Genomic DNA, 144,179 nt, shown 5'->3' with positions numbered 1-144,179 from the left:
CTCCTTCTCTTCAGTATTTGACAATCTGATCAGAATATGTCTTGGAGTGGGTTTATTTGGATTTATTCTATTTGGAGTTTGCTGGGCATTTATGATTTGTGTATTTATGATGTTTAGAAGATTTGGGAAGTTTTCCCAAACAATTTCTTTGAATACTCTTCCTAGATCTTTACCCTTCTCTTCCCCTTCTGGAATACCAATAAGTCTTATATTTGGATGTTTTATATTATCTGTCATATCCCTGAGGTCCATTTCAATTTTTTTTTATTTTTTCCCCATTCTTTCTTTTGTTCTTTCATTTTCCATTCTGTCTTCATCGAGGTCACTGATTCACTGTTCAGCTTCCTCTAGTTTTGTACTATGAGTATACAGAATCTTTTTAATTTGGTCAACAGTTTCTTTTATTTCCAAAAGATCATCTTTTTTTTTTTTTATTTACTCTTGCAATTTCTTCTTTATGCTCTTCTAGGGTATTCTTCATGTCCTTTATGTCCTGTGTTATGCTCTCATTGTTTGTCTTCAGTTCTTTGATTAATTGCTCCAAGTACTGTGTCTCCTCTTATCTTTTGATTTGGGTGTTTGAGATTGGGTTATCCATATTCTCTGTTTTTTTCATATGCTTTAAAATTTTCTGTTGTTTTTGGTCTCTTGGCATTTGCTTAACTTGACAGGGTTCTTTCATGATATGTAGACTGGTTCAAACACTTACGTCTAATTTGTCAGATCTTTAGCATTGTGGAGTACACTTTCTCTAACTAACCAACTGTTGGCATCTGTGAGCCACCTATTCCCCTCAAGCCAGTTCTTCCCAACTTTATCTTTGTGGTGAGTGGGGGTGTGAGTCTTTTGGGTCCAATTGGTGCACCAATTTTGTGTGTGTATTTGGTGCTGCCCACCCTGAATGTGGAGCATGTGTCTGAGCAGTTAGGGAGGGAGGGCAGCTTTAATAATCAAATCTCCCAGGTGTTCCTGGAGATTTAAAGCTGTTGCAATAATCTAATCCTTCAGTTCAGCTTCTGCTGCTGACCCACAAGTCCTTGGTATTGGCATATGGTCTCTGGGACTTGAGAGTGGGTCTCTCTTCCAAGCTGTGCCCTCCTAGGTCCTCTGCTGAAGGAAGACTGTGCTACATCACAGGTGAGCACTGTCCCCCAAGGGAAGTTCTGGGCTGCAGGGCTGTGTAGGGATGTTCCCAGTCTGCTGAAAGGATAGGTGAATGGGGCATGTTAATTTCCCCCTTTCCACACAGTTCTGCCTTCCCAGTTCCAGGACAATTAGCTGCAGGTGCATGAAAAGCTATTGTCCACACCCAATATTGTGGTGTGTCTGCTTGTTGTTGGAAACACTTCCTGTCACACTGAGTTGTTTGGGGCAGCTCTGGCCTGTGGTGCTGGTGCGGGGCAGGAGCATTCCCAGCCCTCTGGGAAGATGGCTGTGTAAGAAAGGGTTAAGTTTAGCTTTCACATAAAGTCCACATGGACTAGAGAAAATGGAGTTTGGGCAGAAGAGCTGGCTTAAACTGGCCAGTAGTGAGAGGAAGGAAAAAGAGAGAGTACCATGATGTAAGTCTAGAATCAGCACCAGTTCCTTATGTGGGAAATATAACCAGGGTTACTGGACTGTAAAAGAATGTGGGGGTATGGCCAAAGGCAGGAACTCTCAGTGGGAAATTTAAACTGGATAAGCTCTCTTGAATAGGCTGTACAATTCAAAATCCCAAAGGTGTGCTGGTTAGCTCTCTCGGATAGACTGTACCCTCTGGAGTATCCAGCCAATGGAGAAACTGGGGAGGGACTTGTGTTTAGGCCTAGGATATAAATTTTTGCTGTGTTCTATTGTTTGGTGCACCTGCCATGCTTCTGGCCATGCATCTGTTCTTGCAAGATCATGAATAAATTCTTTTCTCCTCCACAACTGGGTGAGTATTTTTAAGGTATAATGTCTGTTTCTAACAGCTGTAAGGGGACACCCCCCTTTTCTTTGGAAGTTGTGGTGTTTAGCAAATTTTCTCAACCACTAGACTTATTGCTTTGTCTCTCAGAGCTATCTTAGCTCTGCTCTTGCCTGGGTCCAAATTGCAAGTCTTTGAGGCTTTCTGTAATGGGCTTCTTAGATGGATTGTTTTAGAAAAAAAAGAAAAAGATTAAGAAAAAAAAAGAAAAAGAAAATGAACGAAAAAAGAAAAAGAAGGGCCCTCCTTGCAGATCTAAAGGGCCATTGAAATGCTGAGACAAGGAGTTTAGGGCCATTAAGGAACAATCAAGAAAGCAGAGAAACTGGGTCTTCAGACAAGGGATCTTGCCCTCTGGACTTGCATATGAGCCTGATTCTGTTTGAGCCCTGCCCTTCTCCATTTTATGTTCACAAGAACTCCAAAAAGTCTCTGTTTTTATTTTGGGGGTTTTGGGTTTTTTGTTGTTGTTTTTGTTTTTGTTTTTTTGCTGATTTTGCTAGTCCTGTCTCCTCTCCACTGGGCTGACTGCTCCTGGATTCTCTGGTGTCTGGTCTCAGTCTACCTATGTTTAGAGTTTTGATCAGCAGTCTGAGTTTTCAATCAGATCCACAACTGCAGGTCTCCCTCATTCCCAGCACTGACAGCCCCTCCTCCCATGGGACTGAGCCTGGCAGGGAGGGGCATGGTTCCCCTGGCCACAGGAACTTACAGATTTTGCTGATCTCAGCTGTTCTACGCATTTGTGTGTGTTGTATGAAGTATGCCCAAAGTCAAATTGCTCTGCAGTGTCTGGTCCCTGCAGTTCCTGGCTTTCTACCTACTGCCCTGGAGGAGTAACTAAAACCTACACCTCACTACTCCACTATCTTGCCCCACCTCCCTCTCTCTTGACTTTTGGTAAGGGGAAAACAACCTTCTCCCTCTCCCCCATTATATTGTGAATGGGGAGTGGGGGGATGCAAGAGTGTTCCAACTCTCTCCAAACAAATCTCCTTTTCTTTCCTCTCTCATCCCCACCTCCTCATTTATAAATCTGGGCCTGGGTGATCACTAATACTTCTCTCACAGTCCCTATGCCTACCTTACAAAGGTGGGATAGCTCCTCTCACATCTTCAGATGTGAGAGAACTTGGCACCTATTGGTGTATTCTCAGGGTTTGGAATCTCTGCCTGTTACAAGATAATAAGAATTGTCTCATTTAACATCCAGTTTTTAATTGTCTATTTCAACTAGCAGACACTAAACCTCCTTGAGGGCAGACATTTGTCAAAAGCCTTCTGTGTCAGGCACTGTGGTGAGCATAAAGATATGACATAATAAGTCACAGCCTGAGTCCTGAACTTCAGGTTCCAGGACTTCAAAAGAACTTTCCAATAGACTGTGCCCAGTAGAACTTTCTGGGATGATGGAAATGTTCTCTTATCTGCATGGTTTTATTTGGTAGCCAGTAGCCACATGTGACTATTGAGCATTTAAAATGTAGCCAAGGAAACTATGTAATTGAATGTTTAATTTTATTTAATTTTAATTAATATACATTTAAATAACCACACATGGCAAGTGTCTATGAAATGGGACAGTGCCTATTTACAGACAGAGTTGGCAAATATATGATTCTGGGACAAGAGCAGTGACACAGGTGTGTGCACAGAGGAGAGACATTTAGCTCAGCCTGGGTACAGAAAGAAGTAGAATCAAAGAACTCTCCCTAAAAGAACTGTTTGGACAGTGTTAAACATATGCATGCTCTGTAACTCAGGAATTTAATTTTACTCCTAAGGTATATACCCTTGAGAAATATATGCTACTGTGCATCAGAAGATATGTATAAAATATTCACAGCAGCAGTTTCCATAATAGCCAAAAATGGAAACTAAAATGTCCATCAATAAATAGAATCATAAATTGTTAGATATTTTATATGATAGAAAGTATGTATTAATGAAAATAAAGAAAGCTACCCAAATGTATAGCAACATGCATGTATTTCAAAACATAATTTTGAGTTAAAGAATGCAAACACCAAAAATCCATATTATATGATATCACTTCTATAAAGTTCAAAAAAGTGGGCAAGACCAAAATGATAGCATTTAAGAATGCATACTTTGCTGGTGAAAGCATAAAGAAAAGCAAGGAAGTGATCAGCACAGTCAGGCTGAAAGTCACTGTTGGGGGCAGGGAGGGGATTTAGCCTGGGTAGGGGCCTAGGAGGGGGTTCTGGAATGTTAGCCCAGAATGATCAGTGGTTATAGAAGCAATTGCTTTATAAGATTTATTAAAGTTGTACATTTGCTTTATGCCTTTTTGTATATATGTATATGATATTTCATAATAAAAATGCTTTAAGATAAATACTCCATTTTAAAAATTAATATTGAATATGATTACTAAGAACCACTCTTCTCTCTGCTCATGAAGTAATTTTACCATTCTTATAAGCATCATTTTCAAGAAAACAAATGTTTGTAGTTTGTTTTTTATCAAAATGCTTTGAGCTTTTAAAAATTATCTCTTCTCCATAACAGTAGTTAAATTAATTCTTTGTTTATGAGGCTTGATAAGAACATTTGAAAAATTCAGCTGGCTATTCAGACTGTTTTTGAATTTACAATACCATCACTTGGTCATTTGAAAAGGGTTGCTTTTACTTTGCCACAAAAATTGATTCTTTTCCAATCTGGAAACCTCAAAGATGCTCTAATCCTTGAGAAAATTGCTAGTGGAATAAAAATGGACAATGCTGAGTATACTGTGTTCCATATTTTTCTTTGCCACACTTAGATGATGTTTAGAATAGATTACAGCATCAGTTCTCCAAGTTTTCCTACTCAGGACTTCCTTACTACAGACTATCATGGGCCAACACACCTTATAAATGAAAAGATTCCAAAAGAGTTAACTCTTGATTTGCAAACGGAAGATTGGCCTTGAGAGAGCAATTGGAAAAGAGTAACTTAATCTTAGAGCAAAAACCTCTTAAGATGATCTTACTGTCAGTGACAGCTCAGTGGCAATCATAACAGAAATGTGTGAAAACCTTCCACTGGAACCTACTAATAAGATTAAGAAAGTGATAGTATCAAAGAATCTTAGATTCCATGAGATGCCAGACAAATAATTGTATGGTTCTGAATACAAATACATGGTGTGACCTAGTTTTTCCCAAATATTTTACTTTTTACACTAACTGGCATATTTCATTTTGCTAATAAAATGTGTAATTTTGGCACACAAGATTATGAATATATTATATTTCCTTAAGTATAATTGAACTGTAAAAATGTTTTTCAAATGCACCATCAACATCAGGTGATGATAAGAAAGGCGATGATGAAATACATTTGTGACTGTCTAGCAGTTACATCAACTATGTGTTTTGCCATAACTGGAGTATCTTAGTTTGATTTGCAGAAGCATAATAATCAACTGACACCTTTGACAACAGTAATCATAATATAGACAGGTAAACATTTCACTAACATATACATCAAGTTTCATGTGATATTATCATGTCCTCAGTCCTTGGTTTGATCTATACATTTAAGAATCCACACAAACCAATTAGAGATTTCCTGGTTAAATGTAGATGTGAAAACTGCCCAACCTTCTCAAAGCATTCTTACAATTGTAAGCCAAAATATAATTCCCTCCTTCTTGCCAATAGACTATCTATATAGTAAAATAGGCTCCTTTTCTGAATACATAAAATCACATATGTGAACATTAGTTGTGATTTATGAGCTTGTTTTAATTCTTTTCCAAATCCTATTTCCAATAAAATAATCCAGTGCCACTTCTTCTTAATGTTTAACTTTTCAACAGTTTGCATTTTATTCCTCCACTCATCAACCCCTTCTCTCTTCTTTCTCTAAGTGCCCCTAACAACTTAACCCTTTATTGTCAGTTGCCATCAAGGTCAGACGGATTCCTTTTAGGCATTTTGTTAAAAGGAAACATTTCTTACTTTATATAATTAAAAGAATGACTAGGTTGTTCAAGATCATATTTATTATTTAAGTTGAACCAGTTGAAATTACTTTTTTTTAGGTTGAAAAAAAGTTGAAATGTAGCAATTAGCATTCTTCCTTCTTATTTCCCCATCTCACCTCCTTTATAATTAATTATCTATGAATCCTATAGAGAATATTGGCCTATGCATTCTACCTCTCAACATGTTCTGCTTCTAATCAGTGGTTTACCTTAATCAGCATGGCCTCCTTCCTATCAATAACCTACACATCTTTTAGAGCCCCTCTTCAAATCAAATAGTCCTGACAACTCTCAAGGACTTCTTCCTGTATTCTTCTTTTCACTCAGTATTTAACACACATTTATGGATTGGATTAGTCTCCAGGTACTATACTGGAAATACAAAGAAGAAGAAGGCACACTCTCTGCCCTCAAAGAGTTTAAAATCTGATCAGTGGGGGTGAGGAGAAAGATGGCAGCATAGAGAGATGTGGAATTTAGTTTGTCCTCTAGAGCAACTAGTATATAATGAGGAACAGCTAGTAAATAATCTGGAACAACTGTTGGGAGACATTCGTGAATGTATGCACATCCTACACCAGCCTGGAATGGGTGGAGTGGCTGAGAGTGTAGCACAGAATCGTAAGTAAAGCTCCACAAACCTGGAGTTGAGGCCCCTCCTCTCTCGGACAGGGCAGACTTTGCTGAAACACTGCCATGTGGGAAAAAAGAAACAGGTTACAGGGAAAGTAACTCAACCAAGCTCCAATTGTGGTTTTAACTAACAAATTTGGACTACTGAATACAAGTTACAAGCACAGATAAAATTTTATGTAGCAGGGGGGGAAGCAGGCTCCTTCCAACAGGGAGGATACGGAGCTGATGGGGAAAAAATACATAAATAAAAATGGAGACTTTTGGAGACACCTGAGCTCAGAATACTGAAAGATGTCTGGGTCCCAAGAAAAGGGGCACAGAGAATTGGGTACCAACTCCAGTAGAGCTATGAAACTGAGGGGCTGGGAACTGGCTCTGAAAAGGGGCTTTTACTCTTTCTCCATTTTTTTTCTTGCATTCTAAGCAGCCCATTAGAGAAAGCTGCAGGCATTTTCATTCCATGCTGACCCAGGCAAGGGTGGAGTTAACAGAGCCAGAAAGACAAAGGAGGAATTCAAGTGGAGAAGTTAACTCCCTAGGGGGTGTATCTTCCCCAAGAAAAGGGTGATGGGACTGGCTCAAGTGGCTGCCTTCTCTCAGAGAATTCAGACCTGGGGGGAAACAAACAAACCAGAAACAACTTAAGCTTTGTTTCTGACACCCTTGGACCCTTGCCAGGTCAAGGTCCACTGTGAATTAAAGGGACTGCACCCCCTTACTCTGTCTAGAAGCCTCACAGGAAAGTCTGTCAATCTTGTAGGACTCACCCTCAGGGAAACCTAATACTGAATACACAGTCTCCTCGTGAAACCTGAGCCCATTCTGCTCTGGGAAAACCTGACCGGAGCAATCTAAGAAACCAGATGCCTAGACAACAGAAAATGAAAAATCACGCTAGGAAAAATGAAGATATGGACAAATCAAAAGAATAAACTTACACTTCAACTGAGATACAGGAATTGAAATAACTAATTATTAATCAAACAAATCTCCCAAATCAATTAAAAATTCAGTTCAAGAACCAATTCAACAAGTTGAGGTAAGATATGGCAAAAGAGATGAAGGATACAAAAAAGACATTGTGTGAACACAAGGAAGAAATTGAAAGTTTGAAAAAACAATTGGTAGAATTTATGGGAATGAGAAGCATAACACAAGAGATGATGGACACAATGGTGACATACAGCAGCAGATTTGAAGAGGCAGAAAAAAGATTCATGAACTGGAGAACAGGACATCCAAAACCCTACACACAAAAGAACAGATGGGGCAAAGAATGGAGAAATATGAGTGACATTTCAGGGAACTGAGTAACAACATGAAGCACATAATGTACGTGTCATGGGTGTCCAGGAAGGGGAAGAGAAGAGAAAATGGACAGAGGCAATAATGGAGGAAATAGTCACTGAAAATTTCCCATCTCTTATGAAAGACATAAAATTACAGATCCAAGAAGTACAGCAAACTCCAAACAGAATAGATTTGCATAGGCTTATGCCAAGACACCTAGTAATCAGATTATCAAATGTCAAAGTCAAAGAGAGAATTCTTGAAGCAGCAAGAGAAAAGTGATTCATCACATACAAGGGAAGATCAATAAGACTGTGCATATTTCTCGGTAGAAGCCACCGAGGTGAGAAGGCAGTGGTATGATATATTTAAGATAATGAAAGAGAAAAACCACCAACAAAGAATTTTATATCCAGCAAAACTATCCTTTAAATATGAGAGAGAATTTAAAATATTCTGAGACAAACAGACAATGACAGAATTTGTGAACAAGATACCTGCTCTACAGGAAATACTAAAGGGAGCACTACAGACAGATAGAAAAAGACAGGAAAGAGAGGTTTGGAGCACAATGTTGGGAGATAGTAGCACAATACTGTAAGTACACTGAACAAAGACAACTGTGAGCATGGTTGAAAAAGAAAGGTTAGGGGCATGTAGGATAGATACAGAAGGAAAGACAGAAGATAAAGACTGGGACTGTGTGGCTTAGTGAAACCTAGAGCAGTCAATGATTGTGATAAAATGTACAAATATGTTTTTGCATGAGGGAGAACAAATGAATGTCAACTTTGCAAGGTGTTAAAAAGGGGTAAAAATACAATCAATGCAAACTAGAGTCTATAGTTAACGGTAACATTGCAATATGCTTTCTTTAATTGTAACAAAGGCAACACACCAAAGGTAAATACCTATAGGAGGGCTATGGGATTCTTGGCGTTAGTGGTGTTGTCTAACTTTTTAATGGTATTTTATTTTTACCTTTTTTTTTTTGTGGCTTTTAGTTGCCATTTTTTTCTTTTTCTTTTCCTTTGTCTTCTTACTTTTTTGCCTCATCCTCTTTCTTTGTGGCTGTATTTTATCTTATTTTTAATTTTCCTTTTATCCTTTTTATTATTCTTTTATTTCAATTCTTTCTCTGAGTAATGAATATATGTAAGTGCTAATTGCAGTGATGAATACACAACTATATGATGATATTGTAAACAATTGATTGTACCCTGTGGATGATTATATGTATTTGAATTTATTCCTATAAAATTGCAGGGAAAAATAAACAGAGGGACACAAGTGCTGGAGAGAACTTGGAGAGAGAGATGTATGTATTTAATGTTGGTGGGGAAGCAGAATGGTGTAGACTATCTGAAGGACAGTGTGGTGGTTCCACAAGAAACTAGGTATGTGGGCATCACAAGGTCCTGCAACCCCACTATGGGGTACACACTTGGAAGATCTGAGAGCAGGGACACGAATGGATATTTGAACACTGGCATTTATGGCACCAGTATTCACGATTTGTATCAGACAGAGGTCATCTAAGGGTACATTGATGAACAGAATGGTGAACTGTAGTATATGCATACAATAGAATATTGAGCAGCTACAAGAAGAAATGAAGCAGTGAGACATGCAATTAGGTGAATGGATCTTGAGTACAGCATTTTGAGTGAATCACGCCAGAAACGAGAAGACAAACATTATAATGCCTCACTAATATGGACTAACTATGATGTGTAAATTCTGAGAACTGAATCTTAGAGCACACATTAACAGGGGAATGCTTACTGTAATGGTCCCTAGACTGTAAGCTCTTAGAGCAGTCACATCTATTCCTTAGTTGTGATGGTTATCTCCAAATCCTGAGATGCTGAGCTCCTTGTGTGTAACCTGGTTGGTCTCTGGAACTTTGGGTATCTGTGTGACACATGAGACTTGGAGTTAGAACTTGCAGCTATGAATGTCAGTATTACCCCATACAGCAACTGTTGAAACAGCTGAAAAAGAATTCAGACTTTATATTTAGAGATATGAAAGAAGAGGATCTGGTTTGGACTGGGGCAAATCAGGCCCAAGGGTAAAGGATGATACTGACTTGGTTTTAAAACTACAACTTATGTGCAAGACCAAGGGAGGAGATGTTTATCTGGTGCAGGATATATATTTTCTGTAGCATACTAGATTATTTAACTTGTACAGTCAGTTTGTTTGAATACCATAGGTGCATGGAACGGCGAATAGGAAGTGAGATTTGGTGAGCGTACAGGCTGGAGTGAAATCCTGACACATTCAAGAGTGATATGGGCAAAGAGTATAAGTGTATTTGCAGCCCTCACCCCCCAAGGAGCTGGGAAGAAATGTGGAAGTGTTGGATTTCCCCACCTGGGCTATTGCTGATTTTCCCGCAAATATCAAGGACTGCCAATTTAGTGGGCCGAGCCCTCGATCTGGGGGCTTTCCCCTGTGAGGCTAGTTGCTGCAAGGGAGAGGCTAAGTCCACTTATAATTATGCCTAGGAGTCCCCACCAGAGAGCCTCTTTTTTGCTCAGATGTGGCCCCCCCCTCTCTCTAAGCCCACTCGGCAGACGAGCTCACTGCCCTCCCCCTACAGGGGATGTGACTCCCAGGGGTGTAAATACCCCTGACAACATGAGAATTGACTCCTGGAGATGAGACTGGATCCAGCACTGTGGGATTAAGAGGCTCTTCTTGACCAAAAGGGAGAAGAGAGATGAAACAAAATAAGGTTCCCATGGATGAGAGATTTCATATGGAGTGGAGAGGTCACTCTGGAGGGTATTCTTATGCGCTATATAGGTATCACCTTTTTGTCCTTAGTGTTTTGAAATGGCTAGAGGGAAATAATTAATGCTGTCAAACTGCAACCCAGTGACCTTGATTCGTGAAGAAGATTGTATAGTTATGTAGATTGCAAAATGTGACTGTGTGACTGTGAAAACCTTGTGGCTCACACTCCCTTTATCCAGTGTATGGACAAATGAGTGGCAAAATGGGGACAAAAATTAGATGAGGAATAGGGTGGGATGGAGGGGATGGAAGGATTTAGGTGTTCTTTTCTGCTTTTATTTTTATTTTGGAGTAAGGAAAAAGGTCCAAAAGTTGATTCTGGTGATGAACGCACAACTGTATGATGGTTCTGTGAATAACTGATTGTACACTGTGGATGACTGTAGGGTGTGTGACTATATCTCAATTAAACTGTATTTTAAAAAAAATAAATGAACACTGGAAGGGGGCAAGGAAGGGAATGGGATGCTTTGGATGTTCTTTTTTATTTTAATTTTTATTTTATTTTTTGGAGTAATGAAAATGTTCAAAGTTTGGAGTGCTGGAAGCACAACTATATGACGATACTGTGAACTGATTGTACACTTTGAATGATTATATGTTATGTGATTATATCTCAATAAAATTGCATTAAAAATCTGATCAGGGCAGAGATGCTTAAACTGGTCATCATAAATATACAACACAGCAATAATAGCAATACACAAATGCACATAGTATTTTGAGTACCCAGGAAGGCCAGCTTATCCACTGTACCATTTACCTATCACTTTGTAACAACCTATCCCAAAGTTTAGTGGCTTAAAACAACAATTTATTATTATCTCTTATACTTCTATAGTCTGACCTGGCTAAGATGACCAGATTTCAACTGGGATCTCTTCAGTGGTTGCTGTCAGATGGTGGCTATGGCTGGAGTTATCTGCAGCTTTCTTCACTCACATGTCCAGTGCCTACTGGGATGGCAGGAGCAGTTGAGGGTTAGATGTCCATGATGTCTCATGAACAGCATGGTAGCTGCAAATTGGTGGGACTGCATGATGTGTGAGAGCATCAGGAATGGGTGTTTCCAAGAAACAGGCATGGGACATAAGCCACAGGTGGATCGGCAATATCCATATTGGATCCAGGATATTAGGGTAAGACCAGAAGTGTGCTGTGGTATTAAGCCTGAGTGTTGGTCTGTCACAGCCTAAACACCTCTTGCCTCCAGTTCAGATTGGTCTCAAAATATGGAGATGGGGTGAGGATAGTAAGGAACGATTCAGTGGTTTCAAGAGGGGAAAGTATAAGGTTGGGTAAGAGCTGGGAACCAGCTTGTCAAGACTGAAATCTGGGAATTCAAGATTGTCAGGGATGTTAAGGTCAAGCACAGCAGTCACTAGTTAGAGGTTTACTTGGGGGCTCACACAGGGAGATGTCTAGGAATTAAATTTTGGAAAGGACAAAGAGTTTCCTCCCCACAGAGCTTTCTTTGTCTCTCTGAAGAGAAAAATACTAGGGAGGAAAAGAGAGTGAGTAGTAAATGATGGAGAAGGATAGCCAGTGACAAAGTAATGGACTTGGAAGTAAGAGAATCACCTTATTACAAAGTTCTCTGTAAAGCCAATGTTTCATGCTGGAGTTGGGACTCTGCAATTTGATGGAAAACAGATTTGAGTCAAAGGTTTTGGTGATCTCTAGACTTTATACCATTTTTCTGAGCTGTGTGAATGCCCTATAGAAATTAATTCCTTTCTTTCTCGTCTCTTTCTCTCTCTTTTTTAAAACATTTGAGCCAAGATCCCTGTTCAGAGGGGAGAAGTTGGGAACATAGTATTGAGTTGTTTCAATCTCCAGAGAGTTTGCTTCCAAGCAGCAGTGAATAGATCACTGAGAACATAATGACATTCTCATCTATGACTGAACTATTCTATTTTGTTACTGCTCCTTTTAGGGAAAGGAAAATTGTCCGTAGTTATTTTGGTCTGAAGTTTTTCAAAATTCCCATTACGAACCATAAAGCAAGTCTAGCTTGTGGGAAGTTCCATTCCGGTTAATAATTCAAAACATTTATATGATTAGGTATGACTCTCTTAAAGGTTATCTTTTTATGTAAGCAATTAATTTTATGACAACAACAATGAACAAACAAAAACCCTTGGTGAATTTCCTGATTTGTTGTAGGGCTGGTGTGGAAGGAATAGAGTCAAGTGGAGAGAACAAGACCTCTGAAAGCTGGCTTTAAGATCTTGTGATTTCAGTCATATGTGGAGTAACTCTTGCAACCAGGAAGTAATCTTTTGAATTCTCAGCAAACCTACAGCACCATAGTCCCTTGTTCAAGAGGTGACAGTGTTACCATGACTCTTTTACTGTGACACAAATAAATCTAGAAACCACTCTTCCCCCTACACACACACATACACCATTATTTCTTTTTTTTTTTTTAAATCACCACTTCAAAATGGAGTCAGGGGGGAGACTTAAAAGTGAATGTGAAAAGTAAATATAAAATGATTATTATAGGTAATGATGTTTTTGTAATGCTTTTCTAAATCAATGGCTTTCAAACTTTTTTATTGCAACCAACGGTTAGCCAAACATTTTACACCATGTCCTAATATGTGCAAACTTCATTTGTGCATGTGTGTGTAGATAGATAAATATGATCAAGTGTCAAAAACATCACATATGAGGCACTCTGATTTTTCTCTTCTATTCTTTCACTTTAAAAGATATTGATTTGCTCTCTTGTTAAATCATACTTTGAAAGTTGTCACTGCTCTGTATGTATGTTAAATTTCACAATAAAAATGTATTAAAAAAAGATGTTGGTCATGATTCACTAAATTGATATCATGACCTCCTAAACGAGCACAACCTACAGTTTAAAAAATACTGCTCTCAGCTTATTAATCGCTATTCTAGAAAATAGCTCAAAATGAATTTTATTTCCTAAAACTAGACAACTTGTGTTGAAAGGATCTACTCTTGAGGTGTTCTTTTGGAGTGTACCTGCCCCATTCTTGTCTCCAGGGTCCACAGGTCAGTGCAGATACAGCTGCATGAGAAAATCAGGATTGCATCTTCCTTCATTGTATCAGACACAAGCCCAAGATTCTAAACTTCTCTGCCCCACCCACACCCCAATAACACTCCTTAAAGTGTGTTCTTTATAAGAACTGGCTGGAAATTCATCCAGCATAGGCTATTGCAGCAGGTGATTTTCTGTAGAGACTCTCATGGGACTGAAAATGGCTTAGAATATGATGGAACAATAGGGGCAGGTTCATAAAATGAAATACTACGCAGGTATGAGAAAAGAAAGAGGTTTATTTGTGTGCTATGAACCAATACTCAAGGTATATTGTTAAATTTTTCAAAGTAAGTTAAGAATGGTGTATATACTGGACTTCCATGTGTTTGTAAAAGAGGGACATTAGTGTTTATCTGGGCATAGAATATTTCTGGAAAGTTCCACAAGATATTTTTAGTAAGAATCACCTGTAGATAAGAGAAATGGAAGACTGGGAGTCTGGGATAATGGAGATTTAATATTTTTGTATACCTTTTTACAGTGTTTGATGTTTTTATTTGATGTATATACATTTATTAACTTTTTAATAAAAAATAACTAGTTAATTTTTTAAACTGTGATGGGGGACTAAGCATTTAAAAACTCATTAGTAGGAAGGGTGTTTTCCTTGTGAACAAATCACATAAATAGATGTTTATTATAACACAGAAATTCATTATCTCTTTCATTTATATATGCTGTACAGTTTACAAAGAATTTCAGATCCATTATCTGACCTAGTGCTTATAACAATCCTTTGAAATAGGAAGAAAATGTACTATAAGCCTCATTTTATAAGTTAAAAAAAAAATCCTGAAGACTAAGGGAGTTAAAAACCAAGGACATATTTTAAGTAAAGTTTGGGGTCAGTTAAATGACTGCTATAGTAGAAACCTGAAATCTTATAGTATAATTAGCTTCCAAGTAGTTTATCAATAGCAGTATTTTTAACGCCTTCAGAAATATTCATTGAAATAGTGGTCTCTTAACTAAGAAACTCTTGCATAAAGGAGAAAGGAGGCAGAAGAAAAAAAAACCCTACTGCAAAATCTTTCTATAATGTATGCTTAACCTTTCTTAGAACATAAAGTGTCAACTACTGACCTGTTGAAAATTAACATCACAGAAGTTGCATTCATAACTTCACTACATACCTTCACTATTGTCTTTGAATTAGAGCAAATCTAAATAAACACATAAGTGGAAAAGGAGGGAAATTATAAATCATCATTACAAATATCCGAGGGTTTTATGGCTAAGGTAATTGTACCTCCCCATTTTCTGGGACAATTCCTCTTGCCCCATGTAATTATTCATAGCACCCATTTCACCCTCAAAAGTATATTGGTTTGGATGACAAATCCGCCCTATTAAATATCACTATTTTAATATACCTTTGAGATCCTTGTGGTCTAGGGCTTGGGTTTCATCCCTAACTAAGAATTAAACTCATTTATGTAAAAGCAGAATGATACATGCTCAGATTTTGGCTGCTTATATGACTCTCGAATAAGAGAGAGAAGATGATGTCTAAAGCATTATCTGCCAGCAACTGTTGACTTTATAAAAAGATTAGTAGCCAGAAGAGAGGCCCTGGGTCTGCTTTAGAAATTTTGGCATATTGGGGTTTTTAAGGGGAATGTACACACCATATTTTGTGTATTCAGTCATCTGTTGATGGACACTTGGGTTGCTTCCATCTTTTGACTATTGTGAATAATGCTGCTATGAAAATTGGTGTACAAATATCTGTATGAGTCCCTGTGTTCAATTCTTTGGGGTACATCCCTAAAAGTAGGATTGATGGGTCATATTGTAATTCTAGGTTCAACTTTTCAAGGAACTGCTAAACTGTTTTCCACAGTGGCTGCACCATTTTACACTTCCACCAACAATGTACAAGGATCTCTATTTCTCTACCTCCTTGCCAACACTTTTAATAGCCATACATGCAGTGGAATATTATTCAGTTGTAAAAAGAAATAAAGTTCTAGTACATGCTACAACAAGGTTGAATCTTGAAGACAGCATGTTGAGTGAAATAGCCAGACACAAAGGACAAATATTGCATGATTTCACTTACATGAAATGCCTAGAATAAGAAAATTCATAAAGATAAAAAGTAGATTACAGATAACCAGGGGCCAGAGTGAGGGGATAGGGGTGGTAGTTACCACTTTATGGGTACAGAGCATCTATTTGAGGTGATGAAAAATTTTCAGTAATAGATGGTGATGATGGTAGCACAGTGTTGTGAATGTAATTAATTTCACTGAATTGTACACTTGAAAGTGGTTAAAATGGGAAATTTTGAGTCATATATATATATGTTACTACAATTAAAAGTTTTTACAAGTGAGGGAGCGGCAGATTGTGAACCAAGTTTGACTTGGTCAGACTGATGTGAAAGACAAGTAACTGGCACTACTTAACAAAGTTCTAAACAGAGTCAACCTCAAGCTCAAAAAATGACCCGTCCCCCCAAGAGTCATTCCTTAATGTATTCATTCATCTATTAATATTTGGGGAATGGCTACTGTAAGCAAGACACTATTCTAAGCACTGCATCAGGTGTGTCACTAGTTTTAGGGTCTTTGTGCTAATGTTCCCATGGTTTGTGGGGAATGTAATACTATACATCAGATTTTGTTGTCTAAACCAGCCTCTGAATTTTTTTTGACTAGCACATTTAGAATTTCCATAATTTCTAATTATTCTGTTCTTTACAAAGATTATTACTAAGACCCAGAAAGGTTAAATAGTTGCTGAGGGTTGTTTTTTTGTTTGTTTGTTTGTTTTCATGATACAAGTATATTTCCTCCTTAGAGCAAGCAAATTAATCAGTAGCCAAGCTGGAATCGCCCTAACAGCTCTTTTACTCAGCAGTAAGCAGCAGATCATCTATCCAGAATGTATAATTAGTGGAGGATTAAGGCAATGCCACAGGTTGCTTGCTACCTTCCCTAAAGCAAGTGGCATTTCAATTGAAGTTATCATGTAGTAAAGGATTACGTGAGGTTTCCATGTGAAATATTAAAGAATATGTTAATTGTTCTTTCGTATTTAGATGTGTACCTTTAACAAAACGTATTCAGAATATGAATATTCCTTAGCATGCATGCACCAAATGTCTTGAATTAAGATTCTCTCTTTAAGGGAATTGGGACTTGGTTCCAAATCTGACAGTCTGGCTTTTTTCCCCTAGTTTTTTCTGAGAATGTTTACATATGTGTCTTCTGTTTATCTCTCCCCTTTCTTTACTTTCTTGAAAATCTCTATCTCCTATCAATTACTCATCAAACTTTGACAAAAGGATTCTTTGGGGTTTTTTTCTCTTATTCTAATTATCACTGGTCAAGTGATTACTTTCACTGCTTTCACTGTTACTGTCAATGTCACTATCATTTCCATTGTTCTGCCATTACCAGACTTACGTCACTATTGCCAGATGTACTGTCACTGCTTGTCACTGCCATCACTGCTGTCACTGCCATCACTGCTGTCACTGCTGTCACTATCACTGCTGTCACTGCTGTCACTGCTGTTGCTGGTGTCACTGTCACTGCTGTCACTGCTGTCACTGCTGTCACTGTCACTGCTATCACTGCTGTCACTGCTGTCGCTGGTGTCACTGTCACTGTCATCACTGCTATCACTACTGTCACTGCTGTCACTCTTGCTGCTATCACTGCTGTTGCTGCTGCTGTTGTCACTGCTATCACTGCTGTCCAACTTACTGTCACTACTGTCTGATTTACTGTCACTGTTATTGCTGCTGTCTGCGTTACCATCACTATCACTGCTGTCACTACTATCTGATTTGCTGTCACTGTCACTGCTGTCACTGCTCTCTGATTTGCTGTCACTGTCACTGCTGTCACTGCTGTCGCTGCTCTCTGATTTGCTGTCACTGTCACTGCTGTCACTGCTGTCGCTACTGTCTGATTTGTTGTCACTGTCACTGCTGTCACTGCTGTTGCTGCTCTCTGATTTGCTGTCACTGTCACTGCTGTCACTACTGTCTGACTTGCTGTCATTGTCACTGCTGTCACTGTTGTTCTCTGATTTGCTGTCACTGTCACTGTTGCTGCTCTCTGATTTGCTGTCACTGTCACTGCTGTCACTGCTGTCACTGTTCTCTGATTTGCTGTCACTGTCACTGGTCTCACTGCTCTCACTGCTCTCTGATTTGCTGTCACTGTCACTGCTGTCACTGCTCTCTGATTCACTGTCACTGTCACTGCTGTCACTGCTGTCACTGCTCTCTGATTTGCTGTCACTGTCACTACTGTCACTATTGTCTGATTTGCTGTCATTGTTGCTGCTGTCACTGTTGCTGCTCTCTGATTTGCTGTCACTGTCACTGCTGTCACTGTTGTCACTGCTCTCTGATTTGCTGTCACTGTCACTGCTTTCACTGCTGTCTGATTTGCTGTCACTGTCACTGCTCTCACTGCTCTCACTGCTGTCTGATTTGCTGTCACTATCACTGCTCTCACTGCTCTCACTGCTGTCTGATTTGCTGTCACTGTCACTGCTGTCACTGCTACTACTGCTGTCTGATTTGCCATCACTGCTGTCACTATTACCTAGACTAGTGTTGTTATTGTCACTTTTAGAATTGGCATTATCATTGCCATTAGGCTCATCATGGCTACTGGGGACATCTCCTTGCATGGATTCATCGTCAAATTCATAACTGTCATATCCATCACTATTACTGTCACTCCCAGTTTTGCTGTGTCCAACCTCACTTCCAGGTTCTGATTTCTGGCCAGGTCCATGCATGATGTCAGCCTCTCCTTGTGACTTGACATTTCCTTTCTCCATAAGCATTCCATGTTGTCCTTTGCTCTCTTTATCTTCGTCGATCTCCCCAGCTTCTTCAATTTCTATTCCCTATGGAGTGATGGAGAAAAGAATGATTAATTAGTGAATGTTAAGCTGCAAAACTGCATTGGTCTGAGGAAGACTGACTAGAGAAAGGAACCAGAGAAACATGAGTTCATACTGGAAACAGCTGTTTGTGAAAACGTGCTTTATTCAGCACTCGCAAGTACTCTTTTGTTTACATTCTAGAACACATCCACATTTCTACGCAGTAGGAACTTTTGTAAACAGTTACATTCTAGAAATCTAGAAATTCTTTTCTAGAATTGCAACCAAATTTTCAAAAATGCCTGATTTAAAAAACTGTTCTGTATCAGAATCTAGTAAGGACTCTAGTGTTCCCACTTCAATATTCAAGTATTTGGGGAACAAAGATACATGGATGTGTCCACAATTTATTTTTGTGGTACCACATAAAGGAAGGATGGGGAATGGAGGGATGGGATTTAAACTGCCACTGAAACAAATCAGCATCACAAACTAACCTTATGTTGGCTCTTCCCAATAGCACTTGGCTCTGATTCATCAGTAATTCCATTTTCCACACTTTCACTTCCTCTGTGGTTGGTATTTTGGATGTCCTCTATTCTTTGGCTGTCATTGTCTTTTGGAATACTGTCAGAATCCTCCTCACTCTTCGAGGTATTATCTCTGTCACTGTTATTAGGGGAATTTTCTTTGCCTTCAGGATCATTGTCTTCACCACTAGTTGAATTTTGACCTATGGTACCATCATTGCCATCTTCTTTACCATTACCATGATCATCCTGGCCCCCCCTGTTATTAATGCCCTCTTTCCCATTTCCTGTCTCTTCACCATCATCATCACCAGAGCCCTTGTCTTCATCCTCATCTGCTCCATTCCCACTAGGACTCCCATCAGAATCACCCAGGGCAGCATCTTGTCCATTGCCAGTTCCACTTCTCCCTGGGGTGGCCTCAGCCTCCTTATTCCTATTGCTCTCACCTTCCCTCTGAGATGATATTTCATTTGTATCACCCTCATTTCTACAAGAATTCCCATTTATTTCATCCACATGATCTGTACTGTTGTTTCCAGCTACTTCACTTTCATCTTCTTGGACGACAGTGGCGTTCTCACTCTGACTTGCATCTACAACATCCCCATTATTTGTATTCTCATCAACATTTTCATTAATATTGCTCACATTTGCTGCTCCAGCATTGTCAATGATGTTTATTTTTCCCCTGATGTCATTTATTGTCATGTTATCTTCTTTTCCATGTAGCCCATCGTGAGCATATGTTTCTGATTTTCCTGTGTCCCTATTCCCATTCTCAACATTCTCCAAGTCTTTTGCTAATGTGGAACATGTATAAGAACTCTTTCCTCCTCCTTCTGCACACTCAGAGTCATTCCCCTCTCCTTTGTAACCATCTTTGGTATACTGTTGCATTCCGCTTTCACTTTCATGCATGGAAGCTTCACCTTCTTTGTTGGTGTCATTGGTGTTTAATTCAACCTGAAAAAGAGAAAAATCAAAATAAATTATGGTTACCATCTTGAAATACAGCAAACAAATGATGAGTAGCATTTTTTTTTGTGACGTTAATGGACTGTAAAATGAGTTTAGAAATAGAAAATAAAAGCAAACACATTTTATATCCTATACCTGTGTTGGCACTTCCGATTTTGCTAGCAGATATGCATTCACAGATTTGTCCACGGTATGTGTCTCCAAGGGTTTGATTTGAGGAAACTGCCAAAGCAAAATTACTAGAAAATGAGATATTCTTATTTTTTGTCCACGCACACACACATACACACACACACACATTCTTCCCTTAACAAATCTCCCCCTCAAAAAGAAAAAAAAAGTAACACGAAGACCAGAGTATGATCTAATCAGGTAGAAAAGAGAAGTGGCTTGTTACAGTGCATATGTAAATTTAAACTAGGCATACAAATGTTTTTCACAATGATATTACCAATTTTATTGAAGTATTACCCAAATCGCTTATCTCAACTGTAAAAGGAAAATGGTCTTTTATAAGGACGAGGAGGTAAACCTTTGTTTTTTCTGTAAAACAAGCTTCTTGTAACAGCACAAGGCCCTGAGTATTATCCTGGCCCAAACCAATAAGAGAGTGGTAGGTAGGATCAGAGCCAGGACAGATGCAAAATCAAGAGATATGCTAGTTCTGTGTTCTCTAGGAGCACTTTTGAGGTAGTTGAGAAAATTCTTAACTATGCAAATAACAAAATGTTTGGTATTATGAAAATATACCAAAATGCTAGCCATAGAGCCTGGCTAATAAAATTACAAATAGTTCAATGTTTCTAATTTTTCATTATCTTTGCTTATCTGCATATTACAAATTTTCCATGGTGAGCATATCATTACTTTTATAAACAGATATAAATAATAACTATGAGGGCTATGTTGGAAAAAATCCTATTTTTTTCTTATTCTTTCTTGAAAACACCCTGAGCAATACTGGTTTTGTTGATATAATAATCTTTCTGACAAAATGTGAGCTTCAGCTGGAGGAATGGGAACATGAATTAGAGTGCATATGTGATTTTGTTGAGACCCCAAAGATATCTTGTAAACCCTTTGACGTAAATCTAAGTGTTTAAACTTAGCTTATCTGCCAAGTCTTATGGAAATTCTTTTCACGTTAGGTTAAAAAGAGAGCACAGTAAGGAGATTTTCTAAGGAAGGCATACTTACTGGAATAGCCCATGCTATTGCCCAAATGCAAGAACATATAATTATCTTCATTTTCTTTAGAAATATTAATCAATGGCTGTTTAAAAAAAGAGGATAGCACAAAATTACTTATAAAGCAAAAAAACTATAGTTACAGTAATAGATTATTTTGGTCTGTAAGCATTTGCCCTATTCCTGAGCAAGAAGTACATTTCCAACATAAAAATACATATTCCAACATGTCAAGACTCAGTTTTCCAGAACGTACCTGGAAGGGTTATGGAGACACACAGGGGTATTTTCAGACTTAGCACTGATGCAATGACTTGGACTTTTTCTACCTGTGCCAATGGAGGGAAATAGCCAGGTAGGTACAAAGGGCATAGCCATAAGTTTGTCCTTCCTTTGTTTCTGATGTTACTAATGTCTTTGTCTTCTAAATAGCCTTAATCAAGTATTAACTAATTCTGCTAAGATTTACTTAAAGGATGAGGCACTTGTAACTCTCCCCTCCCCTAATCCATGTAATTAGACTATACTATTGTCTACAAGGGAAAAAAATTACTACCATGGGGGCACATAGGCTAGTAGAAAGAACATGGACTTTGGATTCAGAGACCTGGGTTCAAATTCTACCTCTGCTACTTATTGGGTCAGCTAGAGAAATTTAAATAGCTTTATTAAGCCTTTCTTTCCTCCATTTGGGATGATAATAATGCCTGCAGGATTATCCCGGGGCTTAGCAGAAAAATCGTCTCTGGGAAACTTTCTTTGACTCCATTTCAAAGGATGTTTAATCTCTTTCTCCTTTCTATACCCAGCAGCCTCTGTGCACCTCTGTGGTAGCACAAGCATTGTTTTAAAATTGCCTGGTTACTTATATGCTCCCCTACTCTACTCAGGGCTGTCAAGGTTCAGGATAATGTCTTGATGATCATATCGTCTTTCAATGCATAGCCCAGAAAAAGACATTTTTATGAATTTTTGTTGAATAAATACTCATTAGTAAAAGTTGTGCCTAGCACAGCTCTGGGCACTTAGCAATCTCTTGATAAATGATAGCAATTATTATGTGAGACTCTAAAAATATGACTCTTAGTCTCTATTAGAGTTTAAATCCAGAAACAGTCAAATATATATCTTTGATACTTAGTATAGAGATTGCATAATCTCTGTGAATCAAAACCTAAATTCCTATTTACTTTTAATTGGATTTCTTGATGTAATGAAACCATTGCTGTAGAAACGAAGGAAGATTTTTCCTCCTATTTCATGAACTCTCACTGGATTTATAGGTTGTAAAGCTGAATATTATAAAATGGCCTTGACTAAATTTAATATTGATGGTGGGAATGTAAAAGCTCAAAGAATGTCAGTTGTTGTAAGAGTTATTGGCATCTCCTCACAGGACAGAGGTCACGGTTCCGGCGTTACTGGAAAAAAAAAGGACTTACTTTTGTAGCTGTTAAACAGAAAGCCAAGAATAGCTAGACCTCCTTCATGAATGCTATAGATTAAAATGAGGCTGAGGTGATCCCCCAGGCAAATATAACACAGAGCTCTGAGGAATAGATATTGAAGGACAGCTGTTTAGTAAGCAGGGGTTAGCTGTACTCTACAGTCCCAAACCTAATTATCACAGAGTCTGCAGAAGCCTAGTCTCCACTGTGATTTGGAAGAGTCATATTGACCTGGAAATGTACCAATAATGAGGACCAAGTTGTATACATCCCCTTTCTAAATTGCGATCCAGCCATCTGACCGGTTTAGCTTTCAGACCCACTCCAGAATAATTGCACAATGATGCTTGTCACTATTTGCAAAGGCAGGCAAATGGCTTGAAAGCCCATTATAGAAATGCCCTAAATTTTGTTAGTCTAGAAGCAGAAGCTCCAGAACTGTGTGAGCTCTCTTCAGATTATCATTGTCACAAAGAAGACAATCGTACAAATGAGATCTAGCAATTACCAAGTTAATATGGACAAGCAAATAATAAAACCATGAAAAGCAAAGCCTAATTAAAGTCCTGTTTGAAAGCTCAAAGTGGATTTTTAAAAGCTGATTTATCTAGTTTTTATCTAAACTTATCAAAGCAACTAAATAACTATCAAATTTCAACCTCAGTTTCCTAACATTTTAGTAACATGTCTTTTTCCCCCCAAATCTATCATGATATCATAAAAGGAAAAAGGAATGTGGCAGAAGTCAGAATCTCTAGATCTCCTAAATAGAAATGTTTTAATCTACCTTTTAAAATTCTGAGGTCAAATGGCAAAAAAAAAAAAAAAAAAAAAGAAAAATTAATTATCTAGGCGAAAAGTTATTTTTCAGGGGCCAAAAAGTTAAACATAAACTGGGATTCATTCATTAACAAACAGTGGAAGGCCTACTATAGGCCAGATAATGTGCCCTGGAAACAAACAAACCTGCCCTCATGGAGCTTATAACTATGTGGATTGGCCAGACTGAAATGTAACATAATGTGTTAAATGAGATTCCCAAATCCATGTTTATTTTTAATGAGCCAATATTTAAATGTTATTGTTGTTACTATTTTAAACAGGAAGAAATATTTTCTTTCCTTTTTCATTAATCCCATCACAGATTATAAAGCTGAGGCTAAAAAAGCTTGGCTCTGATTAGATTTAAGATTCTTAAAAATGGATTTTCTGGATAAAATGACAGTCATGGAGCTTTAGTGAATTATGCATAAAATATTCTAATCACATATTTTGTTGTTCATATTTTAGATTTAAAATATTTGCTTCATCTTATTTGTACTTTTTCTATATAGCCAACTGATATTTTAACACACTGGCTGTGGAAAAAAAATCTTCTTCTTTAGTAGTACAATTTTTTGCTAGATGGCATTAGCATCCCTTAACACATCATTTTCCATTATCTTCTAATACTTCTGATTTGATGAGTCAAATGGAAAGAAAAGATCTAATCATAAATGGTTATTCACTTCTTAAAACCAAGTTGGCTTCTTCTCTAAAACTGAAATTTCTTTCCAGAGGAATCAGTTGGATCTGAGTAAATCAGTTGGTTCTTACCTTGAAAGCCGTCAAGACAACTTTGAAAGTCCAGAATTTCTTATCTTTCTCTTTGAAGACAGAATGGCACACTATCCTGGACTTTTGCATGACAATTTTCTACCTACCGAAATTTAAACTCAGTTTGATAATTTTCTCAACCAATCACTGTTTAGGATCCCTGATATGGGGTTGTAAAGTGTCACCATGTCTATGAGGCCCATAGTAACTTCCTCCACTTCCTTCGCTTGCTGATATGTATTTGTTCAGTGAACTATTTGGTTCCAAAGAGACTAGACTTACTTTCACTTAATTAAAAAGCTCCTGGGGGGCTATTTTTCATCTTAAGTATAGAGAATAGGTATAACAAACCTGAAAAGAGCCACTTAAACTCTGTCACCCTGACATTTCTTCTCTTGCTAAGGTTGGCAATCTAAGAAAACTCTAGGTTTCTTTAGTAAATATGACTACCTTTTTAAGACCCCTATCATTCTTGAGGTAGATATTAAAGTTTCTCTTCTATAATTCAAGAAATGGTCCACATACAACTGCTTTGGCTTTGCCAGAGGGGTCTTTAACATTCTATAAACAGAAGCACCCACGAAACCTCTCTGATGTAAATAAACAGTGATATAAAGTTTGAAAATGCATTAATTTAGTATGCAAACTAAATATTTTAAATAGCTATTTAAAATATCAAAACTTATGAAAGTGTAAGAGTAGCTAGATGTGCACAAGTATGCGCAGACAATAAATTTAGCTCTCAATTATCTGTGTCAGTTGTGGAGTACAATAATAGCAGGAAATACTGTAAAGAAAAACAAACTGTCTTTAGCAGGAAGTTTTGGTACCTGAACTCACCATTTTCCTGAACCTTGGCTATATGCTACAATATGGTTAATTCCTAAACCATTTCTTTAATCTGTGAGTTCAAAAGCCTGACAACTCATGTCTCCCCATGTACTTTCATGAATTTTTAGAAATCTTTTTAATATTATAATATTGAAGGGTATGAACCATGTAAGGCAAGCTAATACTATACTATTAGCCAACAGTGGTATCTCCAGAACTTATATATGAACTTATACATAAATACACGTTCATATATTGTAGGGAAAGCAATATGGTTGAAAGGGACTGAAGGGAATGGAAAGTGGATTTGCCTCAAAGCTGTGATTTCATAGCAAGAACTTTGGTTTTATTTAGACAGCATGTTTATTTCGATGGCATAAATGGCCTAATCAAATTCTAAGAAGATACAAATCACTTCTGGGAGCAATCACTACACACACACAAGCACACATCAGTGAAGACTAGGTCATTGAGTCCACTTTCCTTTTCCTTTAATTTGAATTAACATGAGTTATAGTCAGAGATTTCAATAAGCCTCTCAATAATTGACTTATTAGGCAGAAAATCATTACAGATATGGAAGATACATACAGAAATATAAACCAACTTCACCTCATTGACATTTACAAAACACTTCATCCAAAACAGCAGAATAAACATTCTTTTTAAATATATATGGAACATTTACCAAGGTAGACCATATTCTAGGCCATAAAACAAATCTCAATAAATTTGAAAGGATTTGAGTCATATAAAATATATTTACTGACCACAGTAGAATTAAATTAGAAGTCAATGGCAGAAAGATCTCTGGAAAATTCCAAATATTTGGAAACTAAATGTTGCACTTCTAAATAACCAACGAGTGAAAGGAGAAACCAAATAAAAAATTCAATGTACATTGAATTGAGTGAAAATAAAAACACAAAATATCAAAATTTGGGGGATGCCACAAAAGCCGTCCTTAGGGGAAAATTTATAGTACTAAATATCTATAACAGGATAGAAAAGAGCCTCAAACAATAACCTCAGCTTCCACCTTAAACAATTAGAAGAGAAGGGAAAGTTAGTTTTGAAGAATGGGAGAAAGAAAATAATAAAGAAATCAATGAAAAAAACAGAAAAGCAATAGAGGAAATCAATGAAAACAAAACATGATTTTTTGAAAAGCTCAATAAAATTTATAAGACTCTAGCCAGATTGATAACGGAAATAAGAGAGAAGACACAAATAATCAGTACAAGCATACCTCATTTTATTGTGCTTCACTTTATTGTGCTTCACAGATAATGCCTTCTTTTCATCATATTGCAGGTTTGTAGCACCATTACATTGAACAAGTCTATCAACACCATTTTTCCAAAAGCATATGCTCACTTCCTGTCTCTGTTACATTTTTGTAATTCTCACAATACTTCAATCTTTTTCATTATTATTATAACTATTATGGTGATCTGTGATCTGTAATCTTTGATGTTACCATTGTAATTGTTTTGTGGTGCCAAGAACCATGCCCACATAAGATAGTGAACTTAATCTATACATGCTGTGTGTGTTCTCACTGCTCCACCAATCTGCCATCCCTCCATCTCTCTCTCCCTCTCCTTGGGCTTCCCTGTTCCCTGCGAAACAACGATATTGAAATTAAGCCAGTTAATAACCCCACCATGGCCTCTAAGTGTTCAAGAGAAAGGAAGAGTTGCACTTTAAATCAAAAGCTAGAAATGATTAAGGTTAGTGAAGAAGGCATGTCAAAAGCCCAGCTAGACCAAAAGCCAGGTCTCTTGCACCAAACAGTTAGCCAAATTGTGAAAGCATAGGAAATTAAAAGTGCTACTCCAGTGAACACACAAATAACATCCCCTTTAGCCAAATCATAATCCAAAGCAAGGCCCTCTCTTTAATTCTATGAAGGCTAAGAGAGGCGAGGAAGCTGCAGAAGAAAAGTTTGAAACTAGTTCATGAGGTTTAAGAAAAGACGCCATCTCCATAACACAAAAGTGCAAGGTAAAAAAGCAAGTGCTAGTGTAGAAGCTGCAGCAAGTTATCCAGAAGATCTAACTAGATCATTGATGAAGGTGACCACAATAAACAACAGATTTGTGGGTGAGACATTTCATTGGATTATTTCCATGGAGATATTGCCCCACCCATTCAGAGTGGGTCTTTATTAGATCACTGGAGTACTTTAAAAAGAGCCACACAGGCCCAGACACTGTTGCAGTTTACAGAGATATTCTGAAGACAGCCACTCAAAGCAGACTTATGCTAGCCCAGAGTTTGATCTGGAGAAGCTAAGAGAGGACAAAACACTCCAAAAGCAACATTTTGGAGAACGCCATTTTGAAACACAAACTGGGAGCAAGCAGACACCAGCCATGTGGCTTCCCAGCTAACAGAGGTTTTCCAGATGCCCTACTGTTGATGTCTTACCTTGGACATTTTCATGGTCATAAGACTGTAACTTTGTAACAAAATAACCCCCCCCCATATAAAAGCCAATTCATTTCTGGTATTTTGCAAAATGGCAGCATTAGCAAATGGGAACAGACAATAAGGGAGCACTGTGAACAAATAAATTGATTTAGACAAAATGGACATGGACAGTTCCTTCAAACCACCAATGCTCATTCAAGAAGAAATAACCCTATATCCATGAAATAAATTCAGAGTTGCAAACCTATTCACAAAGAAAACTTCAAGCCCAGAAGTCTTGGCTGGTAATTTCTACTAAACATTTAATGAAGATTTATGAGGCCAACTTTACCCTGATATAAAAGCAAACAAAGACATTACAAAGCAGGATTGGCTGGTTTATCCTTAGAAAATTAAACAATGTAATTCACCATATTAACAAAGTAAAAAAGAAAAACCAAAAGATCTCAATAAACTCAGAAAAAGCATTTGACAAAATCCAGATGAAAGCATCTGTCTTTAGAATGACTTTTCATAGGCAAATTTTCTTAACAACTTTATTTGTTATAGTCAAAAAGTGAAAACAACCCAAATGTTCATTGACGGGTAGATGGATAAACTAACTCTAGTATAGACTACAATGGAATACTGCTCAGCATTTAAAAAGGAATGAACTACTGAAACACACTGTCAGTCAGAAAGGGAGACACCTAAAGAGATGTCAGCCTACCCCAACACAGGTGTCAGGGTCCTCACCAGAGGCACAACTCACACAGCACTGGATGGAATGTTTTACTCACATAGAAAAGAGACAGAGCAAGGTCAGCTTCACTAGCAGGCATCTGTCCCCCATTGCCAGTGGGTCTCAAACTGTGGTTGACAGAGGGAGATGTTCTAGGTGCAGCACCGCCTCTTGTGTTTGTGTGCCATAGTGGAGGAACCTCACTCTTTCTCCACCAGGGACAAACATACCACCAGGGTGTGAGCTGAATGTCATAAAACATGCTCACTAGAGTCAGACTGTCTCCAGTGTGTATTTACATATGCTCTGGGTTAAGGAAAGGAATGTACCGGCAGTCCCCTTATCTACGAGGAGATTGTGTTTTATCCCGCCAGGGCTACACCCTTGGTCCTGAGTATAGGATATATTTGCAGGTCTCAGGGAAAGGTGGCAGGCCACGCTAAAACTGTCCCCTACCACACACACACTACAACATAGATGAATCTCAAAATAATTATGCTTAGTAAAAGATAACAGACAACAAAGGATACCTACTGTATAATTCCATTTATTTAAAATACTAAAAAATGCAAGCTGTATTTGACTGTATTAATTATATCTGCAAAATCTCTTTTGCCATGTAATATTACATAATCACAAGCATGAGATAGCATCATATCTATGCAGGTTTCAGCAACACTCAAAATGGAGGAAAAGAGAGTCATTGGCTGTCTTAGAATTCTGCCTATCATAGACCACCCTCTGACCCTACTTCCATCCCACATGCAAAATACATTCACCCTCTCCCAAGATCCTCATTAAAATATCAGTACAATTCCAAAATCTCACCTAAATTTCCTCCTCTTAATCATCTAAATCATACGTAGATGAGGTTCCTGGCATAAACTATTAAGTACATCTGAGGCACAATTCCTCTCCATCTGTGGACCTGTGACATTAAAGAGACAAGTTTCACTCCCAAAATAAAATGGTAGAATAGACATAGGCTGAGTTATAGACATTCTGATTTTAAACAGGGGAAAGAGAAAATAAAAAGAAATCATCAGAGCCCCAGCTGGTGACACTGAAGTTAGTCACCTCAGAGGAGGTGTCAGACGTTGGGTGACAGCCCTTTGGCTGACCCTAGTAACACCTCATGGTGAGGTGGAGATCAAGGACTTCCAGTACGACAATGAGGACTCAGAGATGTATTTCTACCCCTGCCCATGTGGGAATAATTTTTCCATCACCAAGGCAGATTTGGAGAATGAAGAAGACATGATAACATGTCCTAGCTGCTCTCTCATTATAAAAGTGATTTATGACAAAGATCAGGTTATGTGTGGAGAAACAATCCCAGCACATTCCACCAACAAAGAATTAGTTAAATGCTGAAGAAGGCTTTAAGAATCCAAATCTAGAACAGTTGAGAATGAGCCAAGTTGGAAAAAAGTTGCTGAAATCAAAATATCCCAGCAGAAAAGAAGCATAAACAGCCCTAGCAATCAATGGTCGGTGATAAACTGCAATAGTCGGAATGACTAAATATGTTTGTGAATTACAAATCAACCATCAGAATTCAATCCAATGTTAAAAAAAGTAAAATCAGGGTCATTTTAGATATGACTAGAGTTCTGTGTGACAAATGTGCCTTATTTAGCCTAACAGACATTTCTGGAGCCCTTCTAAGAACCGATTTGTAGTCCAGGCTCTGCCTTTCATTAGCTTTTGTAATCTTGACAATGCCAGTGAATTCCTTATCTGTACAATTAGATGATTGGATCAGATGATTTCTGAACTGTCAGTTCTATAATGTCAGGTTTGGTAGCTTGCAGGAACTGAAATGGTGTCTGAAACCTTTATAAACTCAAACTATCTAAATTATGAATTACAGAGAAAGAGACTCTATTCTTCAAAAACTTGATGTTACCATACTTTTGAATTTGAAAATTATAAAGACAGCTGTTAAAATGGTTCTAAATACACTTTAGTGTACACCTCCAGAAAGAAATATTTTCCTTGTGTTCCAGTTTGCTAATGCTGCAGAATGCGAAACACCAGAGATGGATAGGCTTTTATAAAACGGGGGTTTATTTCACTACACAGTTACAGTCTTAAGGCCACAAAGCATCCAAGGTAACACCTCAGCAATCGGGTACCTTCACCAGAGGATGGCCAATGGCGTCCGGAAAACCTCTGTTAGCTAGGAAGGCAGCTGGCCTCTGCTCCAAAGCTCCGGCCTCAAAACGGCTTTCTCCCAGGACGTTCCTCTCTAGCAAGCTTGCTCCTCTTCAAAACATCACTCCCAGCTGCACTCAGTGAGTTCCCTCTCTCTGAGTCAGCTCCTTTATATAGCTCCACTGATAAAGGCCCACCCTGAATGGGCGGGGCCACGCCTCCATGGGAACATCTCATCAGAACCATCGCCCACAGCTGGGTGGGGCACATTCCAAGCAAATCCAACCAACACCAAAACGTCTGTCCCACAAGACCACAAAGATAATGGCATTTGGGGGACACAATAAACTCAAACCGGCACACCTTGGAAAGCACCTCAAATTTTTTAATAACTATACATATTAATTTCTTACCTAGATAAACTATTGGTATGCTAAATAAAGTCAGATAATTAAAAAAAAAGAAAAAGAAATCATCAGCCCAAAGTAGTTTTGAAATCCAGTTTGGGTGGCTGCTATCAAAATTCTTTCATTAAATCTCAAAGCAAAGGTGTAATACCCGTTGGTTCTTAGCTCCACACCCTCTGGGTCCTTAGTTCTGCCTTCTGGGGACTCCACCTGTTTTTCATCCTTCCTTTTTCATGAAAGGTCACATGGGTTTACAGCAGAATAGTTTTATCAACCTACTCTCTGCCAATAAAATTTGGGGGACTTGTTATATGTTCAAATCCTACTCCTGAGCCCATGAATGTCACCCTACTTGGAATAGATCTTTGAAAATGTTATTAGTTAATATAAGGCCAAACTGGATTAGGGTGAGCCCTAATTCAATATGATTGGTGACCTTGTAAGAGGAAATTGGACACAGAGAGAAAACTGCCATGCAATGGAGGCAGAGACTGTGTACATCACAAGTCAAAGAACACCATGGATTGCCGGCAAACACTGCCAGAGCTCTATTTTCAGAGGAAGCATGGCCCTGCTATCAACTTGGTTTCAGACTTCTAGCCTCCAGCACTGGGGGACAATAAATTTCTATTGTTTTAAGGCACCCCATTTGTGGTACTTTGTTACAGCATCACTAGGAAAGTAAGACAGATTTCTATGGCCTCTTTTCATTTCCCTCTCTCTCCTCCTCCTCCTCCTCTATCCCTTTTAGTCCCAGATGGCAGTTGCTGATATAAACTTTTCAAGAAACTGTGGCCCTTCCATAGATTTCACAGGTTTCACTCCTTGTTCTAGTTTGCTAGGCTGCCAAAAGCAGATACTATAAAATAGGTTGGCTTTTAGTAATGGGAATTTATTAGCTCACAAGCTTACAGTTCTGAGGTTGTGAAAATGTCCAAATCAAGGCATCAAGACAATACCTTCTTCCTGAAGCCCAGTTGCCTGGACTCCTCTATCACATGGCAAGACACGTGGCAGTGTCTTCTGGTCTCTCCTTTCTCTTCTGGGTTTTGTTGCTTTCAGCCTCTAGCTTCCATGGCTTTCTCTTTGTCTGAATTTCATTCTCTTATAAAGGACTCCAGTAAGAGGATTAAGACCCACCCTGAAAAAAGGTGGGTCATATCTTAAGTTAAGATCCTACTCACCAAAAGATCCTACTTATAATGGGTCTACACCCATTTTAACTTGAAGAAGTACTTTTCTGGTGTATATCCAGCTTCAAACTATCACAATGCGTTAGACAAAGTCATGTCCACAGATCTTTCCAGATAATCCCTTCTCTACCTTTGGCTTGTGCTAAGATACCTGAGGAAAATGCCCTTAAATTGCCTAGATGCCCTTTGGTTTAATTGAAAAGATCTGTGAGGCAACCTTTAATCTCTTGTGAGTTACTCCTCTGACATTTTGATCTTTCCCAGGTTTCAGCAGAATTGTAGAATCACACTCCCAGTCGTTTCTCTAGATCTAGCTTTCTTGACAATGAATCTCTTAATTTTAGCATCTTTTGCTGTCTAGAGAGGCAGAGAATTTTCAACATCATCAGGTCCTGGTTCCTTTTTGTTTAAAAGTTCTCCCCTCTATTCCTCTCACACTTTACTATGAGCAGCAAGGAAAAAAAAAAAAAAAAAAGAAAACACAGACGTCTTCAACACTTTGTTTTGAAATCTCCTTAGTCAAACATTCAATTTCATTGCTTCCAAGTTCTGCTTTCCACATAACTGCAGAGCGCAATTCTAAGCTTTCTGCCACTACATAGCAATGAACGTTATTCCTGTAGATTCCAATAACATGTTTCTCACTTCCTTCTGAGAACTCACAGGGAGCATTAACATCTATATTTCTAACAGTCTATTCAAAGCAATCCAGACTTTCTCTATCATATTCTTCAATATTCTTCCAGCCTTCACCTACTGCTTGATTCCAGAGTTGCTCCCACATATTAGGTATTTCTTATGATGGCACCCCACTTCCATGTAACAAAATCTGTATTAGCATTTTCTATTGTTGCCTAAAAAGTTGCCAAGCATACTCAACTTTTAGAGAACTCTTATGATTGGGTTAGACTCACCAGATAATCACTTTATCTTAAGGTCAACTTATTAGTAATCTTAATTACACCCACCAAATCCATTTTTCTATGTAATGAGCCATAATCATGGGAATGAAACATCATACTTACAGGTTCCATCTGATGTCAAAGGGGAGGGGATTACATAAGGGTGAGGGTCATTTGTGGTCATCTTAAAAGACTACCCACCACACAACCTAATATCTAGTAACAGAAAACAGAGCAGTGGTTGCCTGGGGTCATGAGAAGGGGACAGGTGGGAGGGATTATACAGGGACACAAGGAAATTTGATATATACATTTCATTGTCTTGATTATGTTGCTGGTTTCACAGATGTATACATATGCCAAGATGTATCAAATTGTACTATAAATATGTGAAGTTTATTGTGTCAATTGTACCTCAGTAAAGCTTTTAGAAAATAAAAAGTAATTAACCCAATCCTGCTATACCCATTTCAAATCCTATAACTAAATTAAGAAGTCAAAATTACAGCTTTAATAAAGGCTTCCCAAAGAGAAACAAGCTCCAATTTAATTGTGGAAACCATAACTAAAATTTAAGATATGGACTCAAGAATCTACATCAACTTAGCAAAGAAATAAGATCTGAAATTCTTAATTAGGATTGTTACTCTGTTCTCAATAAAAGCATTTGGAATTGAACTCTTAACCTAGTGACTTCTACATTACCATGACTTTGAACCTCTGCCTTACTGTTTTTTGAAATTTGGATAAACAGTAGCTGAGCCAAATCAAAACTAGTCTTATCAGTAAATATCACACTTAATTCCTAATAAAGGTAGCTATTATGAATTTCAGCCCGCTTCATCAAGTCCAAGTCCTTCACTTACCATGTCCCAAAATTTCCTTAGGATTAATGGCAAGGAGATGCCTTTTAAATAAGACCCCCCAAATTTTGACAAGTTATTTTATTCAATACTATAAACAAATTACTGACCTTTGGTAGAAACAAAATTTCAATGGCTCTTATTTCTTTCCTCCTAGTTAATGTGAGACTCCAACCCAATTGCCTGCCTCCAATCTCTGCTCCCTACATCCCCATATTTCTCACACAGATGCCATAAAGACCTTTCTAAAATGCAAATCTAATCATGCCACTGCTTTACTTCCAACTTTTCATTGACTTGGAGCCTCTCAAACTATCCAGCCACTCCTGTTTGAAAACACTTGAGACCCTGTAGCACAGCCTGCACTGAGAAGATCACAGAGAAATAGGATGTGGTTGGGAATCAGCTGCTGGGTGTACTATATACATAGAAGGACTCATTGGCCTTTAATGATTTTGTCCTGGGTTCTGAGTTGACCTCGTCAGTACATCCTAAAGATCCTATATTCGTCTTTTTCCAATAATTTCAAAAATTTGTCAGTTGTAGCTATTTTTTCTTCCATGGCACTGGTGCTTAAATCTCTTAAATTGCAGCACCAGCTGAAAACTCATACACCCACAAATAAAGATCTGGGCAATTCCTCATGATCCTTCTTGCAGGTTGGCTGAGAGAAGACCAAATGGGGGGACTGAGAATTAGAATACTTATTTTTCATATTCAAGAAAGGAAAGAACTGTTCTTCAGCCAAAGTCCCAAGTCATGAACAAGTAATCACACTTAATTAGAGATAACAGATCTGTAATGAAAGCTCTAAAAATCAGCCAATGATGGCCTTACTCCAGCAACTAGACTTCTGAAAGTTAGCAAGTCAGTGACAGCCCCAGGCTTCTGAAAGTCAGACATGAGTAATAAACTCTGAGTGAGTCTTGAACATCAGCCAGTTAGCCCCACACTTGTAGAGAAAGCATCAGTAAATGCCTCCCTCCAGTGACCTGCTTCTAAAAATCAACTGGTCAACAGCAGCGTTGCTAGAGTGACCACACTAACACAACAGAACAAAATTCTTCTTGATGTTTTAACTAAGCCATTGAGTAGAGCCTATCTACTTCTTGTTCATAGTTTTCAATATCTCTTAGCAAAAGAATTACGCAAATTGAAAGAAGAGCAAACAATGTTATTGAGGCACTCTATTGCTTAAATCCGCGTGCCTTCCCAGCTGACACAAGTTTTCTGGAAGCCATCAGCCGTTCTTTGGTAAAGGTATCTTCTTGTTGATGCCTTAGTTTGACACTTTTATGGCCTTAGAACTGTAAATTTGTGAACTAATAAATCCCCTTTATAAAAGCCAATCCATTTCTGGTATTTTGCATAACCGCAGCATTAGCAAACTGGAACACTTGCAACGAGGGAGAAAGTGAAATCATCATGTGTAGTGTTGAAGAATGTTCTTTTCTCTCAGTGGACCCATTTCAAATTGATCAGGAGACACAACATAATCCTGAAGAATGGAAAAGAAATTTAGATCATGAAGGATAGTATTATGTGTGTCAATAAAACAAATTTGAAGAACAGTTATTAGAGCTAACTTATGCCAGTATATGTTCAAACACCAGCTCATAAAATTAGTGTTGAGTGTGTTTTCTCATAAATGAATGTTATTGGCTAAAAGAATAAATGAGTTGTATGTAACCACTGTAGAGTTACATTACAATATAAATAGAACAGAGACTGTAACTGTAAGACATAAATAAATTCTGCAAAACATGGAACTCTTAAGGAAATTCAAATCAGGGAAATATAATTAAAGAAAGGTATGTATTTAGATACTTATAATTTATTTCAGATAAACAACAGATACTTTTGAAATATGTCTCATGCAGTTTTTTTCTTTTATCTCAATGTACATGCACATAAACAATTAGAAATCATTCAAATTAATGGGATGTCCTGTATTTTCATTTACTAAGTCTGGCAACCGTAGGTTGGGTTCATCAGCCAATATAAGGCAGCTCCCCAAGTGTTCATTTTGTGATTTTTCTTTACTGGAGAGACAATCAGCTATCTTAAAGGGGTCAGTGGTTCCACACTCTGATACAAGCTTCCATCAGCCTTACCTGGCTGCAGAGTATCCCCAGATCTCATATCCCACTGCTTCCAAGGTCAATTTTGAGGGGGGAAAAACAAGCAAACAAACAGAAATTAGACCATAGAATTGTTTGGATAGAATTGTTCTGCCACAACAGAAGCTTCTCCAAATCTGAGAGACTACCCAAGACTGTAATAAAATTCTTTTAAGACAAGTTATACCATGTTCAGCCTACCATTCACACAGTAAGAAAATATGGAGGAAAGGCACTGGGACAGGCTCCATGGAGGACACAGGTTAAATTAAAAAGGTATCTAGTCCTTAAGGAGCCTCCATTCTGCAAATCATCAGTGGCATATCTGCTGACTACCTACTCTGTGACAGGCTTTACTATCTTACCTATAATATCTTCTCTTTTTATTTATACGTTATTATATATGCACTTTGATGTCTATCTTCATTAAAACCATAAAGCATTCTGCTTTTAACTAAGACCACCTGTCGGTAACCAACAGCTTTGACTCAGATGCCCAGGCTGTTTCCATCTTGTTGTACCACCATCCTAGAGCTTAAGGTCAGCCTGACATCACCCATGTGGAAGACGGAGGAAATGAAGACGAAGAGCATGAGACGCTATGTTGGACAGTTTAGGGATCCTTCACATTTGTTCAGACTTGGCCAGAAGCCAGTCAGAAAGCCAACCGAAAGTGAATAAAAATTTTAAAAAAATTCCACTCCAAGGGAAGCTGGGAAATGTGGAGGAGCACTCACTCAGATATGGTAAAGCACAGGTTGAAAAGGTGTTCCAGCCCACCAGTTTGTTATAAGTTGAATTGTGTCTCTCCAATACATTTGTGGAAGCCCTAACCCGCAGTACCTCAGAATGTTACTTTATTTGGAAATAGGACATTGCAGATGGAATTAGTTAAATTAAGATGAGGTCATAATGAAGTAGGGCAGCCCCTACTCCAATTCAACAGCTGGCCTTACAAGAAAGGAGAAGAGACAGACAGGAGGGGGAAAAGCCATGTGATGACAGAGGCAGAGATGAAATGCTGCAGCTGCAAGCCAGGAACACCAAGATGGTCCGTGAACACCAGAAGCTGGAAGAGATGAGCAAGGATTCTTCCCTACAGGTTTCAAAGCAAACATGACCCTGCTGAGACCTTGATCTTGGACTTCTAGCCTCCAGAATGGAGACAAATTTTTTGTTGTTTTGAGCCACCAAGTTTGTGACATTTTGTTATGGCAGCGCAAGGAAACTAAGAGAGTGTTGGGCCTCACATTTGTGTAGGGGCGTGTATCTTGGTGGATTAGATGTGGCTGAGGACAAATTTAGATGGCTCTAAAGCACTGTACAGTTCTCTTTATCCATGACTGTTATTAATAAATTTTATTGTTGCTGTCTTTAATAAAAATATATGAGGCTCTCTCTAAGACAAGCCCAAAATATGGATTGCTCCTGCATACATATAATACCCTAAGTTAGCATTTTCCATAACATGGGTCCCAGATGACTTGTATCTGCATCACGTTGAGAACTTGTTAAAATGCTCATTTCAGGGAACTGCCTCTGAACTACTAAATCAGACTCTGCCTAGGGGTAGCCAAGGAATCTGCATTTAAGATGCTTCCTAGATTATCCTTATGTGTACTGGTATTTGAGGATCACCAGCCAAAAGAAGAATGCAACACCCTCCTGTTTGACAGTTGAGTCTTCCTGTGATTACAGAATAGGCTCATATCTGATCTTTTTTCTAAATGAAAAGCCAAGCATAGAAAATTCCAGAATTTAGATTGGCATGATACTGGCTGAAACAGATAATGACTAAGTCAAAATGCTCAAGGACAGAAGAAAGCAGAATAGTTTAACTTGGACACCAACACTCTTCAAAAATTTATTTTTGGTGTGAGTGTGTGTGTATGTGTGAGAACCCTGTCATTACTTATTCTAATTCAACCCTCTCCTGCCCTTCTAAGCTCCCACTGAACCAAAGCTGTCCCACCGCCTAGCTTTTTTGCTAATGTGAAATGGTATAACATCCTCTTAACAAGGCTGCTGTAAGGATTCAGATAATGTAAAATAACGTGGGTGAAATGTTTTACTCAATATCTGATACCCAGATGGGAGAAATAACCGCCAGTGATTATCGAAAGGGATTGTACAACTGCTGACAGATCCATGACATTCTTGGGCTCTAACAGTTATCTAAGGGTGAGTCTGGAAATCAAAGCTCTTGATAAGCCATTTCCCAAGGAAGAGTTGTGAATGGACGACATAGGCGGCCCCAGTGGTTACTTTCTGAGCCACCAGGAAATGCTGTAGGAATGCCAGGCTGCCCAAGCTAACCCTTTTCCTGGCTCACCCTGTCCAGTGAAATATTGCCAGAGTAAATGATACATAACCCAACTCCACCACTGCTACCACCCAACACACCCACTCACAGAAGAGTTTAAACCAAATGTAAATCAGTGGATAACTTGACTACATTTTCCTCTTATAGACACAGACTTGGAGTTTCCTCAAACAACAGACCACCCCTCAGTTCAGAAAATGACAGGGTTCAATTTTAATGTACCTATCTGCCCCCTCACAGGGATGTGGTTAAGAAAAGAAAGAGAAAGGGTGGGGAGACAGAGGAAAACAGAGAGAACCTAAAATGTCTTCAGTCCATGGGAAGAATGGTGCTACAGTATTTTGCATGTGCTTTTAAAATTTTAAACAAGCAAAGACTAAATAAGACAACATTGCTTTCATTTTTTGGTATGGAAGATTTAGGCAGAGCTAAAAAGAAGGCTGACTGTTGGTTGGTATTGAAAAGAAAATTTATTCAAAATATTAACAGAAGGGTCATAGTAAAGGTAATAGCATGCTGTGTTTTTCAAACAGTGGGTCCCAACCCATTAATGGGTAATAAAATAAATTTTAGTGTATTTTTAATGAAAGAATAGAAAAGGATAGGATAGGATGGGATGGGATGGGAAGGCAAGGGAAGGGAACGGAACAGAATAGAATAGAATAGAATAGAATAGAATAGAATAGAATAGAATAGAATGGAACAGAATAGAATAGAATAGAATAGAATAGAATAGAATAGAATAGAATAGAATAGATAGAAGGTATCACATTTAGTAAGGATATTTGCAAAAGATTTGTTTCAATTTGTACGTGTGTGTGTTTTAGGTTACAATGTAACATTTATTTTTTACATTGGGTGTTAGTGGGAAAAGTTTGCAAAACATTTGATAGAACTCACTGCTATGGAATCACGGGACGTTTGAGTCCAGGCTTTATCACTTATTCATTTAATGACTTTGGACAAACTGCAATTTCTTCAAATGTAAAATGGGAAAAAATACCTACATAGTACTCTTGGGAAGTAAATGAGATTATATATAGATTAGGTATAGATATAGATATAGATATAGATTAGGTATAGATATAGATATAGATATAGATATAGATATAGATATAATATATATATATATCCCCAACCACAGTGCCTGCCTGCCACAAAATAGTCACCTAATAAATATCACTTTTGTTCTCCTTTCCACTCAAGGGAACGGAAACAGGGTATTACATATGTATAAACAGATTTGTACACCACTGCAAAAGTCATTTAATTTCTCGGCCTCAGTTTCCTCATTCTAAAATAAAAGAGTTGAACTATATGAACTAGTGACTTGCCTGCTCTAAAATTGTTTGATTTAATTTTCGTTAAATTAAATGGTATTTAATTGTAGATTGTCATTCTATAAAAATGCATTTTAGAGATTATCATTGAAATTTATTACAATGTCCAAATGACAATTAGGTTTCTTTGAGTTGTTGCTGTTAAGCTTTTTGTTTGGAAATAATTGTAGATTCACATGCAGTTTTATGAAATTTAATACTGACAGATCCCCCATGCCCTTTAGCCAGTTTCCCCCAATAGTAACATCTTGCAAAACTATGGAACAATATCACAAACAGGATGTTGACTTTGACATAATCCATCAGCCCCCTTCAGGATTAGGTTACTTTTTAGGGACCAACCAGTAATTGATCAGTAATGGGTGCTTGGAATGTTGCAGGCTAAGTACTGATTTAGAGGATACAGATGTTTAAAGCAAAAATGTCCACCACTGGCTCAGGATTGGGAAAGTGGTGACATATTGCTACATTGTGCTGATTAAGCAGTAAACATGTTCTAAGATTTAAATTAAACATTTAGAGCTTGTACTTAATTAAATATATTTTCTCTATTTTTATATAATGTATTATAAATGTTTTAACACACCAAGATCCAAAGAAAGAGTAAAAAGTTTATCACTTCATGAGAAAAGATATGAGCAATTTCCATATTTATTTAGGTAGTCAATGTATTACTCTCAGCAGAAAGAAGAAGCTTTCACATAATGAACTACAAAATTATTCTTGGGCAACTTTGAGTAACTGAATTATTTTCATATTGAGTATCTAAAGTACAGCAATGTCTTGTGCCAAAGGCCAAAGGCTGAGGGGAGACCAAATATTTAATGGGTGCAGGGTTTCTGTTTGTTGTGATGGGAAAGTTCCAGTAAAGGATGGTGATGAGGTATTAATCCCACTGAATGGTGTGCTTGGGAGTAGTTGCGATGGGAAAATTCAGGCTGTATATTTGCTTCCCCAACTAAAAACAGAGAGAGATTAAACAGACAATAACAACTAAAGGCAACACTTGATCCCAGACTGGATCTAATAATAGAGGAGAAAATGCTGAAAAGAGCATTGTTATGACATATGAAGACAGGAATATAGACTGTAAGCTTTATATCAATGTTAAATTTCTTGAACTTGATACCTGTACTCAAAGTAGTTACATAAGTGAATATGTAATAAATGGCTATTCCTAGCTTGTTCTTTGGAAATTTACATGGAACATGATGTATACAACCTACTCTCAAATGTTTAGAAAACAGATAAATAGATAAAAAGATAGATAGATGGATAGATAGAATGACACGGCAAATGTTGCAAAACATTAAAAGTGGGTGGATCTGGGTATCTGGGTGGGGGTATGTTGGAGTTCTCTGTATGGGGTTTGTATTATTTTTGCAACTTTCCTGTAAATTTTAAATTACTTCAAAACGAAAAATTTTTAATAAAATTATTTATGCCTTTCGGCCCTATTTTGCAGAATCAAACACAATTGTTTGTGAAAACACTTTATATATAGAATACAACTGTAGGTGTGTTAGTTGTTCTTACTGATATTAGATTTTTTTTTCCTTTCCCTAGAGAAAAGGTAATGACACAAAATGTTCCGGAGTCTAGCTCTGATGTGATTCACAATGCAGATACCGCAGAGTGAAAGCCTATAGTGGTCTTTCACAGTCTGTTGGCTCCATGCTCCTTGCTCCAACACCCATGCCCTGTTGCTATGGCTATGGCTACCACCTCTACAGCACTAGTGATTGCCCAGCTCTACAGGGACTGCAGTTCTCCTCTCTTCTGGAGTGGGGGATGTGGCAGCAGAAGGTTGGCAAAATGAGAGCAGATGCGAGCACCAAAGCAGTGGACATAGAAAATTACAGCAAATTGACATGCACACAAAGAGAATGTTTAGAAGACACCACACTATACCAAATATATATATATATATACTGCAAAGTAAAGTAAATTATTCCTATCTAAAATTAAAACACTGTCATGGCTAGAAAATATAAATCAATATCTCTGTGATTTATGCAATCAAGGAAGGTATTATTACACACAAGGTAAGCTAACTCTTGGACCTCTATTTTCCACAGAGTACCCTCTCGTTGATGTCAAATAATGTGTTTTTTTTCTTTTTTGTGAAAGAGACAGAGAGCGACAAGGATCAGCCCCTATAATGGAAAACTGATTACTTGGTAAGCCTGGATCTGCACTTGCAGTTTTGCCAAAAGTGCTCTGTCATAAGGGAAATTTATCAACTTTTTGGGTTTGCTGAGGACATAATTATGTCTGTGTTTTGTCTAAATTGATGGCTGCTCTGTTTGAGGGGCCAGAAGCTATAGCCCAGTCATTGTCAAAGTTTGAAAATATATGATAATTAACCTCATGAACATGTCCAAGTTGCAAATCAGGAAAGGATTGATTCATTATTCAGAAATGTAGATACTGTTCTCAGTAGGGTGATATTTCATCACATCTAAAATCATGTCAGAGGATAAAAATAAAAGGACACCAGATCATAGTACAAACTTGACTTAATCAGCATGATAGAAAATCACATCTCTAAAATGATTCTAATCTGTACTGATGTTGACAAATCTGTAAAGGGAAGTTTTAAGCAGGTACACGACAAAATAGCTGAAAAGAATGTTTTTTACAAATGAAAAAAAAAACACCTTAAGTTTAAATTACGTATTTTAATCACACACTCAAAAACAGCCTCATAAAAAATAGGAAAACAACTTTTTCCCACTATGTAATGAAGTAGGATCTATTTTAAGATATGACCAAATTTCTTGGTTAGTCACTGTCAAGATGAAAAGTTAAAAAAGAATTTTGATAGACTTTATCCAATGTACAAATGACTGATACTAAGGGACTCTACCCAACAGGACACTTCGTTAGCTACTTAGGATATATTTTGCAGAAAAATCAAGCTGGCCATCATCCCAGTGCTCTTCTCCTCAGACTCTGAGCCATTGGTTCCTTCATGCATGTTGCAGCCAGTGAGCAATTATCCTTTACACCCTCCCTTGAGGACTGTCTCATTAGGAAGTGCGACTCCAGGGTCTCCATCAAGTTCTTGCCCAGACACTTGTGAAAATGCATAGACTTTCTTCTGAGGAAAGAGGTTTTCTGCCATATCTGCTAACATGGACAAGAAAACTTTCCAGGTCCTTAATTTCTTAGGGATTTTTTTAAATGTTTGCCCACTGCTTACTTGATGACAGAAAGATACATACCTTTAGTCAATTACATAGCATAGCTTTCCTGAAATTAGAAACTATACTGAAGTTTGAAAACTCTGGACAGAAGCCTCAACTTAGAAATAACTGTGATCAAGTATTTGCTAAAAGTTTGACAAAGGAAATTGTACTTGAGAAAATATAAGGTGCATGTGAAATTTCCAGGCCTTTGGGTTGTTTTGTCATTGCATAAACTGGAGAAAGTAATCCTACCACTGCTAATACTGGCCTAGCCTTATTGAGAATTTAATACATGCAAAGCAGTAAGAGCTTTATATGGACTAACTTATTTAACTCTCACAACAATCCCATGAAGTAAGCATTATTTTTATCTTCATCCACAAATGAAAAAACTGAGGCACAGGAAGGCTAAGCACCTTGCCGAAGACCAATCTAGTAAACAGTGAAGTCAAGATCCAAACCCAGTCAGAATGGGTTAGAAAACTTAGAGAAACATTTTTGGCCCAGTATAAAGAAGTCTATGAAATACATTTCTGTTACTCTCATTTTTGGTTCCAATTTATGTTTCTACCCTTGATTTCCATTTTTCTTTATCACTTACTTCCAATATCTGGATTGTATGTATTTTCATATAGTCTCTCTGTTCTTTCTCCTCAATCAAGACAGATCAAAAGTAAATAAAATAACAATTTGAATGTTTTTCAGATTACTGGTATTTCTGATTAATCATCATCATCATCAATATACAATCCATTTCTGGTATTTTGCATAATGGCAGCTCTAGCAAACCATACGCATAATGGAATATTATTCAGCCATAAAAAGAAATGAAGTTCTGATGCATGCTACAACATGGATGAAGCTTGAAGACATCATGCTGAATGAAATAAGCCAGACACAAAAAGACAAATATTGTATGATCTCACTTACAGGAAATACGTAGAAGAAGCAAACTTCATAGAGACAGATAGTAGTTTATGGGTTACCAGTGGTGGTGGTAGGGATAGTAGGGGGAGAAGAGGGAGTTATTGCTTAATGGGTTTCTGTCTGAGGTGATGAAAAGTTGGGGTAACAGATATTGGTGATGGTAGCTCAATTTGTGAATGTAATTAATACTATTGAATTGTACACTTGAAAGTGGTTAAAATGGTAAGTTTTGAGTTGTCTATATGTTACTATAATAAAAAGTTTAAAAAAAAAACTGTGACAAGATTTTAAAAAAACAGTCAGTGTCTTACCCTTCCCCTTTCTTTCTCAGTGCAGAGGAGTCATCAATGTGGCTGAGGACCCCAAGAAAGTAAGAGGGTTGGGAAGATGGGGAGACTTGGGGGCCAGCAATTTCAGCAGGCAAGGACATGAGACAATGGAGGGTAAAGGGACAGAGGTGGAAGCAGGAAGAAATAGCTGTTGTGCTGGGAGATTGGTTGCATTGAGCAAATATGTAAATAAATTAATTGGAGATAACACAAGCTAAGTTTCTTACTACCAGAGAAAATAATTAAAACATGGAAAAGGGGAAGTCTAGAAAGACCCTCAGATTTTTTATTGAAGACAGAGGTAACAATGTGAACTCATGGTTTTATAATACACATACACATACACAGATAGAAATATAAATAGTTATCAATGTATATGTGGATCATTATATGAGTTCTTATATATCCTAGTTCTGTATGCTCAGAGAGCTTAGAAGTAATAACATTTCAGCAGTAATGAGTACTACAAGTACTCAGAACTTGGTTGCTACATGCCGTTGTTCACTATAACAAGAGCTCCTTGGAGAAATGGCTGGTTCAAGGGCTGAAGCAAAATAAAATACAAGATGAGCCTGGAATATCTTTTTATATCAGAAAGAAAGTAAATACTCAAAGAATGAGGGCAACATATCAGAAGGGCATAACAACAAGCTTGACACTGGATATGGGGACAATTTGAGCATCAGTTGACTCTTGTTATTCATGGGAGTTATGAGTTATTTGCTATGAAATCCCTGTGAACCTTGAATTAGCAAATACACAACTGTTTTCATTTGCTAAAGCTCACGAGATGCAATATAGCAGAAATGGGTTGGCTTTTACAATGGAGATTTATTAACGTACAAGCTTGTAGTTCTTAAGCCGTAAAAAAATGTCCAACTCAAGGTATCAACAGATGATGCTTTCTTCCCAAAGACCAGCTACCAGCGATCCTCGCTCCTTTGTCACATGGTCAGGCACATGGCGACATCTGCTGGTCTCTTCCTTCTTGCCCAGGTTTTGTTGCTTCCAGCTTCTGGCTACTTCTCTCTCAGATTCTCTGGTGCTTTTCTTTTTATTTTTGTCCTCTCTGTCTTTTATCCTCTTATAAATGACTCCAATAAGAAGATTAAGACTCACACTGAATGAGGTAGATCATATCTCAATTGAAATAACCTCATCAAAAGGTCCCACCTACAATAGGTCTACACCCACAGGAATGGATTACCAGACCCTTTTTGAACGTGATCTTTTCAGGAGTATATACAGCTTCAAACCATCAAATCAGCCAACCTTATTTAACCTCAGCTGAGAATTTTTCACCATTCTGCACATGCACCTGTCTGAAAATGATGGCAAAAGCTCCACAAGCATTTTTAGCTATTAGGCAAATTCAGGAATATAGAATCCACAAATAAAGAGGATCGACTGTAAGTAATGGTGGTAACTGATTACAACCCATAATAAAGTAGGGAATGAGCCATACTAATATAAGTAAATAAAGGGATAAGTAAATGGGGTACAAGGGAAAGTTTTTCCTTACAGAATGCTAACAATTAAATGTAGAAGAAATAATAAAATAGAGAATGACCATTTTGCAATCATTATAGAGGAGGTTGATTCAGACAGGAGTCATCAATGGATGCTAAAGCTGGTAAGTGGAGATCTGATGAGGTACAAGATTTTGGCACAATATCACAATAAGTCCCCTCACACATATACAAAATACTAATGGTGGCTTTAAAGTGAAGAAACCTGACAGAAATCTACAAGACCAAGTGATCAAGGCTAACATCCCCAGTGGCAGGACGGGTTAACATCGTGCACCCTGATGTGATGTTCCAAGCAGAGCACAGCCTCACTGCTGTGGTGTCCCTGCCAAGGATGCATGGCCTGAGCCTGGTCATGAGGACACATCTGATGGACCCAGGTGGAGGATCATCCTACAAAATGTAAGATTTCTACTTTTAAAACTGTTAAAGACATGAAGGACAGATAAATAGTGATGAATAGTTCTGTGCCAGTTTGAATGTATTGTGTCCCCCAAATGCCATTATCTTTGTGGTTTTGTGGGGCAGACGTTTTGGTGATGGTTGGATTTGCTTGGAATGTGCCCCACCCAGCTGTGGGTAATGATTCTGATGAGATGTTCCCATGGAGGCATGGCCCCGCCCATTCAGGGTGGGCCTTGATCAGTGGAGCTATATAAATGAGCTGACTCAGAGAGAGGGAACTGAGTGCAGCTGGGAGTGATGTTTTGAAGAGGAGCAAGCTTGCTAGAGAGGAACGTGCTGGGAGAAAGCTGTTTTGAGGCCAGAGATTTGGAGCAGACGCCGGCTGCCTTCCTAGCTAACAGAGGTTTTCCGGACGCCATTGGCCATCCTCTGGTGAAGGTGCCCGGTTGCTGGTGTGTTACCCTTGGACGTTTTGAGGCCTTAAGACTGTAACTGTGTAGCAAAATAAACCCCCGTTTTATAAAAGCCTCTCCATCTCTGGTGTTTTGCATTCTGCAGCATTAGCAAACTAGAACAAGTTCCAGACTGAAGGTGTTTTGAAAGACATGACAACTAAATGTAATGCATATTCCTGGACAGGATCCTGGACCTCAGAAGGAAAAAGACATTGTTGGGTCATTTGGTGAAATCTGAGTGGGATCTGTGGATTGAATGGTTGATAAATTTTTTGGAGAGTTGCAGGCTGTTTTTATATGAGCGTGTCATTACTTTTGGGAAATAGATCCTGGAGTATTAGGTGAATAGGTCATCATTTCAGCAATTTAGTCTCCAAAGGTTCAAAAACAGGTAATGCTAATGGAAAGTTGGTGGTGGTGCATATGCAGTAAAATATTAACAGCTGAGGAATTTAGGTGAAAGGAAAGCAAGAGTTCTTTTATCTCTTCCAGCAACTGTTCTATAAGTTTGAAATTCTTTCAAAATAAGTTACTTAAAATTAAATATATATATATATCTTCATGATACAGATAGAATTTTTGAGCAATTTGATGAAAAGCAAAAAATTCAGCCAGTTTCATTGCCATACAGCACTATTTTGACAAATGTTTTTCTACTGAATTGATCGGTAGTGCATAGATGCTGACTCCCTGCCACAGAAAGTAACAACAGGTTAGATTTAGTTTTGCTTGTTTATTTCTTAACGTAAATCTCTAACTTTGAGTCAAATGGTGTGTCTAGTTCTGAAATATAATGCAAAATTACAGTTATCTCTCTATGAGAATACCGATTTTTTTCTGTGAAATTACTGTTTTTATGGAAAGTAGTTTATGTGATTTCATCTTAAAACATATAAACCAGTGGCATAGAACACAAGAAAAACCGTTTTACAACAAGCAATTCTGGACAATAGACATAACAATGAAAGTACTGTCAAAACAAAAGATATAAACCTGCTGTTTCTTCTGAGATTGATAGATTTTCTTATACATTTTGACCTCATTATAAGACCTGTCTTTTTCAATTTCATTTTATTATCATGTTGCAATGGCTGGATTACACTTCATTCATTCAACAAGAATTCAGTCAACTGTTAATATGTTCATAGCAACTCAGAAAGTTCTTTGAAAGTTACAGAGAAGCATGTAAAACATTTTCCTTGTCTGTGATCATTGTAAACTTGTTAACAGCTTACAGTGTTAACAGCTTGTCTTGTAATATGCCAGATATGTTTACCCAGCCCACCATCTGCATATACCTGTACTTGGGCAGAAAGGTAAAACCGATGACATTCAGTACCTTGGGCTATAAGATTTGCAACTCACTGGTGACTTAATGAGATATGAATGTATTTGGAAAATTAGATTTTTTTAAAGAATTTCTGAAATAGTCTTTGCGTAGTATTTTTAAAAAGTGGTTTATTTTTATTTTTTTATCTTTTTAAATTTAATTTCACAGCCCCATGGGTTAGGATAAGGGTGAAAGTAGCATTAAAGAAAATGTATCAGCTCCATACCATAATGCGTTTGATTTATAAAATAGAAAGAATTAATCTCGTAGTGTCCAACCATCAACATTATTTGTATCAGACCTCTCCCTTATGAACCCAGCCAGTGGTGAGATAAGCCCAGTCTTCTGCATATACCTGTAATTGAGCAGAGGGGAAAAGGTGAGCTTTGAAAAGTAATGGAGGCTTCTTGGGACTTTGCTGTATTTGGGAAATGAGTAAAAAGAGAAGGAAGGCTATCCCTTCAGGACATTCCTAGGGTGGTAGGCAGAATTTTGGCCTTCATAACTTTCAATCCTTTGTTAGGCCTATGAGTATGTAATGTTACATGGCAAAAAGTACTTTTGTCAATGCAGTTAATGTCACTAATCAGTTGACCTTAATCTAGGATAATCAGATTATCCTAGATTATCCAGATAGGCCCATGTAATCATACGAGCCCTTAAAGCAGGAAAGGAAGTCAGAGAGTTTTAAATAATGGGAAAGATTTCATGTCCTATCTTAAAGATAAAGGGGATCACAAGTCAAAGAGACAGAGACAGACCTCAGTACTACAGCTGCAAAGAACTGTATTCTTCCAAAAACCTGAATGAGCTTGGAAGCGAATTCTTCCCCCAAAGCCTCCAGATAAACAGGAAGCCCCAGTCAATGCCTTGATTTGAGCTTGTAAGACCCCAAGCAGAGAATACAACCACGTCAAGCTGGACTTCTGACCTGTAGTACAGAACTGTCAGATAATAATTGGGTGTTGTCTTAAGCAACAAAGTTTGTAGTAATTTTTTATGCAGCAATAGAAAACGAATACATTCAGTATTGAGGTTGTCCTCTTATGCAGTAAAAGATAACAACATAGTTAGACTCAAGGCTTTAAAGCTTGATTGTATCCTATTACTGCTCTACACTTTATCCAAATCTGAGAAAAGTTGGTGTGGTAGAGAAAATTCTATGGTTCGTCAATGCATTCTCTTCCTGGGCATGTATTTCTCAGCTGTCCTTGCATCCTGGGTGGAACCACGGAACTGAATTCTGGTCAAAAGAATGTAAGCAGAAGAGACAAATGTACTTTTAAGGTCTAGCCATAAATTGTCCTGTGCAATCTTCCACTTCCTTTCCTCCCTCTGTACATGCTGAAAGTGAAGGAGTCCATGACAGCAGAACCATAAGATGGGAAGACCAACATAAGGGTACAAACTTTTATTTTGCTTTCTATTGTCACCAATATTTCAAATAAGGAAGGATATTTTAACACCAAATTAATAGGAAGGATATAATCTCATTAATAAGTGAGAATCCTTCTCATGAAAGAGCAGTTGACAACCCCAGGTGATATGTATTTATCATCTTGTCCTTACCTTTTTCATTTCATCCTATATTATTCAAACCTTTATCATGGACTGGCACTAATTTGAAAACCAGCTTTCAGAAACCATTGTATTAAGTGGAAATCTCAAATGCCTGCTTACAGGGACAACAGAGCTCCTGGACATTTCACCAGAGTCAGATTTCCACGAAGAAAATTAAGTTTAAGCTTCAGAACCCCCCACTTATACAGCCCTTTCCAAAATCCTGGAAGGGACTCTAGCAATATATTCATATGGTCATATGTTTTGTGAAGTCTGAAAAAGTAAGATATTCTAACCACAACCAGTTAAGACCTCTGTCTCTTTCCACTCTGACTCCCCCTCTGTCTCACTTCCCCTCATGTCCACTGGCAGGCCACAAGCATTTTAGAGATCTGGTTATGGTGAAAGGTGAAATGGGGATATATTCTGTTTGGGTTGAGTGGGATATATTTATGTGGTTCACAGTCATTTCTGTATATAGTTAAGTTACTGCTAGCTGCCCAAGTGTAAAAACAGCTTCCGGGAATACCTCTGCCACCCACAGGGCCAACTCACACCACATTGTGAAGGTGCAAGGACAGAGTTCTAGAAATGAAACATTTCATACAGCAATTGGTGCCAGAAGTATGTGGGTAGTCAAGGAGAAACAAGATTTGAAATGTATTGAGACAGAAGTTGGTTGTAGACATGCTTCCAAACATCAGACATGCAAAATGGTAGTGAGGAATTTGCTTCTCGACTACATCATGTCAAAACCGAAGTTCTCTCTTGTCAGGATTATATACCAGATGATGCAGCATGTACAATTATAGCACACCATACTTTTTTTTCTTTTTTTATGAAAATGACATATTTGATAAAGCTCAACTACAATTTGGAAAGAAGTTTAGGAACTTTTTTTAATGTGAGAAATTAGAGACTCCTGATTTGGACACAGAAAGGATAATTTCTTTTGTCATTCAAATTTATTTATTAAAGAACCAAAAATTCAAATAAAAGTTAATTGAATGTAAAACAGCAGCAATAAAGATGGGGATGAAATAAGCAAATTATTTTAATGTTGATTAGAGATTATACCAAAAGCAGTAATATATTAAGTGTAAGCAATAAATTTCAAATAGAAGTAAACTTTTAGGCTCTTGGATTGTTTGAAAATCTAAATAATGAAGAAAAATGAATCATATGAGCACATTGGAAAAAGTTTTCAATTTTTGTGCTGATCTGACAAGATTTAACAATAAAGCAGTATAATGAGGATATAGACAAAAAAACTAAGTCATGTGTCACTAACTCCAAATATTTAAGATTAACTATTGCACAGGGGCAATTTTAAATGTACTGAAATCTTTCAGCTCATAAATGAAAGAAAACAGGGAAAGGTTTTTCCAAATTTGACAACAATCAAAACAAAAAATTAGACAATGTTTCCAATAACAAGTGGTGAAACTGGAATAAACTTTTCCCAACTATCATCAATAAAAAATAGATTTCAATCAACCATGCTAAAGGGAAGACCAAATAGTCTTTCTATTCTCTCTAAAATAGGTCAGTCAGTGAGTATGAATCTAATAAATGTAAAATAGAATGTATTAAAGGGCTGTGTAAGGCATTTAACAAAAATATTATTTTTATGGATTTTTTTATTTGTGGGACTTAGCTTTTTAAAATTTATAATTCTTTGTGGCTTATTTTCTCATTCTACAAAAATATCTATTTTCTTACCTAATTTTGTATTATTTTTCTTACAAAGAACTCCAAAATTGTACAAGCTTCAGGCCCCATGAGGTCTGGATCCACCCTTGTACATCATTTATCTCACTTCTCAGAGGCAAATGAACCTGCTGTTCTTTTCACTGTGCCCCACCCCTCCATGCCCGCCCCAACTATATACCCCACTCTGTTAAGTGAAAGGTCTCAGAAACTTTCCTTCCAACCCACTGGATATTCTCTTTTAGGAGGCCTGGCCTGAGACCTGGCCATCTGTTCTTTTGAAAAGTTCCACAAGTAATTCTGACATTCAGCCCCAGTTGAAAGGCACTGCCCTGTGGTGTCGGTGACGCTCCATTGTAGGGCGCTGCTTTTCCCACGCTAGGTCATTATATAGCTCATTATGCGTAGGCCGCGGATCAACTTAGCGGGTCTCAATCAGCCTCATTTTAAGAGACTGGAATAGATTAGCATACATCACAATGTCAGTGTTTTTTGGCAAACTTTTGTTTTGTTTTAATACCTACAGTATATACAGCATACACAGTGACTTGTGGAACCCAATTCTTAACACTATGGTCATTAGAAGTTTCACATTATCAATGTCAGGAAGAACAGATACCCGGAAATCATTTAAGTCAAAAAAAAAAAAAAAAAAAAAGGAACTAGTGTTTAATTATAAACAGCCTATTTGAGATTACAGGAATCATGAGCTCACACACAGAAGAGATGGTGATTGTGAGATGTGTGTGTATGTGTGTGTGTTGAAATCCTAGAAATACTAAAATAGTTGTAGAAAGAGGAAAGGCAACTTGAGAGTTTTTAAGAAAATTGTTTTACTAAGGAATGTGGTAGGGAAAGGAAATAGGAGTTTGGAAAACTTTCCTCCCATGCAAGCAAAGCTTTCTATATGTGTACTTGAGAAGGTAGTAATAACTGCAGATGAAAGAACATGGTATGAAAGCAAACTGTGACATTTGTAGGGCACAAAGACTGAATTCTTTCTATTCAAAATGAAATGCCTAAGTTTTGCTGTCTGGAGAAGCCCACTGACAGTTTCTAATGTGCCTGTACCTGGATGTCTTTGTTTCCTGGATACACTAAAAACAGAAGGACATATTCTATGTGGCATTTAAATTTAGGCATCAACTAACTCTGGCCCATTTTCATGAAGAACCTGCTGCACTTTAGTTCGGGCAGCAATGAATCATCTTTTCTTCTGGCATTTATGAGCTGGTAATCATGAACTTAGAAGACCTTGAAAATTCAAGGAAGCAAGTTTTTCAAAGCACATTGACAAGAAACTTTAAAATGGTGGGTCAATGAGAACTTCTACACTTTTCTGTGAAAGAGTCCTAGTTTCATTATTGTTGGGTGATGTTAGGACATTGTTTTATTAATTGTGTTTGAATTTTCTGGAGCTGGTACTGCGTATGAATTAAAGCCATGTGCTCCAGATTCAGACTGCCTGGGTGACAATCCTAGCACTGAACTTAATAACTGCATGAAACTGCACCTTAGTTTCCCCATCTGTAAAATGGGGGTGCTAATGAATATAACTTATGGGTTCTTGCAAATGTTAGATGACATAATAACTACAGAGTGTTTAGAGTAAGTATTGGCATGTAGTAAGCATTCAAAAAATTAACTTTAAGCACACACGTGGAAAACTCTAAAAGTGTCCTTTATGCTAATTCAGGATTCATCTAATTGTTTAGTTCAGTGTTGATTGATCCCAACATATTAGAAACAATGTCAGGAAAAATAGAGCTATTATTAAAGAGGATTCAAACAAACAAACAAAAAAGGCTTCAAAACAGACTGTAACATGAGGAGTCTCAAGCTGGGGGAATTGAAGTACCTGACATTCAATTTACCAATACTACCATTTTCTAAAAAATGCCCACCTAGGATTTTTAAATTAAATACATTATAAATAATTTTATTTTAAGATCTTTGTTGACATTCCACCACCTGAGATTATTTGGGCTACCGTAAGATAACCAAACCAGGAATCACTGTTGTATCTAAGAAATGTTCCTCGAAGGAGGTGGAATTTGGGGCTGGGGGCTAGGGATATAAGAATCACTTGGGAAGCTTTTTCTTTTTTTAATTAACATTTTGCATTAGTGTGGTATCTTTGTTAAAATTAATGAAACAATATCATTATAATTACTATTAATTATATTATTAACCATAGTCCCTGGTTTGCTTTAGGGCTCCCTCTGGGTTGTACAGTTTCTATGGGTTTTTAAAAGTTTTTCTTATTCTAGTAACATATTTACAACCTAAAATTTCCCATTTTAACCACTTTCAAGAATACAAGTCAATGGTGTTAAATACATTCACAATGGAGTACTACCATCAACAACTTGGGAAGCTTTTTGAAAGTACAAATACCCATGCTCTTCTCTACTTCTCTAGGTTAAAGAGCCACTGATCTAGAGAAGGTAGAGAAAAAACTTAATAGTTGGAGTGTTGTAAAGTGAAATGACAGTGGTCTCACTCTCCAACTTTGGGAATTAGCTTTTGCTTTCATTTACAAACAAAGCGATGCAAGCCAATTTCCACAAATGGTGGGAGATTCAGAGCTTTCTCCAATGTTCCCATGGTTTGTTGAAAAGGCAGCTTATGTTCTCCTAGATGCTTGTCACTGCAAATTCCTGCTTCTGCACTCACTGTCACCCTTCCTGTGTCCTTGCTCCATTGTACACATAGCCATCCCCACACCCACATTTTCTTCATTCAACCCATATACTCCTAATAGAAATCACCTTCTCTCTTGGCTCCCCTATCTCCTTTACCCTGCTTCACTTTTTGCCTTAGCAGTTATCATCATCTGAAATATTGCATGTTAACTCCCTGAGGGCAGGGACTTGGTCTGTTTTGTTTGCCGCCATGTCCCTAGTGCTGAACCCAGGTAGCAGGAACTCAATAAACTTGTGTATAATGAATTAGTGATTGAGTGAAAAGACTTTTAACATGTGGCAGATTTTTATTGTGGACTTTGGATAATGGAGATTACCTACACCGGAGCTCTAAACAGGAATCAACATGGACCCTCTAGACATCTCTGTTTTCTAAGCTCCTGGGCCATCCCCTACAGAGAATTCCCCAAAAGTCTTCCTTCTCCTTAGGCCACATTTGTGACTCTCTTTGGACTTCTTTTCCCTTCTCATTCAGAGCCCATCCTGTCTCTCTTCCTGTCCCAGCTCCAGGCTCTCCTTGTTCCCAATTCTGATTCAGCCAGGAATGTCTTGGCACAATCAAAAGTTCCATTGTTTATTTGCCAATGCCATGTTCCTAAAATTTAGTTAATCATAATATCTTGGTTCATGACGCAGGGTCATCCTTGGTCCAGGTGTGGCCTTCTTTTTATTTATTTACTAACATTGTTTGTTAAACAATAAAGACCACTCAGCAACAAAATGAGAACATTCATAGTTTCTAGCATGCACCTATTATCTCTTCTCTATTCTAAATACCTTCTCCCTCCACTGGAAGTAACCAATAACCAGCAATTATATTATCCTTTCCTTGTGTTTTAGAAATATAGTTTTGTCACAATATGCATAGTCTTCAAAAGTATGCTGGGTAGTTTTAGCGGTTTTTTTTTAAAGGGGTATTATGATATATGTAATCTTTTAGGACTTACTTTTTATTTGATATTATATTCCTAGGCTTCATTCATATCCATTTTCTTTGCAATAAAACATTCCATTGTATAAATACCACAATTTATCTGTTTTCCTGTCACTGGACATGTGACATATGATTGCTTCTATGTTTTGTTGTATTACAAACAAAAATGATTATATGAACATTCTTATATGTGTCCTAATGTACACATGAAAGAATTTCTTTTGAGTAAAACCTAGTAGTGGAAATGACCATCACAGGATAATGATAATGCCAAAGTTTCTTCCAAAGTGGTTAACCCAATTTTTATACCCACCAACATGTATAAGCTATTCTATTGAACAATATTCTCTCCAATAGTTGGTGATATAGATTTCAATTTGCCAATTGATTGGGTTTAAAAATGTATCTCATTGTGGTCTTTTATTTTCATTTCACTGATTACTAATGAAACAATATTTCTTCATGTGTTTATTGTACACATGTGTTACTCATATGTGTGAAATGCCTATTTTTTTAGTTCAGTTGTATGACCATTTATTTCTCATTCACTTGTAGATGTCCTTTATATATCCTTGCTGTTAGTCCTTTGTCAGGATATTATCTCAGTTTGTTATCTATCTAATTAATTCCTTAAAGGTACCTTTCACTATACAGAAGTTTTTCATTTTCATAGAGCGAATTTATCCTATGAGAGAAATTCTGCTGTCACAGAAGTTCAAAAATGTAATCCCATCACATACTCTGCCTAGTTTGGGTGGTACTCATTTTTCCTCTCCTGTTTAGATTGGATGAGTAGGAAATGGCTAGTACATTGGAGGCCTTGGTAAATACATATGTACACTGATCTGTGGCATGTTGGGACATCCCTGCCAAAGTAAAAGACAAATTATTGTATCTGGCACCTCCCCAAAACAAGAAGGAAACACTAGACCTGGCAGGCCTCTGATTTCTGGAGGCACAATATGCCATACCTAGAAATATAACTCAAGCCCATATACAGGGTGAAACAAAAAGCTGCCAGCTTCGAGTGGGGTCTAGAGGAGGAAAGGGCTCTGCAGCAAATATGGTCTTAGAGGATTGACAGGGGGAAAAGACACCATAAGCAATTTATGGCAAGCCCCAATGGAAGAATCATAACGCAGACCCCCTGGGTTTCTGGAACAAGACCATGCATGACATCTGCAAGGAAGAATTATATGCTATTTGAAAAACACCTACTGGACCCTGGTAGAGGAGAATGCCTGACCATGAAACACCAAGTGACCATGGGGCCAGAACAGTCCATCATGAGCTGGGTTCTGTCAGATCCACAAAATCATAATGTTGGCAGACTCAGCAGCCATCCATTCTAAGATGGAAGGGGGACCTTTAGGATCGAGCCTGAAGAGGGCCAGCGACATAAGCAAGTTGTCTGAGGCAGCCCAGACCCCTGAGTCATCCACCATTGTTGCACCAAATCCTCACCTTCAGTTCATGGAGGATGGCTTATAGCCAGCTGACAGAGGAGAAAGTCCAAGTCTGGTCCACAGATTGGTCAGCTTGGTGTGTGAATATAAAATGAAAGTAAACGACAGCTGTGTCGCTTAGGGAAGACCTTGAAATATGGCAGTAAGAGAAATGCACCCAATAGATAGAGCTTCAGGCTGTACACCTGATCATTCACTTTGTGGGGAAAGAAAAATGGCCCAAGGTTAGTTTATATGCAGACTTGTGGACAGGGGCAAATGCTTGACTAGCTGGTTAGGGAAATAAAAGGAGAAAGATTGGAAGATCAAGAATAAAGAGCACTGGGAAAGAGGCATGCAGGTAGACATTAGAGAATGGACATCATAATACATGTTAACACCCACCATCATGGAAGGGGTACTAAACAACCAGGTAGACAAAATGACTCGGAAGTTAACATCAGCCAGCTTCTGCCATCAGCCACCTCACTGCTGGCACAATGGCCATGGTGGTGAAGTAGCCATTGTAATAGGGAGAGAGGCCATGCATAGGTTAAATCAGACCAAGGCTGATTTAACTACTGCCCCTGTCAAATGTACAACCTGACAGCAACAGAGACCAATGACGAGTGCTCCTTATAGCATCATATTTTTATACACTCTTCTGCATCTGGTTTTCCTCACTCAACAATAGTTCATGGAAATTCTTTCAAATCATTTGAAATAGATTTAGCTCATTGTTTTAAATGACCACATAGAATTCTATGGCACAGATAAATCATAATTTAATAAATTATTCCCAAAATGATACAGGTACCCTTTTGTCCTGTTTTTCAATTGTGAACAAAGCTGTATTAACATTCCTATCATGTCTGTACATTGTTTTTTACCTGCTGAAATATAGATAAGAGCTCTTTGAGCAAAATTTTTATTAACTCTTTTTCACTTGCATTGCATATATTTTCTCCAAATTTACTATTATATTTACATTTGCCAAAAAAAATTTTTAAATATTTGTGTAATCAAAATAACCTAATTTTTTTCCCCTTTATGGTACCTGGGTTTCCAGTCTTGATTAAAAACTTACCCCCACATCTACATTGAATACGTAGTCTTCGGTTTTCTTAAAAGATGCTTGACATTTAAACCTTTATTTAATTTGAAATTAATTTTTGTATAATATTGTCTTAGTTTTTTGGCTGCTAAAACAAATACCAAGGGGTTGGCTTACCAACAAAAATTTATTGGCTCATGGTTTCAGAGGCTAAATGCTCGCTCCCTCCCTGGGTCAGTATCTTTGGCTAACTGGCAATCTTGGGTTTCCTTGACTTTTTCATCACATGGCAATGCCAATAGCAGTGTGTTCTCCTTTCTCTTCCAGGTTCTGTTGAATTCCATCTTCTTGCTTCTCCTCTGTGGCTTTTCTTTCTCCAGGCCCATTTTTCTTTGCTTATAAAGATTTCAGCCACATTGGATTAAGACCCACCTTCATTCAGTTTGAGAACGTTTTAACCAATAACATCTTCAGAAGTCCCGTTTACAAATGGTTCACACCCACAGGACCAGGGGTGGGGACCTGAACGTGCCTTTTATGCAGGACACAATTCAATCCCCAACAAATACGGTATAATATAGAAGCCTGATTTTATTTTCTTTTAGATGGATATTCAGATATGCCAGTTGAATTATCATCTTTGGTATGTATTTTATACATACACATGCACACACACACATACACTGAGCTCTAGACTTTGATTCTTTATTATATGTTCTGATCCCTTTGTTTAAATCTATGCTAGTAAAAGACTTAGTACTACTTTCTGACATCTGGTAAATCAAATAACACCTCACAGATTTTTCTTTTCAAATTTTTCTTGGATGTTCCTGGGCATTTATTCTTCGGGTCTGTCTTAGTTTAGATGACTATCCTATTCCCTTTTTCTGTGTCCTCCAATCTACCTTGAAACTCAGATTTTGGAAATAAAATACCATGGCCTATTAAAACTAGACTCAAAATGGAATAGATATCAAATGTAATGAAGATGGACTTTTTTCCCCCCAAATCCTTACTTAACTATGGAAGTAAAGAAATTTGGAGGACTTCCAGTCAAGCTGTTAGGAATCCACAAGAGGAGTGGTCAGAGGAGGACAAGTGACATTTAGAAATGGTAAATGCTGATTTCAAATGCTGTTGCATGTTGATTCCCTTCTAACTCTTGTCCTTTTCTCCTTCCTGTCCCAGCCTTTGTTAACCTTAATGGTATGAGACAGCACATCCTAATTACTTTCACACACTAACCATGAAGACCTTGGTCCATTTTCTGAAACTTCCGGATTCCAAGTTACAGACTTCATAGGTTTTTTCTGGGAAGAAAGTGCAAGACAGGACAAAGGCTTGTTTTTACCTGAACGTAGAGTTCAGGGGAAGACTTTTCTTGCGACAGCCTCCTTTCACAATACAGCATCCTATAAAATTCCTCTTGTGGAGAGGCAAGTAGCCAAGAGCAATAGACGATGAGGACACCCGAGAAGATCCAGTCTGGCTTCCCTCTCCCTCCAAACAACATGCTTCCTCTCCTTCTGCACCAATTTCACAACATTCACCCAAATTGACAGCTTAGAGAGGTATTGAACTTCTGCAACTGATAAATTTAATTCTGAGATTTGAATTGTATTTTTAAATTCTATTTCTTGTCACAAGCTAATAAAGCTACTGTTCCCTCAAATGAATGATGAAAACAGAGACACTCTTTGAAGAACTTTCCAGGATACTTGGCAGTAAGACAACAGTGTTGAAAACATTAGGAAGAAACAGTCTCTGAGTTACTGTAAGTAGACGATGGTCAAAAAAGCAGGTGTCCAGAGTTCTCATGTGAAGTTCATTTAGGTCATTTTGAAGAGCACTATATATGCACAAGTTTTCCTTAATGATAAGCTTCAAATTCATTTGGGAAGGGGAAATGTAGGTGGAGAAAGAAAACAAGTCTATCTTCCGGTTGTCCTCAGAAAAGCAGAAGCTGCTGCAGCAAGCCCTTATATGGCATTTGTTTCCTGTTGTCCGGGAGAGAAGTCTGCTGGGACACACTAGGGCAAGTGGTACTTGCCATTTCCTGGAAGACAACCACAAGGCCTCCTCTATAATTACTTGGAGGCCCTGACTAAGTTCCACAGCATTAATCAGGCACCAGTCGCTAGAAAAAAGTACTGGGGCTCTGGGTAGATATGGTGGGCATGGAGAGTGAAGGGTCAAAACCACATTTGGACAGACACTACCAGGAAAAAAGCTTTACCTCCACAGATGCTGCAGGAAACATTTCCGCACAAGGCAATGGAGGAGCACCTCAAATGGCTCTGCAGTTTAAAATGTCTGAGTGCAGACAAAATTTTATGGAATCACATGAAGACTTCATGAACAAAGAGGTGCAATTTATAATGGCAACAAATCCCGTGTTGGGTCAGGCTAAATGGTTTTGAAACTGTCACGTCTTGCCTATCTAAATCGCAGACTGAAAAATCACTGCTCTACCAGCAAACTGCTAGTATTAAATGACTGCTAGGAGGATTCACAACAATTTTATATCCCCCAATGCAACAAATAGTATATCAGCTGTGTTTACAGCTACGTCTTTAATTTCATAACAAAGAAACCACGTCTCATACTGTGTCCAAAATAAGTGGCTATTTGTAATCACTTCCCTAGGGAGTTATAATAAGCCTCTGCTGCAATGTCAGTCTTCAAAATGTATAATAATATATCAAATTGCTTTCTACTGTACATGTACTTTTCTTGGTTAAAAAAAATTATTTCACATGATTTGATCTTTATTGTCCCAAGAAATTTTGATAAACTTTTAGAAGTGGTTTTCAAACTTTATCCCATGATCTCTTTCTTTATATGAAATCTTCCCAGAGGGCTGAACAGATAAAAGCAGAACTGTTCTGACTGAAGCAGTTTGGCATTCTCTTCTTTTCCTCCTCTCCCTCCACACCCCATAAAAAAAAAAAGAAAAAAAGACTGCCATCATTGTTGATTTAATGTAATAATTATTTTTAACTTTTTAATTGGAAATAATTATAGACTCATGAGAAGTCTATAATTGCAAAAATAATACAAAGAGATACTGTGAAGGCTTCACACAGTCTCCCCCAAAGGTAACATCCTATGTAACGATGGTACATTACCAAAACTAGAAATACTATTAACTAGAATAGACTTGACTCAGATTTAAACAGTTTTTACATACATTCATATCTTTGTAAGTTCTATAAAATTTTGTCACATGTATAGATTCACGTAACCATGAGCTCAAACAATATACAGAACTCTTCTGTTGACCACAAAGGAACTGCTTGTGCTACCCCCTTTATAGTCACTATCCCCAATCCTTAACCCCTGGCAATCACTGCTCTGTTCTCCATCTCTATAATTTTGGCATTTCAAGAATGTTATACAAATGGAATCATAAGTATATGATCTTTTTGAAATTGACATTTTTGACTTAGCATAAAGCCTGTGAGATCCATCCAAATTGTTGAATCAATAGTTTTTTCCTTTGAATTTCTGAGCAGTATTTCATTGTATAGATACACCACAGTTTGTTTAGCCATTCATATTTTGAAGAACATTTGGGTTGTTTACAGTTTGGGCTATTACAAATAAAACTGCCAAGAAAATTTTTGTACAGGAAACTTACGTGAACTTACATTTTTATTTCTTTGGGACAAATGCCCAGAAGTGCAACTGCTGGGTCATACAGCAAGGATATATTTAATCTTAAAAAACACTGCCAAACTGTTTTGCAGAGTAGCTGTATCACCTTTGCATTCCCACAAGCAATGTCTGAAAGATCCAATTTCTCTACATTCTTGCCAGCATTTGTACTATCAATATTTTCTAGCCATCCAATAGGGGTTTAGTGGGGAGATCATTTTGTTTTAAGTACAACCTTTTCTTCCTTGTATGTCCAATTTAAAAACTAAGAATTGTTTAAATAGTTAAAAATAGTTAAAATAAATAGTTAAAAATAGTGTTTCAAAAACATAAAATCAGCATAAAATGCATGTGATAATAGGAACTCAGACCTAGATAGCTCTCAGTGGATAACTTACACCAGGGTCAGTGATCTGGTCCCAGCTCTAAAGATTCAGAAACTTTATTTTATTCATTGACCTAGGGACAAAAGGATATGCAGGCTTTGAGCCACGCCAAACAAGTTCCCAAGTGACTTATTTACGTGATAGAATATCAAATATAACAATAGCAGACAAACCTGACCAGAAACAAGGATACCCATTCCTTCTGGCACAGTGGATCTACTCAAGGGCCCAAACCTTAGAGCAAATACTTACAGATGTGAGATGTTCTAAAAATATTTTTATGAAACTATGCTAGCCTGAGAGAAGGCTCTTTTCACTTTAGATATTCCCCCAATGAATCCCCTCCAGGCTGTAGGATAAAATTCTCCTTTGCTCAGGACCATGTGGAAGAAACAGATCCACTTTTAACCCCCTTTTCACAGAAAGATCGCTTACCTTCTTTTGGATTCAACATTGCAATACTAAACTGCTTCTTTCAATTTCCATTAATATGTTAATTCCCAAATGCACTTCTGTTCATTGATTATATTTTTAAATGCCAACTTCCTAGCACTCTCTAGATCCACTCTCACGGTGGCATCAAACTACCTCTAACTCACTTTGTAGAATAAATCTAACTTGTAAATAACCTATCACAAACATAGTGTGCAATTAAAAAAAAAAAAGTTTTATATATAAAAGAAATACATGCTCACAGCAAATAACTCAAACTTAGGATTCTTGAGCATGCCATGTCCTGATGAGATCATATTGACCTCTTGCTGGCCCTTTATCCTAAATTTCAGGGTCTATTGTACTTTGGTGACTACATCACTTACCCATGGACTGAATATGTTACAACCCTAAATGCAGACAATGTAGATAATCACATGGATACTTGTTTGAACTCTAACTATACAAAATAACATTAACCACAAACTTAAAAGAGCACTGATAATTGATAACATTGCAAATATAACTGTGAGTTACTTCTCATCACTAAGGTGGGGACTTCATCATGGCAAAAAGTATGAGAAAAAGACTTGGAAAATGTTTTGACATTCAAAACTTAGTGTGGTCTCTGGAATTTAAATTTGCCTACTTCAAAGGCTGTTGTATTTCTCTTCTGAAAATGTCTTCATTACATTCAAAGTGTTTGAAATTTCCATCCTTTATTATTGTAAGTTGAATAGTGTTGTATGTGTTATAGTATAGGCTAAGAGATCCTAAAATACAGTAGCTAATACAAGATAGAAATTTACTGCTCTCTACATGTAAAAGTCCAGAGATAGATGATCCAAGGCTGGTAGGGTGTCTCTGCCATTCTCTTTATGCAACTTCCATCTCTGAGTCCAAATTGGCTGTTCCAGCTCCAACAAATCTACTTCTCAGGCAGTGAGAAGAAAGAAATGGACAGAAGAGTACATTACCCCGTCTTTTTAAGGTTGTGGCCTGAAAGTGGTACACATCACAACTGCTGCCATTCCTTTGTCAAGAACTGTGTCATTGGCCCCCAGCTAGTTGTAAGCGAATTTAGGAAACACACTCTCCAGCCAGATAGCAGAGTGCTTAGCTATGACTAAGGAGTCCCAAGATTAATGAAAGAAGGAGAAAATAGGTATTGGTAGACAACTGGCAGTATTTCCCACAGTTACTGGTTATTCCTGTTATAGTCAGCTCCTCATTCCTTATATTATTTTCAGGATGTCACCATGTCCAAATACAAATGAAATAAAACAGAAAACAGCATTCATGGAGGCTGTCCAAATTTCAACTCAAAGAACTCCATGGCTGCTTTGACAGTCAAGAGTCTGAAGTGCATTCCTTCCCCTTATTCTAGTACCCTAATAACAATTTCTCTGATAAGTGTTGCACTTTGGTGATAAAGGAATATGATTAGGAAAGTTAGGAAAATTGTCTTAAAAGACTGTCAACAACCCAAGGGAGTAAATCTCCCTGGCAACATGGAATATGACTCCCAGAAAGGAATCTAGACCTGGCATTGTGGGATGGAGAACATCTTCTTGACCAAAAGGGGGATGTGAAAGGAAATGAAATAAGCTTCAGTGGCAGAGAGATTCCAAAAGGAGCCGAGAGGTCACTCTGGTGGGCACTTTTATGCACGATATAGACAACCCTTTTTAGGTTCTAATGAATTGGAATAGCTAGCAGTAAATACCTGAAACTATCAAACTACAACCCAGAACCCTTGAATCTTGAAGATGATTGTATAAAAATGTAGCTTATAAGGGGTGAAAATGTGATTGGGAAAGCCATATGGACCACACTCTTCTTTGTCCAGTGCATGGATGAGTAGAAAAATGGGGGGGGAAAAAAAAAAAAGGCACCCAGTGTTCTTTTTTACTTTAATTGTTCTTTTTCACTTTAATTTTTATTCTTATTATTTTTTTGTGTGTGGCAATGAAAATGTTCAAAAATTAATTTTGGTGATGAACACACAACTGTATAATGGTACTGTGCACAATTGAATGTATGCTTTGTATGACTGCATGGTATGTGAATATATCTCAATAAAAATTGAATTAAAAGGAAAAGACTGTCAACAGACAGAAGTCTCTTTGATAGATGAATCTGTTTTTCTTAATTTTTTTCATTATTCCCACATTGCCTATTAAATGCAGTAGCAGCAGTTGCTGTTGTAACAATAGTAATAATAATAGTAATTGTAGAGGTAGAAAAGAGTAATAGAAGTTGCCTTTTTTTGCACACTATGTACCAGGCCTTTCCTAAGTTCTTTACCTAAACTATTTTATTGAATCCTTGTAACATTCCTCTGCAGTAAGTGCTTTGGCTTTTTTGTGAAGGAGGAAGCTGAAGCCAAATGAAGTGAATTATCTGCCTCCAAGTTGCATTGCAAGAAAACGGTAAAACCAGACTTCTCACATTATAGACTTACCCTATTGTACAGCATAATATCATAACAACAATAATAGATATCCTTTATTAAGGCACTGTGCTAAACACTTTACATGCATATTGGTTTATTTTAACTCCCAATAATCTCATTGTGATTTTTACAGGTGGGAAAAACTGAGCATTAAAAAGATTAAATAACTTTCCATAAGTCACATAGCTAGTAAGTGATAGAGCCAATATTTAAAATAAGGCAGTCTGATCCTTCTCTCCCAAACTAGTATAAAGAGCAAGGTTAGAGCTATACACATACAAAGGGACTCATCAGCAACATCCTTTTTCTGAGAGGAAAAAGCATGAATGAATATGACTTTAGCATCTTCTAATAACTTTCACAATCTTCCTTCTAATTCTACAGGGGTACATTGGAATATCAAGTTAAAACAACTTCAGAATGGTGAACAGGTGGGTTTTTAAAACTAGATCTGTTTTGTCTGATAAGTCATCTTTGTCTTGTGTCTGGTAAAAATGAAGTTGTTTTGTCTCGTTGCGGTCCTGAGAGGTATTTAAGATTTTATCCAGAGATACCTTGAGTTTGTCATTTTTGTCTGATGATAAAAATAAAACCAGATGGCATGCTGCAGGCACAAGGTAGGGTTAAGTGTATGGATGTGAAAGGCATGAGAGGGCAAATGATGACAGGAAGTTTCTTAACTATCCTATCTCAGTACCTTATCCTCTTCCTCCTCTCTCTGACACACACAGACACACACATAGGCACACACACACACACACACACACACACACACCTAAAACCCATTGAAAACAGCCACCCATGAGCACCTATATCCAGGCATTTTCCTACACCAGATGCTGTTCAGCAAGTTAAACTCACGTTTTCATTTCCTAGGCTATTCAAAGCAAATACTACGAAATGGGTCAGGTTAAACAATGAGAATTTATTTGTTCGTGGTTTTGGGACTGGGAAAATGTCCAAATCAAGGCATTATCAAGGCAGTGCTTTCTTCCTGAAGACCAGTTGCCAGCAATCCTTGGCTCCTCTGTCACATGGCAAGGCACACGGTGGCGTCTGCTGGTCTCTCCCTTCTCTTTCAGGCTTCATTGCTTTCAGCTACTGGCTTCCATGGCTTGCTCTCTCTTTCTCTCTCTCTCTCTGAATTTCATTCTCTTATAAAGGACTCCAGTAATAGGATTAAGACCTGTTCTGATTGAGGTGGGACACACCTTAACTGAAGTAACCTCGTCAAAAGATCCTACTTAGAGTGGGTTCACACCCACAGTAATGGATTAGATTTAAGAACATATTTTTCTGGGGCACACACAGCTTCAAACCATCACACGTAGGAAAAATAAAGTGTGGTACATATCACCTGCTCTTCCCCCATCTGTTTGTCTTCTTTCTTTCCTAGTTTTGCTGTGTCTTCAAGCTGCCCCCTTGACAGTCTCAAATTCCCTATAAAGGTCTGTACCCTAAAACAGTCCTCTGTGTCCCTGCTTTTGCTTAAGCAATCATTTGTTTATTCAAAAATATGTATGGAGTGGATACTATGAGCCAGGCACTGTATTGGGTTCTTGAGATACATTAATGAACAAAACATACAAAGACCCCTGACCTTGTGAAGCTAATATTCTAGCAGAAACAGGCATAAAATAAGTACAATGCATTATACATGAGTAGATTGTTTAGTTTGTTATAACTTGATCGATATTATGTTAAAAAAATAAAAAAAAAGTTAAGCTGGGAAAAGAAGCTAGAGAGCTGAAGGGAAAAGAGAAAGGTGTGGGTTGCAATATTAAATAGCGTGGTTGAAAGGGGTCTCGTGGAAGAGATACTTAATCAAAGTCTTGAGGTTGATGAGGGATGAGCCAAATTAACAAAATAGGGAGGCACATTCCAGGCCAGAGTAAGAGCAAGTATAGAGGCTCTGGGCAGGACTGTCTGAAAGTGTTTAAGGAAAGCAAGGAGGCCAGCACGGCTGAAGCACAATGAATGAGTGAGGCGAGAAGTGTTGGAGATGAGACCTAGGGGATCATGGAGGACATAGCCTCTGGGACCTTGTATACTGTTGTAAGGACTTAGGATGTTACTCAAGTGAAACTGGGTGCAAATTAAAGGTTGATTCCATTTTCTCTTGAATTTAATTAATAGTGACAGGCAGAATATTTCTTCTCTTTTAAGAAAACATGTAAAAACCTAGACCAATGACCTATCTAACTCAATCTTTCATATCCAGGAGACGGAGAAAGGAGGCGGGAAACACTCTGCAGAAGGACAGTCAGAGAGAGACTGGGGAGAGCAAAAATGTCTGTGGATTTTTTAACTGGATTACTACACCCTGTTGTCTGTGACCACTTCTTTATGATCCCATAAGTCTTAATGAAGACTATTTGTATGGAAACCAGTGGTCAGGCCTAAGTTAGTGCTTAGGTTAACCTGGGCTTAAAAGGAAATTGCCTGCTTTGGAAAAGTGGTCTGCCATGAATTATACAAACACAAAAATTGCCAACAGTGAGGGAATTTGGAAGTGGATCCTCCACTAGTCAAATCTCTGTGTGAGTGCAGCCCAGTCTATACCTATGACTTCAGCCTTGTTAGACCCTGAGAACCCACTGGTAGGTCAGGGTTACCTGAGGATTTTACCTACAGAAACTGGGGATAGTGGTAGTTTTTAAGATACTAAGTTTGTGGTCATGTTATATACAGCATAGAAAACATTGTTTAAGTTTGTTTCAGGTACAAGCAAATAATTTCATATATGTATGAACCACGCAATATTTCAGGAATGCTTATGCTAAAACAAGTATTTGTTACCTGAAATTCCAATTAAACTGAGTGTCTTGGAAAAAAAAGAAAGGAAAAAAAAAAAGGAAATTGCCTGACAGGAGAACAGCAGACATACAGGTAATCAATGTCCTTAAATAACTGCAACTTAAAGAGCAGCCCAGAGGAAATAGAACCATGACATCTGGAGACATACAATCCTCTTTGAATAAATGGTAATAGTACTCTTCCTCAGGGATTTTAGTAACTGTTTATGAATGGTTTTATGGTTTTCAGTGCTATAAAAGTCATTATCTCCTCCCACTGAAGTATAAAGTAGGCACCTGTTGTTAACCCCAGGTTGCATGTGAGGACATTAAGCAACAAGAGGGAAAATGGCTTAGAAAGGAAAAGAGAGCATGTTACCTACATCATACATTAAGGTTTTTCAACGCAGCACTGTTGACACTTTGGATAAGATAACCCTTTGTTGGAAGGAAGTGGGGCCACTGCCCTGTGCATTGTAGGATGTTTAGCAACATCTCTGATCTGTACCCACTAAGATGCCAGAACCACCTCCCCAGTCATAACAATCAAAAATGTCTCCAGATTTTGCCAAATGCAAAATCACCCCCAGTTGAGAACAAATATCATGGGGTAACCCAGTTGTGCCATGTGAAACTGTTAGCTCATGCGCACCCTCAAAACTATCTAAAAACAACAAGGACTCTGAAATATCTGTGCTTTTGAAAACCATGACAGGAGTAATGATTAAAAAGTCAGCAGGTCAGAATTCTGGTTAGATACTACCCGACCTTGACATTTTTGCAGTGACTACTTGGATATTTGGCATAAACAAGAGACAATTTTATATATATTGGTGTTCGTTGATGTGATCAAGAAATGTAACCTGTGTGAAATTTCTTTCTCAATTGCTGAAATAACTGGAAGGCTGAACCTTTTATTTCCTTGGCCAAAAGGTGAGCTTTTCAATCCACCAGTTCTTTTAAGTGAAATAAAGACATAGTTTGCAAATGTACCAGCTCATTTGGCTGAATAGTTAAGTCTTGTGTCTGGCAGTAGTGTAAAAATAGGCATTCCTCTGTCTGAACATGAAAATAGCACTTCCCAAACAAAAGCCAAAAGTTTTAGAGCTACCAAAGATGTTTACTTTTATAAAAAAGCCTTTCCTCTAGTGTTTATTTTGGGATTGTGTAGGTGTTCCAATAGATGTAGGCAGGTATATAAGATGCACACACGAGCCTGTAAGAAGTGTGCTTCGTGCAATAGCTGAGAGAGTCTTGTGATATTTCACTGTGCTGGCTTAGTAAGGGAGCTCTTGTGACTTTCTGCATGTTAGCTCAAGAATATACACTGGTGTAATGCACATCTTCTTCTTCTGAAAAGTTAAAATAACAATAATAATCATAAGTAACTCGCTAATCTTTGTGGAACAATTTGTATTCATTAATTCATTCAACAAAAAGCTCTTGATGGCCTACCATCCAACTGTTTTAGGTTCTTGGAATAAATTGGTGAAGAAGCAAAAAAAAATTTTTTTAATCTCTGCTTTTGTGGAGATTGGAAAAATAAGTAAATTGTAGTGTTAGAAGATTATAAATAAAATGGGAAAAAAAGAAGAGGGCAGAGATTGGAATATTTTCTGAAGAGCCAGCTGGTAAATATTTTTGATTTTGTGGACCATATTGTCTCTCAACTCTGGTGTTGTAATACAAAAGCAGCCATAGACAATTCATAAACAAATAAGCATGACTGTGTTTCAGTAAAACTGTATTTACAAAAATAGGTGGTTTGGGGGCTGTAGTTCGCCGACCTCTGAAATGGGGTAAGGAGAGTCAGGAGTTCAAGGGGGTCACCAATTTTAAAAGAGATGATCAAGGTGGACCTCAATGAGAGAGTAACATTCAATCAAATACTTGAAGGAGATGAGCAAGTCAGACCTGTGGATGTCTTTAAGGGAAGAGGATTACAAATACAGTGACTAGCCAGTACACAAGCCCTGTGGCAGGAATGTGTCTGGTGGGTTTTGAAGTTCAACAAGAACCTCTGTCTGTCTGAAGCAGAATGAGTGATAATGCTCCCAACTGGCATGTCCAATTCATCCTCCTTTCTTCCCATCCCACCCCACCCCCATCTTTTAAATGAAACATGTTTTACTACAATGGATAAGGGCTCAGAAATTGACTTTTTCCTGACCTAGGGGAGGTAAAGAATCATCGACAGGCTTTGTTTTGACCCCATGAAGGCCTTGTTATTATGTTTAACACAATAACAAAAGCAAATGGAGGCAAGACACCTAACTACAGAGGTTTCCTCAAGGAACATTTTACCAACTGTGTTAGTTTGAACCTGTTATGTACCCCAGAAAACGCCATGTTCTTTTAATCCATTCCTGTGGGTACAGACCTATTGTAGGTAGGGGTTTTTGATTAGGTTATTTCAATTGGGGAGTTTCCCCAAGGTGAGTCTTAAACCCCTTACTGGAGTCCTTTAAAAGAGATAAAGCCCAGAGAAGCTGGGAGAGGAAGCCACTGGAAGCCAGAAACTGAAAGCAATGAAACCTGGGAGAGAAGGACCAGCAGACACCAGGCAGGTACCTTCCCATGTGACAGAGGTGTCCCAGATGTTGGCAGCCTTTCTTCAGAGAAGGTTTGATGCCTTAATTTGGACATTTTTATGGCCTTAGAAATGTAAATTTGTAAGCTAATAAATCTCCATTTTAAAAGTCAACCCATTTCTGGTATATTACATTCCAGCAGCTTTAGCAAATGAAAACACCAACACATTCTAATCCTCAGCAAAGCTGGCCAGAATGAAGGTTTGTAATCTGAAAAGGAATAACAAATTACTACCTTGTTACCACTTGACTTATGTGCTCCTGGAGTGTGTTTTTTTTTTAATTTCCTGAAGTATTTCTCTTTTTTAAAGCAGTTTTATTGAGATATATTCACATACCATACAATCTATCCAAAATGTACTATCAATGGCTTTTAGTATAATCACAGAGTTCTGTACTCATCAGCACAATCAATCTTAGAACATTTTCATTACTCCAAAAAGAAAGACCCATTCCCCTTATCTATCACCTCTCAATCCCTCTATCCTTCCTCAGCCCTAGATTAACCACTAATCTAATTCTGTCTGTATAGATTAATTTATATTTACATTTTATATAAATGGAATTATACAACATAGAGTTCCTTGTGGCTGGTTTCTTTCACTAAGCCTAATTTAAAAAAATTTTTTTAATCAAAATCAAATTGTATATTTGCAGAAAAGATATGTAAAATATACAATATTTCCATATATCCCCCTTTTGTTGACACTGCCTTGAGGTACTTGTAGTACATTTGTTACAATTGATGAAAGAATATTAAAATATTGCTGTTAACTTTAGTCCATAGTTTACATTAGATGTATTGTTTTCCATCTACCACCCTATTATTAAAACCTTCTAATGCTGTCATATTTTTGTTATAATTCATGAAATAACATTCTTATATTTGTACTATTAACCACAGTCCATCATCCACAATAGAGTTCACTATGTTATACAGTTCCATGTTTTATCTTCTAACTTTCCTTCTAGTAATATACACAACCCAAAACTTTCCCTTTCAACCACATTCAAAAACATAATTAGCACTGTTAATTACACTCACTATACTGCACTACCATAACCAGTATCCATTTCAAAACATTTATAACCAACCTAAATAGAAATTCTGCACAAATTAAGCACCAGCTCCCCATTCTATCACCTGATAGCCTATATTCTAGATTCTAACACTATGAAGTTGCTTTTGAGCACCCTCAAAACTATCTAAAAATTAGTTCATGTCAGTGAGATCATACAATATTTGTCCTTTTGTGTCTAGCTTATTTCCCTCAACATCATATCCTCAGGGTTCATCCATATTGTCACATGTATCAGAACATCTTTCCTTTTTATGGCTGAATAATATTCCATTCTGTGTATATGCCACATTTTATTTATCCATTCATCAGTTGGTGGACACTTGGGTTGCTTCCAACTTTTGGCAATTGTGAATAATGCTGCTATGAACATCGGTGTGCAAATGTCTGTTTGAGTCTCTGCTTTCAGTTCTTCTGGGTTTATAACTAGTAGTGGGATTACCAGATCATATGGCAATTATATACTTAGCTTCCTGAGGAACCGCCAAATGCCTTCCACAGTGGCTGCAACATCTAACATTCCCAACAGCAGTGAATGAGTTTCCTGTTTCTCCACATCTGTGGTTTTGTTTTTGTGGCCATTCTAGTAGGTGTGAAATCATATCTCATTGTGGTTTTGATTTGCATTACCCTAATAGCTAATGATGTTGGGCATCTTTTCAAGTGCATTTTAGCCATTTGTATTACCTCTTTGGAAAAATGTCTATTCAAGTCTTTTGCCCATTTTTAAATTGTGTTGTTTGTCTTTTTATTGTTGTTGTAGAATTTCTTCACATATTCTGTATATTAAACTCTTATTGAATATGTGGTTTCCAAATATTTTCTCCTGTTGAGTAGGTTGCCTTTTCACTTTCTTGACAAAGTCCTTTGAAGCACAAAAGTTTTTAGTTTTGAGGAGGTCCCATTTATCTATTTTTTTCTTTCATTGTTTGTGCTTTGGGTATCAAGTCTAAGAAACCATTACCTACAAAAGATCTTGAAGATGCTTCCCTATATTTTCTTCTAGGTTTTTTATAGTCCTTGTTCTTATATTTAGGTCTTTGATCCATTTTGAGTTAATTTTTGTATAAGGTGTGAGGTTATGGTCATTCTTTTGTTATGGATATCCTGTTCTCCCAACACCATTTATTAAAGAGACTATTCAGTCCCAGTTGAGTGAATTTGGGATACTTATAAAAAATCAATTGGCCATAGATCTGAAGGTCTATTTCTGAACTCTCAATCTGATTCCATTGATCAATATGTCTATTTTTATGCAGTACCACGCTGTTTTGACCACTGTGGCTTTATAATATGCTTTAAAGTCAGGAAGCATGATACCTCCCAGTTCATTCTTCTTTTTCAAGATGTTTTTCGCTCTTTGAGGCCCCTTACCCTTCCAAATAAAATTGATAATTAGCTTTTGCATTTCTGCAAAGTAGTCAGCTGGAATTTTGAATGGGATTGTGTTGAATCAGTAAATCAATTTGCATAGAATTGACGTCTCAAAAATATTTAGACTTCCAACCCATGAACACCAAATATTCTTCCATTTGTTTAGGTCTTCTGTGATTTTCTTTTAGCAGTGTTTTGTAGTATTCCATGTATTTACATCTTTGGTTAAATTTATTCCTAGATATTTGATTCTTTTAGCTGCTATTGTAAGTGGAATTTTTTCCTTGATTTCCTCCCCAGATTGCTTCTTGCTAGTGTATAGAAACACTGCTGATTTTTGCATGTTGATCTTGTACCCCACCACTTTGCTGAATTCATTTATTAGCTCTGGTGGCTTTACTGTAGATTTTTTGAAACTTTCTATATATGGGATCATGTCACCTGTAAATAGTGAACGTTTTACTTCTTCCTTTACAGTTTGGATGCCTTTTATTTCTTTTTCTTGCCTAACTGCTCTAGTTAGAACTTCTAGCACAATGTTCATAACAGTAGTGACAGTATGTATCCTTGTCTTGTTCCAGATCTTAGAGGGAAAGCTTTCAGTCTTTCAACATTGAGTACAATGTTAGTTGTGGCTTTTTCATATATGCCCATTATCATGTTGAGGAAGTTTCCTTCTATGCTCATTTTTCTAAGTGTTTTTATCAAGAAAGGATGCTAGATTTTGTCAAATGTCTTATTGAAATCAATCAAGATGCTCATGTGGTTTTTCCCCTTTGATCTGATTATGTGGTGTATTATATTTATTTATTTTCTTACATTGAACCACCCTTGCATATCCAGGATAATACCCTCTTGATCATGTTGTATAATTCTTTTAACATGCTGTTGGATTTGATTTGCAAGTATTTTGTTAAGGAGTCTTGCATCTAAGAATGCATTCATAAGAGACTTGGTCTGTAATTTTCTTTTCCTGTAGTATCTTTATCTGGCTTTGGTACTAGAGTGATGCTGGCTTCATAAAATGAGTTAGGTAGTGTTCCCTCCTCTTCAATTTTTTGGAAAAGTTTGAGTAGGATTGGTATTCATTCTTCTTGGAATGATTGGTAGAATTCACCTGTGAAGCCATCTGGTCCAGGGCTTTTCTTTATGGGAGGTTTTTGATGACTGATTCAATCTCTTTACTTATAGTTGGTCTGTTAAGGTCTTCTATTCCTTCTCAAGTTGGTATAGGTTGTTTTGTATGTTTCTAGTTACTTCTCCATTTCATCTAAGTTGTTTCATCTGTTGGCACACAGTTGTTCACAGTATCCTCTTACGATCCTTTTTATTTCTGTGGAGTCAGTAATAATGCCCCTCCTCTCATATCTGATTTTATTTTCATCTTCTCTCTTTTTTCCTTTGTCAGTCTAGCTAAAGTTTTGTCAATTTTATTGGTCTTTTCAGAGAAACTTCACTACATCCCATAAGTTTTGATATGTTGTTTTCTCATTTTCACTGATTTCTCTTGCAATTTTCTTTGACCCACTGATTGTTTGAGTGTGTTAACTTCCAAATATTTGTGAATTTTCCAATTCTCTGCCTGTTATTGATTTCCAGCTTTGTTCCATTGTCAGAGGTCAGAGAAAGTGCTTTGTATAGTTTCACTATTTTTAAATTTATTGAGACCTGTTTTGTGACTAAAAATGGTGTCTATACTGGAGAATGATCCCATGATCACTTGAGAAGAATGTATCATGCTGTTTTGGGGTGTAATGTTCTGTATATATAAGTTATGTCTAGCTTATTTATCATATTATTCAAGTTCTCTGTTTCCTTTTTGATCTTCGGTCTAGATGTTCTATCTAGTGATGAGAATGGTGTACTGAAGTCTCCAACTATTATTGTAGAGATGTCTATTTCTCCTTCAGTTTTGCCAGTGTTTTCCTCATGTATTTTGGGGAACTATGGTTAGGTGCAGAAATGTTTATGATTGTTATTTCTTCTTGGTGAATTAGCCCTTTTGTTAATACATAGTGCCCTTCTTTGTCTCTTATAACAATTTTGTATTTAAAGTCTAGTTTGTCTGATATTATTATAGCTACCCCAGCTCCTTTTTTGGTGATTGTGTGGAATCTCTTTTCTGATCTTTCAGTTTCAGCCTTCCTGGATCTTTGGGTCTAAGGTGAGTCTCTTGTGGACAGCATATAGTTGGATCATATTTTTTTTAATCCATTGTGCCAATCTGTGTCTTTCAATTGGGGAGATTAATCCATTAACATTAATGTTTTTACTTGAAAGGCAGTACTTACTTCAATCATTTTATCCTTGGGTTTTTATTTGTCATATCTTATTTCTGCCTCTCTTTTTACTTTTTTAGTTATCCTTACTAATAATCTTCATTTCTACACTCTACTCCAAGCCTCCCTCTCCTTTCTTTACGTTTTAGCCTGTAGAACTTCCTTTATTTCTTGTAACAGAGCTCTCTTGTTGACAAACTGTCTCAGTTTCTCTTTATCCATGAATATTTTAAACTCTCCCTCATTTCTGAAGGACAGTTTTGCTGCATAAAGAATTCTTGGCTGGCAGTTTTTCTCTTTCAGTACCTTAAATGATTCATTCCACTGACTTCTCACCTCCATGGTTTCTGATGAGAAATCGGAACTTAGTCTTATTGCAGTTCTCTTCTATGTGATAAATTGCTTTTCTCTTGCTGCTTTCAGGATTCTCTCTTTATCTTTGGCATTTGACATTCTGATTAGTATGTGTTTCAGAGTGGATCTATTAGGATTTATTCTGTTTGGAGTATATGGTGTCTTGGATGTGTGCATTTATATCTTTCATAAGAGTTGGGAAATTTTGGACCATTGTTTCTCAAATGTTCTTTCTACCCCATTTTCCCTTCTTTTCTCAATCTGGGGCACTCATGTCAAGTATGTTTATGTGTTTCATGTTGTCCTTCAATTCCCTGAAACTTTGCTCACAGTTTCCCATTCTCTTCTCTGTCTATTCTTCTGTCTGTAAAATTTCAATTTTCCTGCCACCTAGTTCACTGATTCTCTCTTCTACCTGTTCAAAGCTGCTGTTGTATGCCTCAAGTGTATTTTTATCTCTTCTACTGTGCCTTTCATTGACATAATTTTTGTTACGTTTCTTTTCATACTTTCAAATTCTTCTTTCTACTCACCCAGGTCTTCTATTAATCCTTTATCTCTTTAGCCATGTTTTCCTTCATCTCCTTGAATTAATTTAAGAGACTTCTTTGAGCATCTTTGATTAGTTGTTCCAAAATCTGTCTCTTCTAAAGTTTTAATGTGTTCCTTTTACTGGACCATATCTTTCTGTTTCTTAGGATGCTTATTTTTTTTTTTCTTTTGATGTCTAGGCATCTGATTATCTTGATGAGTTTCCTCTGAAGTCAGTTTCTCTCTCTTACCTAGGGTTCCATTGTTGATTGGCTTTGTGTTAAGACTTCTCTTTTACACTTGGTTCAATTTATTCTAGACTTTTAGAATTGCCCATATTTAACTGATCAGATTCTTTTTAGCTCTTCATCTGATTCCAGCCCTGGATATATGAGTGCACTTTTAAACAGATAATAATTTTGTAAAATTGTTTCATCCCTAAGGAAAGCTTCCTTTCCTAAGTTCCTTCTTTAGGAGTCTTGGTCTGTTCTAATTGTTTTTGTTTTGCTGTATGGTTTTTTTTTTACACTTCTGCTGCTGCCTCTAGCTGCTTTTGCCTGGAGGGCAAATTCTGGGAGGAGGGTCACCTTGGAGAGGGCTTCCACAAGTCAGTATTGCCCAGCCAAAACCAGGCCAGAGATCCATTAAGGGGGCATAGACTAGCTCCAAAGATCCCTGGAGAGAGGGTTAGGAAAGATGTCAAGAGCCTTTTTGATGAGTCCCCAAAGTTGCGCTTTCCTGGGCTGCACAGGGGATGGTGCCATTCAGCAAACTGTTCCCTGCAGCCCTAGAGAGGTGCTATGTCTTTAAACTTCCACTCCCTAGGCCCCTATTGAGGGTGGGGTTGAAATAGTGGCCATGGCCAACCCTGACTGAGGCAGGGCATAATAGCAGCTCAGAGACAAGACCCAGTGATCCAAATTTGCTGATCAAAATTCATGATCAGTGCTTGGCTATGCCCTACACTCCATTCTTGGGGAAGAGGACTTCCACATCCCTCTCTGTCCACCACAGCCTGCCAGGGACTGGATCTTGAGGTGACCCACCTCAAGAGTTGGGTATGGGTGCCGGTATCAGCTGTGGAGTGAGCTACTCACAGTTCTTTAGTACAGTTTTTCAACTCCATCCTTCTTCTCTTCCCTGGATGCTGTACAATGCTCCCCTGGCCTGCAGAAACCCAGAGCAGTTGCTTCCGACAGTGGTTCCTGCCTGTTCACTAACTGGTTTGTTTGGAAGAGGAGTGCATCCTGGAGCTCCTTACTTTGCCATCTCCCCCTAGAGTGGTTTTAAGATGCAACAACTGGCCTTAATATTTTACAGAAGCAGAAGGCAGGGCTAGTATTACTAAATTTCAATAAATCCATCCTATTAGAAGTACTTTATGACTGTAAATGACTTAAGGAAGAATAATTTAAGCCTCAAGATGCCATCAGAGCAAAGCTGATCCAAGTTCTCCAGGTCACAGGTTCATCCAAAGTGGGGCAGTAACCTGTATCCATGAGTCCATCCTGTGGGCACAAGGCAGCCTTGCTGGTGTGTATGAAATCATTTTACATTTCATTTCTAATGGAATCTGTTTGTAATTCAATTTGGATTAATAATTTTGAATTTGTACCCCATGTTGTACAAAATTTTGGAGGGTAGTCAACCAAAGTATGTTTATTATGAAAGAATAATATAAATAAGTAAAATAGGGTAAAACTAAAGCCTGGGTAAGATTAGCAAGCAGGAACACACCATACTTCACTGTATCCTCAAGCCTTGCTCCATACCTTTTCCACCTTTATCTTCTGCCACACAAGAATTATTCTGTCCATTGCCAGAATGCATGGTACTACCTCCTACATAGCAGGAATGCCAGTGGCTCTCACCCTTTCACCTAGGTAACTCTTACTCATCCTTGGATTCAACTGTCACTTCTTCAGATAAATCCAGTCCACTGTTATGTGCTCTCACAGTGAGGCCCCTTTCCTTCAATGCACTTTTCAGTTTGTCATTTATATATACATGTGAGCAATTAACTAATATCTACCTCTCTCACAATCAAAAGCTCCATGAGGGCAGAAATCCATCTATTTAGCTCCTCATATCTCCAGCAGCCAGTAGTGCTGGCATATAATGGAAGCATGATGAGTTAAAATATTTGCAAAGTCCATAAATAAAAACAAACAAGTTTTCCTGCATTCTGAGTTCTGAGCAAAATTTCTCCCATGGGGCCTCAAAAAGAGAACATTGTGTGACTTTGTAAACAACATCCTTACATTGATATAGTAATACATTTTAAATAGCTGTGTCTTAAAATTTCCTCAGTACCAGCTTATGACAACATTTCAAATCATAATTCAATATAAACAATTCCAAAGGGGGCAAAGCAAGGTGATCCAAGAATGCGGTTTTTCTCAGGGTTCTGGTTTAATGCAAAGGGAGAATAACAGAGAAATTGAGAGACTGTATGTTCTTCAGGCCATCCTCCATAAATATTTATTCTAATCAGGATTATATGATTAGACAGCTGAGAGTTGAAGGTATGTTCTCTGTGGACACTTAAAGGGCAGATCCACATTTGTTCTCTGACAGTCAGCTGGAAGGAGTATGATTATTTGATTGACAATTGATCAGGAGCAAGCATACGTTCAGCTGGAGAAAGAATGACTCATGGGTCCCGTTCATTTGGGAAAGGTGACCGTGGTTCATACCCCCCTCTTGTGGCCATTTTCAAGTACACTCATCTGTACTTAAGAACACAAGAAGGTAAGTGAGACATACGTTCCTTATTCAAGTCAGGTAACCTCTTTAGTCCTTTTAAAATGTCAAACCAATTTTAAAAATTGATAGGATGTTCAACAGCATGTTAAAACAAAAGCCATAAGAGTTCTTTAATTAAATCTTCAATGATCAATGTTTAAAAAGTGCAGTATATGAGCTAATGCTGGTGGAAAAATTGATGCAAACCCAATGGGAAGCCTGCACATTACCCTTCCTATATTCTATTTGCCTTCTCTCACTTTGGCCCCCTTTGAATAGCATGTCAGGAAATTTGGAACTTTGGCAGCATGTGAGAAGGAATGATCTGGTGAATAAAGCAATCAATAGAGTCACAAATGCTCATGCTACAAATATTTATTATTTGCCACTATTGGTAATCAAAGTTATGTAAGTAAACAATCCCTGCCTGAAATTACCTAGTAGGGAAGAGAGCACCTTTATACAAATAACTATGTCACATACTGGAAAGTGATAAATGCCAAAGGAAAAAATGAAAACAACATGCAGTTCTCCTTATGTCACAGGATAAAGCCAGAAGCAGAAAGTGAAGGGGAATAGTTGATGGGTTGCTTCATCTGAGCCAACACATTCTAGTGCATGACAAATATGGATATAGCACTTACTCTGTGTCAGGTGATCCAAGCCCTTTATAAAAATAATATTCTATTGAAGTTTAGAGAAAAAAATAACTTCCTATCAGAGTCAGCAGGGAAGGCTTGTTGCAAAAAGAAGCATCTAAGTCAGACCTATAGGCATGGGCAGGATTTAGGCATGAAGATTTCAGGTGGAGGAAGCTATCTAAGGAAAAACATAAGCAGAGCAGTACAAAGCAAGGAGAAGAGAAAATGTTGATATGTAGGTAAATTAATGGCACATAAGTGAATGGCATCTAAAGTGACAGATGGCTTAAGTGCCTGACTCATGAAGTTTAGAATTGATTTGCTAGACAGTGAGCTGCTATTAAAAGTTTTTAAGCAAGAGAGGGACAGGATGTGAATTATACTTTTAGAGAGTTCATTTTTAAAAATAATGTTTAAAATTGATTGAATTGGGGAAGGGGAGAAGTATCTGGAATTGAGGTCAAAAATTAGTCTTCTCTCCTTTCTCACCCCCACCTCCATTATAACCACATTGCAGTAGTGTGGTACATTTGTTACAACTGGGAACTCTGTATTTTCTGTGTGATTTTTCTGTAAACCTGAAATTTCTCTAATAAAAAAATTAGTGTTCATGACTCAACCCAACCCATAATGTTTTAGTTGGCCCAAAGAGCATTGTTCAATATTTAATAATCACATAAAGTTTCTGATTTCTGGCTTCTCTTTAAAATGATAAAGTGATTTGTCAACACCAGACTATCATTTCCCCTGAGGCATGTTTCCATCAAATGAGTGAGGCTTATTAGCCAAGAGATGCAAAAATTGTTTCTAGGGGAGAGTAAAAACAATTTAATCTTTTTAAAGTATAAAACACAGAGAGGCATATAGTAATAAGCAGATAAACAATATATCTATGATATTATAGTCTCATGGCAGGGGGTGATTAGAGAAAAAAGTGTTCAAGAAGATACTGGGAGGGGTATAATGAAAAATGAAATAAAAAAATTAATGACAATGGAAAAATAAAGTTAAGAAGTAGACTAAAGAAGACAGGGATTGTGTAAATAATTTGTTTTGTCTCTTTTCCAGTTGCCAGTGCAGGCTCTAAACTAATCTAGCTCTCCTAACATTTTCCAGAAACCAAGCCTTAGCTGCAGCAACACCGATGCTGATTTGTACAACCAGACCAAGCAAAATCTCCCTAACAATTAAATAAAAATGTCTATAACAAATGCTCTTTCACAGCTGAAATATTGACAAGAATTCAAATACCCTTTCTCAAAATCAAGAAGAAAATATGACCACAAATTTCCAGAATAGGACAGCTTCATTACACATGCAATAGTTCTTAGTCTAAAACATCTTGCAGTGGGAACTTAACACTACAGCCAAAAAAACAAGACAGATTTGGAGAAGGGCAGCTTTTGGCTAATAACAGCAAAGTGACCTCACCCGTGAGAAGACCCGAGTATAAACTTCTGTCTTGGTGAACAAGACACAGCCTGCAAGTCAAATGCACAGAAATATAAAGAGTTCCAGCTGCCCCTCACTTGGAAAAGAGATTCAAATACCAGGCAATTTGGTAAATTGGCTGCTCTGTGTCTATTCCAAGGTAAGGTCAGAACAAGAAAGCAGCTACGTAATTCACGTTGCTAGAGAACAGCCAACCCAAAGTCCCCCAAACTCAATGAGGGTTCTGTCTGAGAAAAGACAACTTCATAGGACTCCAGGGATTTCTGTAAGCAGCTGTTGCATTTGCAGAGCTTGACAAAAGGGATGTGTTTCTTCCCTTTGCCTGAAAATAATCATCCCTCACAGAGTATATTAGCAGTTCATGTGAAAAGAGGAGGCGTGCCATATCCTATTACAGAAGGTCTTGTGGCAGAATCTCTGGTAATATTTGGACTCCTGTTGGTGGCCTTGACCATCATCACCATTGATATTTATCAGTCCTTAGTCCGGTCATGCATTGGGCTATGCACTTCACAAACATCATCTCTTTTCCTCCCAGTTACCCTATCATGTAGGTATTATTTTCATCCTCATTAGACAGCTGAGAATATCGAGGCATACAGAGGTTAAGTAAGTTGCCCAGGGCCACACAGGTAGCAAACAACAGAGCTGGGACTTGAATTCAGGTCTATCTGACTCTTCATTTCTCTATTCTCCCAGGGAGAACAAGAATTTTGAATAGGCATTTCATGCTCAGAGGGCTCAACTGGTGTAATTTAGCTGGAGAAATAGTAGAATTTATTTCTGGTAGTTTAAATGACATCAGTGAATAGTGAGAAGCCATCAGGCCTATATGATATCCTTTGAAAATCTAACACACCTAGAAGGAAGTAGTAACAAAGGCTTGAAGGACAAGGAAACTATGGGCACTGAACTTCAACCTCAAATGTCCTTCGACTTAGAATTTGCCAATTCTGAGTCAAAGCACTTGACGTATGTATGTACATGTAACTCTCGGGGCTGGGACTCAGTCACACACATCTTGCCCCTAAGCAGTGAGTTTGACAGTTCATATTCATAGCCAAACACTATCAGGCTAAGTTCTTTGGGATCTTTTAACAGTGATTACAATTTCTCAGAGGACAAAAAGAATAAGATTTCTCACTACTGTGATGAAAGATTTAGGAAATAAAAAAACAGATAGAACTCAACTATTACATGAAAATCTACTCACACACAGGTGCAAAATATCATCATGAACTAGCCCACATCAAAGCAGCTATGGAGTTTGGTTACGTTGGGAATGATTTTAAACAATTCCACAAGAAAAAATATATATTAATATCTCCTGTTTCCTTCCTCAGGCCACCACAGCCTTACTTTAACTCTCAACTTCACTTCTTTGAAACTCAGTCCTCCACCTCAAAATTAAACTCAATCATTATTTTCTTGACACCCTCAGAGATTTCTCATATGTCCCCAGATTCCCAATTTCCATGTGATGCCTCCTATTTTGTGACCTCTTGCCCTGGCTCCTTCGGGGATATCGACGTCCTGGGAAGCTATGTGAGGCTGACCTTGCTGGAAGGCTATGATTGGGACACTCTCATCAGACATCACCCCCTCCCACTGAGCTCCGTTATGTTTGCCAGACACCACCGCCTCTCATGGGAACACTGCCATGGCCAGCCACCACCAAGTTCACCAGGCACTACTGTCTCAGCTGAGCACCGCTGCTGCCATTCAACGCTACTACTGCCCCCCGCCCCCAAGAGTCTCCACTGTGCACTGTGGCCCATACCTGGAGTCACTGCAATGCTAAAGTGACTCTCTGTGCTCTGGAATCATCCATGCACTAAAGCCTGCTGTGCAGGGCTGTTTATGTCTTAGCATTTTCAAGAGACTTAATTAAAATGGTTCATTGCATTTAAACTCAGAGTGCCTCTTTCTGGGATATAGTCAAGTCCATTGAGGGCTGGGCTGGGGTTAAATCTAAAGAAAATAAACCATTCCACCCTAACTGTGAGCTAATCTTGCCTGCCTAGCTTCCTGTTCCCTCAGAATGAGTCTTACCCAAGAAGACCTTGGCTTCTCCTAGAGGACCAACCCTATCGCCCTACAAACATGCCCATATTTAGGCAGTAGTGCATAAAACTAGTCTCCAGCTAGAACCACAGAACAGAGATCAGAATTCAATCACAACTAGCAGCTATATTTTTGGAGGTTTCCTAATGTTAACATCTTACGGAAAAACAAAAACCAATTTATCACAGATCGTTTGTTAGAGTCTCAGAGAATTTCTTTTACTGAGTTGGACTTTAGCCTTATCACTTAACTACTGAGGGATTCTGTAAGAAATAGCTTTAAGAAACTTATTGCAGAAATGCTGTAGGGACATCATCTGCTGCTTCACATAGTGTATTATATGCTTTTTTGTGGTTTGTTTTTTTTTTTTTACATTGTGGGACATTATGAAATCTAGCACTGATTTATTTCCTTCTTTCCTTTGGCCAACAAGAATAGAGTCAAATCTGCTATCTACCTCTTACAACTGTATAGAACCATACATTTGGTATTGCTCCAAGAGAATGTAACCCCATATATTTCTGTCTGAGTTCTCTCAATTATTTATCTTCTGTTGAGCTGTCTCTGATTTATACCCTACTTTCCTCTCTCTTTCCTCATTTATCTCTTTTATCTCCACCTTTTTATTCAACTTTCCTTGTGCCTTTTTTATTTTCTTCTCTTCCTATTTCTTTCCTATTTCCTGACACTTCTTTTCAACAGGTTGTCCTGTCATTCCATTCTTGACTGAAATCTATTTTCTGATTCTCTTACCTACTCTTTCTCCTCTCTGTGGGAGGATTATACTCTCCCACCCCACTGAACTCAGGTGCGGCCATATGGCTTGCTTTGGACAATTAAATATGGGCAGAAGTGATGTGTATACACCTGGCAAAAGCTTTAAGAACTAAGTGTAGTTTGCTATTTTTCTTTTTTTCTGCCAAGGAAACTGCTTAGTCAGCCTGGATTCCAGAGTGAAGACAACAGGGAGCAGAATTGCAACAGACATGCAAAAAACATTCAAGCATGAATGAAAAATGTAGCTTTGTTGTTGTAAGCCCCAGGTATTTGAGGGTTGTTTGTTACTACAACATAACCCAGCCTTTGCTGATCGATACAGCATTTCATATTCTTTTCTTCTAATTCTTCCTACCTTTCAGCAAGAAAACCTTCCAGAGCTCCCTTTTACCTAATGAATAAAGGCCAAACTCTTTAGCCTGACTTCCAAAGTTACCTTACCTATGACCTATTTTTTCTCCTTTTATTTTCATTGCTTCTGCTTTTAAGGTTATTACTAGAAAAATAGCAGTTAACTACATTAGTCACATTATATTTTACAAAATATTTTGCATTTTTTGCTACTCTCTTAGTTGGTAATTGTTTCCTGTGTGTGAAGCCTCTACTTAAGACCTAATGAGAGCATGACTAAGCCAATAGAAGGGCTGGGATGTGGAAAGATGGGTAGAGTAAATCCTACAAGAACCAGTGGCCAGCAGTTGACCCAGAGGGTGACCAAAGGTTAATAACCAAGACAGAGCTGAGATTAGGTCAGTAACATGAAATGGTTCAGTGCCAAGAAGGATGTGGTGGTTGATGTAGGGGATGGGGAGATTGCACAGGCAGAGAGATCAGACACTAAGCCAGAACTGGGAACTGATTGTGAGTTCCAGAAACAACACCACAGAGACAGGACCAAATATCAAAGCCTAAAAGACTGTGGTAAGCAAGGAAGAGGTCCACACAGATCAACTCCTGACCAAGATAATTATAGACACACAGTTTTCACTGCAGCCTTCCATGATCTATACACACTTCCTACCCGGAGCTCTCCACCACCCCAAGGGAATTGTCACCTGACAATGTGTGCTTGTCTTGTCTCTTAAACTCCTGCTAGGCTGGGACAGAGATATTTCTCTCATATCACCCAGAGACTTGGGCTATGTATACGAAGAGGTTCATTATATATGCTTGAGGATTGATTAATGCGTTCTCTAGTACTTCATCAACATCAGGGGTTCTTAATCTCGTAAAATCCTTGAGTGGGGGGGTTTGTAGATGGGCTTCAAAATTTTGCCCACAGCTTTCATCAGATTCCCAAACAGGATCCTAACACTAATGGGTTAAAAATATACTCTGACTTGATGTTGGCATTGGTCAGACCGCTCTGACCAATGCTGATATTATGTGTGTCAGTTCATATAGAGTAATATAGTAAGTTCTTTATCTGTCACAAATTTTCCCTCCATGGTTAGGCAGTATATAAGTTTCCAAACCTGATTCACAGCTCCATCTGTTAGGTAGGTATTGGTGTATTTTTATTGTTCTCAGCTTTATGAGCTATAAACTATTTTAGAACTGCCTGCTTCAGAAACAATTAAGAGCTTGGACATCTGCCAATGAACATTTCCAAAATAAAGCCATACTTAAAAGACCTTGTGAATTCAAGGTCCTTTTATTTTCAAAAATCATTTTTCTCTCTTACCTAGTTAATAAGAAATATGATGTATCTTTTTAATCATGTTGTAGATTAATAAGTCCTAGGAAAGACAGGCTGTAAAACTGAAAATCAAAATTCTCAAGCTTTGCCACCTACAAATGAACTTTGTAGGTACATATTCACATTTAAGGGATGAAACCAGTTTGCTCTAACCAAATTATTTTTATGTTAACACAGATTTCCAGAAGAAATTTTATTTTGATCGTTTCACAGAAACATAAAATATCAATTTCAGTATTAGAAGAAATATTTTAGTTTGTCAAATCTCCCTTTTGTAGTCTTCTAGCTAAAACTTTTTTCTGTAGTCTCACTGAATTGACATAATTACCAGAAATCAACTCCATAAAGCTTTCTCAAATAAAGGGGGATGCTTGTTAGTATAAGAAGTTAACACTTTGGGTCTCCAAGGAATTGTCCCTTAACCAACCAGGCCAAACTCCTCAGAAATGTGGCTTTTCTCACTACCCTGCCATGGTCCCACCACTCCCACACCACTCAGGGGCCTGCTGGAAACCGGTGCCTATACCTTCCACACATCTAAGACTCAGATGTCCACGGGGGCAGAGGAGAAGCAAAGTCAAATACAGCTGCTGATTTTTTCCTTTCTCTGAGGAGACTGTTCAGACCCTGGACCTTGACTGAAGAGAAACGTCCATTGTCTGAGGCAAAGGACATCACATCCTTTCATCCTGTCCCTGGAAAGGCGGTTTGGAGGAAGTAATCCTGATTCTAGAGACGTGAGGCAGTTGGTTCCCAGCTGCACCGCTGATTTGTTTTCCGCTCCGAGGCAAATTGCCCAGTTTCCTCTGCTCCCAAATTTCCCTAACTGCAAAATAGAGATAATTCTTGTTACCTTTCTCTTGGGGTGTTCTGAAAATAAGTAGAGCAATGTTTCTAAAGAGCTTTGAGAGAGTTGTTTGAGAGTATATGTGCCTAGAAATATAGGTGGGGTTTTTGTTTATTTGTTTTGTTTTTATCTACTTGTTTTGCTTTTGGCCTGACTTTGCCAAGAATTTAGAAAATCTAAATAAATTAAACTACAAATATCCATTTGGTGTTAATGGAACATTTATACTATGCAAAATGCTGTGCTAGGCACTTGGAGAATACAAGAGTTTAAAGAGCTTACAGCATGCTCATTAGGACGGATTGTCTCTTAGACAATGAGCAATGCGCTCATGGCAGTTGGCCAAGGTACCCGGGTTCGAATCCCACTCTACCACACTTGACCTAGAGATCCGGGATAAATTATTCAGTTTTACCAAGTTTTGTTTTCCTCACATGCAAACCATAATAGCTAAAATTTATTGAGTATCTACTATGTAGCATGTGGTATATGTGCTTTACATGTATTAACACTTAAATTTCAGAACAACTACATAAGATAGATAACATTATTGTCCTCATGTTTGTATCCCCATCTTATAGATAAGGACATTGATGCTTAGAGAAGTTACAGAACTTATCCAAGGTCATACAGTTAAGGAAGTAGTGAAACTGAGGTGCAAACCCAAACTGCCTGGCTCCAAAACCTGCAGATGTAACCACTTAACACACAGTCTCCCAGATGTGAATATAGAAATTAGCTCATCTAGACTTGTGCGGATCACCTGAAATATTGTATAAAAAGCTGTTAGCACAGCACTTGACACATAATAAATGTGAAATAAACATAGCAGTAGCAGTGGAAGAGATTGGACACATATAAATAACCAGAATGCCATGCCAAGAATAAATGCAAACCTCCATGGGAAAGGAGGTTTCCTTTCATGGGAAAATTCCTTATAGACCAACCATTATACATCAGATTATAGTAGGGAGCTATGTGGGGGAGAACCCCCTATGAGCTGCAACATTTGTGAATCAGCATACCAGTGATCTATAATATAAACGGATGATGCTTCATATATATGTAAATTTCTGAAGTTCAGTCGAAGAAAGGCTAAAGTATCTGAAGTACCCTGCTATTATTCAAATTCAGGCTGTATTGGTGAGAACAATTTTTGATTGAGAAATGTAAAAATGCATCTGCTACAATTATACATCCCTTCTTTATGCTTCCCCCAATTTCCAATTGTTTTCTTAAGGGAGAAGCAATGTGTAGTTGCTTCTCAAAGTCTTAAAAATAAAAATCCCTCAATTAGGTGATGTAAAACCTTTTAGAGTTGTTTAGAAAAGAAAACAAAAAATGCGTAAAGAGCCAACTGCTTACATCCTGGCCAAGTTATGATCCTCTGAGAACAAGAGCTTCAGGGGCGCACTAGAGAAATTAGCTCTTTCCCTTTTGGTTTGCACTGCCTGCCTGGGAAGCTCATTGTTCCCTCAGAGTGAAAGGCCAGATTGCTAGAGAAATGCAGGGATCTGCAACAAAAACGATGACAGTCTGAAATTCTCCCCGGTGCCAACCTCCGAATTCTCGCCTGTCACTTCAGATCCTGACTTTCTGCAGAATTTCAACTCCCGTAGACTTCAGTGTGTTTCTGGGCAAAGACGCAGAGCTAAAGAGGGAAGGGAAGTAAGGATTTTTCTCTTGAGTATTTGTCAAACTTCTATTTCCCAGCTGTGTGCAAAGAAGGGATTCAACTTCTATTTTCTACTGGAGGGTCCAGTCACCTCCCTGAAGGTAAATTTTAATATATTTACTGTAATGTCTAATTGTATTTGTTAAGCTGATTTGCATGCTCTGATAAAGCTGTCAAATATTTTTGCCTAAATAATACAAACCCATTTATTTACCACAAAACGTTTGCATGATTTACAGAAAAGCTAATTAATGGGTAACTTTTAACATTTGTGTTCATGTTTCTTTTCTTCTCCAAGATTAAAATAGCAAGTGCTAATAAATGATGGTAGTTTTAATATAGATTAAGAATACAAATGTAGAACTGTTGTTAGCCAGAGTAGTATTCAGCTCTTGGTGAAGCCTGAATCATGAAATGGTTCATAAAAATACTTTATTAAATATCTGAATAAGCCATAAGGAAAGTAGTTTAAAAAAGCTTTTGAATCAAAGTAATTCTGTAAGTTTTGCATGCTTAGCTTTTCTGAATTTATTCAATCATCACTACAGTTTCAGTCTTTACATAACAGCAATGTAGAACTGAACATTTTGCTTTTCCAAAAAGTAGAAAAATCCCTATAATACTATATTCTTGTTTGATTATTTTTAAGGTATTTGAATATTATCCCTTCCCTTTATAGCTTTATGACTAATTGTTTCCTGTCTCCTATACTTTTGATGCATAACACACGTACATAAAATTTCTTGATTCTTGATGTCTTTTTAACAGAGGCAAAAAGTGAGGAGGGGAATTGAAGAGCTAAAGAGATTACAATAACTATTATATTATAAGGTACTATCATTTCTAGCTCTTTCTTGTAAAATAAAATAATGCAAGTCTTCCTCAGTCATTCCTTCTATGTTTTAAAGCTTCCTCTGCAGGAGAAAACCATGGTTTCAACTGCAGATCAGTGCCACTGAAACTGTACAACAAGAGGACTGCAGAAAGAATATCTCATTCACACTTCCTTTAATCTGCCAAAGAGGTCAAATGTGTCACCTTGGCATTGTATCTGAGCTCTCTGACCCAGGGCCTGCAGACAATGAATGTCCATTCAGACCAACTCAGAAGGAATCTTTTAAAAAAATTTCCCCTTTCTCATGGATACCAGCTTTTTTCAGTTCACAGCTCAATCTTGATGGCTATGATTGTTGTTAAACATTAAATAAACATATATATATATATATTCATATTCATTCAATAAGACCTAGCTAAGCAGAGCAGTCTATTTCATTTATGTATCATCCAACCAACTAATGCTGCTTTCCACATTTTGGAAAAAGAAACATTCATGTTACTAATGAATCTTGTCTTTTTCTTTCAGGGAATTGCCATTTAGCAGTTAGAGTATTTGTGTTTCCTTTCTAGATCCTTTGGGATTTGATCCCTAATAGCCTCTCTTTGTGCACAGTTTCACGTATCAACTAAGTAAAAATAACAGATAGTGATGACAGACATGAAATGAATAGTGATTTATATGTAGAATTCCAAAACATTATTACATTTACTCTTAACTATTTATTATTTTTACTCAGTTGATTTCTAACAGTACAAGAACATCGCTGTTTTAGTTAATATAGCAAAACTTCCAGAATGTGGGGAACCTTTTTCCACCTAGAAGACCATAAACAACTGTTGTTAAGAGACTTGAGGTACACTTTGCCCCCTCATATCCCTCTGAACCACCTTCAGGAGAGGAGTAGCAGACCCCATAAATCCAGGAGAATTTCCCTAGTAGGCCTGGCTGCCGAGTGAGGCCCATCTAGGCTGGGGCCTGATTCTTATGGGGCTCACAGGGCATCTTCACCAAAGGCCAAGCTTTCAACAGTAATACTACCTGGGGCTTGCCTGACTTTTTTTCTGGGGCATCAAGAGATGGACAGAATTCTTGACTAACTGCTCCACAGAAAGGGAGATGGCATAATAAAACTGAACAAGACCATGGACTCTGGAAACATATAGACCTGGTTTATATCCAGGCTTCACCTCTAAGCTCTGTGACTTTGGGCAAATTACTTAAACCATTGTGTGTCTCAGTCCTCTGAATTGTAGCTCCCCCAGAGAGTTGTAAGAACCAAGTGAAAGAGCAGCTATGCCTGCTATATAGTAAGCACTCAATCAATCATAGCTAGCATTAAAGTACTGGCCTATCTGCACGTTCCCTGTGGAAGTCTTAGTAAAAAGGGAATTTCCTCTAGGTTTTTCCTCATAGTTTAGTCCTTGTACATATGCATTTTGCTACACAATAAAATGTCAGTACCAGATCTGTGCCTGAGAGTCAGGACAATAGAGTGGACAGAGCATGGGGTTCAAATTTTAACATACTTCTACCCTCAGGACTCAATTTACCCATCTATTAAGCAAAATAGAGATAATACCCACAAATGGGGTTGTTGTAGGAATTAAATAAGATGTTTATTAAATGTAACATCCAGAAACTGGCAGACTAGTGGACACACCATTGGTGTGAGAGGCAATTTTCTTTATTATTTATAAAAATTCTCATAAATCAGTGGGAAGATGTGTTGGTTATACATTTAGAATAATTTTTCTGGTAGTCAATTTAGGAATCGAGAGGTGAATAATCCCTGAGTTGTCTTTTTTTTAATCCAAAGAAATGCAAAATAAATCTGACGCTACTATATTCCTCTGGGCCTTCATCGTGAGGTATTTATTACTGCTTCACCAATTAGCAGCTTCTTAATGGCCAAGTCAGATGAAACCAAAGAAAGTTTTCTGTTTCAGATTGCCATTAAGCAGAGTGAGAAGCAAGGCTACTTTGCAGTCAATTCTGTTTTATTGGCCTACTTGGACAGAGGAGAAGGCCTAAACATTATCATTTCTAAAGGCAAGAAAAGGGGTTTTGACTTGCTCTAGGGGGTATTTTTTTTCCCCTTCTCTGACTGAAATTCAAACAAAAGGGTTTTGTTTGGATTTTCTTTGGGTTTTTTGCATTTTTTTTTTTTCTGTAAACTCCCCTCTGTTTCTAGCATTGAAATGTCAGCTGCTTTTTCTGGCTGCATGCACAGGAGCTGCCTGTCGTCATAGCAATGAAAGAGTATAGACAGACTCGAGTTTCATGACACACTCTGTGAAGTAATTCTTAGTCTGCTTTAAAATCCTTCTTTAGAAATAAAGTCTCCAGCCCTGGCTTCTTTCCTTCCTATTATGCAATGAACTTACGTACACCAATTGCAGTAGATTAATGTTTCCTTTAAAAATTCGGTGACTAGGTGTTAAGAAAATGAACAAGAAAGCTACTAAAATAGTGGCCAGTTTACTGTGGACTGCAGGGAAAACCAACTGGGAAGGCCAAGGAAGAGAAATATAAACATCCTCACTTTATAACAACTACTGCACACCCCACAGTAAACCCATTTTCCAAGTTCCCACTGCCTCCTGCCATCTTCATAATGTGCTTGAGTATAGACGCTATCCAGAGGGATTCTGGGCCAGGCTGCCCAGACTCAAATCCCTGCATTGACACTCTAGTTTGGTTTTTCCTTTGTTTGTTTGTTTGTTTTAGTCTTATCCACTCTGTGCCTCCATCTTCTCATCTGTAAAATAGAGATAATAATAGCCATATTGTTATTGTCAGGGGAATTGAATGAGATAGTGTATTTAAGGTGTTTTATTAGAGTAACCGGCCCGCGGTAAAGGTTGGCCATTGAACTCAGTGAAGCCTTAGTGTCGCCACTTGTTAAGCGGAAATAACAGCTAATTTATAAGGTGGTTGTGAGGATTAACTGAAATGATGGTTGTAAAGCAAAGAACTTACAGAAGTGCTAATATTTAGGCAATGTTCAATGAGAAGCAATTATTATACTTTTCATCTTTGCAGAACTAATCAGTTGGCTTTTAAGAGCTCTAACTCTGATAGGACCGACAGGCCTTTGTGAACTTGAAATCATCCAATGAGGAATGATTTTCTCATTGAATAAACTCCAACCACTGAATTTTTAAAGAAGAAAAAGAAAAAGTAATTAAGTGGGTTTTTTTTACGTTTATAAAAAGTAAACAGACTCTTCTCATCTTGATTAGCACTAAAGTTAAAAGGGCATTGAAGCATCTTATTTTTCATTAAAATGCTTTTCAATGAAAGTTTCTGTTTTAGTTTCTCCAGTGTTTTCCAGGTCATGCAATTATGTAAATACATCATATTTTATCTCATGTCTCAAGCAACTAATGCTTTCAGTGTCCTTTGCCATGCTAAATGCCACAGATATGACAGGGAGCAAAGATAGAGAAGGGCTGTGCTCTAATGGAGCTTATCAGTATCAGGAGATAGTCATTAATCAAACTATCACATTACTGAAAACTGCATATGCCCAAACTGAAGGTGACCCTGAATACAAAGCCATCTTCATTTTCCTAATGAAGAGATTCCCCACCAATACTTTTGACCAACCTAAGTGTACATATGGATGATATTTTGTAGTATCTACTTAAGATATTTAATGTATTGCCTCACATACGTATTCAAAATCATTTCATTTTAAATACTTTATACTTATAAGTATTACTTTTTTCCATGTTCACATTTCATGAAACAATTTTGTTAAAGCTCTTCATATGTATCCACAACATCAGTGTTCATCTTCACTGAATCCCTTCTGCAGATATCTCATACAGAGCACATCATCAGTCTTTCTACAAGTTGTTTGTAACACAGCTTCTAAAAATCTGCTGGTGCTGCAAATTTGAACTTGAGGCAAAAGTATTCATTCTATGGTGAGGATCTCCACATATTAACTACTTACTCTATGGCTTTTTTCAATGCTCTTTAAAGGGTTTATTTAAAGCCACTTGAATCTGTAAAGTGTGGTTTTGTAAAACTGTGCAATTCCAACACCTGCAATAATGAAGTCATGGCCTCAGGAATAATTTTTAAACCTTCTTTAAATATCTTCACATCCTTTTTTATCCAACCTGTCAAAGTGACCACCCTAAGAATATAAATAAGCATTATTTGAGATCTTCTCAGACTGTTTTCCTGAAATGGCACATTGTTGTTCACAGTGAAATTAACTGAGGCAGGACTCTTTAAAGAATAGAATATAAGGCAAATCCTTCTTTCGGATTTGGAACAATTGGGGGGGGTATGTGAAACAATTCTCTTTATATTTGAGCATATATTGTATATAATTATATGCTGAAATGAGTGTTGTGAGGGCAAAGAACCTTTTTCTAAGACAGTTTGTAAGGAGCCTGACCTTCTCTCAAGGTCAGTGAAGGCTTCCTTAAGAATATGATTCTTGATCCAAAGGCTGAATAGAGGTTAACTCTGTGAGCAGGTGTGGTGTGGTATGTGTGTGTGTGTGTGTGTGTGTGTGTGTGTTGAGTGGTGGTAATTGGGGGGAGGGGCTGGATGCTGGCAGGAGAATTCTGAGAGCAGGAACAGTGTGTGCCAAGACCCTGGAATAATGGCCTATTGGAGGAACTGAGCAAAGGCCAGCTTTTCTGAGAGCAAGGGCAGAGCAGCATGAGATGTAATCCTAAGCAACTACCCATATTGCCATTTTTCCTGACCACTAAATGTATTTACCTTTTGGTTGATTAACATTTAATATATAGTTCTAATGTCCCTGTTGAACTCTGTTTCAATGTGAAGCCCTGATAGGTATGTGTTATGTCAACACCTAGCTTGGATCCATACGGCAGTAGGTCCATTTAGGAAGAATGAGGGCAGCTGAAGGTCAGTGCTCCACAACAGTCTGTATCGTCAAGTCTGATAGTATCAGATGCACTCACAGGGATGTGGCACTTTGATGTCAGATGGTGAATCAGCAGAGAACTCAAAATAGAAAAGCATCTTTTAATCCTTCCAAGCTATAGAGCTCTCCCCAGAGACTCATTAATATTTTAGAAGCCCTAAAGCATCAGTGTTAACTCAGAATCAGGTAACAACATGTACATGGTAGCCAAAATATGACTAAGGGGTTTGTCCCCTGGTGACAAAGACTTTGACTATTATGTAAAGACAGAGTAAAGGAGAATGTACTATTTGAGTCTGGCTATGAAGTACCTGTAATAATCGCTTTCCTTGCTACATTTCCCAGAAAGGGGATTTTTCCTTAGTTACACTATTACTAAAAATAGCAGTCTGCAGGCTTCCACTGATATAAACAAATACAGCAGAAGATATCTGGCCTTATTTGGAAATGTGGATGTTCATACCCAGGTAAAATAGAATAACAACAGTCGATGCAAACCTCTCCTTTTTCCAGGGTATACAGTACCTCTTTCTCAGTTTGTTTGACTTTAGGCAAGAGGATATGAACCGATCCAGTAGTCATTGTCTGCCTTTGAAAAAGCAAAAGCACCGAAGTTTCCTTAAGCTAGAGAGGAAGGAGGAGAATTTGTAAGTTTGGCTGAGGCTCCCAGCAACTGAGCCAACAAGCTGGGGATCCAGCTGTCTCCGGAACTCAAAGAAGCACGAGGAAAATTCAATTAGAAAGACTTTATGCAATAAATACCAATACTAAAATTTCCAAGGAGTCATTGTGTTGGCAATATAAGAGATGGGAAAGAATAGAATCCAAGCCTATTCCTCCCTTCAGAGGTAAAGATGGTTGCATTTACACTCCAGTTCAGAGGTCAGTAAACTTGTTAATTAATGATTGGGGCAAAGGAAAAAAGAGGGAGATTAAAAGAGAGAAGAGGAAGAGCCAGGTAAGAAGTGCCCAGTGGAGATGGATAGTTATTTTAAGTAGACTTAAGTAGCAAGGCAATATGCAGAACTTCAAAAATAAAAATTACCTTAATTCTAAATTAATGTTTTAAAAATCAATAGGAACTAAAAACAAATCAAATACAAAAATCTACTTCAATCTAACTTTAATTTAAAATTCTAGAAAATGTTAGAGAAACTTAAACCAAATACAAGTGAGATCTCAAAACAAACCACAGTATCCAAAATATATTCTGGATATTTGTGTAAGTACATTCCTAATGGTGAAGTTCACACCTACTGGCACTTTAGAGTGTGCCAAATGTTAGACCCCCTGCCCTTTTATAGGAGGCAGAAATTTCAGGATACCAAAAGATAGAAACCAGTCAGCAGGTTTCACTCTGAGGAATGTCCTGCGCTCCCTACCAAATGCAGTGCCCAAGCAATACTCAGCCATTACGTGCACCGCATTTCCGCGCTCTACATGAAGGACCATGTGCGGGACCTTGGATGCCAGGGCTGGCTTTGCTCCACTGGAGACTGGAGGTGGCTGACAAAGGCCTGGCCTATCCCAGCCATGGCTCTCAGGCCAATCTCTGAAGACTCATCTGGGTTCTCCTTCCACCTAGAGGAATGGATAGTCAGATCCTTTTTGGTGCTTTTCCAGGAACAGAGTTTGTGGACCTGCTGGGAAATCTAATTACAACAGCCTTTCATCATGAATTCCAATTACAACCTCTCTCATGGTGAAAGCCAATCTTTTTGACACTAAACGAAGCTAAACAAAGCTGGCCTCAAGCAGGAGAGGTGTTTGTGATCTGCCTGCTCTCTTAGACAACTACCAACTACTGTATGCAGATGCCTTACAGAAAAGGTTACAGCGACCTTGACCTGCTTTGCCTAGGAACAATGGTCATAGTCTATTATTATTTCCCATCCCCACAGAAAGGAAAAATATTTTCATATCTGATGCCAGGAGTTTCTTGGGAATTTCTCAAGGATCCTTAGTTAGGCAAAGCAAATTTTGAGCCCCACGCACATTTTTAATTCAGCAAGATGACTTTTCTTATTGAATTTATAATGTCATGTTAATAGGAAAAAAAAGTAATGAGTTATTTAGGCCAATAATCTTTTCCTAGCATCACTAATATTCTTTGCCACTCTTTCAGCCAACCCTTTTACTTAAGGGGAGTGAGAAATAGCAGCACTACTTGGAAAAGTGTTGCCCCTGATTCCTAAAACCTAATTAAGAGCAATGGGGACTTTTCTCAAAGTATTCATTTTGGAAATCCCTATTTTATAAGGATGTTAAGATAATAAAATTACTATCTATATTCTAATCAAATGTCTATCACTACTACATAATCACTGCCATCCACTTAATATGTTTAAGTATAAAATTTCTATTTTTAGTTTATAAAACAAAAAGGGTAGGGGGCAAAACTTTGGGGAGGAGCATCCAGTTAACTAATAGGCTTTTAACTGAAGATAAATGAGGTGGGAGTAATAAATGGTTTATTTGTGTTTTAAATAGGATAAACTTTACCCTAGGCTCAAATAAAAGTGTTACACCCATAGAGTTAGTAAAAGTAAAAAAAAAAACAAAGGAAAGAATCCACCATTCAGGGTCCTCCTCAAAGAACTCTGAAAGCAAAGCATTTTTACTGTACTTGATTCCACTTGAGTTACCTAATCACCTAATTAGTATTATAGGGGCCCATGGGAAGGTGGCCTGAGATCTACAAAAATCAGAATTGACCTTGATTTATAGGTCAGTGAAAACCTGTAACTGGTTTCAATAGACCATGTTTGGTCAGATGTTATGCTCTCTGTTTTTCTCTGAGTTCACTGGAAATATTTTTAGCTTTTAAGCCATTACTTCAGTGGATTCTCTCAACCTTTTATTGGGAACCAAACAACTCAGAGCTAACTCTGCTGAATTCAGTGGAGCATTATGTTAGAATCCAGAAGAAACAAACACAAATGCTGAACCCCAAGTGCCTTCTTTTCCTACCTTTTTCTTCCCTGATCTCCAACTCCAGTAACGTTAGACTTTGAGGTCCTCATCGTGGGAGGCAGATAAATTGCTTTGTAGAGAAACCTTTTGGTAATTTCCTAAAATATGGGAAGAGGAAAACACTAGAAGTTTTTGGTTTAAACTAGGAACATTTGGTTTATACCTTGGTCTCCCAGTGATCTTTCAGGCTGTAGCTTTTTAGATAGAGAGAGGGGAAGGGGTAGGGAAGTGGCAGTATCAGCTCATTGATAAAAATAGCAGATTGATGTCATCTTGTAATCTGAATGGTATTTAAAGTGATTGATTCCAAAAGCAAATGTTTTCTTATAATTTGAAAAATACTCTGGATAGGAATATAAGAGGTTATTACAGCCTGAAGTACGAATATGCTGAACATCTTTTCTTTTCCAAAAGATGACACACAAAAACCCTGCTCATGCTTACTCTGTGTTCGGTTCTTTGTTGATTTATTTTCTCAAATCTTATGTCTTTGGATGGTGGCCACAATAAGGTCTGAAGTGGTGCCCCCATGACTAGAGATGGCTGACTCACCTCTTCAGTTCCCATCACCTTGATAACAGGACCCATGCCCTTGTTCTCAAATATATTTTACTGCTGTGCAACAAAAAATATTCATAGTCCAAAAGAAATTACAACAGATTCACTTGTATGGATTACTCATCCAAAATACAACTTCATTCCAATTCAGCTGATTAGACTCCTCTCGATAAGGCAAATGTCTATGTGTTCTGGAACTAACCATCCCAAAGCAGTGTTTTTAGAACAATGTTTAAAATATTCACTAGAATGTGCTTTCATCAATTATAACAAATGTACCATACCAATGCAAAGTGTTATAAGGTGGTATATGGGAACTCTGTATTTTATGCATGATTTTTCTGTAAACCACAACTTTTCTAATTAAGAAAAAAGAAAAAAAATGCTCAGTAGACTGAGTTAATGAATTGAGTTTCCTTAGGTGTGGAAAATGACTAGAATGGAAGGGAAAAGAACAAGAGGATTAATTTGCTTCCCAAGATCCCAGATTAATTCTGGTGTCATAACATCCCAGAATTGCATTAAAGGAAAATGGGAGAGTACTGTACAGTGAAAATGTATGTGCCATTTTTCAGCACAAAATGCTTCCAGGGCTAGTTGCCCACATTTCTTTCTAAAATTCTTTCATTTCATAGCACTTTCAACTCCTGTGATTATATCAGTAAAATAATCTTCGTTGGGTGCTAATCACATTTGAATATAACTTCTGATTCTCTCCAAAGATGAGGACTTCTATGCTCCATTAAAAAGAAAAGTGTGCACCAGCTGAGGCAACTATAAAAAGAGTCAAAATGGGGCAGCACTGTGGAACGAGAGGCAGTTATGTTGGCAGGGGATCTGAAAATATTCAAATCCATGTATCCTAAATGTGGAAGCAAGGGTTATGTCAGTTAAGACCCCAGCAAAGAACCTGAGGATTTGAGGAGAGTGTAATTAAAGGATGATTTACCATGGTGGGCAGGTTGTAGGGAAACCACAAGGGATAGTGTGAGCAGGCTATTAAGAGCTAAGCCGGATGTGGCAAAGATCACCGTGAGGGACTGACCTTCAGGAGAGGGACACAGTCACAGGAGGAAGCTAAGAAAATATATACTCTGACCTAACTCTCCTTCCCACAGATCTCCTTTCTTCTCTGCTAATGCCGCCATTAGCCAAACCCAACAGAAAACATTGAGCGAGAGAATGCCTTGACACAATGCATACAGGCCATCCTCCTAGGCACAGCTCAGGGTGGAGAAGGGTAGAGACTGGATGTGGATGTGGAGTGGATCTGGAGTTGCAAATGGAAGATATCTAGATACCCAGAAGAATAACTCTACCCAGATTTAAGAGCATTAACCAGCTATGTCCCTTCCCAACTTGAATGAATCTTCCCAGAGCTTCCCCTCTGAAGGCTTAAATAAGCTTAGGTTTTTCACCCTTTTTTTCAAAGAACTCCTCAAATCCCAGTCATAAAATCCAGTAGGATTTGTTGTATCTGCTTGTTTCAGAGAAGGCAGATAATGCGTAACATTGCACCATTGGGCAAGCAATCAGTCTCCCCATTAAATGTGTTTGCTCTCACCAATATACATGAGAAACTTCAAACATGCTAAATCCTGGAGGGACTTCTACTTGGAGTGAGTGCTTTCATTTGGTTCGCACAAGAACTAAATACTCATCAAAGCACATCATTGTTCCCCAGAAGGTCCCAACACCATGAAAATGAGGCTACTTGGAACTCTTTCCAGGTATTATTTGTTGTTTTTTTTAATCCTTGATGAGAACTGCTCTAGTGAATAATTCTTGGTCCATCCACAGAGCTGACAGCCCTTGAAATTCCTCTCCAGACTAGCAGAACTTAACAACCAATTTACTATATTAACAAAGCAAGAGAGAAAATTGCATTTTGAATCCACAGAGGTTTTATATTATGCTTTTAGAATTAAATGAGGGGAATTCAAATAAGAGAAGTCAGGGGAAAAAGCCAAGAAGCTAGCATTCAGGGGAAAGAGATTCCAGGGAGATAGAAAATAAGATAAATTAAGGAGTCAAGAGAAGAGTTAAAGCCAGAAAAAGAATAGGATAAATCAATCATTTTAGGGGCTAGGCTTTAAAATGCAAATTATCACACTATTAATATAAAGCAGATCATTCAGATATTAAATCCTGTAACAACATCACAAATGTGAATGATAATCAGAAGAGGACCCAGGATTTGTGAAGTCAGGAGTTTATACCATGTGGGGGGCCTTCTCTCTTAAAAATAGGAAAACAAAATTAGATCCAGGGCTTTGTAGGGAGCCGGGCAAGTGAGGAGCCCTGAAGCTTATGCTTGTTAGCTCTGTGGTACATCCGCCTCTGGTTCAAAAGTCTGAATCACAAAGAATATGCAGAAAGAGGAAAATAAATAAATGTAAATAAATGAGAAAACCCTGGCATTCACCGAGAAAGAGGAGATAAAAGGACAGATACAATAAAATGGCTTGAGCAAAGAAGAAGTTAACTGGCCAAAATAATTCCTCCCACTACATCATGGCGTGTGTGTGCATCAATGCTTTCTATAAAGCTAGCAAATTCCTTAGGAAAAGAACAGAGAATTGCTTTCAGGGATCCATCCCAGATGGAGTTCTGAAATGAGACACACTATAAGATGAGGAAATCTGAAATGAATGATGAAGTTGTGGGAACATGGTTATCCCCCAATCTTGCCTAAGAAAGCCTGTAGGGATCCTCCAAATATAATTAAGGTAACCCTTCAGTTATAGGTTATAGACGGGGGGGGGGGGTGCTAATTTCTCCTCAACTAAAGAGAAATCGATTTTTGAAAATGTTTCTGAAAAGCCAGAAAGATGAGTAAAAAACTGGGAAATAAGTACAATGAGGAAATATTTTTAAAATGAAGGATTATTCCTCCTGGAAAACAAAGACTTTTTTTAAGTGTAGAAATCAGCTTTAAATGAACCAGGGTGGACTGGAGTTAGAAGCATGCTCATTCATGCATTCACTCATACTTTCAACAAATACGTATGGATTGCTCTTCTCAGAGACAGGCACTGTGCTAAGCAGTAAGGGTACATGAGATGTGGCAAATAGTCTATTCTCAGGGAGCTATAATCATTAAACAAGATGTTACACTAAATTCTAGAAGGTTCAATGAAGGGGGAAATAAAGAGAATTCTATTTGAAGCATATAGCAGGAGTACCTAACCAGTGTTCTGTTGAGAGGAGATGGGAATCAGAGAGGCCTTCTCAGGGCAAGTGACATCTAAGCTGAAACCTAAAAGATGAATTGGAATTAGGTTAAAGGAAGGTGAGAAGCAAAAGGAAATAATATTGCTTTCAGAAGAAGCAACATATGCAAAGGCCCAGAGGAAACAGATTTTGTAAATGGTTTAGGAGTGAGAAAAGCTAAATCTATTAGGAATGTAGAATTGGGAAGTGGAAATTGTAAGATATGTTACCAAAGAGATAAGCAGGGACCTAATCTTGAAGATCCTCATCCGTCTTTAAGCAGTTTGTGTTTCTTCCCAGGATGTAATGGAGAACCATTGAAGGGTTTTAAGCAAAGGAGTGATCAAGTCATATTTTTTACTCTCATTTGTTTTGGCTCAGGACTGCAATATAGACTGGAAAGTAATGAGGCTGGAGACAGGGAAGCTACAAAGTGATATATTGCAGCAGCCTAGACCAGAGATAGAGTAGCCTGGATGAGCAAGTGTCACTAGAGTCAAAAGAAGTCAGTGGATTTGAGAAGTATTTTGAGGTAGAATTGAAAGAACGTGGCTGTGGGAATGAAGGAGGGGAAGGTTTCAAGCATGACTCCTAGGTTCCTGTCTTGTGCAGCTGGGTGTGGAAACCCAGAAAAAGTACTTTTGTCTTTTGTTTGTCTGTTGGTTTGGTGGTGGTGGTGGTGGTGGTGGTGGTGATTTGCTGGGATGGTGGTTACTAGGCAAAGGGAAATTTAATTTAGGATATGTGGAGTGTGAAGTGACGGGTGACAGGCAAGCGGCAAAATCCAAGATTTCGCACATATGTGTCTGAAGCGTGGGGAGAAATTTTGACTCAAGAGATTTATGAGTCATCTGTATATATGCATTATCAAAATCATAGAAATGGTTGAGTTCTCCCATAGACCATATGTGCAGTGAGACAGGACCAAGAGTTAGACCAGAGCCCTTAAGAACATCAACATTTATAGGATTGGTAGAGGAAAAGGAGAAAACCAAGACTTCAATGTGTCACAGAAGCCTAGGAGAGAGTATCTCAAGGAATCAAAAAACCTAAGAACTAAGAAATACTCATTAGATCTAGTGCCAGGGGCTTGTTGCTAATCCTGGAAGAGCCATTTCAGGAGTGTTACGGGCTGGAGCAAGTAATATGGACTGAAGACTGAGTGACAGATAAGGAAATAGAGATAGAAAATGTAGTCAACTCTCTCAAGTAGTTTGGCTATAAAGGAAAGAAGAGAGATAAGGGTAACTGGAAAAGTCATTAGGTTAGGAAAGAGATTTTTGAAAATGAGTGTGAAATTAGAATATTTCAATGCTATTGAAAGGAAGCTAACAAAATGACTGATTGAAAATATGAGAAGGGGATTGATGGGTAGTTCTAAGGATAGATAAAGAAATTAGCTTTAGGACAGAAAAGGAACATCTCTTCCACTGTAATGGAGGAAGGAAGAAAAGGATGAGTGTGGAAGCAGGTAAGTCTGTGGGCCTAATGGTGGCCGGAAGTTAATGGAGCTCCAGACAGTGTGTCCTGAAAGGATTAGAAGAGTAGGTTCCTAAAGATTAACAAAGCACATTAAAATATCCTTCATGTGGTGGTTAAGCATTTAGACTCTAAAGCCTGAGGGCAAATCCTGAAGCTGCCATTAACAGGCTTTGCAAACTTGGGCAAGTTTCCTAATTATTATGTGCCTCAATTAATCCGTCTGTATCATGGAGGTGTTCCTTGGTAAACTTTAGTAATAATAGGGTTGTGGTGAGGATTACTTGAGTCAACAGCGTATGTTATCTCTTACTGATCATTCTTTGATTGCAATAATAGAATTCATTTTCAACTGCTGAATTCAATTATGGCCCAGGAATGATAGATGTCCAGTAAATGTTCATTGAAAAAGGAGTCTTCAATCAAATTTAGGTATTTCCCCCATGCTTAAAAAAATCTACCCATGGGCCCTCAAGTTATTGCTCTATCTTTTTCATTCTCTCTGCTACCAAAGTTCCAAATAATAATAATAGTAAACAAACAAATGAAATACTGCCCCTTTTGCTCTTGCTTTTAACCCACTTGCCCTTTGGAAACTGTTTTAACATGCTCTTTTCCTCTCAACCCCTAAACACACACAGACCACACACGTGCACATATTATTCTTGTGAATCATGTGGTCATTTCCCTTGACCTCTAAACAGCACTCATACTGAAACTCTCCCTTCCTTTTGAAATCCTTTTGTCCTTTGGCTTCCATGCTCCTCATTTGTGATGGGGGAGCACTCATTGATGGCTACTTCCATGAAATGGAAGAGAAGTCACAGATGGTAATGCAAGAGTGGTACAAAGGTGAAGTGCTTAGCACAGTATCTGGCACAGAGTAAAATCTCAAAAAATATAAACTCTATATTAGCTACTATTAAACAAATAGTCAAAGACAAAAACCTACTTTTTCAATAAAACAATACTTTGGTGAACATTAGTTATTCTACTACTTATGAATACACTTGAGTAATATTTTACTCAAAATATTTAATGCTTATTTCAATTATCTATTGCTGTTTACAAACTTAGTGATTTAAAACAACAACCATTTTATAATGTCTCAAGATTGTGTGGACCAAGAATTCAGGCTGGTCACTCAAGGAGTATTCACCTGGCTGATGGGCTGGTCTCTAGTGTCCAACATGGCTCCTCACACATGTCAGGGCCTTGGAGAGGACATTGGAGAGTTGGGATCATTGGAAACTATTGAACAGAGTGTCTTTTGTGGCATGACAGTCTCTTAAAAAGTGGCTCAGAACTTTCGAAATGAGTGTTCCAAGAGACCCAGGTGAAAGCTGCAAGGGCTCTTATAACCTAACCTCTGAAGTTCTATAGCATCACTTCTCCCTCAATCAATTGGTCAAGTGAGTCTCTAGGACAGTCCATATTCAAGGTGTGAAGAATTAAACCCCACCTCTCAACAGGAAAAGTAGCAAAGAATTTTCAGCCATCTTTATTTTACTACAATGTTTATACATATTAAAATGAGAAATGTTAACAAATTGTCTCAAGTCAGTTCACCCGTGTGAGTTAGAATGGAGTTGACATTTATAGTTGTTTGGTTCTTAATGGGAGACCTATTTTTCCCATGCCAAATGTTTCATGTATATATTTGTTTTACTGGTACATGGACCAGAAGAATCCTGTGTTTCCTCAAAAAGGCTATACCTTTAAATATACTTATACTTTTAAAATGTAGTCTAGGTGTCATCTTTTAAAATTCCAAATGACTTTCTCCTGAAAGTTTGGTAATAAGACAGTGCCTAACAAATGTAAAAGGCTCTTCTTGAAGTTCTCCACCAGTCCTTCTGATCCATGAAAACAAACAGTGGTGCAAAGCAAAGAAAGAGATAACTTAGGTACTCTACATAAAATGATGGAGTAAAGCCTTTGTGAATTATTAATTATGGTTACTAAATAGTTTTCAGCCATATGAGTGTATCAAAGTAATATGATAATATCTTTAATTTCTTCTTTATAGCTGGTGAAATTACTGACTACATAATCATATTTGGGTCTCAAAACAATCTTAAAAGATAAGTGGGAAAGGCACCAATATTTTTTCTGTTTTAAAGATAAAGAAACAAGTGATTTGACCAAAGTTTCTTACCTGGCAAATGGCAGTTGAGGTCCAGAGCTTGGATCTTCCCATTCCATACCAAGTGCTCTTCCAAATGTGCTCCTGCCTTGAATAAGTTATTACACTGAGACAAAATAATATTTATCTAATTTCACATCAACACCTCATATTTAAGTCTGCAGGAATAATAACTCTGTGCATTAAAGAGTTTGTCTCATTTCTGCTTTTTTCATCTAGAGTTTTATCTGCTTTCTGAAAAATAACAATCTGCATTTTGTAGACAGTGCACACCAAATTTGAATGTCTACAAATAAATGACTTTTTGCTTATCCAAAAATAAATAGCATTCGTCAAACTTAAAAAGGACATCATGGTTTTCATTTTCCAAGTACTTTGCAAGCATCAGCTAATTAAGCCTCCCCATATGACAGTTGTTTTCAAAATGTCTCCCATTTCCCAGGAAAGTTCTCCAATCTGTCTTATTTATAAAAATCAGCACATTTGTTCAGTTTGTAAAATAAGAAGCTAAAGACCATGAAATACAATTAGTTCAGGGAGAAAAAATGCTCAGTGGCTGGTCTGAAGGACTAAGTGGGAACATAACATAGGAATTCAAGACCTTCAGAATCCTAGATACTGGATTGTCTTACAAGGGCCCCAACTTTAAAAATACAATACAGTCATCTTTATTATCCAGAACTCAAGGTTGTTTCCTGCTTGAATCATTCTAGATGGCACGACCATACTGTGTATTTAAATTTTGTTTTTGATTTCAGGATGGAAATAACCACAAAATTTCTAAAAAGTAGTTCCATCCTGTGACACTGTAAACAATCAGAAGAAATGTTAGTTTGACCCTCAGTTCTCTATTGCTACACAACCATCCATTCCAAAATTAAATTACTTAAAACCACAACTTATTATTTGCTCAAAAAGCCTGCACAACTGGCCACCTACGGTGATATGACAAAAACTATCATTGTTCTATTCCTCAAAATATCTTCCCTACATGCATGCCAAGATTCTCAGCATCCAGTATGGGGTAAGGTCAATAAGAAAATGCCTTTTACGTGACATTTGAAAGAGATTAATTTAGGAATATTCTTATCTCCTAGGCATGAATTAGATGCATGCAGAAATTTAGGATCTAAATATATGGAATATAGGACAGATGGGTTTGTTTTTAATGGGCAACCTAAATGGGAAAATGTTCTGCAGCATGCCCTCCGAGGCAGCTTGAAATCACCAAGAGGGAAGGAAGGTGAGGAAGGAGGAAGAAGAGTCCTGGCACACAAAAAAAGTAAGGGAATACTAAAGATTTAATTCCCTATATCACATTTAAGAGAAGGCATAGAAGACTCACATTAATGAGAAGAAGCAGGCAAAGTAATGGAAATAACCACTTATATGTACATGGTACTTCAGAGTTTATGAAGAGCTTCCCAATCCTAATGGCTCCCTTTACCATAGCAAGGAATTGTTATTCTCACTCGATAGATGAAGTTTGGAGAAATTAAGTGATTTGCTTAAGACAGCATTTAGTACTTGCAGAGCCAGGGCTCAAGCTCCTGGCTTCTAGTCCATATCCTATTCCATTAGACCATGTTGTGAAAATACTTGTTTGAATCAGAAGCTCTGCATTCTAGATCTCCTCATCTCTTAAGTCTTGCACACTTGGACAAGTAGTTTCAATTCTTTACGCTTCTTTTTTTTATATTTAAATACTTCTACCCTCCTTGGATCAAATGAGGCAGTACATGGAAAAACACTTTATAAACTGTGAAATGTTGTGTAAATATAAGGAAGAGTTGAATAATTCCACCTTAAAGAATCAATATTCCTGGGAGCCCTGCCTAAACACATCCTTACTGTTAAGCTTTCTTCCCTTTTGTCTTAAAAACTGAAGAATCCTTCCTTCTCTTCAGAGTTGAACCTTCCACCTGGGCTGTAATATTAGACTAGCAAATATTTGTCAAGGGTTTACCAAGATTGTACCATATCACTTAATCTTCACCACCATTTTACAGATTAGGAACTGAGGCCCAGGAAAGCTAAAAAAAAATTTGCCCACAATTACACAAACTAAGTGTTAGAGCCAGTAAGTCCTCCTGTTTCAGAACCCAGGCTTTTAATCACTATACAGTATTGCCTTCCTGATGCCTCAGGTAACTTGTCTGTTTTGTCCTGTTTCAGTTATCTATTACTGAGTAAAAATCCACCCCATGATTAAATGACTTAAAATCACCACCTCTTATTTGCTCATGACCCTGCAATTTGGGCTGGGCTTAACCGGGTGAGTCTTCTGCTGATGCTGTCTGGAGTTTCTCACATAGCTCCAGTGAACTGGATAGCTCCACTGGGCCTGCACCATCCAGGAAGAACTCTCATTCTCCAGGGCTTTTTCCATGGGGTCTCTCATCATTCAGTCCAAGCTTTCTTGCAGCATACAGCTGGCTTCTGCAAGAGGCCAAACTCCAATGTGCAGGTATTTATCAAGCCTCTTCTTGCATCATGCTTTCTATGTCCCATTAGCCAAAGCAAGTCACAAGGTCAAGGCCAAAGTCACAGGAGCATGAAGCCCAGGAAATATGACTCACTGGGGCCATCAGTGTTTACCACGTCTCTGCTCTTCCCCTCTGTCTTTAATGTCTCCTTCTTTACTTATGCTTTCCCTGCAGCACAGAAAATACATGGGCGACTCATGTTTAAAAGCAAATAAAAACTTCCCTTGGCTAGATATTCCCATTTTAGCAATCATCTCAGTCTCTTTCCTCTTATAACCAGCCATCTCAAACAGTAGTCTACATGCACTGTCTTCACTTTATCACTGCTTGTTTACTCCTCAGTCACTGAAAACTGGCTTCCACCAGTCTACTTCACTAAAACTGCTCACCCTAAACTCTCCCACAACCTCTGTATTTCCAAAGATAATAGATAATTTTCTGGCCTTGTTTAACATGACCTCTCTGTTACATTTAATACTTCCTTTGTCTCATGTGATTCTCTCCTGCTTTTCCTCCTTCCTCTCCTTCTTTGGCTAGCTCCTCCCATGCTCTGATAGCACTTAATGGTCTTCACTCGCTAAGTTTCTGGCTCCAGCCCTCTGGTCTACTCACTGTCTAGTTTCTCATGCCAATAGCACCCAAAATATACCTTGAGCCCCAAATTCTATGCTTAGCACCAGTCTCATTTATTCAAATATCTATTAAATATCTCTACCTCAAATTCCACAAGTCCAAAACTAAACTCATCATTTTTCTTCTAAAACCAGATCTTCCTCCTATACTTCCTTTTCTTGGTGATCAAGGTCACCATTTACCCAACTGCACAAATTAGAAATGTGATTACCCGAGATTCTCACCTTCTCATCTTAATGACTATCTAATTAGATGAGTCATTAAGTCTTTTCTATTCTTCCTTTTAATATTTCTCTGAACTACTCAGGGGTATGCTGGTAAATGTTCAACAAATGACTCTCTGAAAGGAAGGAGGGACACTTTTGTGTAAATCCTCCCACAATGGCTTTTTCAAACTACCAACATGACATCACTGAAGAGAGTTGGGAAGAAATGTGCAGTAGCACTCTAATATATAGTATTTCCACCAACAAATACAATGGGCACAAATAACCTCAAGAGAGTAGATAATAAAATGTAGTAACACAATTATAAAGAGATGTGCTTTGAGGATTTATTTCCTTTGCTTTGATATACTTAATTTGATTATGTGTATTTAATTTAATTTTCAGTGGTGGCAGTATTTAACAGCCAGCTTGCAAAATCCCTGGAAATTAAACAATTGGCTCTCGTGAGCCAGTACAAGCTGGATCTAGCCCTCTCTTCTTCATTCCCATGATCACAGCACAAATGTAAGGCTCTAAACACCTCTCACCTTGACATTGCATTGTCTCCTAACAGGTCTTTCCAACTGGTTCTCTACACAGCTGTCCCAAGGGTCTTTTCTACATGCATATCTGATTATGTCACTGTTCCCCACACACACACACAATCATTCAGTGAGTCCCCATAGCTTTTCAGCTAGAACTCCAAATTCCCAGTTTAATGCATTAAGGCTTTCACAATCTGGATATCTGTCTTGGTTTTGAGCCGTATCTTCCTCTATTTCCCCCATTAACACTGTAGTGGCTCAAAACATATGCTACTGTCTTATGTGTCTGGACCTTCACCAATGCTGCTTCCACTCTCTAGATTGCCTTTCCCATCCTTCATCCAACTAACCATTCCTAACTGATTTTTCAAATCTCAGATGAAGAATTGTCTTTATGGGAGCCTTCTCCATATTGGGGCAATATAGCATAGTGGTTAAGAACACAGACCTGAAACTAAATAGCCAGATCTCAGGTATCTGCTCTGCCACTTCTTAGCTCTGTGACCTTGAACAATTTACTTAACCTCTATGCCTTGTTTCCTTACCAGAAAAATGATAACAATTAAGTGCTTACCTGTAGGATTGTTAGGAGCATTCAAAGAATTTATATATGCAAGCCATCAGAACAGTGCCTAGAACATAAGTACTTAGGACTTAGTAACTTTTCCCTATTATTAACTACCCAATTTTAAATACTTATTTCTAATTCTATTGTATTTTGTATACACACATTACATTATATTAAATCACCAATTTACTTGACTTCCTCCTTCACAACTCCTAAGACAAGAACTGTGTTTCCCTGTGCTTTAGCAGTGTCTAGTAAGCACTCAAGAAATGAATAAAGGTGTGAACGAGTGGTGCAAGCTCTGGCTGACTGGACAAATCCCATGTTTCTTCTGGTCTCATTCAGCTGCATTTAAATTAAGAAAAGTGAAGTAAACACGTGAGATCCTGTAGTCAAATTAAAAGGGAAACATTTTCTAAAATTTAATTAGCTATGCATATTACTATTAAAAATAAAAAGGAATCAACCTTTCAACCTATGACAAATTTGATGATTCTTGCTTTCCCTTTAAGTTTCTACCATGTGTAAAAAAATATGGCAAATTCTCTTAGCTTAATTCATGCAGTAACATTCTTTTAACCTAATTTTAGTTATTTGTGATGATATCAGAAAGACTCCCAAAAGGTAAAGGGGACTTTGGCAGATGTGAGGCCAAAATGGAGATTAAACATTCCGCTGGAAAAATTATTCTGACCTCACAGCAAAATTTAAATTGCATTTTGTTTCAGAGGCTCTAAGTTGTTTATTCAATAATCACAACTTAATGTCTATGGAAGATGAGGGAAAAAAGAATTAAAATTCATTGAGCACCTCCTAGTATTAGGCATTTTTACTAATATTATTTCTTTTACTCTTTAAAAATTGAATTAGATGTTATCCCCATTTTGAAATGGAGAATCTGAGGCTCAGAGATTAAGTAATTTGCCAAAGATTATATAGATGGCAAGTGTTTGTCCAGAGTTCAAATGCATGTCTTTCAAACCTAAACCACCATGTTCCTTCCACTAAAACAGTGGTTCTCAATCAGGACAAGTTTGCTCTCCAAGAAACACTTGGCAATGTCTGGAGACATTTTTGGTTGTCACAACTGGTGAGGGGTATTTTGCTACTGACATCTCGTGGGTAGAAGCAGGGATGCTGCCAAACATCTGCAGTGGTCAGGACAGCCCCTCACAACAAAGAATTATCTACCCCCAAATGTTAATCGTGCCAAGGTTGAGAACCCCTGTATTAAACTGTTCTATTTTATATTTCTAAAGTTTTCAAAAATAGTAAGATAGACATAGTTCCATAAATCTAATAAATACTTGTGGAATGAATGAATGAATAAAAGAATGTTAAATCCAGAGGAAGGAAACTGTATTTTAAAATGGCTTTCTAAAATTGGCATTCATTGAGAGAACAAGTTTTCTAAATTATCAATAACAGAGACAGGAAATAGATTCTACTTATTTACTCTAAGCATCTTTTATGTATTGAATTGTGCCCCTCAAAAAGATATATTCATATTTTTGTAAATGCTTTCTGAGGACCCAATGTTATGGTTGCCTATGAATGCAAATGAAAGAATTGCCCAAAGTTCTGAATTTCCTTTACAACATCCTGTTCCAGGTATTACAACTAATTAACAGACTCTTCCTGCAGTCACCTTTCACAGAATACCTAATCATATTACAGTAAATCTTTTGCATGCTATAGTAATCTGTCATTTTCTCTCAGAGATCCATATTAATCTGGTAATTTTGTGTAGAGAAGTTGTCATTTTAAACACCAAAACATGATAGATAAAGGAATAGTCCTAAAACCTAAATGACAGTAAAAGCCCTAAACAAATCCTCACTTTGTCTCTCAGTATTGCCTGTTAATTAAAAGCCTTTGATATGTCTTTCCTACTAGAAATGTTCTAGAATCATTGGACAGTTGAGCCAAGGTGAAGTCAGGGTTTGGGAGCAGTGAGTCCCTCTTGTGTGTAGGTCATAAGTGTTCTCATTTTGGCCAAAGTAGTTTTAGGATTGCTTTACTGTATCGTAACTTTAGGGTGCTCTTAATATCTTGAAGCGCTATTACATTAAAGCACTGTCTTAACTATACTGCTGGGAAATCAAGGTTATAATTCATTTTGGATGTATTCTCTACCCGGTTATACCGTTTAATTTTTAATTTTGCTCTTGCAAGTTAAAGTCAACATTTCCTTTAAAAGTATCCATTGCTCTTTAAAGCAGATTTTTGCCTGCAGTTCTTTTCAAACAATGTTTTCTATAACGTTTATAGAGATATCTGATATTACTAAGCTTCAAGTATTGTGTGTGAGTATAGGATACTGAACTCTTCCACAGTCACTTTGAATTTTTCACATGGGTTATTTTGGTAACCTAAACTATCAAATCGACCTTGAGTGACTGTTGAGACATGACTTTTTCCCATTTTCAATCTGTTCGAGTTACTTGTACCTAGTTAGTCTACTCACGTACTGAGCTCTAGTAACACAAGATTTGGCTATTCTTATTCCTCATTGGGAGCTGTTTATGTTAACACAGGCTGCTGCATGTAATTTTTAAATTGGGCTCATCACACTGTATTTTATGATCTTACATGAAAAGAATCTGTAATGGAAGTAAAAACTATCAAAAAAAAAAGAAGAAGAAGAAAAGAAAAGAAAAGTAATGTGGCCTTGGGTCTGCATTAAACAGTATAATCCATGTTTATAACAACAACAACAAAAAGATATATTCAAGGCCTAACTCCCAGTCCATAGAGTCTTTGAAGATATCATTAGCTATGACGATATGATGAGAGCAAACTGGATAAGGATGGTCCTCATTCAATATGACTGCAAATGAAAGAATTAAGAAGAGGAAATTTGGATGCACAAATAGACTGACGTAGAGGGGAAAGGTCCACATGAACACGGCAGCAAAGGCTGGAGTCATGCTGCCACAAACCAAGGAATGCCCAAGGCTGCCTGAAACCTCCAGAAGCCAGGAAGAGGCCAGGAAGGATTCTCCTCCAGGTTTCAGATGGGGTATGTCCTGGTTTGCTAATGCTGCTGTTTTGCAAAACACCAGAAATGGACTGGCTTTTATAAAGGTGGTTTATTTGGTTACAAAGCTACAGTCTGAAGGCCATGAAAGTGTCCAAACCAAGGCATCAGCAATAGGGTACCTTCACTGGAGAAAAGCCATTGGCCTCCGGAAAACCTCTGTCAGCTGTGAAGGCCCATGGCTGGCATCTGCTTGCTCCCAGGTTGTGTGTCAAAATGGCGTTCTCCAGAATATCAGCTTCCAAAGGCTGTCTTCATAATGTCTCTCTAAGCTGCTCTCCAAAATGTCACTCACAGCTGCACTGAGTTCCTTCTGTTTGTCAGCTCATTTATATGGCTCCAGTGATTTAATTCAGACCCACCCTGAATGGGTGGGGTAACACCTCCCTGGAAATTATCCAATCAGAGTCATCACCCACAGTTGGGTGGATCATATCTCCATGGAAACATCCAATCAAAAGTTCACACCCTAATCAAAAAGATTAATCAATCTGCCCCCACTAGATTGCATCAAAGAACATGGCTTTTTCTGGGGGACATAATATACACAAACCAGCACAAACTATATCTTTGCCAACACCTTGATTTCAGTCTTGTAGCCTCCAGAACTATATGCCAATACATTTCTGTTATTTTAAGCTATCCAGTGTGTGGTACATTGTTACAACAGCCCTAGAAAACCAATATAGCATCAAATACTACATATAAAAATATTTTATTTGGGATAAAACAAAATCATAGAACATATTTTTCTGTGGGGTTTGCAGTTTAAGGAAAAGAGATAGCAGCTGTTTGGGGTTCATGAAATTCGTAAGATTATTTCCAGTTTTAGAATCATGAAATATTAGGACTAGAGGATCATCAAGGTCAGGCTCTTCATTTTTTATCACTCAGGAAAACTCTGTCTAAGAAAGGGTAACTGATTTGCATACGGTCTCTTGGCCAGTTAGGGGCAGCACTGGCACCAGAATCCAGCTCTCCCAACAGTTTAATGCCTTTTTCTTTATAAAGTGTTTTCTCAGTATAACTGAGTGTTAGAGATCTTTTCCCACATGCTTTTATTTAAACACATTCTTTATTCAAGGGAAATTGAATTCCTGTGCTTTGCCTTGTTTAGATTTCAAAATGCATTATTGAAAGAGCCTTTTGATAGCAAGTAACTCAAGCATCCTCCTGTGATAAACTTTTCATGCAAAACCTTAAACCTTAAAATGTTTGGAACTCTTCGTTTAAAAACTCAAACTCGAAGCGAATTCCGAATTTGTCCCAAATGTTGTATTTTTTTTTTTTTTTTCTCTTCTTTCCTGCATCTTTGTGTAAGAGGTACTGGAGAGAACTTTATTTGCAAAAACAGAAATGTCAGTACTAGGCTTCAGGAAATGGGGGTTCAAGGCCCAGCTCCCCTCCTTAAACTCACTGCGACCTTGAGCATGTCACACTGTAGCCTTTCTGGGCCTGTTAATTCATCTGTCCACATGATGGTTGTGAAGCTCAAATGAGATAATATCCATTTATAAATATGTTCGATAAACCTAAAGTGCCATGACAACATAAATTTTGAGTATCTTTCATTCACCACTGCCAATTCTAAATAAGGTTTACTTTAAAGATATAAATGAGGTAAACACACATTTAACTGTTAGTACTATGAATTCCTACGTAAGTCATGTATAATTCTTTTCAGAGGGATCCCTTAGAGCAAGGATACTTGAAGTCTCCAAGCTGAGTACATGTTATTTTCACTGATGCCAGTTTATTTGAGGTTATAAATTATTTGAGATTTTTTTTATTTCCCCCACTGTCAATCCCAAATCACCTTACACTCCATCCTTTTAAATCATTGTTCCTGGTCCACATAGCCTATCCTATGAGGTTTAAATAATGGGATGAAGGTGATAACACAATCTTTTTTACTTGTTTCTAACATGATGAGGAAGGCTGTAGTAACAGTAAAATCTCCTTTTTCTCAATAAAAACTTCATTTGTTGTGTTAACACCAAAGACCCAGAGTAATTCCTATGTCACATTAAAATAATAATGATACAATGATGATGATAATGATAAGAAGAAGAAGAAGTAAAAGAAACAGAAGTCATCAGTTGGTTAAATCGGGTAGATGAAACATATGCATGTAATGCTACTCCCTGCCAAAATTCCAGTATAATGATTGAAAAAGCCTAAAATCGGTAAAAATAGACAATGACAAAGGAAAAAGCAAAGGAGACAAAAAAATAAAATAAAAGGTATTGACAAATGTGTAGAAGTTGGAAAGAAGTTGGATGACTGATTTAATAGAGCAGGGAAAGATTAAACCTAAAGGGATTGCAAAAAGAAATTACATAGACCAAGAAGCCACATCTTGCTGCAGAACTCAGAAAAGTTTCAAGACTTAGAGACACCAGGTAATTTGGGAGGTGGGGTGGCAGGAGAGACTAACATCAGGAGGATTGGTTAAAGGCCTATTAGATCAACTATTAGACATGTGATCCTTCCTCAAGCCTGCACACAAGGCACATCACTGTTTCAACCTAAATAGGACAAAGAAGTTTATTGTTTAGCCCTGGACTCAGGGTTGGCTGTAATGGGGGTGGGATTTGGTGCCACACAGGGACACAGGAGACTAAGTGAAAGTCAGTGAGTGTACTTCCACTCACACATCTCACAGAAGGCTGGCAGCCAATCTTACACACCCCACCTCCCAAGGCAGGAGATATGAAGGTTGAAGGTCTTCTCTAGAGAAAAGTTTCCCCAAGAGAAGAGATGTACCAATAATGACATTTGGAGTGTATTATCAAAACTGTTTGGTTTCTGCCTGTGGTAAACTGAATAATGTACCTGATGTCAAAAGACATGTTGTTGGTCTCAGTCTGTGTTTCTGTGGACACATTGAAGATGTAAATAGGACACTTTGCAGATATATTGTCAGATAAGGTGTGGACTCATTCATGAAGAGGATCTTCTAAAATCCTATTTGGTATGGCCAAACCAAATCATTCATGCTACAGAAGGCACATAAAATGCCAGAAGTCAGAGAGAGACACAGGAGGAGACAAGGACATCACCGTGTGACAGGAGGCAGAGACGCAGGTCAACAAACTCCAAGGACTGGGGCAAGTCACACCAGAACTCTACAGACTTAGGGGAGAAAGCACAGTCAGACTGATGCCTTGATTTAGGACTTCTGTCTTCTATATCGTGAGCCAATAAATTCTTGTTGTTTAAACCAAGCCACTGTATGATATTTTTCATAGCAGCCCGGCAAACTAATACACTGTCTCACCCCCTCCATGGAAACTCTCTAAGGCAACAAACCTTGCCCATGCACATGAAATTCTAATTGTTTTTTAGTGACTCACTTTTCAAAATTAATGGATAGCCAAGAACACCAGATATTTGAGAAAAGCTTCAGCATGAAAAACAAAGGCCAAAACAAACAAACTGGAAAAAAAAAAAAAAAAGGGAATGAGAAGGAAACAGAAAATGTGGAGTACAGAAGAAATTTTCCAAATGTTTGATTAATATTCCCCAAGAGATAAGGGAATGTATCACATTGATGAAAAAAGGAGAGGATAATATAAAAAGGGGAGGAACCATCAGAAAATAAGAAAGAGTTTTTGGCAATTAAAAATAAGTGAGAAAAATGTTTAAAATAATCAATACAGAGATGGAAAGTTAAATTGAAGAACTTTCCCAGAATTATGAAAATAAGAAAAAGAGGAGCAAAAAATGTAAGTTATTTAGAAAATAACCCCAAATTTCTCAAATCTAACTAATATGAATTCCAGAAAGAGAAGACAAAGAAAACAGAGGGACAAAAGTTATTAAAGAACTGACACATAAAAATCTCTAAAAATTGAAATATATGAATTTCCAAATTCAAAGGACCCAGCGAATACCTAAAATAAGTAAAAGAGGATCCACACCAAGACAGAGACTGTAATATTTCAGAATAATGGAGATAAATATGAAAACAAAAAACAAAAAACAGTTCTCATCAAAAGAAGATTGAGGAACTCGGCAGTTAAACTCACTGCCCTCCCCTCTACATGGGCTCTGACTCCCAGGGGTGTATATCTCCCTGGCAATGCAGGATATGACTCCCAGGGATGAATCTGGACCCAACATAGTGGGATTGAGAACATTTTCTTGACCAAAAGGGGGATGCAAAATGAAACAAAATAAAGTTTTCAGTGGCTGAGAGATACCAAATGAAATCAAGAGGTCACTCTGGTGGGCATTCTTACGCACTATATAGATAACCCTTTTTAGGTTTTGATGCGTTGGAATAGCTAGAGGTAAACACCTGAAACTATCAAACTGCCTTGATTCTTGAAGACGATTGTATAGCAACATAGCTTACAAGGGGTGACAGCGTGATTGTGAAAGCCTTGTGGATCACACTCCCTTTATCCAGTGTATGGATGGATGAGTAGAAAAATGGGGTCAAAAACTAAATGAAAAATAGGGTGGGAGGGGGGGATGATTTGACTGTTCTTTTTTTACTTTTATTTTTTATTCTTATTTTTAATTTTTCTGGTATAAAGAAAATGTTCAAAAAATAGATTGGAGTGATGAATGCACAACTATATGATGGTACTTTGAACAGTTGATTGTACACCATGGATGAATGTATGATATGTGAATGTATCTCAATAAAACGTAATTTAAAAAACAAGAAAAAAAAGGGACAGGAAAGGAAAGTGAAACTATGGAAGGAACATTGATTTAGGAAATGAGTGGCCCAAGTTTTAATCCTGATTCTATTAACTATTAAATTTAAAAATTTTTTAATTTTTCTTGGAGAATTTGGGAATAATAAGTGATGGGTACATGAAGTGTGAACTTGGTTGAATCACTTAACCACTTTAAGTCTCAGTTGCCTACTTTCTTAACTGAGGGAATGGGATTAGGTGATCTGATCTCTAACATAAGTGATTCTGTAAGGAAGGGAGAGATACCTTCCTTTGAAATTATATTGCCAATTTATCTAGTAAGAAAAAAAATCAGTAGGAAAAAATAAGATGGATTATGTGAGTATCTATCCTAACATCTATTAACTTGGAACTGAGCATCCATAAAACCCTTGCTCAGGAGTTCTCTGTGCTTTGCAACCCTTTCCCCTATATTAGATAGTGGTGGAAGAACAAAGCAGAAGTATACTTTTGTTCGTTGAAAGCCCTTGGCATATACAACCACTTGAGTAGGCGTGGCAATACTGGCTACCATGTCTTATTTCGCTAGTCTGGAAATTCATAGCTAACTTAGGAATTTTATACAGCATTTGCACTCTCCATTCTTTATCAATCACTGACAGACTCATTGCTTTATAATGTACTTTTCAGCAAGCTGTTTGTGACTCATCGCCTGCCTTGCTTTATAGTCTATAAATATTTAATTCTTTAATAAACTGTTTATATGTAATATAAAAAAAGTTTGAGGAAAAACTGGCATTGGAGTTCTTATTAGCAACACTGGAAACTTAAAAGTGGAACAATGCTTCAAAATTCTGAGGAAAAAAAATTCCCTATCTAGAATTCCTTATCTAGCCAAACTATATATCAAGTGGAGGGTGATATACAAATATTTCCTTGATACAAAGTCTTTAAAAATCTTGTCACCAATATACTATTTCTCAGGAAGCTTCTGGAGGATATGGATCTATGAAAATGAGGGAGATAATTAAGGAAAAAGACATGGGATCCAGGGAACAAAAAATCAAACTCAAGAAAAAGGCAAAGGGGATTTGCAGGGTGGCGGCGAAGAGATTCCAAAATAACACAGCCCACCAAGCGGGGGACATCTGTCTAGAAGGAGCAAGAGAACTGGGACACTCCAGGGGACCTTTCCAAGGGGAAAAAATGGAACTGAGAGATTCTTTTTTGTGTGTTTTGTTTTGCTTTTGCCATATTAAGAGAAATTTTTAAATTTTTCTTGGAGAATTTGGGAATAATAAGTGATGGGTACATGAAAAAGTAAGTAAAATACTAAAAAAGGGAGGTGATTTCCCAGTCCAGAAAACAATGCATATCCTTTAAGAAAAGAAAGTTAATTATGACTCAACATACGGAATTAACCACATCTCAGCTGTGAAGAATATTCACATTGTCACAGTAATGTATATATGTGAGTAACGATTTAAACAAGAATTGTGATAAAATTTTTTTAGGAAAAGAAAGAAAGAAAAGGAGGGGGAGCTGTGTGTGTTGTGCAGGTGTGCATGCATGCAAAGGGATAACTGCTATGTTTTAAAACAGTAGAATAATGCTTAACATTAATATATTTTTAAATATCCATTTAAATATATTATTTAGAAATGTTGAGGTAAATAGAAGAAGAAACTATACCTTTCTTTATAAATCTCAAAGTATTATTTAAATCTTTGTGGATGCATTTATGCATAAAACTACAGTTGCAAAAAATAATTTGAAGGAGTCATCTACTATTTCTGGAAGATCCAGCAAACCCCTAGTAGAGACTAAAACTGCATCACTAATCCATGTCAGAGTTTAGACCACCAGATTAGGAAATGCAGGTGGCTCACTACTTTTAAGAGCCACAGTTTAACTGGTATGGCAGGAAATGCCTTGGATCCAGAGTTCATCGGAGGGGCAATTCACTTAGGCTCTTTGAGCCTCACCTGTCACATTTTTAAACTAAGGGAGTTAGTTTGGAACTAACTTAACTCAAATGCAAGGCAAATGACAAAAGTGAAACAGACCACATACAAATGCCAGCACCCTTAGAAAGGGTAGCCTCTACTCAGATGTAGCCAACTGTTGTTACGAAGGCCCACTGCTGTTAGAAAATCCAACAGGTCAAGAGAAGTTGGCAATCTGTATTTTTGTGTGAAATCTCCAGATTTTAAAGTGTTGTTTAAAATGCATAGTACCTGCCCAAACAAACCTATCCGCAGGCCACATGAAACCCACAGATTGCCAATGTAAGATCTCTAAATTAGATGAACAGTGAAATCTCTCCTAGGCCTATGACTCTGTAGTGGTGCAATGTCTCATTACAAAAAATTCTTCATTGAACATATGGGTTTCTCCACCAATAAAGAGGCAGTTTGTTCTGTCCACACCTGCCATACTTTTATTACTTCATTGTGTGACTTTGGTCTTCACTGTGAATACTCACAAGATCTGTGTAGCAGCTTTACTCAAGGAAGCACAGTCATAGCAGAGATGTTTCTGCAGAAAATAGCTGGGACCAAAAAAAATCAAGGAGTAATTTTCACAAGGACACAATTTTCAGATATGTTTTCCCACAAAGGCAATAATCACCTTTAAATACAAAGGACAGCACAGACATTTCAATACCAAGCTCAGGATTTGCAAGATTATCTTTTAATCTTTCATAAGGAAACTTTTACCCACCACTGTTAAGTTTCTTGTTGGTTCACAGGTGAAGAAGGCATGAAGACTGTGCTTTTTTTCCTATACATCTTGGGAGCTGCAGCTGCAATCCCGGTAAGTTTCCTTGCCACTATTATTACATCAATCCCTCTTGCCATTTAGTTTAGGAAAGAAAACCTCCATTTCAAAGAAAATGTTTATACCTTGATTCAAAACTCTCCTTTTAAAATTTTAATTATATTGTTCATTGCCCAAGCAGAGAATGCATGATTAAAAAGATCAAGATAAGATCCTTTTTAAAAAATTATTTCTTTCAGAACTATCAGGTTCCAAAAGACACAATAAAATGTGCAGCTGAAGGTGTTGATTATCAGTTTATAAGCCACAAATGCCAAAGGGGACAGGAATAAATGAATTTTCCTATGGAAGCTCATTACATTGGTATGGAAATATAAGAATTTAACTTTGAGAGCATTTCCATACTCTCCAGCAGCATTTTCGTCAAGGTCAAATATGTAATGGCTGAGAAATTCTGTAAGAACCTTAAATAAAAACAGAAAGCAATGGATTAGGGACAGCAACTGATATGGTAACCATCAGTTGGCTCCTGTCTCCCTCTTGGGAGGCTGTCCAAGCAAACATGCTGAAAACAGACAGAGCTAAAACATTCTATTCTTCATGGTCATATACTCACTAATGATCCAGATTATTGGTCCCATCATTCACACAGCAATAAAACAGCCATACACAACTCAGAGCATTTGAGACCATATCAGCATCATCAGCCCTTAAAATAACCTGAAAGTTTAAAAAAAAAAAAAAAAAAAAAGCAACCATGACTAGGACGATCGTTCAGATGTCCTCCAAATGATCTATATCATCCGTAATCAAATCAAAGGTTTTGTGCCATATTTTCTTTTTCACCAAATGGAGGAATCATCCTCCTTTAGATAGGCAAGGCAATCTATCTATTGCCCCATCCCTAGCTCCCTCTATAGAGCTAAGATTCTGTTCTTGCTTTTTGAATAGCTCGTGGCTGGCTCTGGTTAACAGACATGTCAGCAAAGACAACTCCATGCCACCCAGAACAAGCAATTCTTAGAAAACAGAACTTATTACCACTACAAAGAATCATGCTTAAGTAGCCTGGAGCTACTCTAGTTGAAATTATACAATGTAGTCTGAACTTACAAAAGTAAGACAAATTAATGTTTAACACATGAAATGTGTTTTGTCTTGGCAGCTGTTGCTGCTAATGTAAATAGGCATCAAAACAGTCTGTGATCCAAATGTTTGAATGACATGCCTGTATACAGACATGTTCCAGATGTTTCCTTTCTAGGGCAATTTGTTATCAGGCAGACCCAGCCAAATGCTAGAAAGCCACATATATTCTTATAGTATTTGCCTGTTAAAAAATCCTTGTATCATTTTCCCCATCTGCCTGAGTTCTCCAGAATTAAGTGGATTCTGCATGATTAGGAAATTCCAAACAGATTTCCAGAGGGCATGTTGTTATATATACACATGTCAGCATAACGATAAAACAGAATTTCAATATCAGAATATTTCTGAAAGAAGATAAGCTTCCATATTTTGTGTTCATTTCTTCCTATTGGGGAAGGGAGTGATAAAAGTAGGGGGAGGAGGAAAGGGAGTGTTTCTCCACCAATAAACCTAAAACCATCTGCTACTTTCTGTGATGTCCCTAGGGCAACTTGCAAACTGGCCACCATTCTTTCTCCTTTACCCTCTTAAAAATGGTTTCTTTTGAAAATTTCAAATAATATTATGATGCTTCTTATTTGAAAGAGGATAGAAGCAAGAGAGAAAACTAAATCTAGAATAAATCCAGTACCATATGACTTTGTTTATACTGCACTATCAGCACTACAGGACCTGCTAATGGAGTCAGGATGAGTCCATCCAAATAGAATCTGAGTTTTATACTTTCACCTGGAATCCATCTGACATTTATCTGGATATCAATAGCATGTCTACAATAAAGACCCATGGTGAAGACAATGATATTATTTCTAGCAATAGTAATTTTGACTTGGGTAACATTATAATTTACAAAATATTTTATATTCATCATCTTATCTTATCTTGATATTTCTGCTCCCTTACCCTTGCACTACGGTAGGGTAGAGATTATTGTACTATCAAATCATAGAAAGACAGTAAGTTGCAGAGTCAATTCTTGAAGGTAGGCCTCCTACTTCCAACTCCCATTGTTCAACTTCTCCATTATGCACTACTGTCCAACTCTTCATCTATGTCTCTAATCCTCGCTAGATATAGCCAGGGGATCCCTCCAGTTGAAATAATACTTCATAGCTGCTCTTCCATGTTTCACACATTGTTGAATTAATTTAAAATTGTTGTCATTAAAAGATTTCCTTGTTTAGATGGCAAGTTCTTAGCAATTAAAAAAAAAAAAAAGATTTCCTGATGGATGTAAGGCTGACAGTGTTAACTAAACAAATACCGAAAAAAAAAGATTAATAACTTTTCATGCTAATTATCAGTGAGTACTTAAAAGTTAAACTAAGAAAATGAGCAATGCTGTACCCTAAAATTAGCTTAATTTGACTTTAGCTTTCTTCTAAATAATATTTTTCAAGTGTTTTGTAAAAGTTTGAAAACACAGAAAATAATTCCAAAACTCAAAGACCATCATGATTGAAGTCTTTTTTGCTCTATGTTCACCCTGTCCCTGCATATATAACTTTTTATTAAACATGATTGAGATTTTTTTTTTTTATTTAACATTGTATTCCAGGCATTTTTCTGTATCCTTAAAAATTCTAGAGAACATCTATTATGTTACAAATGAAGAATATTGCTACTAATAACCAATGATGACAATAAGAGTAACTAGCAATTGAAAAATTAGCATCTAGACATGAGTAACACAAACCGATTTTTAACTTTTTCAGACAAGTGTAAGATTCTTATCTGATCATTCCAAACCAACTGCCGATTCCCTGAGTTCCATTCAACAGGATGAAATATCAGTGACACCTGACAATACTGCAATCCCTATGTTAGAAGTAGAAAATGGAAAAGAAACTGCACTAGCCACAGAAGCCCATTCCAACCATAAGGTAAAAGTAAAATGGCTATTCTAATATAATTTTTAGATCTCCAAAGGTTTCTATTTCAAAGCATGGTCAAAGAGATTACCTTATTCATGTCTCAATTTAGTTGATGATGATGATGATGATGATGATGACGATGGTGATGATTACATCAACTGCCTCCAGTTGCTAAAGAGTTATGAGGATTAATGAGTTTTACTCCTTGGGCTGAGGTGCTATATAACTGTTTTATTTCACAAAATTCAAATGCAGGATAAAACTTGTAGTTATAGAATGTGAAAAACATCATAAGTTTACACAATATTGGGTGAAGAGAAAGAATAATGAATGTTAAATACTGGTTTAGGATTTGCAAATATATTATCATTTGTCTCAAGAATAAACTTTTTTCTTTTAAGGATGAAAAATCTTCAGTACTAAAGGCAAAAGAGGAAAACCATGAACAGTCAGCAGATCACGACCAGAGTTATGGCCAAGAGCTGGGATTAAAGGATCAAGAGGACAGCGATGGTGACTTAGGTGTGAATTTGAAACATACACCAACTGAAGGTATCTTGGATCTAGAAGAAGATATGAGTGAGCCTCAAAACAAAAAACTCCCAGGGAACACTGACTTCCTTGCTCCTGATATTAATTCCACTATGGATTCTAACCAACAAGAAAGTATCACAAAGACAGAGAAAAACCAAGAACAACAGGTAAATGACTCACATCACCAGTTGGACAGGAGCAGTGAATATAATCAAGACCCAAGTGATCAAGGAAACCAAGAGAAGGATGCAAATATTCCCAGTGGGGAAAAGAAGGGGGGAAAAGAGCCAGCTGAAGTTGGTACCCACAATGACAACCAAAAAAAGGAGAAAGAGTTTCCCAAAGAGCTTTCTGACAGCAAGCAGGAGGAAGATAGTACCCAACCTGGTGATATTCAGGAAGATTCCAATCAACCAACTCAAGAAAGCGAGATGCACAAGGAAGAATTTGAGCAGGATAATGAAGAACAAGAAGAGGATAACTCCGAAGCAGACATGGAAGAGGAAAATACATCAAAAATCAATAAGCACATTCAAGATACTGAATGGCAAAGTCAAGAGGGAAAACCTGGCCTTGAAGTTCTCAGCAACAACAAGGAGATGGATAAAAAGACTGTTTCTGAAGCTTTGTTTGTGGAGCCCATTGGTGATGATAACAACAAGCCTAGAAATCATGGGGCTGAGGATGGTGATGACAACCCCAGGCACAGTGCAAGTGATGACTACTTTGTCCCAAGCCAGGCCTTCCAGGAGAGTGAAAGAGCACAATCCAATTTCTATCATATTAAATATGAGGAGGAAAGAGAAAGAACACATGAGAAAGAGAGTGTGCATACCAGTGTACCTGGAGAAAACCAAGGGGTAAGATTATTTCCAATAATGCTTGTCCAATAAAGCAGTATCAGTAAATAGCCATGACTTTCTCTGTGTTCTCCAGTCTCCTGTGTATATATTCCCACCAGTAAATTACTACCATATTTATTACAATTATTTATTTTTCTATCTATCTTGATCATTAGGCTGAGAATTCCTGTTTTGGGGGGTTCTTCTAGAAGCAGACCCTTGAATTTGAGTACAGTTTATTTGAAAAGCACAGGGGTCAAAGACAGAGAAGTCAAAAGCAATACAGGGAAGGGAAGGAAGCTAATACAAGGTACATAATTAAAACCATGTAATGCACATACTTCGATACTATCCCATTTGGATATTTATATTGACCGGGTATTTATATTAATAGACTGAGGCTTTCTGAGGGTGGAGGTGCTGTTAATTCCCCAGCACTTCTAACCTGTCCTTTTAACAGACAGATCAAATTTTCATAGTTTTCCAGCAACAAAGATGCAGATACTGGCAGGTGAAAGTCTCTGGAGCTAGCTGAATAATAAATTCTGGCTGATACGAGGAATGGAGGGACAACAATAGCTGCTACTATAACAACTTAAAAGCATTTACCTTGTCTTATTCAAGTTGAATCACCAGTGTCAAGCAAAGTGCCTCTAACATATTAGAGATCCAGCCATGTTGAATTAACTATGAAAATTAGGAACGAAGACTACAGCTCCAACTTTATTAAGCAAACACATACCAAAATGATAATCTGGAAACTGCACAGGAGGATTTGGTTCTTTAATCATTCAGTGCTTTCATGCAAAACCCTGGCAGCCACCCATCAGGAGGACTTTGCACAGCTTTAAATGGGCAAGGTCAATAGTCCCCTCAATTACTGAGGATTTTGCTACCATTCTAAGGTAGGAGTTTTCTTGCACTTTAGAAACCTTGTGAGAAACCTTTATCAACAACTTCAAAGAGATTACTGGTATATCCTTGTCGTAACTACAGAATCACAGGATAATACCACATTTCTAGTGTTTTCCCAAACCCAAAAGGGAAACTGCAACTTTTATCGTGTAATCTCCAGTCAGCACTGAAGCCAGTGGATGAAGATGAAAAGGCTCCTGTTCTGCTAGGATTACTATCTATCCCTGCAACAGCAACTGGTTTCTCTTACTGAGATCTGAAATGATTTAGGCATGAAAAACTCTGTGAAGGTATGCACAGTGTGAATATAAAATAAGTAATGGCTTTCCACTTACCAGACTTTAATTTCTGCTCTTGTTATTATAAAGGCTAAGAAAGCAGAGAGCTCACCAAATGAAGATGAAAGTTTGCGTGAAGGCTACATGAGGGTGCAGGTTGTTGGTGAGTATGCACTAAGCAAGAGATAAACTTTGCCACATTAGTCTTCCCTTTCCCTTCCTTTTTGACTACTGCACAGAACTTTTCCTTTCCCCAATCCTCCCCAAGAAAATGCTCCCATAAATCATTGATTTTTTTGTTATGCAGGATTGATATCCAACTATTAGTAAATGTGTCCTGCTGAGATATTAGAGCAAAAAGGTAGAATTCTTTCCCCCTAAATTCTTTTTCTCCTGAGGAGAAGACATATTCCTGCCTTATTTATTCTCAAATCCTTAACTTACTAGTTAAGTCTTGATCTAGACTATCATGTAAAAGAGTCTGATGCTAGAAGGTCTCATCTGGAAATTGACACATTGATTCAAGCGGTCTCTAATGTTTTCCCAAATTTTCTCTCTTATTAATTAAAATGAAGCTAATTATCTGGATGAATTTGAGTTTACATATTCAATTTGCCTTGTCCATGTTTCCTGTCCAAACTTTCCTGTTAGATTCTTGCAGGAGCTTCCAGTGTAAAAGAGGACATGTCTGTGAGGCTGACCAAAAGGGAAAACCCCACTGTGTTTGCCAAGATCCAGTGACTTGTCCTCCTACAAAACTCCTTGACCAAGTAAGTAATTCTACAAAATGCTCTTTGAGAAGCTCCAAAAGTTTAGTGATTTGAATGAAAATAGTTTGCAATTAAAATTTTTATTAGAAAAAATTGCAGATGCCCAGGTTATGATATAATATTTGAAGTAATACTGAATAGAATAAATGGCAGCAAAATCCAAGAATTTCAACTATGCCTTAAAAAGATGATAATTTGTCTGTCACACTCATCTAAAAGCTCATTCATTCTACCCTTGGAACTTCTGCAGCTTTCATTCTACTGTGCTTATCTGAAGCTAAACTGTCATCACCACTGGTTTAGTTTAGTTGATTTGGGGGGTCCAAATTGGAGAATTGTGATTTTAATAACCGCACCTACCTGACCTTATCTTTGCACTGCACAGTTTATCTGACAGCCCAAAGCTTTAAGGAGCCAAGTGTTTTCCAATGAGCATTTGATTTTATCAGATTTTTCTCTTCTTTATCTTTCCCAGGTTTGTGGCACTGACAATCAGACCTATGCTAGCTCCTGTCATCTGTTTGCTACTAAATGCAGACTGGAAGGGACCAAAAAGGGGCACCAACTGCAGCTGGATTATTTTGGTGCCTGCAAATGTAAGATTCTGACACCATTGTCAACCACCATTGTGAGAGGGTAGTGGGTAAACCTGTGTATGCCTGAGTAATAGTCAAACAGGAAAAAGCTAATGTAGTTCTGCACTCAGGCTGTACCTTAAAATCAACTGGGGAGGCTTAAAAAATAAGTAGAATAATCCCCAGGTCCTAACCAGAAGAGGTTCCTATTTAATTGGATGGGGTTGGGACCCAGGCATTGTTTTTGTGTTTGTTTTTAAAGTAACCTAGACAATTCTAACGTGCAGCCAGGATTCAGAATCTCTATGATAGAACATGATATCCACTCAATAATTGAGGTGAATTATAGGAGTTTTGCTAAATTATTTGCCTTTTCCAATTTAAATTAAGCTTCTGCCAAAAAAGTTTTATGATGACATATTCTTCCAGAAGTTTTTAACAACTCTTCTTCCTTCCCCAGGATACTCTCAACTGTGTTTGCATCCCCTCATAGCTAAGTGATTCTCCATATTAGCAGGGCTCACTAATATTTCCAGTTCTTGCCTCCTTCCAGATACATAGGAGGATTACAATTTTTATTTCCTATGAAGTTAGGTGTAGCCATATGACTTGCTTTGTCAGATGAAATGTGAGCAAATATCATCCATGTAAGTTCAGGACAGAAGCATTTAAGAGCTGGTGTATGATTCTCCACGGTGTCTTCCTTCACCACAACAAACTTTGAAGACTTGTGTCAAGATGGTGAAACTCCTAACATGCAGGAGTCTCTATCACCTTGAGCCCCAGGATGACTACAGTGAGAAAGAAAGCCCTCCTGTCAACTTGCACTGGACTTGTAGCATAATCAAGAAATAAGCTTTTGTTTCTTTAAGCCACTGAGATTTAGGGTCATTGACTACAACTGTATAATCTAACCTCTACTTTTTCCTCTTTTCTCCTTATGAAGAGCTCTTGTGTCCACCTCTAATATGAAATTTAGAGCTGTTGTTCTAGACGCTGGTTTTACATCAAAATTACTTTCAGAGCTTTTAAAACATACTGAGGCCCAAGCTTTTCCCCAGATCAATCAAATCAGAATTTCTTGGAATGGAGGCTAGCATTTGGTATGTTTTTAAAACACCCCAGTCAATTCTGCCGTGCAGCCAGGGTTAGGGACTACTGTTGTAGATAGTGATGGCAATGGGATTCTCTGTAAGTCACCAGAACTTGTTAAGCTCCCACGTTATGAGGATTTGACATGTGACAGAAATAAGGCCCAAAAGATTACAGTAGGTTTACTTTCTGCTTGGAACAGCGATTCCTGCTTGTACAGACTTCGAAGTGAATCAGTTTCCTCTACGGATGAGAGACTGGCTCAAGAATATCCTCATGCAGCTTTATGAACACAACCCTGAGCATACTGGATATCTAAATGAGAAGCAGAGAAATAAAGTAAGCTATCTGTGGGTCAGTTATCTTCATGTCTGTTGACAGAACCTGAGGAAAAAGGTGTTTAGGGAGGGGGAAGGGGGCCTCTGCAGAAGTCCACTTTGCCTCTCCACTCCTGGTTAGCCCACATAGCCTGATAGAACAGCAGTGACCACAATTCACATCACAGGTTTGGGATGGAACAAAACCACCTAATTTCTATCCAAAGTGCAGTGGCCTGAGGAAGGACTCCTCAACCCCTACCCAGAGCAAGCTCTGGTTGAGCAAAATGGACATCAATTTAGCATTTATATATCCAGGCCCAGAAATATTGTCTAAATCTAAACACCTTTCTTTGTCCTTTTATGCCACACAGATGTTTGATTTGCGGGGAATTCATTATGCTCAATGTCATGAATAGATTAAGATGATAAAGTGCAGGATATTGATTCCAGAAGTTCCCAGGGAATGTTCGTTTATCAGTTATTGTGCATCCTTGGTGCCTGGGATTGATCTAACTGCCGTAGACAAAATGATGAACCAAACAAAATCTCTGCCTTCATAAGCTCACATTCTAGGGGTTTCTAAAGAAATAAGCAAATAAATATAAATATGCAAATGTATAAATATATAAACAAATATATGTTTAGGGGTGAGATGAAACAAGCTATGAAGAAACATAAAACAGGATAAGGGGCATAGGGGTTGCCAAGGAAGGGCTACTTTAGATAGGACGGTGATGGAAGCCCCCTCTCAGAAGATGATATTTGAGCAGAAACCTGAAGTGAAGGACTGTTCTATGTAGATATCTGGGAAGGGTGTTCTAGGTAGAGCAAAAGCATGTCCAACAAAGCCCTGAAATAGGAGTGTACTTGGAAGAGCAGGGAAGTCAGTGTGGCTGCAGAGGAATGAGAAAGGAGGGGAAGGGAGATAAGATCAGATGAGATGAGATGGAGTCAAAGAGATAGAGAGGGTCAGACCATTTGGGGCCTTGTAAGACATGGGAAGGACCTTGGTCTTACTTTTAAGTGAGATAGGAAGTCACTGGAAGATTTTGAGCAAAGGAACAAGGTGGTCTAATTTATATTGTTAAAGGATGACTCTAGCTGACGTGTGGAGAATAGACCATGGGAGAAGGCTAGAATGGAAGTAGGAATGCCAGTTTGAATAATATAGAAAAAAAACCAAGATGATGGCTTGGATCTGAATAACAGCAGTGGAAATAGCCAGTGAAACACTGGATGTATTTTCAAGTAGAGCCACTGGGATGTGGGAAGGGAGAGCAAGACAGGAGTCAACAGTAATAGCAAGGTGTTTGGCCTGAGCCACTGGAAGAAAGGAGTTGACCTCTATCAAGACAGGGAGGATGCAAGCATAACAGTGGTTTTGTGGAGAGAGAGGAAAAAGAAACCAGAGATTGGTTTTGGACACGTCACATTTGTGAGATCTTAATAGACATTTTAGTGAAGACATTCAGTAGGTAATTGTACAAACAGCTTCTAAATTCAGGGGAGTGATCTGGACTAGAGTTTACCTACCTATTAGCATATAGGTGAAATTGCAGCATGGAATTGGATATGATCACCTCATCTGATGACCAAGACGTGAGATAATCCACTATTTAGTGATCAAAAGATGAGGAAAGAGCATCAAAGGGGAGGGAGATAAAGGTAGCCAGGAGGGTAAAAGAAGAACCAAGTGTGTCTGGTGGCCTTGAAGCCAAGTGAAGGAAGTATCTTAAGAAGAAGGGTATGCATTAACTGGGTCATATGCTGTCTATATGTTACAAGAAGAGAATTGAGAGTTGACCACTGATTTGGCATGTAGAGGTCACAGCTAAAATTTATCAGAGCCGTTTCTGTGGAGAAATGGAGGGGAAAGCTTGAGTGGGCAGGGTTCACTGAGCAGACAAGAAAGAATAGGAGGAAGGATGTGGAAAAAGCAAGGATAAATAATACTTTTGAGTTTTCCTATAAAGAGGGTAGCTGGAAGGGAATGTGAATCCAAGAGTCCCATCTGTCAATGGGAGATGGTAGAGGACGTTTGTATGCTTTTGGAAATGACTCAGTTAAAGAAGGGAAAACTAATGAAGAGTAGAGAAGGTGCCCAACTTCCAAAGGGGAGTTCTTGAGTAGAAGAGAAGAGGTGGGGTCCTGAGCACCTATGAGGGGTTGGACTTAGGCGCACAGGAAGTTCATCTGTGATAACAGGGAGGGAAGCTGGTAGCTATAGTCATGGGAAGAGGTGGAATTTCTGTTCTGATCATTTCCAATTCCTCAGTGCATAATAGGTAACATCACAAGTGAAGCGTTTCATGCGCATTGCCCAAAATAATTTCTGTTCTCTCTCTTTAAAAAATCATTACAGAGAATCATGAATAAAACAAGGAGATTGCAACGGGGATGGGAGGCAAGGCAGTAACATACCAGGGCTAAGCTGAGGCTGAGCAAGCACTGGATGGGAGTGCACCGGGGGTTGCAAATGGAGCGTGCCAATGGGGAAAGGAAAAGAAAATTTCACTAACTGAGCAGCTCTTTTGCTATGTCAGTTCAGCCCTCTTCATTAAAGGTTTCTTATCATTTTCAGCAATGTAGTGAGCATTGCTTGGTTAAAATCAAAGAAGACAAATTTCTTCTGAAAACCACAGGTTTTTAACCACAGCTGTTATTCTGTGTAAAAATCAGGAAAGCTATAGATTTGAATAGAAGGCATTTAGTTTGGTCTTACATGACGGCCTGGGCTTGTTTTCCTCTGTCATATTACTGTTACTCTTGAAGTAAAGTTTAACAAGAGAACTTACATTTGTCTCATTCTCTAATGATCTCCTTTCCTAATCCCAGGTCAAAAAAATTTACCTGGATGAAAAGAGGCTCTTGGCTGGGGACCATCCCATTGAACTTCTCTTAAGGGATTTCAAGAAAAACTACCACATGTATGTGTATCCTGTACACTGGCAGTTTAGTGAACTTGATCAACATCCTCTGGATAGGTAAAAACTCTTTACTTTCTCATTACTAAGTCATCTTCCTGTTACAATGTCTACTTATCTTTATAAAAGAGGGAAAACTAGACAGATGAGGAAATTTCCAAATTCAATATTAAAGCATTCAAATGCCAAGCAAATATTGTTAGGAGTCTAAACACAAAACAGAATGTATGCTATAGCTCTCTAAGTCCAGCCTTACAGACTCCTTCCACTGTTTTTAATTCCCAAGAAAATCTGATTGGCCCAACTCGGGGCAAGTGCCTACATCTGGAACAATCAGATATGGCTAGTAGGTAAGAATCAGGCTGTACAGACATGATTGCCAGGTACCCCTACTGAATTAGGGTAGTGGCAGTACAGTTTCCAGTGAAGAGGGACTCATTGTGAATTCACACCCAAAACTGTCTGCTTTACCCACAAATAGTTTATTTCATTTGCAGATTTTCATGAATGCTACTATTTATTTGGCATATTTGAGCAACCTTGTAGAAGAAAAATGTTTTGGTGATCCAAATAGTTAACTTTTCTTATGCAAGCTACTCAGTTAACAGGCTGCTGTTTACTTCATTACAGAGTCTTGACACATTCAGAGCTCGCTCCATTGCGAGCCTCTCTGGTGCCCATGGAACACTGCATAACCCGCTTCTTTGAGGAGTGTGACCCCAACAAGGACAAGCATATCACTCTGAAGGAGTGGGGCCACTGCTTTGGAATTAAAGAAGGTGAACTATCAGAGTCAAGGGAAAGGGGTGATCTCTTCTACAAACCAGTCCTAGGTCCTGCAGCCTTCACTGAAGGGTCCTGCTATATGCTCAAATTGAAATCTAGAAACAATAAAATGGCACCATCCCAGATAAGACTCTCTGTGCATGTGCTGTCATTGCAAGATTAGTTCTTACTTCCCTTACGATGATCTGTTTTAAAAATGTAGTAAGGGTGAACAGTTAGGGGACAACTGCCCTGAGGTCTGATTAATCAGCTAAGCCTAAAAGGTGATTGAATCCAGAAAGCCATGCCAAATCTCAAGGCTTTATACCCTTTCTTAATTTCATATGCTTCCTTAAAAATAGTTACCAGGCCATGGTTTGATGGTTTGAGCCCTTTACCGTAGGTTTTACCCTTGGGAAGATGGTTGCTGCAAAGGAGAGGCTAGGCCTCCCTATAATTGTGCCTAAGAGCCTCCTCCCGAATGCCTCTTTGTTGCTCAGATGTGGCCCTCTCTCTCTAGCTAAGCCAACTTGAAAGGTGAAATCACTGCCCTGCCCCCCTACGTGGCATCAGACACTCAGGGGAGTGAATCTCCCTGGCAACGTGGAATATGACTCCCGGGGAGGAATGCAGACCTGGCATCATGGGACGGAGAACATCTTCTTGACCAAAAGGGGGATGTGAAAGGAAATGAAATAAGCTTCAGTGGCAGAGAGAGTCCAAAATGAGCCGAGAGGTCACTCTGGTGGGCACTCTTATGCACAATTTAGACAACCCTTTTTAGGTTCTAAAGAATTGGGGTACCTGGTGGTGGATACCTGAAACTATCAAACTACAACCCAGAACCCATGAATCTCGAAGACAATTGTATAAAAATGTAGCTTATGAGGGGTGACAATGGGATTGGGAAAACCATAAGGACCACACTCCCCTTTGTCTAGTTTATGGATGGATGAGTAGAAAAATAGGGGAAGGAAACAAACAAACAAACAGACAAAGGTACCCAGTGTTCTTTTTTACTTCAATTGCTCTTTTTCACTTTAATTATTATTCTTATTATTTTTGTGTGTGTGCTAATGAAGGTGTCAGGGATTGATTTAGGTGATGAATGTACAACTACGTAATGGTACTGTGAACAATCGAATGTACGATTTGTTTTGTATGACTGCACGGTATGTGAATATATCTCAATAAAATGAAGATTAAAAAAAGAAGGAAAAAAAAAAATAGTTACCAGGCCAAACTTTCAGAAATCATATGTGAAGAGTAAAACAGCAAGCCTGTTTCTGACAAGGAGAAGTGAAAAGCAAATTCAGAATTCCTGCTTCTCAAGTTATGCACAGCTGTTATCCTTTAATCCAAAACTGAAACACTGCTGCATCTTAATGAGAAAGAGAGAGAGAAAGAGAGAGAGAATGAGTAGAAGTTTCATTTCTTTACTCCTGCAGAAGAATTTTGAGATTATATTTTGATGGTCAAAGTCCTAATCTACTTTTCTTTTCTTAAATTAGAGTTGATTTTTATGAGCAAGTATGCTTTCAATAATCAAGATTTGAAAGATATTTTTAAATAAGCAATTAAAATTGCTTGCAAAATGTAAAGCAACAGGTTTTATATAATACTTAAGACATACATGTAGGATGAATATGCAGCCAAGCAATTAGCAAAAGTTAAGTTCATCAAAGGTCAGAATCTCCCACAAAGAAGAACCCGTATGACTGTCAGTTGAAAAAGATTCTTTTTGCGTATGTAAAAATGCCTTGAAATTAAAGAGAAAGGGATGAGAGTATGAGGACTTAGTTACTGATAAACAGTTAAGCAGAAAGGGTTAATCCTTTCCTTCTTACAATATTTTTCTATGAAATAAACACAGTTGTAAGGAGCAAAGAATGTATATTTTTGCAAGCACCTAGTACTGTGTATTAGCTATCTATTGCTGCATAACAAATTACTCCCCCAAACCTAGTAGCTTAAAACCACAAACATATATTATCTCTCACAGTTTCTGAGGGTCAGGAATCTGGGTGTGGCTTAACTGGATGGTTCTAGCTTAGGATCTCTCATTAGGTTGCAATCAAGCTGTCACCAGGGTTGCAGTCATCAGAAACCTTGACTGGAGCTGGAGGATCTGCTTCCAAGCCCATTCACATGGCTATATGCAGGAGGCTTCAGTTTTTAGCCCTGTGGGCTGCTAACAGCATGGCATTTGGTTTCTTCCAAAACAAGTTATCCAAAAGAGAACAAGAGAGAGAACAAGAGTGGAGCCACATTGTCTTTTATAACGTAATCTCAGAAGTGGCATACCATTATTTATGCCCTATTCTGATTGTCACACAGACTAACCCTAGTACAATGTGGGAGGGGATTACAGTTAGGCAGGGGTCATTGGGGGTCATCTTGGAAGCTGGTTAGCATATCCTGCTTAAACCCTGTTAGTATGGATAAACTAGCTATTAAGATCCAGTTCCATATAGATAATGTTAATTTCCTTTGTAACATCTATTAGAAAAGCACAGTACTTACAAATCCAAATATATTCCTAAGAAAGGCTGAAACTGTCTTTTCCAACTCCCATTTTAAAAAGATAAAAATGTACCTAAATATAGCTGTGCCCCCTCCCCTTCCCTTATAAGTGGAGAAAAATTTACCTGGGAAAACGATATATTTATGTATGCCCTTTTATATGACATGCAGTTTTAAAGGATTGATCAAAAGGATTGATCAGAGGCCATTTACTTAAAGAAACCAGTCGCAATGCAATGTTCCTTTTGTAAAACTGCTGGCAGCTCTTAAGCATGTACACTTACTCAGGCTTTGCCCTGAGCTGTTGTCTGAGAGGAGCAGGAAGGACTTAAGGTCCAATGACTTGCAAAGCTACTGATAATCTTGCTTATGCACTGTGGTTTGGTCATCATTGTGTTATTTTGGAGAAGGAAAAGAATTATTGTGTATCAAGCCAGTAAAGCAAATATTAAACAAGTTACTGCTTTGGAATTAGGGCATGCCATTCATCCTCAGTGAGTCTCATTTTCCGTATCTGTGAAACGTGGAGTTCAGTTAAGGGGTGGAGGAGTCTTCATCTATTTTGTGTCCACGATGTATCAAGTATTGACATATATTCCTGTTGAGCATTAGAAAAACCCTCCAAAGAGACTAAGGTTTAACAAGTCTGATCATGCAGGTCCTACTAACGTCATCAAAGACATTATCCTAAGAATACTGGGGAACTGTAGAGGTGTTTTAAACAAGAGAGTGGTTTCACTGAGTTTGTATTCGAGAAGGAATCCTCTAGTTACATTGCAGAGAGGCCACAGAACAGTTGAGAGCATTTGCAATAAACCCAGGCAAGAGTTGATGAGAGCTTGAACTAGGGGAAAAAGTAGAGCAAACATATTCAAGATACATTCAAGAACAGAAAAATATTAAAGATATATAGCAGGTAGAAATAATAAGTCAATGTTTGATAGGAAATATGCAAGGGCAGGGAGTGGCAGTTGAAATATTGAGAAAGAAAAGTACTAGCGGTGCCTAGGTTTCTAGCTTGGGCCTATAGGGTAAACAGAGGTACCCTCCACTGAGATAGAAAACATAAAAACAGAAGCAGATAAGGGGGAAATGATCCATTCCATTTTGGACAAGTTGAATTTTGAAATACTTGGCAGACAAAATACAGTTGGCATTGCAAAACAGAGTTCTGGAATTTAAATACGTATTTGCAGATTATGAGCATACTGAGAGTAACCAACAAGAACTAAGTAAATTAGTTCTCCCAGGAAAAATACATTGAGTTACATGGAAAAGGGGCCATGGTTGAATACTTGGGAACAATATTTAGATGATGGCTAGAGAAGGAAGAAAGAGTCCATTAAGGAGAATGAAAAGTCCCTGAAAAGAAGGAAGAAAACCAGGATAGTGTTATTTATTGAAGAGGTGTTTCAAAGAAGAGGAAGAGATCTGTAGTGCCAAGAGCTGCTGACATGTAAAATAAGATTTAAAAAACTGAGAAATGTTCATTTGATATAGAAATAAGGATATCATTGGTGACCTTGGTGAGTGTAGTTTTGATGGATTGGTAGGAATGGAAGCCAGATCCTATAAGTTGATAAAGCATGAGAGATAAGAAATGGTTAAGAGTGAATGTTTGAAGGCAGAAAAGAGCTAGAGGGGGTATAGAGTTGAGAGAAACATTTTCTATCATAGAAGAGGCTTGAGTAGTCATTCATTCATTTATTCATTCACTTAACAAATCTTTACAGTCGGTCTACATAGTGCCACAGACCGTTCTAGAAGCTGGATATACAGCATGTTTAAATGCTAATAGGAAGGGCCCAGTAAAAAAGGAAAGGTCAAGGATTTAAGAAGAAAAGAGAAAAACAGGGAGAATCCTGAGAAGGACATTAGAGATCCTGAGCAGAGGTCAAAAAATTAGCCTTAAGGTCATAGGCGGGACATTTCTCACCTTTGCAGCAGACAAGGCAAAAAGTACGAATGCAGATATAAGTAACGTTATAGGTAATGAGATTATTATCCTCGTTTTACAATTGAAGTCAGCATTCAAAAGAAATATATAATAATTTTTCCCACTCTTGGGGTATATGAAGATTTACACGAGGCAGGCAGATTACCTGGTGCCCCAGACAGCATAATAATTTAGTATGCTCCAAATCAACCAGTTCTAAATATTTGTTCAACGATTACTGGGTGAGGATGGGGCCATATCAGTAAGAAATGGTCCTTAAATGTCCACTAGAGGGTGCAGTTGTCTTCCATTGATGTAGTAGCAAGTTCGTTTTGACAAGTTACTTGATTGGAAACTATTGAACTGGCACACCTGTACTTCCTGTATCAGTGGTTCTCATCCCTGATGAGTCATCAGAACTACCTGAAGAGCCTTCTAAAAGTATAGATTCAGGCCAGAGATGGGACCTGAGAACATGTTTTTCAAAGCTTCAAGGATTATGTGAAGCCCTAAATAGGGTTGAGAACCACCTTATGAGGTGGTTTCTCTAAACCCCGGGCTCTAACATTGTTTTATCACCACTCTGGCAACTTTCTAAAAGTGTTTTTTTGTTTTTGCTTTTACAGAAGATATAGATGAAAATCTCCTGTTCTGAACTAAGACTTGAAAGTATTTGAACTTTCCAGCATACTCCTCTATTCTGACCACTTCTGAAGTAGCTACAACTGTGATGCTTTTAGATTTATATTTAGCAAATTGTTTGCATGCCTGAGAAGACAATGAGAGTAACTGCTTGAGACTGGTATATGCACCAGTCATTTAACATTAACTTTGGAAACAAAACTTTAAAATTAAGTAAAGTCAATCAATGTATGTAAAATAATGTATACTGTTTGCTTGTGAACAGTTTAACTCATAGTAATTACACTCTCTGCATCAATTTATGGGATAATTACTAACTATAATACTCAAAAAATTAATGCATTCCTATGGTTCATAAAATCATGCATAATTCAAGAAAATGGAATATAATGTTCTTTTGTGGTTAATGTGTATTATTTTCAATGTCTTAATATCCTAATAAAAAGTCCATTAAAATCAAAATGTTTATTCATGTTTATTTCCAGTTACTTATTTACACAATCATATTATATAAGGCCAATTACAGAGTTCTAATTAATTTGGTTTTCTGTAATGTCTCTATTGTTTTATACTCTCATCCATCAAGGTATTTGTTTCATTTAAGAGCACTGGCAACCAACCCAGGACTCAATCACTTTATTTCAAATTATAATTGTGCTTCCTAGACCTTTCTACTTAAAAAAAAAAAAAAATGTGAGTGTGGTTGGGAGAGATGACAATTGTAGATCCTTTGTTTCCTATGAGAAACAAATGTTCAGTTGTAAAATGGTAATTGCTCATGAATGCCCTTTGTCATTATGCAAGTTTAAACAGAAAAAAAAAACAAAAAACTAATTCAAGTGCTTTTTAACCAAATTCAACTTAAAATGTGGATGATTATGCCCTGCTTTATACAACTAATACTAGCTTTTGTGCAGCTGTGTGTGTGTCAGGGGAAAGAGGGATAAAATAAACAGCTGGAGAGCCTTGACATATCTTGATGATGTCAAAAGTAGTCAGAGATGAATATTTTTGCTGTAAACTGATGGCAAGAAAATTTGCATTTTCTTCGAATAGTTCTATAGTCACTCTTATGGTACTAGCTAAATTGCAACTATTTAAAGGCACTCTTAACAGTTTTCCAAGGTTTGAATCAAGATAATAAAAGAATTTGGTACTCACTTTATTCCACTTACAATATTTGAAAGAAAATAAATTGTTTTTACATATTTTCCTATCTGGAATGGCAGATACTATCAATGCAATTGTCACTGATTGTTTTTTTAAACACTCAATGGTTTTGTTGTCATTGTTAAAAGCATTATCTGTGATAGTCATTGAGAGAATGAGCCCCTAAGAATTTTATCTGAAAGATACTTACGGAAGACTTTGGTTTGTTATCTGAATAATTTTCTCTGCTTAACTTCAAAATAATATTGATTATCTAGTTTCTGTTCTCAATGAGTCACACATTATTAACCAGAACATCATATGGCCTTTCTAAATCATTAAGTTTAATTTGAAGGAACGAAATTGAATTAAGCATTATTTACGATTTTTCCAACTAGGGAAATAATTTCAGAAATTATTGCAAATTTTAGAATGTTTTTATGTGTAGCTACAAAGACATGTCATTAGAGATCTTGGTTAATTAGTAATCAAGTTGTTGGGAACAGTAATATTATGTATACAGTTACTAATTAGACCTAAATTACTTTTCACCTTCAGGCAATTGCTTTTAGTGAAAAATATTTTTAATGCTAAAAACACCACCTAAATAGTAACTAAAAATATTTTAATTTAAAATAATTTAATTATTTAAAATTTTAATTTTATTATTTTAATAATTTTTAAATTAATTTAATTTTGACATGAAAAATATTAATAATAAAAAGTTTCTAATCTTATATTCCCCATTGGTTAAAGCACACAATTTGCATAGCTGCCCTGGATGATATATTATCGAGCGTTTTAATATTCATGGCAGTCACAATTTTTAATCATGGGTTATTTTTGATAAAGATACTATCCTGATCCCAACTAAGGAAACGAAAGTATTTTCTCAGTAATCAGTCCTTAAGCTCATCTCTGTGTAATTTGAATGCTTAGAAGTTGGAGTTCCTAGCCTGGAGCCAATTATTCAGTTTAGCTTTGAATTTTAAGACCCATATTGCCCCATGACTATAAAGGCATTCAAAATATGGTAAATACTAGATGGGAACAGAGATTCTAAACAGTCACCCTTCTCCTTGAATCCACTTCTCCAAGGTCCATTTGAAGCCAGGGTAATCGAAGAGATATGCAGTACAATTTGAACTGATTCTATTTCACTAGGCAAAGGAATGTAAGATATTCTTGTGTTGGATAGTGTAATGATTTCTAATAGGACCACTTATCCAAGGAAAAAAGAAACTAAAGAGTTTGAGTCCAGAAGAGAGAAAAACGCAAAGCAGAAACATGAAAAAGAAAAGGGAAGGAAGTGGAGGGAGTTGCCAAAATTCAGGCAAAGTAAAACAGCACTAAAATCAGTAGAGTTTCAAAAATGTATAAAATAGTTTAAAAGTAATTTATATATAAAGAGATACAACATGCTCAGATACTGGGAACAAGACTTAACAACAATATGATAAAGATTTTTTTCTAGCAAAATCCAATTCCAGAGTACAATGATTTGGTGAGAAACTCACAAGGTAAGTTAATTCTAATATGACATGATTTTAAAAACCTCAATAGATTTGATTTCTGAACCAACTAGCCAGTAAAGACTGAGATTTTTACAGCACTGTTCTAGCCATTCAAAACTAAAAATAGCCTGGCCACTATTTCACCACCTCTAACTAAACCATCAGTTTAGAAGGGGAATAGGACTTACACAGAAAAACTACACATGGTCTAACCCTGCAATTCCAGGCTCTTCCTTCACAATGAAGCTTCTCATTGAGGCCTGCCTTTTGAGCACTGCCAGGGCTCTGCCTGTCCCTGTAAGTACTTCCACCTAGGTTGTTGACTCAGTTTCAGTTTTAGGGTCATAGAATTTGGGGCTAGAAGGCATTTCCTGCACCCTTTTATATCACAAAAGAGGAGAATCCAGGAAAGCTGTGGAACCAGGACTGCACCTCTTCTTCCTCAGTCCAAGGCACTTTCCAGTACAAATCCCAGCTCCCTTTCCTATTTGCCAGCTGTGTGTGTGACCATGATTTCCCTCCGTAAAATTAGGTAAAAGAATATCCTCAAAGTTGCACAACAGTGATACAATACATTGAAAGCACTTAAGAATCCTAACTGGAACACAGAAGTTCTCAATAAAACTTAATATAAAGTAAGTATTCTGCAGTGACCTAGGACTCAATTAAGCAGTTTGAATTGAGTTTCATTTATAACACCCTTACCCTAGGCCATGTATAGTTTCTTAAAAGGCTGTTCTGTGCAAATGTTCTGACACCAAGGGATTATCTACTTCATTATAGATTTGAGTTTACAGAAAGGAGTTTTTAAGGCTACCTACATTGGTTTCTAAGTTACAAATGTAAACACAATACTTATATTTGAATCATGTTCGGGTCCAGCATACAGGTAAATCCTTTTCTGTCCAATGTTTGAAACCAGATTTGGATAAAAAGTTACATTTATATAGAGAGAGCCTCTAGATAACAAATCTAATTTGTTATATTAGATCACCATTGACAAGTACCATTAACTGTCTAGGGTTCCAAACAATTTGTATTGCTTGTTTATTTAGAAGATTATTATGCTCCTGGAAATGTTACAGTATGCATAGTTCATGAATTCTAAGTTGTACTTTTTCATATTTAGCATCTCTGAAATTGTGATGTGTCACACAAACATGATGTGATAGAAAGTATTGTGACAGTCTAACAGCAGCGTTTTTCTTTTTTATGATCTAGGAAATAATGATGCATTTTACAGTGATGATATCTTAAAACATATGAAATACAGTAATCCCAGAAAACCATTAGCTTCACCTTTATTTTCCTTTGCCATCCAGTGACAATATCCACACCTTCCACACCTATATAAATGAGATCTATGAGTCTAATTTGTATTTATTATATTCTGACTATGTAGGGCACAAACAGGCAAGAAACCTTGTATTGCATATTTTGTAACAAAGTAACTTTCAAAGGAGTGAGGGAACTTTCAAAATATTTGGGGATTCAAAATTTAACTTTACATTTCCATATTTCTGTTTCTTTGAACTTATAAATGTTGAAAACTAAATTGAAAATGCTGTTGATCCAAAGATAGAAAGGCATGCAATATGTAATTAATCTTAAATGTAAATAAAAGAAATCTTTAGATATAAGTTTAAGGACAAAAAGTAATTGATGTTCTAAGCTGTTGGGCAAAATGTCTTTAATTTTTCCCAATTATTCAACTGCTTTACCTCAGAGGTGAAGTTGTATCAGAGGTGAAGTTGTATCACTGACAAACATAATGTTCAGTAGTGGCTTGTTACCTATACTCATTTACAATAAAATCTCTTTTACAATTAAGTTGGATCGATTACTTTGACTTTGATGAGTCTAGTTACTCTTCATGAAGAGAATGTTAACCGCATCCTACAATATCCCTTTTTTTTTGCTTTTACTAACCCACCTTGCTGCTTTTCTCTAATAGGTTTTTTTGACTCTCTGTAACTTTTTCTCAAAGGCCAACAATATAATTCTTTTACCCTCCTTGTTGGACCCTCTCCAATCTCTCCTAATTTCTGGATCCTTATGGCATTTCATCAATAAAATGCATTAAATATTAAATACATAACAATTAACTTTATGCTATCTATAACACTTCTGCTGATAGAGCCAGATAGCATTCATTCAGTTATATTTATTGTCTATTACATACTAGAATCTATGATAAGTGCTGGAAATATAAAAAGCATGAGAGAAGGTTCCAATCTTCAAGGAGTTGTCAATCTGATGAGGAAGAGAGATTCATAAATGAAAAATACAATGTAATCCACTAAGTGTGTCTAGATGCAAATACAAAGTAGATTGGAGCTGTGGTTCAAAGAAGCCTTCACAGAGGAGATGGTATTTGAGCCAGGTCATGAAGAACAGAAGTGGAGTGGGTCATTCCAGGCAAAGGGAACAGCAAATGTTGGACACAAGCCTGAAAAATACGATTTGTGGGGAAGTGACCACCAGATTAGGGCCGCGTTGAATTTGGAAAGTATTTAAAAACAATGACTTTTTGAAAAGCTTACACTCATTTTGAAGTGGCATCTTGCTCAACTTTTTTTCTGATACCTTAAATATTTTTAAAATACAAACATTATTTTGCATAATTTTATTTCATATCTAAATGTAATAACTTCCCTTTGCTTGTATTTAATTTCAAACTGCTTTTCTTTCAACTTTAAGTAGGCTTATGGAAATTTTTAACTAAAGTTACAGTTATTTAATGGAACAACTCTTCCCCTTTAAAGTTTTCACGTTGTTCTAATTGAATCTTAGCTGCTAAATTTCTAAATACTTGAGTTCATAATTACTAATTATCTTTGTTTTAAGTAGGGACATGGTGCATTGTTTCCCTACATATATATTTTTTTTTTTGCTTAAATTCAGTAAGATTTGTTTTAAATTGATACAAAATCCAGGAGACTTGACTTATAATTACAATTTAGGAACCTTCATTAACATCTTATGTTTAAAATTATATAAATTTATATGGCGATGAGAAGAATCATGAATATTTAAAATGGAAACTCTTCCTACCACCAGATGGCAGAAGAGTATTAAAAATCAGGCAAATTGACTCGAAGATAATTGTATAACAATGTAGATTACAAGGGGTCATAGTGTGATTGTGAAAACCTTGTGGGTCACACTTCCTTTATCCAGTGTATGGATGGATGAGTAGAAAAATGGGGACAAAAATGAAAAATAGGGTGGGGGGATGATTTGGGTGTTCTTTTTTACTTTTATTTTTTATTCTTATTTTTCTGGTGTAAGGAAAATGTTCAAAAATAGATTGAAGTGATGAATGCACAACTATATGATCGTACTATGAACAGTTGATTGTACACTATGGATGATTGTACAGTATGTGAATATATCTCAATAAAACTGAATTTAATTAAAAAAAAAAATCAGGCAAAGACCTGTGAGCGCTGGAAGCGGGTCGGACTGGGAGGGAACCTGGCAGGGCAGGGCAACGCGAGGCATGAGCGCAAGGGCCTCGGCCCCGTCCTCCCCGATTCCCCATGAGCATGCAGCCTTTGCAGTCCTCAGTGTTCTCGTCTGGCGTAGCGGTGGGTGGCAACAGTGGGACTTCATTTGGAGCGCTTTTAAAAGGTTATATTGGCAAATATGGCTTATGGATCTTCTTCAGTCTGCTTTCTGTATAGTGTGATGACCCTGGTAAGCACCTATCTGGTAGCCTTTGCATACAAGAATGTAAAATCTGTTCTCAAACACAAAGCAGCACAGAAGAGGGAGGATGCTGTTTCCAAAGAAGTAACTCGAAAACTTTCTAAAGATTACAATCGAAAGATGTCCCGAAAGGAGAAAGACGAAAAGAATCTTGTGGAAGAAGAATGAAGTCACTGATTATGAAGCTACAACATTTTCCATCTTTTGTAACAACACTCTCTTCCTGGTCTTGGTCATTGTTGCTGCCTTCTTTATGTTGAAGAACGTCAACCCCACAGTGAACTATATTTTGTCCATAAGTGCTGCATCAGAACTCATCGCCCTTCTGTCCACTGGCTCCAAGTAGACGATGTCAGCTTTCCCCCTGACTTTGTATTTATTGGTGGCCTGTGGTATATGGAAAAGTAGTAGGCTGGTAAGGGTGGGAGACACAGCAGATGTTTTTGTAGCCTGGAATTTGAGGGTTTTAAAAAACAAACAAAATGTAATTCAGTATTTGTTCACTGGTTCTTTTTGATAGATTGTTGAAATTAAATGAACTGAAAGAGAAACTCAGAGTACTAGGACATTTATTAAAATGCAAAGTGTCTTAAAATGTGTTAAAGTTCTAAGAAGAGGAAATAACTTGCTTCTTTGATTTTTCAGAGGTCACAGTAACCTTGGCTGAGCTGTTATTATTTATAATAGTAGCAAGAAGTTAATAACTGGTCCTCTGTGTTCCAAGCCCAATATTATAACTTTTTTTGAACCAGTATCAGAACGAATATTTTCCCCTGGGTGTTGACAGAAGCCTCATGTTTACAAGTTTCTGAATTTGTGATTTGAAATAACTCAATTAAATTTAAAAACATGGTTTCTCCAACTCAGGGATGAGAAATTTTAGAAAACTTTTTTTTTAAAAAAAAAAAAGAAAGAAAAGAAAAGCAGCCAAAGTAATACCTTAAAATAGTGCCCAAGCATATGAAAATTGTCCTGTGGTCTTAAAGCACACACTATTCAGCTATATGCCTTGGGCCCTGGGTGGCCAGGGAGGTCACCTTGACCCTGCCATGCTGGTTTGACCTGTAAGAGACCAGAATCATTGTTTTCTTTGACCACAGTCTTACACCACTGGAGGAATGTTAAGTGAGAGAGAGAACTTCTTTCCTAAATACTATATGTAAAAAACCAAAGTAATTTTTGTAACCTTTTTTTCAGAATTCTCAGAACTCTCAAAAGGAATTAATAGTGGTTTTAGTGCTTGTCTGCATGTTTCCATTAGTACTTTCATAAATTTAACCATTTATCCCATAGGTTCCTATCAATTATGAACCAAATATTGATTTCAGTCCAGCTGAGAGCAGGCTGTTGCATTTTTACCAGTGTGTGTACAGATATTTTCTGCATGAAAAAGCTTTTTCTGACTTGAAAAAGCTTGCGAAGCTTTACTTTAACCTATATAACTTAAAAGGCTATGGAGAGGAGAACCTAAGATGGTGGCTAGGTGAGACAGGGCAAAGAAATACCTCCGTGAAAAATACTAGATAAAAACCAGAAAGTGACCCAGAACACTACTTCCAGTGTAGCACAAGCCAGATAAGGTCTGCTAAATCCACAGGGAACGTGCATTTGGTGAAACCAAGAGTCTGCGTTCTGAACCGAGTGAGTAAGCCGGCTGAAAGTCCGGCAGCCGTGCTGCGGTGTGGGGAAACGGTGGGCTGGCATTTGGAGATGGACTAGTTCTTTAAAAAAAAAAAAAAAAAAAAAAAGCCCAGGAGCGGCTGCAGATATGACAGGGAGAGCTGCGCATTGAAGCACGGCAGGAGTGGGCTGGGCTAACGCCTCAGTGTCTTGCGTGGAGGATACCCATTCCCACACCTGCTGTTGATTGTCTTAAGACAGGGGAGCAGAGGGGAGCCAAAAGGAGAAAAAAAACCACATTCCTTGCAGCCATCCCCCCAGCGGGCAAGGGATGCTCCTGCCTGGGCCGGACCCACAGCCCAGAGCCGCACCAAGAAACCCAGTGCGACAGGGAGTCTTTCCCACAGTACCGCACACACGCCACAATATTGGCCGTGTACAGTGGCCTTTAGTGTACCCACAGCTGATTGTCCCAGAGGTGGGAGAGCGGAGCTGTGTGAAAAGGGGGAAGTTAACCTGTCCCATTCAACAATCTTTGAAGCAGGCTGGGAATGCCCCTGCAAGGCCTGGTGACCCAGGGCTTCCCTGGAGGCTGGCACGCACTTGTGACGTAGCACAGCCCTCCCTCAGCAGAGGTCCTGGAAGAACACAGCTGGGAAGGGGGACCCTACGCGACCACCAAGGACTTGTGGGTCAGGGCAGAGACAATCTGTGGAAAGACTGAAATGAAGGCTTAGGCTCCTGCAACAGCCTTAAATCTCCAGGGACACCTGGGAGGTTTGATTATTAAAGCTGCCCTGTCTCCCTAACCACCCAGCCACATACCCCACATTCAGGGCAGACAGCACCAACAACACACTCAAACTTGGTGCACCAATTGGACCCTACAAGAATCAGACCCCCACACACCACAAAGACAAAGTGGGGGAGAACTGACTTGAGGGGAATAGGTGAC

General features: G+C 37.7%; 3 protein-coding genes and 1 pseudogene across 3 annotated transcripts; 3 read left to right on the top strand and 1 right to left on the bottom strand.

The window, feature by feature from the left end:
- Positions 1-13,940: 13,940 nt before the first annotated feature.
- On the bottom strand, positions 13,941-28,569 carry LOC119528713 (dentin sialophosphoprotein). Its single transcript, XM_037828996.1, has 5 exons — positions 28,405-28,569; positions 21,324-21,399; positions 20,262-20,348; positions 19,113-20,111; positions 13,941-18,636 (listed from the first exon to the last, which is right to left on the bottom strand). Exons 2-5 carry the CDS (start codon positions 21,372-21,374, stop codon positions 17,194-17,196), a joined length of 2,580 nt encoding a protein of 859 aa, XP_037684924.1. The 5' UTR covers positions 21,375-21,399; positions 28,405-28,569; the 3' UTR covers positions 13,941-17,193.
- LOC119530352 (DPH3 homolog) lies at positions 28,323-29,720 on the top strand. The gene is made up of 2 exons (XM_037831453.1): positions 28,323-28,425; positions 29,473-29,720. Exons 1-2 carry the CDS (start codon positions 28,323-28,325, stop codon positions 29,718-29,720), a joined length of 351 nt encoding a protein of 116 aa, XP_037687381.1.
- Positions 29,721-86,814: 57,094 nt separating this feature from the next.
- Positions 86,815-135,692, top strand: SPARCL1 (SPARC like 1). The gene is made up of 11 exons (XM_037830225.1): positions 86,815-87,159; positions 118,063-118,127; positions 120,956-121,123; positions 121,516-122,508; positions 123,774-123,846; positions 124,335-124,453; positions 124,929-125,049; positions 126,323-126,459; positions 129,276-129,424; positions 129,995-130,143; positions 135,215-135,692. The coding sequence occupies exons 2-11, from the start codon at positions 118,074-118,076 to the stop codon at positions 135,241-135,243; spliced, it is 1,992 nt and encodes a 663-aa protein (XP_037686153.1). The 5' UTR covers positions 86,815-87,159; positions 118,063-118,073; the 3' UTR covers positions 135,244-135,692.
- A 5,856-nt stretch (positions 135,693-141,548) lies between these two features.
- On the top strand, positions 141,549-142,031 carry LOC119529631 (annotated as a pseudogene).
- Positions 142,032-144,179: the final 2,148 nt, after the last annotated feature.

This window comes from Choloepus didactylus, chromosome 3 (genome assembly GCF_015220235.1).
Source record: "Choloepus didactylus isolate mChoDid1 chromosome 3, mChoDid1.pri, whole genome shotgun sequence".
Lineage (NCBI taxonomy): Eukaryota > Metazoa > Chordata > Mammalia > Pilosa > Megalonychidae > Choloepus > Choloepus didactylus.
Note: the sequence above shows the minus strand (reverse complement) of the source record. Positions and strands in the feature narration are given on the sequence as shown.

Bases quoted from the DNA above. Each gene is read 5' to 3' on its own strand.
- LOC119530352 (XM_037831453.1), top strand. From the start codon at position 28,323: ATGTCAGCCTACCCCAACACAGGTGTCAGGGTCCTCACCAGAGGCACA. The intron at 28,426-29,472 runs GTCAGCTTCACT...GGCTGACCCTAG, and splicing joins TAGAAAAGAGACAGAGCAAG to TAACACCTCATGGTGAGGTG.
- LOC119528713 (XM_037828996.1), bottom strand. From the start codon at position 21,374: ATGAAGATAATTATATGTTCTTGCATTTGGGCAATAGCATGGGCTATT. The intron at 20,112-20,261 runs GTATAGGATATA...TCTCTTTTTCAG, and splicing joins AATCGGAAGTGCCAACACAG to GTTGAATTAAACACCAATGA. The intron at 18,637-19,112 runs GTTAGTTTGTGA...ATCACTCCATAG, and splicing joins TTGGGAAGAGCCAACATAAG to GGAATAGAAATTGAAGAAGC.
- SPARCL1 (XM_037830225.1), top strand. From the start codon at position 118,074: ATGAAGACTGTGCTTTTTTTCCTATACATCTTGGGAGCTGCAGCTGCA. The intron at 121,124-121,515 runs GTAAAAGTAAAA...TTTTCTTTTAAG, and splicing joins AAGCCCATTCCAACCATAAG to GATGAAAAATCTTCAGTACT. The intron at 129,425-129,994 runs GTAAAAACTCTT...ACTTCATTACAG, and splicing joins GATCAACATCCTCTGGATAG to AGTCTTGACACATTCAGAGC.